The following is a 118,924-nucleotide window of genomic DNA, read 5'->3' on the forward strand; positions in this document are numbered from 1 at the left end:
GTTTTCTGAATGTTGAGCTTTAAGCCAACTTTTTCACTCTCCACTTTCACTTTCATCAAGAGCCTCTTTATTTCTTCTTTGCTTTCTGCCATAAGGGTGGTGTCATCTGCATATCTGAGGTTATTGATATTTCTCCTGGCAATCTTGATTCCAGCTTGTGCTTCATCCAGCCCAGTATTTCTCTAGACAATAATAATTTGGGGGTAGGGAAGACTTAAGGGGTGGCAGGAACCTACAGTGGAAGGGGGACTCTCCTAGACAGACCCCAGTGACCTCATGGCTCTGCTGTCCATGCACTGGTCTCGCAGTCCTGTTCCAAGGAGGTGCCAAGGAAGTTCAAGTTCCTGGGAGGAGATACTCCGAGTGACTTCAAGAACAATGGCCTGGATGTCAGTCTCAGCTTTGCCTCGAACTTGCTGTGTGACCTCAGGAAAATAACTCTCCTTCTCTGAGCTTCAGTTTGGGATTTAGATTTTTATTGAACTTTCTTGTGAACAACAGCCAAGTAGTCTGTGTAATTTGTAATCAGGAATAAAAATCAGCCTCATAAAATTTTCCTTCTAAATAAAGCTGCCAAGGGGGTGCCAGAATTTTCAAAGTCACATCAGATCATGAACTACAGGGCCCTTCTTTTCCTGAGAGCTTAGAAGATAGCATGAGGTTAAACCCCTAGGAGCACTTCCTGATTGTGAGGGTTGTCCTGGACTGGAACATTCTCTTCCTTTCTCAGGGTCAGAGGACATATCGCCTCGCTTCCAAGAACAGGATGGGGATCATGGAGAAGCGATGTTCTCACGAAGAAGACGTCCCAGCCTAGTTAAGAATTAACTGTGTCCTTGAGCCAGCCCCCTCCCATCTACAGCCGACTGTTCCCTCACCTTTCAAACGGGAGGGCGGGGAGGATGGCCTTGATCTCCTCCCGTCCTGGTGAGTTACTCAGGTTTGGTACATTTCCGCTTGGGGCCCCTTAGGACTCTGAGCTCCACTTATCTCTCTTCCACCAAACACAGGAGCCAGATGATGTGAAATCTAGGCCGGGCGGGGGTGGGGGGGCTTGGCTGAGATGACCTTTTGCTCAGGATCCCTTAGGGCCAGGGAAGGGGTCCCAGAGGCCACCTTCAACCTCTGTGACCAGCCGCCGCAGCCAAACCTAAAGCCTTGCTCCATCATCCACCCCTGATAGCTCAGCCAGCTCCAAGCAGAGGGCAGTTCTACCAGATGCCACTGAAGGTGATCTTACTAAAGGCAGGGTGGTCTCTCTCTCTCATCCACTGGGGCCCAAGAGAAGAGACCAGGGCTGGCCCCACTCACTGGGGCAGCTTGGGCCAGCCATCTCCAGCAGAGAGCGCTGATCCTAACTCCAATGCTTCCCTTCGCAGGTCTCAGAGCTCTGCAAACACTTCCTGGACATTCAAAGCCGACTGCTATCCTCCACCTAAGCCACGGCTGGGGCTTCAAGATGTTAGAGACCTAGGGAAGGGACCATCTGACTCAACAACTCTCACCCTTTATACAAATGAGAAAACCTGAAGTCCAAACACGGACAAGGCTTGTCCAAATCACAACCCAAGTAGGCGATACAGGCAGGACCGGATCCCAGCCCCTGACACGCAGGGCGAGTCCTCACCCATCATCAATTCTTACACACGCAGCCTTGCACGGTGGCTCTTGAGCAGGGGGTGGGGCCAGGATGAGACAGACACATACCACTCTGTTTATCCCCTCTCCTTCCTCCCTTAACTCAGTTGCTCTAGCCTCCCAAGGTTAGTAGGTGTTAATCTGGGGGCCTCTGGGTTCTACCTTATCAGGTGTCAGCAACAGAAACATGAGAGCCCAGAGCTTCCTCCTCCTGGTGGCCCTCCTGGGTTTGGGGAGCCAGTTACCTGCTGCCTTGGGCAGGAGGAAGGGAGGTGAGTATGGGTAGGTTCCTCTGCTCCAGGAACAGAGGTGGTTTCTACCTTTAAGGCAAGAATAAGGGTTTGGGGGAAGGCTGGCAATGAAGTGTAAGTGTGTGTGTGTGTGTGTGTGCGCGCGCGCGCGTGCGTGTGCCCACTTCTTAGTACTTTCAGCAGCTTGCCTCTTGTCTGTACATCTTCATGCCTGTCAGCCTGTTTGCGTGTGCAGCTGTAAATGTTTTCTTGCCAGTTTCCCGGTGCTTGCCTGTCTACATGTCTGAGTGTAGGATTGTGTTCACACGCATGCGTCTACCTCTAGTTAAACGTGTAGCTTTGTGCCTGCTTGTCAGTGTGATCTGCGTCTGCCCATGTATTCCTAGGGACGACCGCACACATGTGTGTCTGAGCCTGCATGCGTGTCCGTGTGAGAACACGTGTCTTCCTGTGCCTCCGGGGAGGGTTGGAGTGGACGGTCAGTCCCTGCTCTTTGGTGTCTCCATGGGGGCGTCTGGACCAATGGGTCTGCATGGCAGGGAGATGGTCTTTTCTGTTATCCTCTGTGGAAACGAGGTCTGGACTGGCCCCCTGCCCATCTTGTTTGTGTCCTTCTCCAGGCTTCTCTGTCTCCCAGCCCAATCTGTGAAAGGGACTCTGGAGTTGTGTACAACTCTGGGATCGGGGATCTGTTGGAAGGAAGCTCTACCTACCCTATCTCTCTTCTCCTCCACCTCCTTTAAAAGGCTGAGTCTGACCTGTCAACAGATGGGAGAGGCTAGGGCTGCAGAGATAGCCAGACAGGTGCCTCCCCACCCAGGCGATGCCTCCACTTCCATCCGTTCTGGGCCTGTAACACTCTGACCACACCAGTGTGTGTATATGACTGTGTCTCTGTGTATATGTCTGTGAGTGGGGAGCCTGGATTTGGAGAGGAGTTTAGGGAAGGCAGATGAAAACTTGAGAGTAATACACGGGGCAAAAAACAGGGCCTACAAAGAGAAGCAGCTTGGAGTTGATCAGGACCCGCCAGGTGGAGACAGGGCAGACGAAGAGACCAGAGAGATAGATGGGCTGGGGCCAGGCCAGGCGTGGTCTAGTTGCCCCTGTGGAGATTATGAACTTCGTTTTTTTTTTTTTTTTTCCCTGCCTTATATGTCATCTGAGTCTCAAACCAACCGTGGGAGGATGGAGTCTAGCTTCCCATTTCACAGACAGAAAACTGAGGCTTGGAGTACCAAACAAACTAAAAAACAACAACAACAAAAGCCTTGCCAGCCGTTTACAACAGCATGGATGGACCTTGAGGCCATTATGCTAAGTGAAATAAATCAGAGAAAGATATACTGTATGGTATTATCTGAAAAACAAAAAAATCAAGCTCACAGATACAGAAAACACTTGGTGGTTGTTGCCAAAGGTAGGGTGTAGGGGTGGGAGTGAAATGGGTGAAGGGGGTCAAAATGTACACACTTCCGGATATAAAATAAGTCACAAAGATACAGTGTACAGCATGGTGACTACAGTTAATAATGCTACAATCCACATTTGGATGTAGCTAAAAGAACTGATCTTAAACGTTCTCATCACAAGAAAAACAATTTAACTATGTATGGTGACCGACGTTAATGAGACACTGTGGTGATTGTTTTGCAGGACGTACAAAAATAAATCATCACATTGCACACCTGAAACTAACATAATGTTACATTTCACTTTAGATGTCAATAAAAAATTAAAAAAAAAAAAAAGCAAGTCCATTCCAAAATAAAAAAAAAGTTGCAAACAATGGGCAAAGAAGTATGGAATGGAGAATTTAGATCGCGTGATCCCCAGGACAGCGCTTATACTGAATTCTGAACTGCCTCCAGTAGCAAAATTTGGGAAGTTCTCTTACAGAGAAGTCTGGGGGCTGCCCACCGGATGACGGGCCCTGCCTCCTCTCGGTGCCTGATCAGTGTCTGCATGACGGCCAGTGTCCCTCAGGGATGAAGTGCTGTCGCCAAGGCTGCTTCCTCCAGTGTGTCCGGAAGGTCTCAGGTAAGGGTCCCTCTCCACCTTGCTGATTGCCAGCCAGACCCCAGATTCCAGGGCTGGGGCACAGGCAGGGCTCACCCGGTCCCTGTGTTGCAGTTAAGATGGGCAGATGCCCCGAGGACCGTCTGCGCTGCGTTAGCCCCGTGCAGCACCTGTGCTCCAAGGACTCGGACTGCCAGGGCCGCAAGCGGTGCTGCCTGGGTGCCTGCGGCCGGGACTGCAGAAACCCTGTCTGAGGTAGGGCTGTGTGTGCCTCCGGCAAGCTCCTTCCCTCTCTGAGCCCCAGCCCCAAGAGATTCCTCGAGTTCAACCAGCTGAACAGGAACCTTCCCAGAAGCCTGGGCCTCCTGTGGCCAGCACTGGACAAGTGGATGGGGTGGGAGGGGTCTTCCTAGGATGACAGAGGAACTGGGGGTCCCTGTTCTCTTGCTGAACTCGTATCACCTGGACCACAGCCCTAAACACTCGGAGCTTCAGTTTGCCCTTGTAAAGGAGGGCGGGGGATCCTGCCTTGGTGGCTGGGCTGATCAGGCATCGATGAGGGAATCAGGCCCAGAACCCAGAGCTTTATTATGGAAAGGGGGTTAACCTTTTCCTTCTCTCTCCTCAGGCTAATTCTGGCTTAGGATCCATAACTCTGAACCTCGGGATGGGGTTCTCTGCAGGAAGATATGAAGATGGGTGGGGTCTGGGACACAGCAACCCAGAGAGAAGCCCCTCTGCCAGTGGAAATTCCAACCTTTTAATAAACACTGTTCTAGAAGAATTTTCCAAACATCAATCTGTTCACAATGTTCGCCATACCTGCAAAATAGCATCATAATATTTTGTGTATTGCCTGTACTCCTATTGACCTAATGTTTTTCTTCCAAGGGACTCACTTTTGTATAAAAATAAATTTACTTGAGAAGAAAAACTGGATATCACTACTTTAAATGGGATAAGCAGGGTCACTTGTCACAAACAGAATGTAAGTGTAAAAGCAGATGCAATGAAAGCAATTAAGTTCCATGTAAGTAAATCATGTCTGATTAAATGATATGAAATAATAATATTAGATTCTGGCTAGATACTGCCACCTGCCAGAACTGTGAGCCTGAAGCCTGCTCTCTGTGTCTGTTGTGATAAAGGAAGATTAATGAGGGTCAAAGAGACGTTAAAGACGCAGATCTCTAATCTGCGATATTCTTGCTGGTGTAATCAGAAGGATTAAAAAGAACTTTCTTAATGCAAGAGTCACTGTTGTACAATGTTGCATCCAGACACACCCTACAATCATTTGGGAAATGTTGTCTGAACAGTTGAGATGTCATTATTCATGGGTGGGTCTGACTCTATCATTGGATAATAACTCACTGGCCTCTATTTCTTGTGGGCCTGGTCCATAGTCAGAGCTTAATGAGTGGGGGTGTCAAGGGAATGACAGCCATCCCAAGTGGCACCAGTGGCAAAGAACCCGCCTGCCAATGCAGGAGATGTAAGAGATTAGGGTTCAATCCCTGGGTAGGGAAGATGCGCTGGAGAAGGAAAATGGCAACCCACTCCAGCATTCTTGCCTGGAGAATCCCATGGAGAGGGGAGCCTGGTGGGCTACAATCCATAGGGTAGCAAAGAGTCAGACACTACTGAAGCGACTTAGTGTGCACACATGTACACACACACACACACACACACACAGCCATCCCAAGGGACATTCCTGAGAGGATCCCCAGCAGACAGCAAGCAGGAAAAGGTCCATCCTACAACCACAGGGAAATGAATTCTGCCAACACTCTGTGAGCTAGAAGAGAACCTCAAACCCCAGATGAGAACCATGACCCTGGCTGACACCTTAACTTCAACCTAGTAAGACCCTGGGTAGAGAATCCAGCCATGTCATGCCCAGATTTCTGATCCACAGAAACTATGAGGTGATTAATTTCGTATTTCTTCAAGTTGCTAGGGAGACCAGGTTCAATCCCTGGTTGGGGAACTAGATCCCACATGCCACAGCTAAGAGTTTGCATGAAGTGAAGTGAAGTCGATCAGTTGTGTCTGACTTTTTGCGACCCCGTGGACTGTAGCCTACCAGGCCCCTCCGTCCTTGGGATTTTCCAGGCAAGAGTACTGGAGTGGGTTGCTATTTCCTTCTCCAGGGGATTTTCTCAACCCAGGGATCGAATCTAGGTCTCCTGCACTGCAGGCAGACGCTTTACTGTCTGAGCCACCAGTGAAGCCCTGGTGTTTGCATGCTGCAACTAAAAAATAGAAAAAAAGACCCCACATGTTGCAAGTAGAAGAGCCCACATGTGGGGCATCCCTGGTGGCTCAGATGGTAAAGATTCCACATGCCACAGCTAAGACCTGGTCAGATCAGATCAGATCAGATCAGTCGCTCAGTCGTGTCCGACTCTTTGAGACCCCATGAATCGCAGCACGCCAGGCCTCCCTGTCCATCACCAACTCCCGGAGTTCACCGAGACTCACATCCATCGAGTCGGTGATGCCATCCAGCCATCTCATCCTCTGTCGTCCCCTTCTCCTCCTGCCCCCAATCCCTCCCAGCATCAGAGTCTTTTCCAATGAGTCAACTCTTCGCATGAGGTGGCCAAAGTACTGGAGTTTCAGCTTTAGCATCATTCCTTCCAAAGAAATCCCAGGGCTGATCTCCTTCAGAATGGACTGGTTGGATCTCCTTGCAGTCCAAGGGACTCTCAAGAGTCTTCTCCAACACCACAGTTCAAAAGCATCAATTCTTCAGTGCTCAGCCTTCTTCACAGTCCAACTCTCACATCCATACATGACCACAGGAAAAACCATAGCCTTGACTAGACGAACCTTTGTTGGCAAAGTAATGTCTCTGCTTTTCAATATGCTTCTAGGTTGGTCATAACTTTCCTTCCAAGGAGTAAGCGTCTTTTAATTTCATGGCTGCAGTCACCATCTGCAGTGATTTTGGAGCCCAGAAAAATAAAGTCTGACACTGTTTCCACTGTTTCCCCATCTTTTTGCCATGAAGTGATGGGACCGGATGCCATGATCTTCGTTTTCTGAATGTTGACCTTTAAGCCAACTTTTTCACTCTCCACTTTCACTTTCATCAAGAGGCTTTTGAGTTCCTCTTCACTTTCTGCCATAAGGGTGGTGTCATCTGCATATCTGAGGTTATTGATATTTCTCCCGGCAATCTTGATTCTAGCTTGTGTTTCTTCCAGTCCAGTGTTTCTCATGATGTACTCTGCATATAAGTTAAATAAACAGGATGACAATATACAGCCTTGACATACTCCTTTTCCTATTTGGAACCAGTCTGTTGTTCCATGTCCAGTTCTAACTGTTGCTTCCTGACCTGCATACAGATTTCTCAAGATGCAGATCAGGTGGTCTGGTACTCCCATCTCTTTCAGAATTTTCCACAGTTGTACAGCCAAATAAATAAATACTAAAAACAAACAACCTCCCCCAAAGTAATACCTTGATTTTGAAGACAGCACAAAAGTGAAAATGTAAAATATCTCATTCATACTTTCTTTATTGATTCCATGTTGAAATTACATTAATAATATTGGGGTTAAATAAAATATAGTAGTAAGACTAATTTTACTCATTTCTTTTTACTGTTTTTAAAAGTTGCCTTAAGAAAAATTTAAAGCCTATATGTGGCTCACATTACATCTATCAGACACTGATGGCCTAGAGGACTCAGAAGTCGACCGACCATATGACCTTGAGCAAGTCACCTCACCTCTCAAAGCCTTACATTTCTTATCTGCAAGATTGGAATAATAATAATGGTGCCTATGCCACAAACATTGTGCAGTTTAAGAGATGAGGTCTATAGAATATTGGAACCAAGGTAAGTGCTCAATAAATAAACCATCATTATTAATAACAATATCTGTAAAATAGGAATCCTTTCTTGTATCCAGGTCCTAATCTTGACCAGGCACACAGTAGCTGTTTAATAAAAGCTTGTGGGTCACACACTTTGACAAAGCTCTTTGGCAGGGTTCTGTCTCACCCTTGCCACCTTGAATCAGGAATTCTGTGGGCAGGTAAGGACACTGAATTTCGGGGGCAAAATGATTTGTTCAGGCTTTCCTGTTTCAAGATGTCCCTGCTGAAATATTGGAATATGTGAGTTCCAATCCCAGGTCCATAAGGTCTAGTTAAGTGCCCTGAGCAAGTGACATTTGTGAAACAGGGAACAGAAGACCCTGTCGGCAAGAACTTAGATAACTCACCTGAAGCCCAGCCCCTGGCCCATATTAAGGACTCAACTAAGGAAGCTATTATTACTGTTGTCCTTCTCTACAGGGACCCCCCACGAAATTACCCCTCATTCCCTGGCCCCTGACTTGGTGAGGATGCTGTGGGGGCCCAGTCTCCATACACCCCCTTCTTCTCTCAACCGAGTCAGGAATAGAAACCACCACTTCCGGGCTCCCTCCCCAGGCAGCGGCAGCGATCAATAGACCTCAGCCACCGGGGACGGAGGAAGGTTGGGCAGAGGCGGCAGCGGGGACTCTGGCTGCAGGCTGCAGAGGCACAAAGGGGCCGCGGGGCAGAGAGATCCCGGCCAGACAGCGGCTCTCCAGCCTCTGCGCCTTTGGGAACCACACAGCCAGCAGGCGCCCTGGAGGAGCCCCTACAGGTAAGGGACCTCCCTTGGGGGGCGGGAAGCGACAAGGTTTGGGGAAGGGGCATGGGCTGCAAGAATGGGAAGCCAGGCTGCCCCAGGATTCCCAGTGTCCAGGGCCCCACTATGAGAACCCCCTCAAGGAGTGAGCCGCATGGGACTGGCTGAGCTTTGGGGCTGTCCCATCGGCTCATCTGTACAGCAGGAGTCGAAAACCTCCCAGTCAGGGTTGGTGGAGGGATTAAACTCAGTCAAGAGTATCTAGAGCCCAGAGAAGTGACCAGCACATAGAAGGTGCTCAAAATTAATGTATGGAGAGTCTTGAATCAAAAAGCCTAGTCTCCAGCCTCAACTGTGCCATGGGCTAGCTGGATAATAATTTTGAGCAAATGATTTTGAGCAAATCATTAATCTTTCTTACTGATATTCAGGTTCTTGTCAGAGAAGGTTTGTTAAATTATTCATCCTGTTTCATAGAGCAGGAAGGTGAGTTCTAGAATAAAGGGAAAAGGATTTGCCCACAGTCATGTGCCTAATGCGTGATGGAACTGGATTAGAAACCCCTTCTTTTGACTCCAAGTCCAGTGGAGGCATAGGAGTTGCATCACATGTGTATTCATTGTGCATGTATTATGTGCCAGGAATGGTGCTGCCCATAAACAATTTGCCTCATTTAATCCTCAAAACTTCTCATGAAAAGTAGGATGTTCCCCAGTTTACAGATGAGGAAACCAAAGCTCAGAGAGGGGCATGATTCTGCTCAAGGTCAACAGTTAGTAAATGGCAGATGCAGAATTTGAACCCAAGTCTAATGAAGGAAGTATGATGAATTGACATTTATTGAACATCTGTTGTGTTCCAGGGGCCTCTGCACACATACTCACAATAACTCTTCACCGGAATGTATTATCTCCATTCTGTAGATAAGGGAGCTAAAACCCAGAGCTTGAGGAGACTGGCCAGAGGTCACACAAGTGACAGAGGTAAGGACGAAATCCCCACTTACTTAAACACTAGGCTCAGAGTGAGTGAAAGGTACCCTGCGTGCTTCCTGTCAGGCACTGGGCCAGCGGCTGGATACACACTCAGTCCCCGGTCCACCCTGAGAAGCAGGCATTACTGAACCCACAGCCCAGATGAGATTACTGAGGGTCAGGAGGTAAGTCACTAGCCCTTGAATCCAGCAGAGCTTGGAGACAGTAAGCAGTGGAAGCATCTAACATTTCCTGAGTATCCATAACCCACCTTAATTCTCCAGCCTTCGGGAGCAGGTGCTATTGTCTGCATTGTGAATTGTGCATTGTGCCAGAAATAGAAATCTGGAGAAAAGCATCTTCTTCAAGGCTCCAGCTGCACTGGGGGCTGATAAGCCCAGGTTTGCCTAACTCTGGGAGACAGTAAAACAGGTGAACAACTTACTACACCCCTTCTGGAGCCAGGCCTGCTAAAGACCTTAGGTTATTTACTATTTTTAACCACCCTTGGCGATGGTTGACAGCAGCTCTGAAAGGTGACATGACTTGTTTATGGTCACACAAGAGTGCCAAAATTCTATTTGACTGACTCTTATGGTTGTTGTTTAGTCACTAAGTCGTATCTGACACTTTGCAACCCAATGGACTATAGCCTGCCAGGCTCCCCTGTCCATGGGATTTTCCAAGCAATATACTGGAGTGGGTTGCCATGCCCTCCTCCAGGGCATCTTCCTGACCCAGGAATCAAACCCATGTCTCCTGCACTAGCAGGTGGATTCTTTACTGCTGAGCCACCACGGAAGCCCTCTGACAGACTCCACAGATGTTTTAAAAAGTCTAAGCCAATGACTCACAATTCTGACCGTGCATCAGAATCACCCTCCAAACTTGTTGAAACACACACTGCTGAATCCCCTCCCCCAAGTCTGTGATTCATTAAGTCCCCAGGAGGCTAAGAATATGCAGCATCTTTGACAAATCCCCAGGTGATGGTGATGCTGCTGGTTCAGGGAACGCACCTTAAGAACTTCTGGTCTAAATTGGTTCTCCCAATAACCCTAGAGAGTAAGCATTAACTATCCCACTGTGTAAAAGAGGAAACTGAGGTTCAAAGTACCGGCTTGTCCAAGATCCCGTAGGAAACCTCCAGTATGCGAAAATCCAAGTTTGGGCAAGGAGACATACTGTATGGGCAGCCACCAGGTGCCAGGACATCCTGCCCAATAGTTCTCATCATCCAAGGTACAGTTCAGCGTTTCCTTTATGTAAATGAAGGAGGCGGACTCGGTGATTTGGCCAAAAACCCCCCAGTCGGGGAGTGAGAGATTCAAACCCGAGCCTGAATCTTGAGTCCAGAGGGTACTTGACACTATGCGCCTATGGCATACCAGACGCTTCACATGGAACCTCCAACACGCTTGGCTGGTGGATGGCGCAGGGAGGGAATGTAGACCTGTTTTGGGGGGAAGGGGCTAGGCACTAGGGCTTCCCAGATGGCTCAGATGGTAAAGCGTCTGCCCGCAATGCGGGAGACCTGGGTTCGATCCCTGGGTCGGGAAGATCCCCTGGATAAGGAAATGGCAACCCACTCCAGTACCCTTGCCTGGAAAATCCCATGGACAGAGGAGTCTGGCGGGCTACAGTACATGGGCTCGCAAAGAGTCAGACATGAATGAGCGACCTCACTTTGGGGAAGGAAAGTCCATGGACGCCCCCTTCAGCGTGACCCTCTCTGTCCACAGGCCAGGGCGCCGCAGCCATGGTGAGCGAGTCCCCGGGGCCCGGCGCCAGGGTCCCGTGGAGGCGAAGCGACGAGGCGCTGCGCGTGAACGTGGGTGGCGTGCGGCGGCGGCTGAGCGCGCGCGCCCTGGCACGCTTCCCAGGCACGCGGCTGGGCCGCCTGCAGGCCGCGGCGTCGGAGGAGCAAGCGCGGCGCCTGTGCGACGACTACGACGCGGCGGCGCGCGAGTTCTACTTCGATCGGCACCCGGGCTTCTTCCTGGGCCTGCTGCACTTCTACCGCACAGGCCACCTGCACGTGCTCGACGAGCTGTGCGTCTTCGCCTTCGGCCAGGAGGCCGACTACTGGGGCCTGGGCGAGAGCGCGCTGGCCACGTGCTGCCGCGCGCGCTACCTGGAGCGGCGGGTGACGCGGCCGCGAGCCTGGGACGAGGACAGCGACACGCCGAGCAGCGTGGACCCGTGCCCCGACGAGATCTCCGACGTGCAGCGCGAGCTGGCGCGCTACGGGGCGGCACGCTGCGGCCGCCTGCGCCGCCGCCTCTGGCTCACCATGGAGAACCCGGGCTACTCGCTGCCCAGCAAGCTCTTCAGCTGCGTCTCCATCGGCGTTGTGCTCGCCTCCATCGCTGCCATGTGCATCCACAGCCTGCCCGAGTACCAGGCCCGCGAGGCGGCGGCCGCGGTGGCCGCGGTGGCCGCGGGCCGCAGCCCGGAGGGCGTGCGCGACGATCCGGTGCTGCGGCGCCTCGAGTACTTCTGCATCGCCTGGTTCAGCTTCGAGGTGTCGTCGCGCCTGCTGCTAGCGCCCAGCACGCGCAACTTCTTTTGCCACCCGCTCAACCTCATCGACATAGTGTCCGTGCTGCCCTTTTACCTCACGCTGCTGGCTGGCGCGGCGCTCCGAGACCGGGGCGGAGCGGGTGGTGAGGAGCTGGGTGATCTGGGCAAGGTGGTGCAGGTGTTCCGTCTCATGCGCATTTTCCGCGTGCTCAAGTTGGCGCGCCACTCCACTGGCCTGCGCTCGCTGGGCGCAACGCTCAAGGTAGGGGGTGGGGGTTTCGGGGAGGTGGGTGTAACCGCGGGGCGGGTGAGCAGGGGCCCTTCCAGGTCTGCAGTGTCCAGGCTCAGGATACCGGGTGTGCATTTCAACAGGAGGTCTTTCTGGTATCTATTTCCCAGGGGAGAAGGGGAAAACCGAGGCAGAGCTTAACCAAACCAAACCAAAAACATTCAAAAAAACAAGACAGAGGTTACTTTGGAGCTATCTGTTAAAACATCATTGTTGTGGTTTTCCAGTCTCTAAGTCGTGTCCGACCCTTTGCAAGTCAACCATCATAAAAATACTCAAAGCAGGGTGCTAGCTAGCTTCTCCCGATGAGCCTTTGTGCTGGCATTATCAGAGAACACAGGTATCATAGGTCACCCTGCCTAGGCTAAGTCTAGCAATGGGTCCAGAGCTAACACTTAACTGAATGCTGCCTCTGTGCCAGTTTCATATCCATTCTCGATTTTATCCTCAGGAAGGTGATATTATTTATTCCCTTCCAGTAGATGAAGAAGTTGAGGTCTGAGGGTTGGCTTTTTAAAGCCTGGTTGCAACTTATTGAGCAGCCACCCTGTATCAGGCCCTGGGCTGGGGGTGAATCGCTGCCCTGGCAAGCTTACCCTCAAGGGGGTGAAATTGACCTGTTTGGAGGAGGGAGGAAATGTGAACAGCTTGGATGAAGGTCTGGAGGGGAATAAGGGTGATGCTGGGAGGGGGACCTGGAGGGAAGAACATGCCCACTGAGGAGGTTGGAGAGGTAAGTGGAACAGGGTACTGAAGGGCCTTCAATTTTTTACAAAAATATTTTAATTAATTTGGCTGTGCCAGGTCTTAGTTGTGGCACACCAGAACTCTCAGTTGGGCCATGTGGGATCTAGTTCTCTGACCAGGGGTTGAACCCAGGCCCCCTGCACTGGGAGCATGGAGTCTAAGCCACTGGACCACCTGGGAAGTCCCTGGCCCATAACTTTGGATTTTATCCCATAGGAATAGGGGATCCTGTGAGAGTTTTAAACAGGGCAGGTATTTCTGTGACTGCTTTGCAGATGTGGAAACTGAGGCTCCAAGAGGTGGCAGGACTTGTCAAGTTCCTCAGGGAGTAAGTAGGACAGCCCAGAAAGGAACCCAGCTGGTCCTGACTCTAGCACCTCAGCTCTTTCTCCTGAAGGTCCATGCAACCCTGTTAAGAATCCCTAAAAGATGCTAAAAGGTCCCTTCCATGCATAGCTTAGGAAAACCTTTTGCATGCTTTTATGGCAGGGCAGCTAGGATGCTGAAAGCAAGCAGGGCAGCTGGGCAGAATTCTGGGGCAGATAGAGGGAATTCATTTGCCAGACTTCCTGAACTCAGCATCTCTCGAGCGCCCTAGAACCCTGCCTCCACCCTGCAGGGAGCCAGGGCCTGATGCTGCTGATGTTTTCTACAAGGAAGGAGAAGAGTATTGACCAAAGCCGCAGAGTCTAAGACATGGGTGAAAGACTCCTGATGAGGCCCCTGGCCAGCAGCTGCTTTCTTATTACCAGGAAGTTTGCAAAATCTCTGGCCCTGCCACAGACCTGGAGTTATGGCTCAGCAATAAAGAATCTGCCTGCCAATGCAGATTTGGGTTTGATCCCTGGGTTGGGAAGATCTCCTGAAGAAGGAAATGACAACCCACTTGAGTATTCTTGCCTGGGAAATTCCATGGACAGAGGAGCCTGGCAGGCTACAGTCCACAGGGTTGCAAAAGAGTTAGACACGGCTTGGCAACTAAGCAATAACCCCAGAAATACTGAATTGGTTCCCCCTACCTGATTTCTCTCCACCTTATGGGCTTCTGTGGTGGCTCAGATGGTAAAGAATCCACCTGCAATTCTGGAGACCTGGGTTTGATCCCTGGGTTGGGAAGATCCCCTGGAGAAGGACATGGCAACCCACTCCAGTATTTTTGCCAAGAGAATCCCCATGGACAGAGGAGCCTGGCGGGCTACAGTCCACAGGTCACAAAGAGTCAGACACATCTGAGCAACTAAGCACAACACTGGACATGATTTCTCTCCACCTTATAGTTGGGAGGCCTGGAGAAGGCGATGGCACCCCACTCCAGTACTCTTGCCTGAAAAATCCCATGGACGGAGGAGCCCGGTAGGCTGCAGTCCATGGGGTCGCTCAGAGTCGGACAGGACTGAGCGACTTCACTTTCACTTTTCACCTTCATGCATTGGAGAGGGAAATGGCAACCCACTCCAGTGTTCTTACCTGGAGAGTCCCAGGGACAGGGGAGCCTGGTGTACTGCCATCTATGGGGTTGCACAGAGTCGGACACGACTGAAGCGACTTAGCAGCAGTAGCAGCAGTTCCAGACTAGGGGTTCTCAGCCCTGGCACTGTGGACATTTAGGGCCAGATAATTCCTTGTTGGTGGGGCTGTCCTGTGCGTTGTAGGGTGTTTAGCAGCATCCCTGGCCTCTACCACTGATGCCAGTACTAGATGCTTCTACCTAGATGCCAGTAGCACACCTGCCCCCAAAATGACTCCAGACATTGCTGCATGTCCTGTGGGGGCACAGTCACCCTAGAGAATCCGTGCCTTAGGGCTTGGCCTCGGGGGCAGAACAAATACACATACCCACAGGCAAGTGCATTCAGTAGGTGGTCCAGGGAACCTATGTATACTCTCAGCTTCCTTGAGTGGCAGAAAATATTTTTGTCTTTATCAGAAATAGACCAAAGAATAGACCAAAGGACATGGGCCCACCTCTTTGCATTGTGGAATATAAACTGTGGTTCTCTTGGTTCTGCAACAATGGAAGAAATTATGAGCTTTCCATGACTGGCTGGTGTCACCAGTGGCCCCTGCACTAGAAGAAATAGCCATGGCTTAGCTGGCACTCACTTTGGACAACAGAAATCAGGCCTGTGTTCAATCCCAGGGCGATCTGCTGGCTATTATAGTTGGAAGATCTTAGTGTGCAGCAGGGAACCCTGGGTATTGGCATCAGTTCTGCTTTGCTGGGTGACTTCAGACCTGCCCCTAGGACTCTCTGAGTCTCAGTTTCCACACCTGCCCAACACAAGGTCTGTAAGCCAAGCCATCTCTCACCTGGCTTCCTGTATTCTCTTCCAGCACAGCTACCGTGAGGTGGGCATCTTGCTGTTGTATCTGGCTGTGGGGGTGTCCGTGTTCTCTGGCGTGGCCTACACAGCTGAGAAGGAGGAGGAAGTGGGCTTTGACACCATCCCGGCCTGCTGGTGGTGGGGCACGGTGAGCATGACCACCGTGGGCTATGGGGACGTGGTGCCGGTGACGGTGGCTGGCAAGCTGGCGGCCTCGGGCTGCATCCTGGGGGGCATCCTAGTGGTGGCGCTCCCCATCACCATCATCTTCAACAAGTTCTCCCACTTCTACCGGCGCCAGAAGGCTCTGGAAGCCGCCGTGCGCAACAGCAACCACCGGGAGTTTGAGGACTTGCTGAGCAGCATTGATGGGGTGTCAGAGGCATCTCTGGAGACCTCTCGCGAGACCTCCCAGGAGGGCAGGTCTGAAGACCTAGAGGCCCAGGCCTCCAGTGGGCCTCCAATTTCTCAGGTTTATTAAAACCAGGGCTCCAGGCACCCCCTTCCCACACCCCTGCAGTCAGCTGAAACGGAGCAGATTCCTCCCCTGCTTAACTTCTTCGTGGCATGACCTCTCAGGATCACTCACGCTGGCCTCAGAAATGACACCTGGAGGCTGGGTCCTTTCCTGCAAAGACACAGGGAGGCATAGTGTTATCCTAGACTCTATGAGCCTGTGGAGCAACCCAAAGACCTTTATAAATAAACCTGCAAGCCACCCACAGTACAGGCATGAGCCAAAGAGGAAAGTCAAAAGGATGCTAACAATTCCTGAGCACTTCCTATCTGTTAGCTATGTCCCATTGACCCTATTTTAGAAGATGAGAATTATCCCCATTTCACAGATGAGGAAACTGAGGCTCAGAGAGGCACAATGACTTGCCTAAATATCACACGGCTAGAAGTAGTGGAGCCAAGGTTGGAATCCCAGCTTGTTGATCTGCCGAGGCCAATATTTCTTGCTCTGGTCTTTCCTCTACCCTCACAAAGTTTGCAGGTGGTTTTAGGTGGTTCATGGGCCCCCAGAGTTGGTTCATAGGGTTAGACACTTCTGTTAGAGCTAGGAAAAGGACCAGACAGGGGATTCAGATGTAGAATCCCTGGACCTCATCTGTGGCTCTTTTCCAGGACCTTCCAACAAGAGTTAGCTCTCAAAAATTAGGTCTGGGAGGAAGGACTAGGAGGCTGCCTCCTCAGTGGATGGCTAAGACTTGCTAAGCAATAGTCCTGAGGCTTCCTCCCAGGACTCCTACCTGGCTTAAGATACAGAAAATCTGAAGGGGCCCTGGCCTGAGGCCTGAAGTCTAGATCCAGCTCCACATCACAGCCCATTTACCAGATGGTCACAGTCTGTGCCCCAGAGGGAGATGAAAGCCAAATGGAGCAGGGGTGTCATTTATTTAGAGCCAGCTCAGCTCTGAAGTGTTGATGGCAAGGAGCTGCTGTGCCTGGACATCTGTCTCCTCTTCCCAGATCCCCCTAGACTGACCTTGGCAGTTCCCTTCTTCCCGTGATACAGACTGCCAGCCCTACCTTGGGTCACCAGCCAGGCAATGCTTGAGCCTCCTGTCCCTTTTGGCCAGGTCCAGCTCTCTCATCTTTTCTGGGGCCAGATCTCTTATATTCACCTGCTGAATCCTCTCTCTACTTGCTGAGAAAGTTGGGAGGGAAGGGTTCCCACAGCCCTTTCCACATACCGTGGCTAGGAGTGCCATCACAGGACCATCATGGCTGGACGATGGCTCTGTCTTTCCCCCACACTGAGCTCCAAGATGGAAGACGCTGTCTGATTGAACCCACCTTGGTTTGGAGCAGGTGTTTTGTCCACGTTGAATGGATTGACTGATTTGTACAGTCCACTGGGTGCCAGGCGCTGAGGAGAAAGAGAAATAGAGAGAGACCTTGTCCTCAAGAAAGAAGGCGAAACTGAGATTGAAAAGGAAGTTCTGCCTCCCTCCTCCTTGCTTTTTGAGGATTTAAAAATGATTTCCTTATAGATTCTTTCCTCACTCATTGAACCAATACCTTTCGGAAGGGGCATAAGCTGGGACTACACACGTGGCCTGCAGATGTGTTTTGTTTGGCCGAACAGTATTTTTAGTGTATTTTTAAATTCAGACATCGTTGGGGCAGGCACGTGCTCTCCAGTTCTGCTTCCCATGCACCTCCTCATACACACAGGCACCACTGTATCAGCCCCATCACTTCTCAGATCTACATCACCCACCTGGCTTTTGAATTATATTAACTGCTTACTAGGTTCCAGAGATACAATGGGGAGCAAAATATGTATCCTAACACTCATGAAGCTTATAGACTAATGGAGGAAGTGGATTTTAATCCAATAATCACATAAATATGTAATCATTTTATGAAGTAAAGGGAACTGTAAGCCTGTAAGGGAGCAGGGACCATTAACCAAGAAGGTCAGAGGAGACTTTTCTAAGCAAGTGGTCACCCTATCATAAGGATAAAGACCAAATCAGGCAATGAGGGTACCTGGAAGTGTGTTTCAAGCAGAGGGAACAGCATGTGTGAAGGCCTTGGGTCCCACACAGGGCCTAGTACACAGGTGGCCCCCACAGGTGGATGGATTCTGAGTCTCCAGATTGGAGCAGAGACTGGGGCTAAGCCAATGGGCTGCCTATGAATTCACCACACACACACCAGCCCTCCTACACACTCAAATAATTCCTAGCCCAGCTCTGCCCAGGTCAGGGCACAGAGACTGGAAGGGCTGCATGCGCCACCCTTACGGTCTTGCTGGACATACCAAGGAGCCAGATAACTTCCAGCCTTGAGTCCCTAGAACGGGTCTGAGGAAAGCTCAGGGAAGCATCGTCTGGCCTGCATCCATCATGAGGCTGCATGTGGTCCTGGCAGAAAAGCAACAAATTACTCCCACTCCTGTGTATCAGTGAAAACCATGATGCAAATAAAGAGTCTGGGTCCAGGGACCTGTGTCTGCCTGTGTGAAGCTGGTTGCCTGATGTGCTTTCTGGATGACTAGGGATGGAGGGTGACACGGGGAGTGACTCAGAATCTGCAATCTCTGGTTCTAGTCTTCAATGAGGCACAGATTATAAGCGATGGTGGTGCTAGTGGTAAAGAACCTGCCTGCCAGTGCAGGAGACATAAGAGATGTGGGTTCAATCCCTGGGTCAGGAAGATCCCCCAGAGAAGAGCATGGAAACCCACTCCAGTATTCTTGCCTGGAGAATCCCCATGCACAGAGGAGCCTGGCAGGTCACAGTCCATAGGATTGCAAACAGGACTGAATTGACTTAGCACGTAAGTGATAGGAACAAGAATCCAGCTGATTATTAGCCAAAAAGCGTAATTCATTAGAGTAAATATTTGAAATGATGAACAACAGTTACAATTAGAGTTCTTTGTTTGCAAGCAAGAGAAACTGACTTCCTTAAAATGACCCTTAATTTATTGGAAGGTGTATTAGTTTCTGGTGGCTTCAAATTTCTACAAACTTGAAACAACAGAAATTTATTCTCTCACAGTTCTGGGAGCCAGAAATCCAAAATCAGGGTGTGAGCAGGGTCATATTCCCTCCAGATGCTTGAGGGTGAACCCCTCTCCTGGCCTCTTCTAGCTTGTGGGGGCTGCCAGCACCCCTTGGCTTGAGGCTGCATCACTCCAGTTTCTGCCTCTTTCATCACATTGCCTTCTCCTCTATGTGTCAGACCTCCCCAAAACTCTTGCTCATAAGGAGACTTGTGATGGCATTTAGGGCCCACTAGGATAATCCAAGATAATCTCATCTCAAGATCATTAACTTCATCACATCTGGAAAAAGACCCTTTGTCCAAATGAGGTAACATTTTCAGGTTCCAGAGATTAGGATGTGAGCATATCTCTGGGACTACCATTCAGTCCACAACAGGAAGGTATTGGTCAAGTTCATAGTGGACGTCTGTGGTGGTCCAGTGGTTAAGAATCTGCCTTTCAATGCAGGGGATGCAGGTTTGATCCCTAGTTGAACTAAGATTCCCACATACTTCAGGGCAACCAAGCCCTCTTGCCACAATTACTGAGCCCATGCACTCTTACTGCTCTGAAAGAAGCAGTGTACCTCGATGAAGACTCACACAGCCAAAATCAAATAAAAATTTTAAAAAAGGGTGAAGTTCACCCAATCAAAGGAAAAGCTGGCCAGGCCTCAGGAAATATAGGAATGAGGGGAGCTCTAGGGACCTCAGTGGCAAGACCCATGAACCTTCTGCTGAGGACACTGCCATTCAAATGATCCATGTCCAATCTCCTTCTTTCCCTGTATCCTTCTCCTCACAGTCCCAACCCCAGGAGAGAGGTGGATTTGCTTAGCTTGAGTCATATGCCTCTCCCTTGATGGGAATGGAGGGCAGGGTACCTGGATAAACAGCTACAACAGATCACTTGGGGTGGAAGAAGGGTAGTTACCCAAAGAAAATCCACATGATGTCAGCAAAATAAAGGGGAGGAATGTTAATAGGTGACAATTGCAGGTGTAACGACATTCCAGCCCCTGGCTCCCCACACCATAGGCTCACAGCTTCTTCCCAATTCACACAATTTTATAAACGTTTCTAACATGAGGAAACCATCTTGTATATAATTAAAGTATATTTAATTTAATATATTAAATTATATTAATTTGACTATTAATGTGACTTAATCAATGCAATGGATCTGTTTGATGTGTGGAACAAGGATGATCAGGGAATCAAAGTCTTCCTGCTACAGAGCTGGAGAATTAAGGTGTCCCTGTGAGTTGGAAAACTGTTACCCTTTCCAGCAAAGTGCTTCCTGTGGTTTCTCTTTCTTCAAATAGTGAAACCCTTAGATGTATATTAGCTCCAGGGACTATAATTAGGAGCATGTTTCTAACACAGAAGCTAAGATGGGAATTGCCACTTGATTAATGTCATTTTCTAAGACTCTTCTAATTTTGCACCAAACAGGGGAAAATAATGGTTTTGTTGTTTGTTTTGTTTTAAAATTCTATTTAATTTTATTATCTTATCCTTTAAAAATTTTATGTGGCTATGCTGGGTCTTAGTTGCAGTATGTAGGATCTAGTTCTTTGACCAAGGATCAAACCCAGGCCCCCTGCATTGGGAGCAAGGAATCTTAAACATTGGACCACCAGGGAAGTCCCCTAATGGTGTTTTGATAGGAGTCATCATCCTGCAGGAGTTTTGGTAGAAGCACTTATCTTTCAGCCTCCCTAAAGATGTGGGATCTCTGTTGAGTTCTCTATTTTGAAACAGTTAATTGAATTCTATTGGCCTTTTGTATTATAATGGCCTCCATGGGTCTGGGAGCCAATGTAGGGATCTTTTCCAGCTATCACTCCGAAACTGAAGATACAGGATAGCTTTGGGATCCCACTAGACCTCCAGTGACAGGGACCAAGGTCAAAACATGGTTTTTCACATGATTGGTGGACCTACAGTGGTCCTCTGGGTCCCCCAAAATTGGTAATAGCTCGAAGTCTTCATCCAAAGTTCCCTAAAAGATTTGGGTCTTTCCCTTTCTTCCACACCCAGTTACCCTGGAAAATGGCCATAAGTCTTTCTGCAAGAGAAATGTTCACATTCCACTCATGCCAGAGTCCTTCCTCCAGGTTAGTTGTGTATGCTTCATTCCATCAATAAAAGAACTCAAGCCTGGGTGTTGGCTGACGATCTGTAACTATCACAGTGGCTTAAGTCAGGGCCGCATCCTCAATCTCTTATTACAGATCAGAAAACAAAGACCCAGGAAGGTCCACAGTCATACTTGAGTTTGTTTGTGTGGAGATGAGCTTTTTAGCTCAAATAAGGACCAAGCAGGTTGTTCATGGGCTCTCCTGGTGGCTCAGATGGTAAAGAATCTGCCTGCAATGCAGCAGATCCAGGTTCAATCCCTGGGTTGGGAAGATCCCCTGGAGAAGGGAAATGGCTATCCACTCCATTATTCTTGCCTGGAGAATCTCATGGACAGAAGAGCCTGGTGGGCTACAGTCCATGGGGTCGTAAAAAGTTGGACACGACTGAGTGACTAACACACACACACAAACACACACACACACACACACACACACACACACACACACACACACACTGTGTTCATACTGGAAAGTGGAGGTGGAAGGGAAGCTGGTTGACTCATAAGGTACTTGTTGAGGCTCTCAAGAGTAAAGATCATCCCTGGTGGCTTGGACAGTAAAGCGTCTGTCTACAATGCAGGAGACCTGGTTCGATCCTTGGGTCGAGAAGATCCCCTGGAGAAGGAAATGGCCACCCACTCCAGTACTCTTGCCTAGAAAATCCCATGGACAGAGGAGCCTGGTAGGCTACAGTTGATGGGGTTGCAAAGAGTCAGACACAACTGAGCGACTTCACTTCTTATTGACTAATAATAACCACCCTTCATGTGTCTGGCACACTACAGTTAAAGTGATTTCACATCCTTTATCTCATATACTTCTCACAATAACCCTGCAGGAAAGCAGCAACAGTAATAAAATAGTGTAATCATTATTGGGCAGATTCAGGAAACTAGTCATAGTCAAAAAGTAGTGAATAAAAAAGAGCAGTGAATCAGGGATTCAGACGCGGGCTTCCTAATACTGTAGTGTTCTCACCTGGCATCATACCCCAGTCATCACTTTCTCTGCCAAACTTAACTCCCCAGGATTGCTGAAGGAAGTGACTTTGAAATGTGGGTCCTGTTATGAATTTCTTCTTTCCTCCGGATTCTGGACGCTGCACTTAGGTGCTGGCTGGGATGGTCGTTGATGACTACCAGCCCTCTTATTTCCGGCCAACCAAGTCCTGTGCCTGAGTGTAGAAAGAATTCTCCAGAAAGTTTTAATAAGCTGAGAAGCTAACCTCATATGGGAGGAGCCTTTGAGATGAAAGGGACAGTGTCTTTCAGAATCATGACTGCTAGAAACGAGGAGCAGGACAAGGACAGGTGTTGACTGGTGCTCTTGTTCCAAAGGAGTAGGTTCAGAACCTTCAGGAAATCCATGCATTGAGGAGGGACTGGGCACAGCTTGCTCTTGGAGTCAGATCTGGTTCGGATATTGGCCCTGCCACTTAGCAGTTCCATGACCTTGGATGGGACTTGTCTCCAAGAAGCCCATCTCAGGGTCAACCTCCAACTGGGTTGGTAGCCAAAGCCCAGTTCTTCCTCCCTTCTCGGACTGGTAAAGTTCCTTCAGTTTTAAGGACAGAAACCCAACAAGGTGTCCTAAGTACAGGGGTTCCAGAGGTTCAACTGAGGTCACCAGCTCCTCTCTCCCTGTTCTGCTTTCCTACATTGGCTTGTTCTCAGGTGGGAAGGTATGAAAATTATTTGTATGTGATGGGAGACTATGAGCATTACCATGTGGTTCAGAGGAAAGAATATGGGCTCCGAGGCCAGAGAGCCCTGGGCTTGAATCTCTTCTACTAGGAGCTGTGTGATCTTAGTTGGATTTTTTTTGCCTCTCTGAGCCTGTTCTTCACTTGTCTTGATCTAATAAACTCCTACAAGTCAGAGTATTAATATCAAGTTCAAGTGAGATAATACATGGAAAATGCCTGGTACTGTAACATATTAACCCTCAAAATATACTTAGGAAAGAGAGCTCAGCAATCCCCTTCAGAGCTTGTGTTCTCCTTAGTAAAGCAACTCTGCACAGAGGGCACTAGGAAAGGAAGTAGTTGCATGTCCACAGATCACAAATCAGGCTCATTCTTCTACTTGAGGCTCCAGCTGGGGTCAAGAAACCCAAACAAGAACAGTGGGGTCAAGAAACCCGAATTTGAGTTCAGACTCAATGTGGCCCAATCTGGGGCCTCAGTTATGTCATTCATCAAAGCAGGATGCTGCTGCTGCTGCTAAGTCACTTCAGTCGTGTCCAACTGTGTGTGACCCCATAGATGGCAGCCCACCAGGGCTGAGACAAATGCTGAGGGATAAACAGTAGCTGCCCCGTACACGTGCATGGGGCTGGGTGGTGACCCTCTGGCGGCCTCCGTCTTATCAGGAATAAACACCCAAACCCCACCCCACAGACCACATGGCCCTGCGTGCCCTTGTCTCACCCCTCAGACCTCACTGCCACCTACTCTGTCCTTCGAACACTCTGTTCCAGGAACAGTGACTGTCCTTCTAGCAAGTCAAGCTTTGTTCTTGCCTCAGGGCCTTAGTTCTTGTTGTTCCTTCAGCTTGGACTGGGTATCGTCCATGCCTTCCACCTGGCTGGCTTCTTGTCATTCATTTCAAAAATCATCTTTTCCGGGGCAGGCATAGATCGCTCTGTGTAGAGCTGTATTTCCCCCACCGCCACACACACACTGCTCTCAACCTCATTACTCTGCTTTATCTTTTTTTTCATGATTTTTTTTTTTTTTTTTTTGGGCTGCATCAAGTCTGAGTTGCAGCATGTGGGCTCTTGGTTGAGGTGCACAGGCTTTTCTAACCGAGAAGTTGCTTAGTTGCTCTGAGGCATGTAGGATCTTAGTTCCCCAACTAGGAATCAAACTCATGCCCCCTGCAGTGGAAGCATGGAGTCTTAACCTCTGGATCACCCAGGAAACCCCCTCTTTTTCATTTTGTATTAGTAAGTTCAGGATGCTATTACCTCCTCCAGAAAAGTTTCCTTGGACATCCCAGAAGAACTGATTGTTGCTCCTTCCTCCTGTGTCCGCAGGCTGTGTACTTCCTTCTGCTATAATATTTTCAATGTTGTGTGCTCGTGGGCTGGACTGACTCCCTGAGTGGCCTGCCAGAGCTGTGTCTGGTTCCATCTTTAAACCCCTGACAAATAGCTTAGTACCTGGCACGTAGCAGGTGTTCAACAAAAATTTACTCCCTACGCCACCTGCCTCTCCCCTGGCTTTGGATTCTGGAATAAATACAGCACAGAGTCAATGGTTCAAAATACCATCATCCAGGCTATAGATGGAAGATGTTGTTTTTAAAAAGAGAACAGTCTCTGGTCCAAAGGACAGTTTATTTAAAACAAAGGTGACAAAGTGGAGGAAGGAGGAAGGAGGGAGAACAATTCTAACATAAAAGCACATAGGAAGCATCTCAATTTAAAAAAAAAAAGGGCAATGGAGGAAGCTATGTCTCATACATATACAAACTGCTGACCTCAATTGATTATTTACATCCAAACTTTATAAAATAGCATTTCAAGTCAGCACTTAAGCCAGTGTTATTAGTTTTTGTTACAAAAAGTTAAAGCTACAAACTTCACATTTTTAAGTTGTACGTCTGCAACAGCATTTAAGCTTCTTTTTTTTTCCAAGTTGGTCCGAGTGCAAGCTGGTGGAAGAGATTTTCTCCCTGCCCCCCACCCCCAAACACAAAAAAGTACATCAATTCCAAATACAATGACTATAATCCTGATGAAAACACAGACACAGTGCTTAAGAAAGATGGCAGATAGGATGTGCACTGGGCAGGAACAATTTTCAGGTAAGAAAAAGGAGCTGCAGTCTTTAGAGGCAACATGGTATGCTAGAAACGGCACTGGAAGGAAAGACCTGGATATGAACTCTGGCTCTGCTGTATGCTAGTTACCTGACCTTGAGCAACAGACTTTACCTCTTGGAGCCTCAGTTTCCTTTTCTGTAAAATGAGGACAAAGATACCTGTATCTCAGAGATATTAAGTTTTAGTAGATGTTGGGCTGTTCAGATTATCTCCTTCTCCTTGAGTGAGATTTGGTACTTTGTATCTTTCAAGGAATTTGTCTGTTTTATTTAAGCTGTTCATAAAATTGTTATTAGCCTTTTAATATCTGTAGGGTCTATACTGGTATCACCTCTCTACTTCCTGATACCAGTAAGTGCTATTGAGTTTGAAATGGTATAATAAATTTCTGGCAGCAGGTGCAAAATAAATGTTTCCTGGATCAGAACTTACAGCTTCAAGGAATCAAGGCCATAGTTCTTAAGTTGCTTCAGAGTACTGATTCTGTCTGTCGTCTGTATCTATCTATCCATCACACCAAACATTTATCCACCAGTCCATCTGTCTATCAACTGGTGGCTGGGAGAACAGACAAGGAAAAATAAAAATAGAAATTTGCTGCAAAATTACTGATGAGGAAGCAATAAAGATATTACTGGAGGATCTGAGATTTTTAAAAGACACAGTTAGGTCTGGATCATTGTTAATTAGGGGAGAACAAGTGAGAGGCCCAGAGTCCCGTGGAAGCTGGAGTCACAAATGATGAAGCTCAGGGCTCTACAGGAAGCCAACTGACCTATCGTGAATTTAGTATCCAAGGAGAAAAATGACTAGGATTGACTTCTCTGCCTTCTGGCATAAAAAAACAAACACACCTTGTCAGAAAATCTATCTCATCCAAAATAAATTGACTTCTGGCCAAAGGGCTCTGTCTAGCTCAGCTGGAGAGCAATGCACTTTTTGGACCAGCATGGTGGATGCACACAAGGAGCTGAAACAAAATAAACTTCAGATCAAGACTCATCACCCAGGAATATTTATGGGGAAAAACTGAACCTTCTTTTACTTGGATCTAGCTTAGGAAGGGAGAAAATGGGCATTCCTCTCCTGTCTGGCCAAGTGCAAAATCCTTTAAAAAACAGAGAGAGGGAGGGAGGGAGAGAGAGAGGGAAACTGAGGCAGGACTGTTAATTAGCACAGCAGATGGTATAGGGAAATTCATGCTCCATACTTTGTTTTTTAACTCACTTGACTGTCAGATTTGACTGATTCAGTGGTTTCCCAACCTAAAAATGCCAGCCTGGGTTTTTTAGTCTGTGCAAGAAAAGTGATCACTTCATTTTTAAGAAGGCTTGTTGGATAAACAACAAGGTCTCACTGTATAGCAGAGGGAACTATATTCAATATCCTGCAATAAAATACAATGGGAAAGAGTATGAAAAAGGATGTATAACTGAGTCACTTTACTATACAGCAGAACTAACAAAACACTGTAAATCAACTATATGTGAATAAAATAAAATTTTAAAAAAGACTTGTGGTTTTCCTATTCCCTGTAAATACTGGTCCTACATGGTGATGCTATGAATCCTGATTCTATCACTTACTAGCTGTACCACCTATGGAAAGAACTTTTTTTCTCTCTGAACTTGCTTCATCCTCTATGAAATGGAGATAAAATACTTAATTCACAGAGTTATTGGGGAGGTTGGAGCTGACATAAAGAGCCTACCTACCTAGCTCAGTGCCTGGCATATAGTAAGTGGTCATGATTGCTAGCTGCCATTTATTATTATAGCAGGATCCTCAAATTATCCTCTGTTCTCTGTATCTGCCAAGTAGCTGCATAACTGGCCAAGCCCTGCAGACCAGCAATGGCCTCTTGCCTTTTCAATAACTTGCTGTCATTGCAAAGAACAGAATCTGGCCACAGAAGAGGAACATCCCTGACTCTCCACTGATTACCAGGTTTGGGCAGCAAGAGCAACTATGGAGTCAAATTACAGTATCCTTAGGTGCAACCCAGTCATGGCTCCCCTATCTGAGGGGAAGAGGTTCTAAAAAATAAAAAGGCAGTTGTCTTTCGCAACTGTCTGCTCTTGGCCATGTGACTAAGTGACACGTGGCCTAGAGCCAAAGCTGCAGAGGGATGGCTCAGCGCTGTCGGTTGCAAAACCCTCTGACCTGCTTTAGGCTCTGCGTCTACCTGTGTGATGCTCATGTGCTACCCGGCAGATGCAGTAGAGCTTGTGGGATGGCTGAAACTGAATGATCTTGGCTCCCCGTGGGAATCTCTTCACAGCCAGTCGCCTACTGAAGAGACAAAGCCAGGCAAATTCCCATTAGCAGGGTTCCTTGGAACTTTACCAAAATGGACATGAGCGTCTTCCTTCAGAGAAGGGGCTGCTTGGCCCAGTGAAGCAGGAGTGAGGGGCCCCACCATCCAGTCCCAGTGCTTCCTTTCATTTGCTTTGTGATTTGGGCCATGTCACTTCCCTGCTCTGGGCCGCCATCAGGCCAGGTGATATCTATATGGTCCCTTCCAGCTTTGGCATCCTACACATCTGGGTTGAGTCTCCTGGAGGACAAATCTTAGTCTGATATTCATTTACCCTTTCCAGACCCCAAGCAGTAAAATGAGAAAAGAAAACAGTCACATGTTTGAATGTGGGTCACGAAAGCAACACCCCCTACCCCTGTCTGTAAGGAACATGGAGCAAAATGCCATGGGTGTCCTCTTCACGTGAATGACGAGAACTTGGAAAGCCTTTTCCCCTTTTGCGGACTGAATGCAGCCCCACTTTGCTGGGGGTTCCGAGTAGGCCTGTGCCCTCGCTTGGATCACATCTCCTCTTAAGGCACTAGGCAGTGTCTGTGCTGTGACTCTGGGCAGTTGGGAGAGCGGAGGTGGATGAAGGGTGTTGAAACTGCAAAGGCCAAGCTCGCAAGGAGGGCGCCAGGCTTCTCCTGAGACTCAGAAAGCCAATGCAAATTGTCTTTCCCAGGACATCACTAATAGCTCTGGAAGCCAGGGGTGGCCCGCGTAAGGCTGAAAGCGTGGCGAAGGGACTGACCCCGACCTCATCTGTTCAGCACAGCCCAGCCGGAGGGTGAGGCCGGCTCCAGGGGCTGGAGGGCCCCCACAGCCTCCTGGTGTCCTCTGCCCTCGTGTTCCACAGTACCGTCATCTTACAGAAAAGAGGCAACTGTTTTAAAACTGTACCTGTACAGAGATGCCACCACACCACGTGGGGAATCTAGTTATAATTTATATATATATGTGCATATTTATATATTTTTTAAAAAAAGTCTTCCAGAAAGAACCACTGAAAGCTACTGGGAGAAGAAAAACAAAGAACCACGTGACACCTTCCCAGCTCTCACTCGACGAGGAGTCTCTGGTTCTGGTGTGGGAAAGTCTGAGGTTCAAAGCGCCCACATGAGTCCTGGGAAATGATATATATATACCTGTCCACTTCAAATACACACAGCAGGGCGGCGTGCTGACTGGCTCTGCAGCCCTGGCCGGTGGCGCACTTTCTTGGTTCCTGAGTTCACAGAGGGGGCTCTGGAGAAAGGAGGGAGGCGAGATGGAGGGGCGAGTGAGCCGGAGTTCACTGGCGGCCTGGGGCCGGGCCGCCCTCAGAAGTTCTGCTGCCGCCGCTTCTTGGCCTCAATGGCGTCCAGGATGGGCTGCCGCTTCGACTGGTACTTCTGCCGGATCTCCTCAATCTCCTGCTCCATCATAGGGTCCAGGGCCAGGAGCCTCTTCTGAAGGTCTTCCACCGTCCAACTCTTCAGCTACGAGAGAGGCAGACAGCACCGTCACAACAAGGCCCAGGTCAGTGGCTTCTGGAGACAACCTATCCTAGGAAGAGGTCTTCTTCTTTTTTTTTTTTTTTTTGGGCCGCGCCACTTGGTTTGTGGAATCTTAGTTCCCTGACCAGGGACTGACCAGCACCCTTGGCTTTGAACACTGGAACACCAGGGAAATCCCCCCAGGAAAGGGATCTAAGTGCTAATCTCTTTGATTTACTGTTCCTTGACCAGGAACCTAATGAGTAAGACTTTCACCTCCCCTCTCTTGTAAGTTAATTACACTGGATTCCTGGTTAGGGCACTAATATAACAGTAGCTTGGTATATAATCAGCAGAACGGCTCCCTCCTAGTTCTCATCCTACCCATAAGATGGGTGTGTGCACGGTGGCCATGTCTCCTGGACGCTACACCAGGAGGACAGCTGCTCTCCCCACCGTCCCGCCTCCACAGTGTCTTGGCAATGGCACACTGGTCATTGCTGGCGTTTACTGGGGGCACCACTCTAAGTAAGCACTTTATAGGGATCATCTACTTAAGTGTCTCAGGAATACAGATACAAATCCTGAGTGTGGGTGGGGGGTGGGGGGTAGTTGGAGAAGCCCTGAAACTTCTAAGATGAAGTTTCCATCAGGAAGAGAGAAAAAAAAAAGAGGACCTAATATCTACATTAATAACAATGGTGAACGTTTCCCCCAGTGTTCTCCACGCACCAGACACTGAGTGCTTGATATATATTAATATTATACATCCATTAATTCAATCCTCATGAGAAGTCTGTGATTTCAGTGTATTATTATCCCTACATTACAGATGAACAAGCCAAGGAAGAGGGTGGCTCGATGACCTGCCCGATGTCTCATGGGCAAGAAGTGGCAAAGTCAGGGGACTTTCCTGGTCGTCCAGGGGTTGGGACTTTGCATTCCAAGGTAGTAGGGTATGGGTTCGATCCCTGGTTGGGGGAGCTAGAATCCCACATGTTTCTCATCTGAAAAACCAAAACATAAAAATGGAAGCAATATTATAACAACCTCAATGAAGGCTTAAAAAAAAAAAATGTTCCACATCAAAAAAAATCTTTGGAAAAAAAGAAAAGAAGTGGGAGAGTCAAGATTCAAACCCAGAGTCCCTACTCTTAACCAGCACTGGAAGAAGGCAGATTTGCAGAGCACGGGCTTGAGAACCCACTCAACCTGTGTCGGAAACACGGTTCTGCCTTGTGCAGATGCTGCGGGACTCCAGCCAGTGACCAGGCTCTCTGGGGCTTCCTCACCTGCGGAAGTGGGACCGCAGGGCCGCACCATGTTTACCCCAAGAATTAAATGAGACCGGGGTTGCGGGGTTGCTGGCACAGTGCCCGGAGCCCTGTGTGCTTCAGGATGGCAGTCGTGTGACAACACACGCTCTTGGCCACGGCCGGGCGGCGGGGGGCACCATCTCCCACAGGTGTCTGCAGCTGCTGGGCACGTGCCCTCGTGGCCATGGCCGTCTGTGTGGAGTGTTCACTGCATCCGAGCGAGGCCAGGCCAGGCGCGCAGGGGCGGGAATGAGTGCCAACATTCTCCACAGCAGGTGGTGAGAAATTCTGTGAGCTCACGGCCGGCTGACAGGCGCCGTGTTTCAGGAACTCAAAAGCTTCACTCAAGCATCACAGGAGATTTATAGGCTCATCGGCTGCCCCAGCCCCTTCCTGAGGCCTCAGCAGCGGAGGGGGGTCGAAAGGTAGGTGAAGGAACCTCTTTCTGTCCCCTCTCCCTTTAGAGGGTGGAGTGGGAAGTGCTCCAGTGGGCTCAGCAGAAATGGCTTAATGACCAGTCACCACAGGAATGTCCCTTGGCCCGTTTCAGGGAGGTGGTCTGAGACGTGAGAAAAGCCTCATAGTTCAAGACGAAAGGTTCTTTGTGAGGTGAGAATGGAAAGACTCGAGAGGGTGGGGGAATGCTGGAAAGTCAAGCTGAAAAACTCCATCTTGCTTCCAGCCTGTGTGGCTTTATACCATCTCGGAGGTTGGTATTCTTGGCCCAGAGACACCCCAGAAAGTGATGCTCGCCTAGTCTTCAGCTTTTTTTTGGAGCCCTTCTCCAAAGAGAGGACACCTCAAACCTAAAACTGGATGTTGTTAATAGCTCAGGACAGATCCTAACTCTGCAGTGGCTGTGTCGCCTTGGACAAATAACTCGACCTCTTTGAGCCTCACTTCTCTCCTCTGGAAAACAGACAATACCAGTTCCTCCACCCTTGGGCTGAAATGAGAATTAGATGAGTTCATAATAGGTGTGGCGCTCACAGTGCAGGACTTCATTGTCGCATGTATCTGGTGGATAGTTAGCATGTCACAAATGGTAGCTATCAATGTTATTAATAACTGTGATTGTTGTTGCTGTTAATATTATCATTATTATTAACAATATTATTAGAAAGTCTCTAACTTCCCATCAGGACTTGGTGACTAAACAACAACAAATCTCCTATCAACAAGCTGTTCCTACAATCTCTGACCCAAACCAGAGTCAAACGAGTAAAAATGAAACTATATTACTCTATTTTGCGTTAACAGTGCCTAAGGGCTGGGACTTTCCCACAATGCCTGTTAAAACAAGTCTTTATAGTTTAACAAAAGAGTTTTCATCCATCCATTTATCAAACATTCACTGAATACCTACTATGGGCTAGGCACTGTCCAAGGCACAGAGGATACTTCAGTGAAAAGAAAAACAAAAATTCCCCAAATCGTTGCCCTTATGAAGCACACATTTTAGTGAAGTGAAACAAGTAACATACGGCAAGTACATAGTAAATTAGTAAATGACTCAGATTAGAAGGTGATACAAGAAAGAAAAGAAAAACATACAGTGAAGAAAGGGGAGTTGGGAATTGGGGTGGGAGGCTTACTTCTGGTCCATCCATTTAGATAAAAACTCAGTGGCAGGACTTCCCTGGTGGTCCAGGGCCTAAGACTGAGCTCCCAACACGGGAGGCCCGGATTCGACCCCTGGTCAGGGAACTAGATCCCACATGCTGAAACTAAGATTGAAGATTTCTCATATGGTAACTAAGACCCAGAGCAGCCAAATAAATAAATAAAAACAAACAAGTATTCTTTTAAAAAGAAATGAAAAAGAAAAAAAGAAAGTGATGGAACTGCACTGGCCCGCCAGCTTGTCCTGCCACTTTAGGCAGCCCCTCCTCCCTCTAGGCCTCAGTTTCCCCACTTGTAAGAAAGGGCTGCCTAGATGATCTTAAAGGTCTTTTGAAATTCAGTGTTTCTCAAAGTACAACCCATGGGTCACCTGCATCAGAATCACTTGTTGAAAATACAGACTCCTGCATCCCCAGTCAGAGCTACTTCATCAGGCTCCCTGGGAGGGGAGGGGCAGGGCTTCAGACGCTAAAGATGTTTCTAATAAGCCCTCAAGTGGGATAAGCCCGATCCTACATCTTCCTTCTCGTTTTCCTACCAGCGAAATTCTCACAGTCATTGATGTGTGTCTCTGGTCGAGGCTTCTTCTAAGTTTCCAACGTCTTTGGGGATCTTTTGCCCTTGATTCTAATCTTTGGGCAACAACAAACACCCTGACTTTATCTCAGCCACCTTCAGGTTGCTCTAAGGCCCTTGGAGCTTAAAGTTACACCTGACCTATTAGAACACAGCCAGCCAGTCACACCATCCAGATACGGATTTTTCTGAAAATGAGCTCAAGAGAATGGCTTTATGGCTCCGAGTATAGCATTTCAGCGTTGTGGTCCTTGGTGGCATAAATAAATTTCAAATGGATTTCCTGCAGTAAAAGTTCTGTGGCAGCCAGCATCCTGAGAGAGTAAATGCTCACACTGACCACACAGGCAGCTTGAGGGGTTTTCACTAGCCAAAGGGAGGGTCACCATTTAGCATCTCCTCTCTACCCTGCGGCCCCCACAATTCTACCTTTAGACCAGAATTCTCTGAACTCAACTCACACCCCAATCAGATCCTGCCAGCTATCTCAGCCCCTCAACACATCCAGACCAAAAGTCTTGAGACCCACCCTTCCCTCATCTCCGAACCTCTTCTCCTTCCTCCCCAGTCTTCCCCATCTCAGGAATGGTGCCCCCATCCTCCCAGATGCTCAAAATCATCCCCGATTCTCCCCTTTCTGTCACCACCTCTCTGTGCACACCCAATCCTTTGATCTCTGAAATACTCGTACAACTCAAATCCAACCATTCTTTTCACATCTGCCTTCAACCCTTCATTTCAGGCCACCAACATCTCCTTAGCCGCAAACAATTAAAAATACAGAAATGCACTGCCCTTATGTTGCCTACTGCACTTAGGAAAAAAATCCAACAATTCACCAGGGCCTACAATGGCCCCACACCTCTGGCCCATCGTCCCCTCCAACTTCCTTACCTGCTGCTGCTCCGGACCCTCTAGCTAAGCTTTATTTAACATTGTCAGATATACTTTTCTAGCCTCAAAGGCTATGCAGCTAACGATCCTTCTGCCTGGATGGCTTGTCCCCAGTTCTTCCTTATCCTTTAAGGAAGGATAAGGGGTGAACTCCTTTAAGCTCAGGGGTGAACTCCTCAGAGAACTCGAGCAAGCCTTCTCTGACCATCTCATCCAGAAAGGCTGCTGGAGGAGTGGGTGGGTTTAGGGGGAGAGCAGGGGCTTTGAGTCAGGTGGCCCTGGTTCCACAGGAGCTGTGCCCTTGCGAGCTGGACGGCCCTGGACAAGTCTCTGCTACGTGCCTCACCTGTCTGCTTTTTCAAAGGAGGACAACAGGATTTCCCAAGGGCAGCTGTGAGGCTTAGAGGGGCCGGTCAAGTACAGAACATAGTGTCTGGTGCACACGGAAAGAAAGAGGGCAAGTGGGAGCTGCCACCTTGAATCCTTTTTTTTTTAAAATGGACCAAACAGGTTAGTAAAAGAAATAGTGACTGCTGTTGTAAGAACTGAGCTTGGTGAGCTCAGTGGGGTACAGGACACACACCCCACTCACAGGCGCATCTCCAGTGAACTCGGTGCATGCGTGCGTGCGTGCAAAGTCGCTTCAGCCCTGTTCGACTCTTTGTGACCCTAATGGACTGCAGCCCACTAGGCTCCTCTGTCCAAGGGATTCTCCAGGCAAGAATACTGGAGTGGGTTGCCATGCCCTCCTCCAGGGGATCTTCCTGACCCAGGGATGGAATCCGAGTCTCTTATGTCTCCAGCATTGGCAAACAGGCTCTTTACCACTAGCACCACCTGGGAAGCCCAAACTCTGTGGGAGAAACCCCAAGTCAGATGGACCTGGCTTGTTTCTTCAGGGCCAGAGGACAGCCAAGTCCTCAGCTTCCCAGCACCAGGACGGATCCATGAGGCTGACAGGAAGTGACTTCTTCTCAGACGGCCTTAGCAACTCTGAGATTCTGAATGACAGCGTGTCAACGTCAGTTGCACAAGTGGCCTCAAGAACAACTGAGAAGAACCGGCTGGCGTTTCATCACACGCGACAAGTCACAGAGACTAACAATGACAATGAGCAGAGTCATTGGAATCAGCAGAGTCAGGCTAAACTAAACATATCAGCATGTACAGCACAGTTTCTTCCTGCCTTTGCAATGAGGCCCATAGTGAACACACAACCCAAGGTACAGGGTTTAGACCTATTTCTAAGTCCTCCTCTGTGGCTACTAGAAACTCTTACCTTAGAAATCTATCGTGAGAATGGTGTCACAATACGTCCCTAAAAAGGAAACTCAAGCACATCATCCTTTCAGGACAGGTAAGTCAGGCTGAAGTCCTGGCACAGGTGATGTTTTACTGCGACTATGAAAGAACACACCTTTGGAATTTGCAAGATGACAAGGAAGCTTGACAGAGGCTAACAGTTGGAGGAAGCTATCAGGATGCCACTCCAAAATTTATTTATTTATTGGATTGTGCTGGGTCTTATTTGTGAAACGTGGGTCTTCAATCATTGCGGCATGTGGGATCTAGTTCTCTGGGGATGGAACCCAGGCCTCCTACAGTGGGAGTGCGGAGTCTCAGCCGCTGGACTGCGAGGGAAGTCCCTAGTCCGTATCTTTAACACCCTCCCCTAGACGGTTAGCCAAAGTGCAACAGAGAAAACATAAACATCAGGCAAAAGGCATCGAAGACACTGATTTAGATCCACCAAACATAGGCAGTCTTTCTTGATGTGACCTTGTCTCCATCTAGGGATGGATTCAAGACTGGCGACTGGGTACTTTAGTAAGATAAGATTCTTGGATGATGCAGTCACCTCTCAGCAGGTGAGTGAGATGATAGTGATGCAGAAGAGCAAGGACGCTGACAAGTAAATGACAGCTTGTATGGATTAAGCAAGCACTGGGCCATTCAATTTCAAAAGATCTTGCTCCTTAAACAAGCCTTGTGAGAATTTTAAGTGACTGCCTCTGATTCAAATTACTGTCATGCCAAATCATGCTTCCACCTTATAAAGTCTTCCTCATGCCTCTCCAATAAGGAAGAAAAGTGGCAAAACTGTTAATAGTAAATTATTTCTGCAATCCCATTCTGAGTTTATGATGACTTCGAATCAATACCAGAATTCTAACCAAAGAAGACATGACTGCATGTGTATAAAATATTTACTAAGATGACTGGAATGAAATGCAGACTTTGAGCCTGGGTGAAACAAAGAAATCTGGCTCCACGCAGGGATGGTGATATAATGACAAGAGCTTTGACAGGGGTCAGAAGATTGGCCTCAGATAACCTGCAGATTGCATCCAAAGAGCCTCCCACTCAGAGAGGGCTCAGTATGAAATGTGTGTGTGTGAGTAAAGGATTAATTTGACAAATGGTATAAATAAAAAGTGGGCTTTCCAGGTAGCTCAGCGGTACAGAATCTGCCTGCAATATCCCTGGATCAGGAAGATTCCCCTGGAGAAGGAACTGGCAACCCACTCCAGTATTCTTGCCTGGAGAATTCCATAGACCGAGAAGTCTGGCAGGCTACAGTCCATTGGGTCGCAAAGAGTTGGATATGACTTAGAGACTAAACAATAACAAAATAAAAAGACAATGTTTCTTTAAATAATGGGGTGTTACTATAGTAGACAGTACTTGTATTCTCTCAGTTATTTGTGATTTACTCAAAGTCTTCCTTAAACTTCCATAACAAAATGGAATTTTGAAGTAGTACTTTCACGTGCTTAGAATTTATTCCAACTCTGTTCTGGCATGAACTTTCACAGCTTACTCTGAAAATCACAGTGCACCTGCTTTTTCTTGTTGTTTTGGTTTGGTTCTGTGAGTTTTATAACAGCTGTTGGCCAAAGGTAGTCAGATTTTGACCAAACCCAGATTTTCCCCAGACTTTATAAATGGGGCTTTTCACAGCAAAAACCCAAAAAGAAATTTCATACCCCAAATATAAAAGAATAATGGATCTCAAGATGCACTTCATTGCTAATAGTCAACATTATAACTTTATAAAGGTGCAGTGAGTACCAGCTCTGTGTCAGACACTTGTGCTTGGCTTGGACTGGGCAGGAATGCAGGTGATAGAGGGATATGACCAAGGAAGGGTGTATACAGGACAAAAAGTATATGGCAGGGTCCCTTCACACAAGAAGCAGAAATAAACAAGGTAGATAAGTCACAGAACCAAGCGACAACATGAGGCATTACCGAGCAAGTGCCCAATGGCTGCTAATGAGAGCTGCTCTGAACTGAGTGCTATGTGCTCAGCCCTTTACATGCATCACCTCATGGGAGCCTCAGAAGAGTCCACGGAATAAGTATCCATTTTACAGAGGTGGAAACTGAGACTGAGGGAGATACAGGAATTTCTCCCCTGACCCCAGAACCAATAAATGTAAGGGATCAGGTTAGGATACAAACCCTTGCTTGTCTGAGGGCAAAGCCAAGCCAACTCTGTATCAAGACAACATGTACACCAGTTAAGAGAAGGAAGAATCCCTGTGGTCAATGTCTCTGAGAGAAAGACTTTGTCTTTTTATACATTTATTGTGCACAGAAGGGGCACTAACTGAATTGTAGAACTTTAAAAAATGAAATGCAAATCTTATTTCAAGTCACTATCACACCTGAGGTACAGGGAGCTAATAAAATTAGGTTGAGTAAATGAAGGGATGTGTAAGTTCCTGTATCAGTATCACTAATAGCTACTGAAAATTCCTTTGGGTACCATGGTTTTTCATGCCTCCAGGCTTCTGCAGGACAGAATTCTGTCTTCGGTTTAGGGAATGCCCATTCAACCTTGCAGCCCAGCTCAACCTCCCCACTCGTGTCTCTCTCCAATTCCCTTTTTCTTTTACTAAAGTGGGAGCTGTTTAAGAGTGGGAACTACATCTATTTTCAGAGAGTCAGGACAGCATAAGAGAGTTCTCAGTGAATATTTAATAAAGAAACAGATCCTTCAATCTTGAAGCTTTTTCATGAAAATGATACTGACTTTTTACTGGGTTCCAGCAATTACTAGTAAGACACCAGGCTTCTCAGAAGCTTTGCAAATGTGGAATCAATAAATAAGTTTGAGTATAATGTAAGAGTGTTAAATAAGGTTATGTCACTTACTCCAGACTGATCAATGCAGGCCGAAATCAAAATGAACAGCTCATCCACTCTCATGATTGCAGTAAAGTTACAAGAGAAAATGGACAGAAAAATCCACGCTGGTCTTGACTGCTAATGACTGCTCTTTTAAGAAAAATTCTACTTTCAGAGTATACCGAGACATATACATTACCATATGTAAAAGAGATAACCAATGCGAGTTTGATGCATGATGTAGGGCACCCAAAGCAGATGCTCTGTGACAACCTGGTGGGATAGGGTGGGGAGGGAGGTGGGAGGGGGTCACAGGATAGAGGGGACACATGTACACCCGTGGCCGATTCATACTCATGTATGGCAGAAACCATTACAATATTGTACAGTAATCATCCTCCAATTAAAATAAATAAATAAATTTTATAAAAGAGTGGCTCTAAATTGATTTATAGATTGCACACTGAAGGAAGCCAAACTATAAAAGGAAAACTTTCAGGAAGTTAGCAAACACATAGCCTTCTAGAATAATGAAATGTTATAAAATAATTGTCGATGCCTAAAGGAGGAAGAGTATAGGAGCAGAGCTGAATACGATGCCCCTGACATTTGAAAGCACTAAAGGGAGACATCAACAGTATCATCATTCTTGTGAGGATATTAATCTTTCAGAGGATATGAAGACCTAAAGCACCAACTGCACCAAGCAGCTGCTGTTTTAATGCAGCTGAATAATTCAGGAAGGAAGCAGCTGGTCACACATGAATCCCTATCGGTTGTGCCTTTGGACACTTTTGGGGGCTGGAAATTTCCAAAGTAACAAAAAGTCCAGGCTCTTTTTCTGTCTTATCTTGCCAAATAAAAGAAGCTCAAAGAATCCTAAAGCAAACTCTGAAGACTGAAATATAAATAAATCTCACTTTATTTCATAAAGGTAGTCTTCAAAGGTATCTTCAGAGATAAATAAGACCCAATCTAAATACACTACAATAACAATGTTTACAGAAAACTGGTAAAGAAGGAAAGTAAAAGCTCTCTAAGTAAGCTACTTTGCAGGCCTGAGTTTTTTCAGCATGGGCTTTCTCAAAGTGGGAAAACTTGTAAGTGAACAGCACTCAATTTCTGGAAACCTCCATGAGCCTTACTGCTGGGTGCTCCCCTGTAATGGAGGATCAGAGATTTATAACCCAAATACCCACAAGGAAAGAAAGAAAGTGAAGTCGCTCAGTCGTGTCTGACTATTTGCAACCCCATGGACTGTAGCCTGCCAGGGTCCTCCGGCCATGGAATTTTCCAGGCAAGAGCACTGGAGTAGGTTGCCATTTCCTTCTCTAGGGGATCTTCCCGACCCAGGGATCAAACCCGGGTCTCCCACATTGCACGAAGATGCTTTACCATCTAAGCCACCAGGGAAGCCCACCCACAAGGAAACACTCTCTCAATATCCTTTAATAAAAGGACTCTGCAACTAAAGCAGTTAAGTTCTATCTGAAAGGCATGTCAGCATCTTTCTGCAATGGCCATCAAGTTTTAGGACCTAAATTCCTTGCAAAATTCTTGTCAAAAAGAAAAAAATTAGGTCTAGATAGATAGGGGTGTGTCTGTCTGTGTGTGTGTGTGTGTGTAAAATACTTTTTTATTCTGCCAAACCACAAAACTGCTAAACAGGGATTTTTACCATTTTCTTTTCTTTTTCTGATTTAAGACTTTTTTTTTCAAAGTCATCTTTTTTTAGAAAACTTATATCAGAAAAATAAAAGTATTAATATGTATGTGTCCTAGATGCTTTGAGACAGTTCTTTATTCTTTTCCGCCAACGTTTAATCATTATGGATTCTCAAATGTGATTTAATTCATGCCACAGTAATACTTTTCAAATGTGTATAAATTCAGAAACCAGAAAGCACTCTTTGTAAAGACCATGTGTCCTAGTTTTTTGGTTCAGAAATAGTGATCACCATATTCTTAGCAGTAAGCTCATCCAAGCTCAGAGTTAAAAACCACTTAACTCCTCTGGTGTAAAACTGTTCTTTAAAATTTGTGTCCTAAATATTTTCTATAATGAGCAAGCAGCATAAAGAAAGAAACTATCTCCAACCTGGGATCTGGCATAAAATTTGGAATCATTAATGACAGGGAGCGGGGAGAATGATGCTAATACCATGATGTACATGTTAATATGCTTCCCTCGTGGCTCAGCTGGTAAAGAAACTGTCTGCAATGCAGGAGACCTGGGTACGATCCCTGGGTTGGGAAGATCCCCAGAGACGGGAAAGGCTACCCACTCCAGTATTCTGGCCTGGAGAATTCCATGGACTGTATAGTCCATGGGGTCGCAAAGAGTCAGACACAACTGAGCGACTTTCACTCACTATACAATATACGCTAAATTGGCACGGGAACGTCTATTTCATGATTCAGATGATGTTGATACGTATCTATAAACGGAGTCTTTGTACGTCCTCATTTTCTTAAACTTTTTTCCCCTGGTGAAATATCCGACTGTTAATAGCACAAGTACATGGTTAGTACTGCTTTTGACTTGATAGTATTTCTTTGAAAAAGAACAAGGAGAGTGTATCAGTTACCAATTTACTGCCTCTCAGCTCCGAAAGCACCCTTCTCTGCCGTAAACAAACACTCTTAAAGCGCTTCTCCTTTCAAGCATGTGTGATGTTAAGCTTTCTCAGAAGAGTCTGGAGGGACAGTGCAAGCAGGAGGTGGCTCCCCTGAATGCCAAGCACTGGGGCAGCCGTGTGGACAGGAGGTCAGTTAGTGGAGTGTGGCCCACTCACAGCCCAGGACCTCGTTCCTGCATTACCTTGCATCCTCAGCCTGGCCATAATCTTTTGGCAGTCTTGTCAACGGGGATACCAGCACCTCCACTGGCTCTGAAGGTCTTGTGGTCCCACTGGTACCCAGACCCGGAGTGCACATCCACGGCACTGGCTGCCGCTTGCTTGCTCCTTGCCTGCACTCCGGAGGGCCATCTACGGTTTTCCCAGAGCTCGTGAGCCAGCTTGGGTCTAGCTAAACCAGCAAACTCCTCTGCTATGCCACGGGCCGAACCCTGCCTTCCCTACTGAGGTCTGAACCCCTGGTAGTTTGTCCTTCCTTGACGACACTCCCTCAGCCCTAGTGAACCATAGAGAGTTTTCTCACACCTTGCAGTTCCTCACTTATCATAGGTAGTAACTCTTTGTATTTTTTCTTAATTTTTATTGGAGTATAGTTGATTTATTAATACAGTGCTGTGTTAGTTTCAGGTGTATGGCAAAGTGAATCAGTTATACATATATACATATATATATACATACACACACACACACACACATATATATATATATATACAGCCACTCTTTTTTAGATTCTTTTCCCATATAGGTCGTTACAGCATATTGAGTCGAGCTCCCTATGCTCTACAGTAGGTCCTTACTAGTTATCTATGTGTCAATCCCAGTCTCCCAACTTACCTCTCCCCTCTTGGTCCTCTGGTAACCATAAGTGTGTTTTCTACATCTGTAAGTCTATTTCTGTTTTGTAGATAAGTTCATTTGTACTGTGTTTTAGATGAGTCACTCCTGGTATTAAACCTCCCCTGTTAAACCTACTATGTGGCTCTTGTCTCCTGATGGGACCCAGGCTACTACCGGGAGGAAGGGCGCCACTGACGACAACATGAGCATGTGCCTGCCCACAAACGGAAACATGTCCACAATGCCAAACCCCAAAGAAAAATTTCCATGTGAAAAATGCCCAGACAATTTCAAATCCAGAAGAGCCTAGTATGTTTATTTACAGCCCAAATGTGGAACTAAAATACTCTCACTTGCTCCCACTGAAAACTGTACTAATGATGAACAGAAAAACAATCTGTGGTTTAGCCAGACAACTGAAAGCTACTCAGTGGTCCAAAGGAGTGACTCCAGGTACGTGCAACCACATGGATGAATCGCAAAAAGGAACGCTCAGCCAAAGAACCCAACACAGGAGACTATGCACTGAGTGACTCCATCCAGAGAGCGTCATAGAAAAGATAAAACTATCAGGACAAAAGACAGGGTAGAGGGAAACTCTTGGAGGCGATGGAAATGTTCTGTGTCCTGATTATGGCTGTGTTTACACCACTGTATACAGCTGTCACAACTCTGCAAACTGCACACTAATAAGCCAGTTTTATGGTACAGCCTCCATAAACCTGATCTTATAAAGCAAAAAACTAAATACATATAAAGAATTATGGGGGACTTCCTTGGCAGTCCAGTGGTTAAGACTCTGCATTTCCAATGCAGAGAGCATGGGTTCAATTGCTGGTTGGGGAACTAAGATCTCACATGCTACACAGAGTGGCCAAAAAAAAAAAAAAAACAACTGTGGAAGGTAGTTCATATAATACTTAAAGGGAATTTTATACCTTACGTGGATAGATTACAGAGATGATTTAAAATTATTACATTTAATTATCCAGTTAGAGAATAAAAAGCCCAGGAAAAAAACACAGAAAGTAGATACGGGTAATATAAAATTATGAATTCAAAAGCTAAAGCTCAATGACAAGGATCTCCCAAACCAAAAGCTGATTCTTTCAAATGACTAAAAGAAAAAAAAAAAAAAAAAAAACACACAGAAAACTGCTGACAAGTTTAATCAAGAAAAAAGAGGAAACAAAACTACTGGGAATGAAAAGCAAGCTGGACTACGGATTCTATAAATTTTTAAATCTAAACCTTTATGTCAAAAATTTTTTAAAGTTATACGAAACCAAGATTTCCAGGTGGGGAAAAAAAAGTACCATAGATTTACCTGGAATCAAACCAAAAAGACCATGGACTAAGAAATTTGGACTGCAAGGATACAAGATGAACTGAATTCCAGTTCTCCCAACAAGGCAGATTCCTCCTATGGAAGAAAGGAAATCTCCAGGGGCCAGAATCGTTGTTATATTAATAAAACTAATCCTATCTTCTTATAATACTAACAGTGCAGTTTCTGGTAAATCAAGAAAATATAAAGGACAATAGAATGGAAGGATAAACCAAAGTCCCCACCACCTGACCCGCCCTGGTTGCCTTGGTGAGAGGGTAGGATATAAGGAAACTGGTATATAATGATTATAGCAATAATTACAATTATATAAGCCAGTATTTTTAAAACATTATTCTTAGCTGGTCACTATATCAAGCACTTTTTGTGTATTATCTCATTTGATTGTCACTAAATCTTATAGCTGTGGCTGTTCACCCGATTGTATAGATAATCTGAGGCATGCAGAATGACATATTTTGTCTGAGGTTACAGTCAGCAGGGGACAGAGACCCAGACTGACTGGCTTTCTCCTTCTGTAAAATGGAAAATCCAGATAATCCCAACTAACCTCTTGGAAAGGTTTTGTGAGGAATAACCAAAATAAACATGTGGGTAGAAGTCACCTGAGGACAAATTTTGGCTGAAATCAAAAAACACAGTATCTTCAGGCAGACCTTTTAAAGCAACAGTATGTATATTTCCCCACTATGGAATCCTCTCTTCTCAGAAATGATCAGAGGTGGTAAAGAAGGGACTTCCCTGGTGGTCCAGTGGTTAAGACTCCATGTTCCCAATGCAGGGGGCATGGGTTCAATCACTGGTCAGAGAACCAGTTCCCACATGCGGCAACTAAGACCCAGCACAGCCAAATAAATAAAAGTTAAAAAATCAAGGAAAAGACAACCCACAGAATAGAGAAAAAAAAAATTTTTTTTTAAAAAGCAGGCAAGAAAATGCCAGATGATGTCTCCTGTTGGAGACACAGCAGGACTGGAACACACACCCTTTAAGGTCCCTTTCCATTCTGAAAGCCCAGCACTCTGCTGGCTGACACGGGGCCAGAAGAGCTTATGGAGGGAGACACGGCTTCTAGGAATTCAAGACATAGGCCATCTGTTGCCTGCACAGTCAGTGAAGCCCAGTCGACATGACCTCAAGACAGCCCTTCCTAGAGCCTGACGTTGTCAATACACCGTTCACGGGTCTTAGGATCTGTTTCTGCTCTTCTGTTCTAAGCCATCTATATCTAAATTATTTCTTACTCCTGTTCTCACTGCCACTACCCAAATTCATGGAACCCATGGTCTGGACTCTGCTCCTTGGCTCACCATGTGGCTGAGATAAAAAAAAAAAAAAAACCATCCATGTTGTAATAGCTGAGAATAACTGGCCATGAAGACTGAACTTAAAAGAAAGAAGTGCCAAGCAGACAGGGCTCAGGCCATTTCAGAACCAAAGGCAATGAGACGCAGTGTTAAGCTCACACAGGTTGATACCATTCTTTTTTTCCCCTTAAATTGGAGTATAGTTGCTTTAGAAGGTTGTGTTAGTTTCAGTTTCTTCTATACAGCAAAGCAAATCAGCTACACACACACACACATGTGTACAGCCGCTCAGTCAGTCATGTCCGACTCTGTGCAACCCCATGGAGAGCCCACCAGGTTCCTCTGTCCATGGGATTTTCCAGGCAAGAATACTGGAGTGGGCTGTCATCTACTCCAGGGGCTCTTCCCAACCCAGGGACTGAACCTGCATCTCTTGTATCATATATATATATCTCTCCTCTTTTTTGTATTTCCTTCCCATTTAGGTCATCAAAGAGCACGGAATTCCCTGTGCTACACAGTAGGTTCTCACCAGTTATCTACTTTATACATAGTAGTGTATATATGTCAATCCCAATCTCCCAATTCATCCCACCACCCGCCATCCCCCCACCTCAGGCTGAGAGCATTCTAAGCAACCCTCTGGGGTCACAAGCCACAGCGCTGAAGCCTTGCTCTTGGAGCCATGTCATAACCAAGTTAAAAACCAAGCTTCCCTCAGCTGCATGATTTCCCAGCAGAACAAGGCCGCTGTGACTCAAGACAAAGACGACATTCATCTGCCATGTGGTTTCTCAAAGCATATCTAAACAGCAGGTTGCCCGGGCAATTTTGGATACATATTTCTTTTTCCGACTGCTGTTCTTGGCTGGTTTTCTGACAGTAAAAAGTACAAGATCTCATTATATTCCCGCGTACAAATGAATTCAGCCTTAACATACTTTAAGCCCAGCTTTACAGGAAAAATAAGAAATCTGAAACAAAAATAGTATACCTTGTCAGGAACAATTTAGGACAGTCTTCTCACCAGGAGCTGCTCGGTGTGGTTACCCCAGTAAAGACCATTAACGTGCAACTGGTGTTTATCCTGGCTGGCTGTGCGCACTCACAAGGCACTGCAGGGCAGGAGGCCAGAGCACCAATCACGGCCTCTGCTCACCTTTCCTTCAGCACAGGATTATGGAAAGAAGGCCATCAAAGGGAGGCTAACAAGCACACAAGCATGGAGTTAGTCCAGGACAGAGAGATGGTGGCAAGAGATGGTGCTACAGAGAGAGTAGCATCTGAGGTTTAAAATCCTGACTTCATTCACACACTCCCCAGACAAAACACCACCAACAAAAGCAAACAGGAAGCCTCCATTCCTAAGCCTCTCACTGACAAGAGAGAAAGCCTGGCTTAATAAGTTCGAATGATCTCAAAGCAACCTGTGTGCGTGCGAAGTTGCTTCAGTCTTGTCTCTGTGTGACCTCATGGACTGTACCCCGCCAGGCTCCTCTGTCCATGAGGCATGGGGTTCTCCAGGAGGAATACTGGGGTGGGTAGCCATTCCCTTCTTCAGAGAATCTTCCCGACCCAGGGACTGAACCTGGGTCTCTTATGTCTCCTGCATTGGCAGTTGGGTTCTTTATCGCTAGTGCCACCTGGGAAGCTCCTCAAAGCAACCTAACTTCAACCAAAAAAGCTCCCAATACTGAACATCAAATGAAAGAAGAATGAGGAAGTTAATCAAAATAGCATGTGGGGAAATTCCCTGGCGTTCAGTGGCTAAGACTCCATGCTCCCAATACAGGGGGCCTGGGTTCAAACCCTGGTCAGGGAACTAGATCTCACATGCTGTAACTGAGTGCTCACATTCTGTAACGTAGATCGACAATCCCAGGTGCTACAACTAAGACCCAGCACAGCCAAATAACTAAATAAATATTTTAAAAAATAAATAAAGTACAAGATGTGATGAACTATTATATAATCATCAGAATGATAATTTTATAGATGTTTCTAATAACATGAAAAAATGTCTGACATGTTAAGTGAAAAAAAAAATCAAGATGCCATACTATATACACAAATGATTTCAGCTGTGTACAATATGTAAGTATAAGAAATCGAAAACGAATACATTAAAATGTGAACTGGCATTATTGTTGGGGGTGGTGGAACCGTGGAAGAAATTTTCTTCTCTAAGCTTTTCAACTTCCAAACATTATACAATGGGCATGTATTCTTTTTACACCTTAAAGGCAGGAAAGCAGCACAGCAACATCCAGAAGAGCAAACCAGCACTAAAAAAGAAGACAAGCAACAGCATTTATTAAGGGTTTAGTACAGGCCAGGCAACTGTCCTTAGGGCTTAACATGCATTAGCACATTTGCTTTTACAACAACCCTATGAGATGAGTGTGACTTCTATCCATATCTGATAAGGAAACTGAAGGTTAGCCAGGTGGCATAACAGATGGATAAGACAGGACATGAAGCTGAACGGCATGGCTGGTGCTTTTAACCAAAGACTTAAACTACCTCTCAAACACATCAGCAGAATCTGCCCTTCTGCCTGCAAGCTGGACCTAGAAACAAGCATCGATGATAAAAATCTTCTTGACACTATCATAATGGAGGAGAATGACTACAAGAGAGGAATCTGCCCAAATGCTAAGATACTTGGGTTTGAGTTTTCAAATTGGAACAACTAAAAGCACTTTCTAATTAAAGTTTTAAAGAGAACTGATGTGAAAGAATGAATCATCACTGTAGGTGAAAATATACCAGCACAACAAATTTAACCCACAGCCGAATTCTACTATACAAGAGAAAGCTGGGAATCACTGTCAAAAGAAAGACCTCAGGGAGCTAGTCATCAAACTAATAAATGAATAAGCAAATAAAAGCATTTTAAGTCGGTGCTAGTGGTAGAGACTGGCTAGTTGGCGCTAGTGTTGTGACTGTGTGGATCACAACAAACTGGAAAATTCTTTAAGAGATGGGAATACCAGACCACCTTATCTGCCTCCTGAGAAATCTGAATGCAGGTCAAGAAGCAACAGTTAGAACTGGACATGGAACTACAACTGGTTCCAAATTGGGAAAGGAGTACATCAAGGCTGTACATTGTCACTGTGCTTATTTAACTTAGATGCAGAGTATATCATGAGAAATGCTGGGCTGCATGAAGCACAAGCTGGAATCAAGATTGCTGGGAGAAATATCAATAACCTCAGATATGCAGATGACACCATCCTTCTGGCAGAAAGAGAAGAGGATATGAAGAGCCTCTTGATGAAAGTGAAAGAGGAGAGTGAAAAAGCTGGCTTAAAACTCAACATTCAGAAAACTAAGATCATGGCATCCAGTCCCATCACCTTGTGGCAAATAGATGGGGAAACAATGGAAACAGTGACAGATTTTATTTTCTTGGGCTCCAAAATCACTGCAGATGGTGACTGTGGCCATGAAATTAAAAGATGCTTACTCCTTGGAAGAAAGGCTATGACAAACGTAGACAGCATATTAAAAAGCAGAGACATTACTTTGCTGACAAAGTTCCGTCTAGTCAAAGCTATAGTTTTTCCAGTAGTCATGTATGGATGTGCGAGTTGGACTATAAAGAAAGCTGAGCACCAAAAAATTGATGCTTCTGAACTGTGGTATTGGAGAAGACTCCTGAGAGCCCCTTGCATCACAGGGAGATCCAACCAGTCCATCCTAAAGGAAATCAGTCCTGAATATTCATTGGAAGGACTGCTGTTGAAGCTGAAGCTCCAATACTTTGGCCCCTAATGCAAAGAACTGACTCATTGGAAAAGGCCCTGATGCTGGGAAAGATTGAAGGCAGGAGAAGAAGGGGACGACAGAGGATGAGATGGTTGGATGGCATCACCGACGTGATGGACATGAGATTGAGCAAGCTCCGGGAGTTGGTGATGAACAGGGAGGCCTGTCGTGCTACAGTCCATGAGGCTGCAAAGAGTTCACTGAGAGACTGAACTGATAGTGGTAGAGAACCCACCTGCCAATGCAGGAGACGTAAGAGATGTGGGTTCAAACCCTGGGTCAGGAAGATCCTCTGGAGGAGGGCATGGCAACCCACTCCAGTATTCTTACCTGGAGAATCCCAGGGACAGAGAAGCCTGGAAGGCTACAGTCTGTGGGGTTGCAAAGAGTCGGACACGACTGAAGCAACTTAGCACACTTAAGTTATAATTACTAATATTTGGACAAAGAGGACCTGAATTTGCCCTCCAAATACGAAGTACTCAGCAACAAGGAGCACTGACTCTTAAAGACTAGAGAATAGAAAGAAACTTAGGAGAAAAAGAAAAAAGCATTGTACTTGATGCCAAATTATATAACCTGCAACCAGCCTAAGAGGATCCCGACTCTTTTTTCAGTCCAGCACTGAAGGCCTTTTGGTCAGGAATAATCAATTTTGCTTGGCAAAAAAGGCATCAAGACATAGAAGTGCTTTGGATCAAATTCTGTAGAATCAGCCTCTTTGAGATGCATTAAAGTTAATGCCAAAACCAATATGGTGTTCTGTTCACAGCTCCTTTCTAGAGGCTTTAAAAGCAGAAAAATATTTAAACTCAAAGTCTGAAGTGGAAACTTGCTATCTGTAAAAACGAAGCCACTTTAATAGCTATGAGACACCATTGAGATTTGCTAATTCCAAATTCACCATGTGTAATTAAAATATTGGTTGTCAGGGAAATTGGCTAGCTGTTTAGAAAAATATGAAACTGCATTGCAACCTTAGTCTTCATACCAAGACACATCCTGACAAGATAAATATTGAAAAAGAAAAACATAAACATTCTAACACAAAGTAAGGGTTAATACTTTTATAATGCTGGGATCTGAAAAACTTCTAAACATGGCATTAAATTCCAGAAACCAGAAAGGAAAAGCTGGTAAATGAAAATACATAGAATTAAAATATACCTGAACAGACACCTTAAAGATTTTTTAAATTAGGAAAATATCTTTATTTAAAAATTCATAAGCTCACTTGATATATGAAGAACTCTTTGGAATCAATAGGAAAATACAAACTCCACTGACAACACAAAGTGACAATTCAGACACCAAAACCATAGGGGAATGTGCCCATCTGTATCACAATCTCAAATTTATAAGCTTTGGTGCTCAAGTGTTCTACTTGTAAGAACTACTTCTAAGGACATACATATCGTGCAAAGAGGTTCAGTAAAGCATGCTTAATTTCAAAAAGCTGGAAGCTACCTTGAGGTCCATGATTTAGGGATTACTTAAATCAGAGGTCACAAATGCAGCTGTTTTGAGAAGCCAGCACAGCCAAGGAAAATGACCTCAATGGGCCATTTTTAACACAAGGAAGCAGGAAGTGGTAAGATCCAGGGTGAACTGGAGAGTGCAGACTATTTTCAGTAATCCAAATGGTAAAATCATGTGTTCATGGCCACACTGGCTCTCCCTTCCTCAGTCTCCACGGCCCTCAGGGCTGCATGTGTGATCCACGGCACGTGTGACAGCCTGGTCTCTCTGAGACACACCCAGGAGGATCCCCTGACTGTGAATGCGGGCTGCTCCTCTACCCCATCACGCTGGAGAGGCTACAAAAGAGTTCACTGATGCAACATCACTGGCTCCCAGAAGCGGATAAAACCTTGAAGGTCATAGTCTACACTAGTCTAGTCTGACTAGACTAGTGTAGACTGACCCTAGTCTCCTTAAGGCTGGTCAGTTCCGCCTTGTTGAACAGTCCCAGGTACAGAAGGAAGACAGCGGGAGGGGAAGGCAGGGATAGGGGGAAGGCCAGTAGTCAGGGAATAAGGCTTTCTTGTGGGATTTTCATTTTTCATAAGAACAAAACTGAAACGGGAGGAGAGGTCGTGCAAATGAAAAAAAGGCGAAGTCCTCTGTATCACATACCTTCTACGGACGTGTCCCTAAAACTGCACACACTGATTAAATACCAGGAACTTAGGCACGATTTCTGAAAATTCTCACACAGAGTGCTGAGTTCACAGCACCACTGTTACGTGTTTCTTCGGCAATAAACTTCTGGGCAGCTGTTGTCTTCATTAGCCAAGCTGGCACAGGGAAGGGCTGCCACAGATAATATGACATGATGTGTGGTATTTTTCTCACAAGATCTTAATTCATCCCAGGAACCAGTTTAACTAAATTCATCCCAGAATGGTTGTAGATTATAATTTCAGTCTGGGCAGCATGTCAGACGTAGAAAATGTCCACCTGAATGTGGAATGGAACAATTCTTCCCAGAGAAAATAACTTGCCGCTCAGTCCTGCCCCATCTGGGGTAAGAACCCTTGGGAGAGGATGGCCAATTCCTTGATTTTACTGCATTTTAAATACCACTTCCTACAGTTCAGTTCAGTCGCTCAGTCATGTCCGACTATTTGAGACCCCATGAATAGCAGCACGCCAGGCCTCCCTGTCCATCACCAACTCCCGGAGTTCACTCAAACTCACATCCATCCAGTCGGTGATGCCATCCAGCCATCTCATCCTCTGTCATCCCCTTCTTCTCCCGACCCCAATCCCTCCCAGCATCAGAGTCTTTTCCAATGAGGCAACTCTTCGCATGAGGTGGCCAAAGTACTGGAGTTTCAGCTTTAGCATCATTCCTTCCAAAGAAATCCCAGCGCTCATCTCCTTCAGAATGGACTGCTTGGATCTCCTTGCAGTCCAAGGGACTCTCAAGAGTCTTCTCCAACACCACAGTTCAAAAGCATCAATTCTTCGGTGCTCAGCTTTCTTCACAGTCCAACTCTCGCATCTATACATGACTACTAGAAAAACCATAGCCTTGACTAGATGGACCTCTGTTGGCAAAGTAATGTCTCTGCTTTTGAATATGCTATCTAGGTTGGTCATAACTTTCCTTGATCTGCTAAATTCCCAAAGAGGCACATCAGATGGAGATGAGCGGCTGTCGCACATTAGGGAACGGTGTGGGGAGGATGTGCCTTTAAAAGCCAACAGGAGCGATTCTTGTGGTGACAGAACTGTTCTTTCATCCCCAGTGGATGCTCGTCTCTCGTCTGGATGGATGAATCTAGATATCCTCGTTGTGAAACTGTGCTATGATTTTTCAAGATGTTACCGTTGGGGAAACTGGTAGAGAGAGCAGTGGTCCCCAGCCTTTTTGGCAGCAGGGACTGATTTCGTGGAAGACAAGTTTTTCATGGACCAGGAGGGGTGGGGTATGGTTTTGGGATGATTCAGGCACACTACATTTATTGTGCACTTTATTTCTATTTTTATTATATCAACCCCACCTCAGATTATCAAACATGAGATCTCAGTGGTTGGGGAGTCCTGGTATAGAGGACACAGTATCTCTCTGTATTATTTCACACAACTGTATGTGAATCTACAGTTATCTCAAAATAAAAATCTATATTCCTTTTTAAAAAGGGACATCGAAACCTGAAGGCTACAAAATCCTAGAATAGTCTTTACTATGATTGTGCTAAGTAAAGAGCAAAGGGAAGTGATGGGTGGGTCTGTAAAGTCGATCTGAGTTTGCTCTTCCTCCAGCAGCTGCCCACCTTCTGCTCTGACGTGTGCAATCTGAACTCAGCTACATGGGCCAGGGCACTTGGCAGGTGACAGATTCCAGAAACGGCTCTGGGTCTCTTTATCTCATTCATTCTTTCTCACACTCACTCACACACATACACATTCACATGAGCTATTTTATGTGAACAACCACACCCATCCGGATTAAAACTGTCCTGAAAAAGAACAGCAATGTGAGAACTTTCTAGGTCCTACAGCTTCCAGGCAGGCATAGAAAGGAAGTGATCTCATTAGAGAAGACACACAAGGTCTGTAGGAATTGGTTAAGTTTGATATTCAAACCCCGTGCACAACAAAGTCTCAACAGAATTAAGCTCATTTCAGGTGTTAAGTGGGGCTTCCCTGATAGCTCAGTTGGTAAAGAATCCGCCTGCAATGCAGGAGACCCCAGTTCAATTCCTGGGTCGGGAAGATCCCCTGGAGAAGGGATAGGCTACCTACTCCAGTATTCTTGGGCTTCCCTTGTGGCTCAGCTGGTAAAGAATCTGCCTGCAATGTGGGAGACCTGGGTTCGATCCCTGGGTTGGGATGATCCCCTGGAGAAAAGAAAGGCTACCCACTCCAGTATTCTGGCCTGGAGAATTCCATGGATAGTCCGTGGGGTCGCAAAGAGTTGGACATGACTGAGCGACTTTCACACAGATGTTGAATAAATACTTCAAGGCAAACCCCATTTAACTAGGAGGGAGAAACTGCAGCAGCAAGGCCCTGGACAGAGCTGTGAGGTGAGTTTGGGGCTTGGCTCCTGCCTCTCTTATTTGGGGCAACACACCTCATCGTGGTCTTTAACTCTTTCCCTCTGGTAGTTCATCTCTCCTACCAACATCTTACAAATCAGTATAAAATTTACTAAATGCCTACTATGTGTGAAGCACTCTTTTAAACAGTTTAAAAGCCTTTTCTAATTTAATCTTCCCAATAACCCTGAGGTAAATATGATTAGTGATTCGAGGTTAAGGGACTTGCCCAGAGCTACAGATCTCATCAACAGCAAAGCCAGGATTGAATCCAGGGGTGTCTGGCTCTCGGTCAGTATGTTATCCTGCCTCCTGGTCTCATGTTGGTCTCCCGGGTGTCCAGAGCACCTCCCCGCATTGTAAAAAGACAGGAGGGACAAAAGCCTGACATATACTGAGCATCTTTTATGTGCCTTCCACAGGCTGTCTCTTTCTGGCTCAAATAACCCCTTCGACGGGTATGCGTTATCTCCCTTTTAAAGATTAGCAAACAAAGTCTGAGAGAATTTGAGGGCTCTTGAAGACTTTTTCATCTCACTTTTAAGTAGCAGATGAAGAAAGGAGAGCCCCAGAAAGATTAGGTGGCTTGCTGAAGGACACAAAGCTGGTTCCTGTCACAGCCAAGGTCTGGCTGCCAACCCTCCGCTCTCTTTTGCCGCATCTAACCTCTCACTCTGAAAGGAACCAACATTATTAATAATAGAGCAGGAATGCGAGGCACTTTGCTAGATGCTCTACATGCTCTCTCCAACTCTGAGGGAGGGGTTTCCCAACACCGCTGTTCCAATCAATGCTTTCTACTAACATGGACCACAGAAGGGGACCTTGACTTAAATGTCACACATCAGTTTACAAGGTGGTTAACACAATCCTCTACACACAGACGAATGGATATGACAGGAAGAAAATATGGAAAGACTTGGAAAATTTGTCACAGAAGGCACAAAGGGTCCCAACAATGTAATCAAACAATGCTTTCTGAGCTCCTGTGCGCCCTGACGGTTTGCCAAGGGCTGGGCCCCACCGAGAAAGACAATTCAGCCCCCGAATCAATGAACACTCACCCCCGGCGCATGTGTGATGCTTCTTGCTACAGAAGTGTGTTATTCTGAAAAAAGCAATGGTCTTGAGATCAGAAAATCTAAACTGAGAGCTGAACGTCACCATCTATGAATCAGGGGCCCTGGGCGGCGGGAGGGGGAGGGGGAGGTGGGAGCACGTGAGTGAGAGTGTCTGGGCCTCTCTGTCAACGAAGGCGAAGAGCTGGCATCTTCTGGGCCAAGATGCTGTGAGAGGCGAATGGACCGAGACGCCTGAGGGACCTGACGTGGGATAAACACCCAGTAACTGCTATTACCAGTTCTTCTCAAATTCTACACTCGAAGAGGGCACATGTCCCTGACAGAGAAACTGAAAAGGAGACAAACGGGGAAACGGGGAGGTATGAGTCCGGGGGTGCCAGGCTCAGATGTGCAAGATGAGCATGCCTTACAGACCCACTACCATGCTGCCACGGTGCGCACGGCAAACGACCCTGTCCTGCATATCCCTGAAACCCTGCCACAACGGAAGCTCCTCTGTTAAGTGTTCTTATGAAAAACGCAGAAATTATGTAACAAAGTAAACACAGAAGGTGGGAAGGAAAAGAAGACAAGATGATGAACAGCCAATATGATTACTAGAGTGGGAGGCACAAACTGTTGGGTGTTAAGACAGGCTACTAGGAGGTATTACACAACTTGGGGAATACAGCCAACATTTTCTAATAACTGTAAATGGAGTGGAACCTTTAACAATTGTATTAAAATTTTTTTCATTAATAAAAAGTTAGTAAAAATATTCAGCATCTACCACTAAGGTCAGAAGAGTAAATTTACAGAAAAGCGAACACTGAAGAGATAACAGGGTTATGAGGGAGGAAAAATTTGGGAATAAGTGCTTGAATGAGACGGAAAGGCACCAGAAGGCATATCAACTGTTTGCTGTAGCCATTAAGACGCCTCTACAATTGATACCTTTGTTTTCACAGAGGTTACATTTCGTCAAAACTCAATAACAATGTCTTTTTATAGTCAGCATGACAGTTCCTGAACAATAACACGTTTACTTTAACACTCACAGTTAACAAAGTAAATAATAAAGAACACCATGAGAAGGTAAAGATCACACTGTTCTGACAAGGCGGATTAGTTATGTAAATAAGGAAATGCAAAGCTTGTCAATCTGCAGGCACGCTGAATAAGCATGAAAGAAATTCAAGTCAATAATAAATACTCTTCTAATATTATAAAATTCCCAGTAAGATGTGATAAATCTGAAACCATTCTTCCTGGTCACTAGAAGCCCCATCACGTATTATTTGAAAGAGGATTCTTTCACCTGCTTTGTAAACTTAAGTACATACGTAGTATGTCATTGGGTAAAGAAGCCGCCTGCCAACACAGGAGACGCAGGTTCAGGTCTGGGGTTGGGAAGATCCCCTGGTGGAGAAAATGGCACCCCACTCCAGTATTCTTGCCTGGAAAATTCTAAGGACAAAGGAGCCTGGTGGGTTACAGTCCATGGGGTCACAAAGAGTCAGACATGACTGAGCATGCATGCATGCATGTCACTGGAGCTCACAATTAGCTTCTTTTGTTTTTCCTCTAACAAAATACCCAAGAGTAAACAGAGGCAGGAAGCAACCTGGGAGTTTTGGTTCGAGACTTGATTTTGGCATTAAGTAGGAAAGCTGTCTTTTAGCGTCTGGATTTCAGACATTCAAACTATAAAAGGGATAAAAAAAACTCATCTTGCCCCCTCAGAGGTACCCTGTAAGAATCGCCAAGTTAAAGAGGAAAATATGAATGCACCTTTAACTGTATTAAATGTTGTATTAACAAAAGTGATGATAATATTACCATCATGAGCAATAGATGCATTCCAGAAGTCTGGGCTTAACTGCCCCTTTGGCCTTCTCTCTGGATTATCTGTTCTTATTCAAAGACCTAGTTTTTTTTAACAAAGATAAACAGTAAAATAATAATAATAAAGTAAACACTAACAGTAATATACAATGAACCAAAAGCAAACATAAACAACCTTACAATTCTCTGCTAATAGAATTCGATCACTGTTCTAAAAATAAACGTGATTCAAAAAACCCCAACCGACAGTCATGTGATCCTTCCTCTAACCCTGGAGGAAAAGCAGGACAGGTGGAATTACATTTAATTTTTACAGACTGCAAACCTGAAACACAAGCCTGAAGGAGACAAGTCACCCATCCTGGCTCCCAGCTACAGCCAGGGCCATTCAACCCTCTTCTGACATACTTTGCTATTCATTCTCCTGGTCTAGGGGAGTTACAAGGCACCCCTATTTTCAAGGAAACTCACTTCACATAATGTCCAACTTCCAGGCTGATGAAGTAATAGTATCAGTAATTTGACACAGCTGGCAACCTCTCTGTATCATAAGGAAATCTTCCACCAGGAAGCTGCGCACACAAGCAGAGAGACGGTGACATCTACTGGTGAAAGTGTGCACTGCCGTGGAAGCTGAGTGCTTCAAGATTTGAAAAAGATCTGTAATGTTAATAGGGGTGGGTACAAAGGGGTTAAAGGGGTGGGTACAAAGCAAAAAACATATGGAATAGAGAAGTAGGGGAAAGCCAGCAAGCACTGGGATGTTCTAAAAATGTGACTCATGACCACTTTGGGTAATCACTTTTGGTAAAAATTTTGATTCCTTTCTTTTAGACCAGTTTTAAATCAGTCTCTTTGGGAACAAATTTTCTTTGGGAATGTATCTCTGGTTTAATAATGAAAGTGGAAGTGAAAGTGAATTCGCTCAGTCGTGTCCGACTCTTTGCGACCCCATGGACACCAGGCTCCTCCGTCCATGGGATTTTCTAGGCAAGAGTACTGGATTGGGTTGCCATTTCCTTCTCCTTAATAATGAAAGCCAATGGTAAATCACTGGGGAAAGGTGTTTAGGTCACTGAAATTTACTCCATGGATGATGTTTCAAGAAAGGAGGGGAGAGAGAAGGGAAAGAGAAGGAAGTTAACATTTATGAAATGCCTATCGTGTTGAAGGCACTTTTATATAAGCATTACCCTGCTTAATTCTCACTCCCACATGAAAGTTATCCGATAGGTAACAGTATTGTCTCCGTTTTACAGTGAGGAAACTGAGGCACAAGAGAAGAAACTAGCCCCAAACTACTCAATAAATGGTAAAGTCAGGATTAGAAACCTAAAGGTCTGACTGTATGTTCTAAAAACACCCCAGGCACGCAAACCACCTCAACCAAAATCAACACCTACTACCCATAGGCATAATGTATTTCCTTAGAAACAGACACCATTTCACATTTAAATGCATGTGAAATCTAACACTTTTCCTGTCCAAAAACTTGGATGTCAAGAGCAATCAATAACACACAATGAGTTGTGTCTTTACAATACAATAAATTACCATTGATCAGCCTTCTCCTCACTGAATCATCTTCTCAATGCTGTCAATACTTCCTTACACTGTCAGCTCAAAATCTCAATAACATTAGCATCGAATTCCAATGGTGAGATGAAGACAGGAAAAGACACGCTTTCTACTGAGAATTATTGGTGCTTGGAAAGAACATGTCATCAAAGACAAAAGATGCTCAATTCTGTTGTATTTCGCTTGAGTGATGAAAAAGCACCGGGATTTTTAAGTAAATGTGGTCACATTTGGGGAGGAAAATGATCTAAGTACTACATCTCAGGGAATGAGAAAAGTCCTGCATTATCTTTCTTCTTTCAAAGGCACTAGGCTACAAAAGCAAATACTACTTTCAGAATTGTAACAGAGTGTCTTTGGATGGGGGTGAGAAAATTGGCATAAACCTTTTCCCTGTCTTTCTCAACATTTCATCTCCCAGGAATATAGATTACTGACCTGCTGAGAGTCCATGTGAGAAATAAATGGGAGGGGAAGTGGAGAAGAAAGACTGAAGAAAGGATCTGACAGCTCAAAGGAAGAAGCGTGAAAAAAGATAGGTCTAGGTACACAAGACCACAATTCAATGTCATGGCTGTGGATTCAGCTGGAAAAAAAAAATTACACTTACCACTACTGAAAATGGAAAACTCTACTTTCTAGATTAATAACTAATTCCCATTTTAAAGTATTTGGAAGCTTCTGATTGAGGACAAGTTAATGATACTAAACTTACAGTTGTTTTTCTTTTCTGACTTCAGACTTAGCAACATTAAAGTAACTGACCAAATCTGGCTTCAGGTGTAATAAGATTCAAATTAAAGAAATTTCAGGTTCTGATTACAGCAAGTGGGAATCCCAGACCTCCAGGAATTCCTTCAGTTCTTAATACCAACCTGGCAACATTCTGGAGCATCTAACAATGTTTGCTGGGACACTGATTACCCATGCTCCTGTGACACAGGTGTTACGACTAAATTAGAATTTCATTTGTTTATATCACCAGCCCCAGATTGTAGCAGAGAGATATCACCGAACCAGTCTATTCATTGTTAATAAAAGACAACATAACTACAAAAAAGAAAAAAAAAAAGCTACAGAGATTTAAAGTATGTAACTTGCTTCTCAAAACTGAAAGGCTACAGCTATTAAATACCTTAAAAAACAAAGGTAGCAACTATAAAAAGTTTCAATCTCTGTTTATGAACAGGTTTACGAAGTGATCAACTTGAAAACCACTACGAACAACCTAAACGTCTACCAACAGAGGACTGGCTGGATAAACTATGGTACCTCTTCATGATATAATGCTAAAACATCAGGAAAAACGAAATAAGGACTATCCCTATACACTGCTGTGGAGTGATTCCTAGGACATAGAGTTTAGTGACAACAGAAAGGCAGATGACAGTGTGTATCTTTACCTAAGAATGGGATATCTTATGTGTATCTAGTTAACCAAGAATGGGATATCTTAATGTGTATCTACTTATCTATGAATGGAAGTACAAATGTCCCTGTATTTGTATACCGTTGGCCCTCAGGGGATCACTCATGGTTGGCTGAATCCATGGATGCAGAACTCACAGATATAGAGTGTGGACTAAAGGACGTCGGCATCCTCGGATTTTGCCATCAGCAGCTCGGGACCAATCCCCCACCGATGCTGAGAGATGAGTGTGTGTGTGTGTATGTGTGTGTGTGAGAGAGAGAGATGAGTTTGAGAGAGAGAGTGTGTGTGTGTGTAACTGAAATGAAACAACTGAAAAAGGAGAAAATAAAGTAGAGAGGATAGGGACAGAAGCCAAATCTGAGTAATTCTGTTTTGTAGTTTGTCTTTGGAACCAATTAGTTTGTGTAATTATAAAGTGAAACAATAAAAAACAATCTAAAAACAGACAGCAAATGAGAAAATAGCATGAGATGACTGAGGAAAACTGAACACCGGCAGGGTATTTCATAGCTTTAAAGAATTATTGTTCTTAATTTTTAAACATGTGACGATGGTATTATGGTTATGTTTTTTTTAAAGGGATCTTTTATAGATTCATATGGAAGTATTTAAAAATGAAATACGCCTGGAATTTGCTTCAGAATAACCATGCACTAGGGGTGATGAATAATAGAAGAGGAGGATTAGAGGAAAGAAGAAGAGCCATGAGGTGATGGTTGTTACAGCCGAGTGACAGGAGCTTCATTGGAGCCTGTCTTACCAATGGAGGCAGGAATATTTGAGGATATGCATTTTTAAAACTCATCTTGAAACAAATGGACAATAAATCCAAAGACAGAAAGTTTTAGGAGTGTTTCTTTTATTTCCATAAAATGGCAGATAAAGTTTTAAGTTGTAGATACTTGGGCTCCCAGAAAACATTAAGAAGCATCCTTAGCAGTATTAATTTAAACATGAGTAAATCAAACATTTCTGTCACCATATCAATCATGAATTTAAATTATAAGTAAGACAGCAATAATTCTCACCACTCACCAAATTTCTAATTTCTAAAGCGTACAGCCAAAAGCAAAAAAGTGCCATCCAATAAAAAATGAGTAACTGACTACGTCCTGACAGTTCAGGAAAGCTTAATAAAAGCCCAAAGAAATCTCTACTTAACAATCTGATGTGAAGGCCTGATCCAGGAAAGAATGCTTAAGATAGTCTCATAAAATCAGAGGTTTTTGTCACCCTCCAGGGAAAAAGTCAGGGCTAAAATGTATCCTTCACTACCACAGAAAGCCATCCAAATGGTTTATAACTCTGCACAGAATCCAAACAGTCAATCTCGCTCAGGTTCTGCTGATCAAATTAATTTTGAATTAACAGTCTGGTGGCTTTGTATCCTGCTGGACCCATTATGAGACAACGTCAGAGGGCTGTTAGCTCTTTGTGCTGCGTTGGATTCTATTTTTAATTTCTCTGATACATCAAGGGAAAAAACCTAAGAGGGTGCTAAGTATTTGCAGAAAAACAAAAAGGGGGCACACTGGGCACTAATTTACTGAAGGGCACACCATTGCCCCCCTGCCCCCTTCCTCACACACCCACACCCACGTTCCGAACACCACGACTTCTGACTTATGTCCATTCCACACCCCTTCTGCCTCCACACACACACACACTTCCCTCCCTCTCTGCGTGTCTCAGCCTGCAGGGCCCTCTCCCTCCTCCAGCTGCAGAATTCCTATTCATCTTTCAAAACACACTTCAAATGAGATTTCTTGATGCTGTCCTTGGGGTTCTTTTTCCTGAGGTTCTTGCTCCCTCTTCTGGGCTCCTACAGCATTTTTTTATAAGTACTTTATGAACAGAGTCCCTTGGACTGCAAGGAGATCCAACCAGTCCATCCTAAAGGAAATCAGTCCTGGGTGTTCATTGGAAGGACTGATGTTGAAGTTGAAACTCCAATATTTTGGCCACCTGATGCAAAGAGCTGACTCATTTGAAAAGACCCTGATGTTGGGAAAGACTGAAGGCAGGAGGAGAAGGGGACCACAGAGGATGAGACGGTTGGATGGCATCACCGGCTCAATGGACGTGAGTTTGGATAAACTCCAGGAATTGGTGATGGACAGGGAGGCCTGGTGTGCTGCGGTTCATGGGGTCGCAAAGAGTCAGACACTGAGTGACTGAACTGAACTGAACTATGAACAGAATTTACCAGAAGAGCCTAGAGAGAGGCCAAAACAAGGTTAAGAGGATAGGCTCTGGAGCTGAATCCTTGCTCGGCCACTTACAATCTGTACAACTTTCATCAATGACTTACTCCCTTTAAGCCTCAGTGTTCTCATCCATAAAATGGCAATAATATTGCCTATTACCTGGAATGGTTATGAGAACTGAGCTAATGTTTATAAAGGATCTTAGACCCATGCCTGTCATACAGTAAGTTCTCAAGGAATGTAAGCTATTATTAGCACAAGCTATCGAAATTATTTGATTACCTTTTTATGCTACACTACATGCTTTCTCCTGGAGAAGGAGATGGCAACCCATTCCAGTACTCTTGCCTGGAGAATCCCATGGACGGAGGAGCTTGGTGGGCTAGAGTCCACGGGTCGCAAAGAGTCGGACACAACTGAGCAACTTCACTTTCACTTCACTTTATGTGCTTTCTCAGGGTAATGACTATATTTGTTGAAGTAATTCAATTAATTAATGGCATTAAAGAATTATTACTGTTATTAATTTTTAAGAGTTAAGAGAATCAATTAATTCAGAGACTATCTCTGAGGTTAATTGAAAGTCCGTTCTAACTACAAGCTAGGCGATTGCTACATGTTAGGAATATGAAGATGAGTAAAATTCCCAGCCACCAAGGATCTTACAGGCTTGGCTACTCACACATAAGGACTCAGTGTACACAGACTGAATGAGTATGTGGGGTCCAGTTACTATCAACTCTTTTTTAAAAGAATAAGTCATAAGAAATCTGGAAACACTATTTGAATAAATAGGAAACTTACTCTTAGACCTTATATACCAAGAGCTGATAATCAGCAATCTTTGCAAAGTTACTAAGATTGAAAAGTACCGTGGTTCATCTAGGTCTGCGGAAGCTCCAGATAACTCCATTTAGACTAAAACCAGGAAGACCTCAGTAGAATTTTAAAAAGACATACCTCACTCTGTTTTTTAAATTTAAGCAAGTAATACGTTAATATGGCAATACATTCTCACTGTAGAAACAGTTAAAACTGAAGTTCTCCTCAAATGTAGTGACTCTCACCAAGCAGTTTCATATCCTTTTTTACCTATACAGTTGCATGTGCGCATAACAGAAATATGTAGCACCGTTTGTGGTTTTCAAAAAATTTATGCAAATAATATCACACTGTTTGCATTATTCTGCATTTTATTATTACACACAAAAATTCCTATGTAGACACAGGTGTCTTTCTCAGCTCTGTCCTCTGCAAGGCCTTCTCTTACACTATCTCTTACTGTGCTCCTTTAAAATAATAATAGCCACTATTATCTGAACTGGTAGATTATCTGACTTAATGCCTGTTTCCCTCACCACAGTCAAGTCCAGGAGAGCCTAGGGCTGGTCTGTCTTGTTCACCCCCCTTGGTATTGAGCCTCCTTAGATGAAAATACTACAGTGTGTTTTTGGAAGGTCCATGAGCCAAACTGGGTTTAAGTTGACAGCTTTTTGTGGCTTTTATGATGGCAAATGGAAGGGTTTGAATTCTCATAAAAGCAACATTCATTTCCAAAAATGCATGTGTTTATAGATTATAAAATATAAATTTTAGAGAATATTGCATTTAAAACTACATTTTATTTATACTTTAATCACTATTATGTCTCAAAAATTAAAGGAAATCTTTGTTGTTTTTTCAGCATGGCAAACAAGGCAATTCAATTTTAAAAATGCAACAAGAATTCAGTTGCAGATAAAAATAAGTTTTTTTCTCAGTATCAAATTCTGCCACTTTTGACTGATTAAATTACTTTCCATTTGCCATGTCTGGGCAAAAAAATTCATTTCAAAATAGCAATGGCCTTCACAGGAAGAAAGAGAATATCTTCTTTATAACTAAATACTGCCTGCTGGGAAATCAGAAAAATCTCTGAAAGACCATTAAGGGGAACATGCAGCTTGTCTGACACATACCCCTCTCTCTAAGCTTAGTGAGGTTACTCAGAACGCTTTCTTCACTCAATGGATTGGCTCTTTCTTTGCCAGATGTCATTTAACATTTCCTTTTCTAAAATATTTATTTATTTGGCTGCACCGGGTCTTAGTTGCGACATGTGAACTCTTCATTGCAGCACATGGGATGTAGTTCCCTGACCAGGGATTGAACCCAGATTCCTGCACTGGAAGTACAGAGTCTCAGCCAGTGGACCACTAGGGAAGTCCCTGCCAGATGTCACTTTCACACATACAAATTTCTCTGATTTTAGGTACTGCTTTGGTTCCTCCAGTAAGAGTACAGGAGACTCAAAAGGGGAGTAGCAAGGAAATTTAAAAATCATGCAACATTGTTAAAATATAGATTCATTCTGATTTCTGAATTTTTATAGCACCTAGTAGGAAAGAAGGGCTTCCCTGTGGCTCAGCTGGTAAAGAATCCACATGCAATGAGGGAGACCTGGGTTGGGAAGATCCCCTGGAGAAGGGAAAGGCTACCCACTCCAGTATTCTGGGCTGGAGAACTCCAGAGACTGTATAGTCTGTGGGGTTGCAAAGAGTTGGACACGACTGAGTGACTTTGGGTAGGGAAGAAAGAAGAAATTTATATGAATTTAGCAGGTTAGGATCATGCATAAGGTAGGTTAAAACACAGATTAACGGGTGCTGTCCCCAGAGCCTCTGAGTGTGTCTGGGGTGGGGTCTGAGAAGCTACATTTCCAACAAGTTTCCAGGTGATGCTGATGCTGCTTGTCTGGGAATTGCACTTTGAGAAACACTATTTTAGACTACTGGGCTTCCCTGGTGGCTCAGTTGGTAAAGGATCTGCCTCATGCAGGAGACCTGGGTTTGATCCCTGGGTTGTGAAGATCCCCTGGAGAAGGGAATGGCAACCCATGCCAGTATTCTTGCCTGGAGAATTCCATGGACAGAGGACTATGATTTTAAGTACCTGATTACTTAACTATTATTTTAAGTACTTGATTTGGGATTCAGGCCATACAGCAAGAGTACTGAGGCATTAAGAATAGTTTTCATCTGATCTTTGGAACGTTTTGGTGTAGAAGCTTATGTATGGAAGAAGAAATGGTAGTCACTCAGTTGTGTCTGACTCTGTGTGACCCCATGGACTGTAGCCCGCCAGGCTCCTCTGTCCATGGAATTCTTCAGGCAAGAATACTGGAGTGGGGAGCCATTCCCTTCTCCGGGGAGCTTCCCAACCCAGGGATCGAACCCGAGTCTCCTGCACTGCAGGTGGAGTCTTTACCATCTGGGCCACCAGGGAAGCCCAGCTCAAGTACATACTACCTCAATTTTCCCTCACTGCCTAGTCTGAAATTCTCTTAGAAGGGAATTCTCCTGAAATTTTCAAGGTAACATTAGAATAAAATTTTTTATGTCAGGATGGGGTGACTCAGACACAATGTGGACACATATAAATCCAAATGATTTAAACCAGGAGTCCCCAGATCAGATGGCTTAGATGGCAGACAGGTCAGAAACTTAATACAAGTGAATGAAGTCGATAGTATCTGGAGGAGAACTGGGGTGGTCAGATCTGAAGAGAGCAGCTTCTACTCAGCTCCAGACAACCTATCAATCAAGAATGGATCTTGGCTCTAAAAAAGAACGCATCTGAGTCAGTTCTAATGAGGTGGATGAAACTGGAGCATATCACATAGAGTGAAGTCAGTCAGAAAGAGGAACACCAACATCAAAACCAATTCACCAATACAAACACCAATACACCAATGCATATATATGGAATTTAAAAAGACAGTAATGACAACCCTATATGTAAGACAGCAAAGAGACACAGATGTAAAGAACAGACCTTTGCACTATGTGGGAGAAGGTGAGGATGGGATGGTTTGAGAGAACAGCATTGAAACATGTATATTACCGTCAGTAAAACAGATGACCAGTACAAGTGTGATGCATGAAGCAGGGCACTCAAAGATGGTGCTCTGGGACAACCCAGAGGGATGGGGTGGGAGGGAGGTGGGAGGAGGGTTCAGGATGGGGAACACATATGTACCATGACTGATTCATGTCAATGTATGGCAAAAACCACCACAATATTGTAAACTAATTAGCCTCCAATTAAAATAAATAAATTAATTTTTAAAAAGTGTATCTTGGACTTCCTTGGTGGTCCAGTGGTTAAGAACCCACCTGCCAACACAGGGGATATGGGTTCTATCCTTGGTCCTGGAAGATCCCACATGTCTTGGAGCATGCAGACTCTTCACTGCAGTCCAACTATTGAGCCCACTCTCTAGGGCCCAAAAGCCCTAAAGCCTAAAGCCCGTGCTCCACAACAAAAGAAGCCACCACAATGAGAAGCCCACTCAGCGCAACTGGAGAAAGCCTGCATGCAGCAACAAAGACTCAGTGCAGCCAAAAATGCAAAACAAAACCTTTTTTTAAAAATGTAGGTCTGGGGGTTTTCCTGGTAGCTCAGTGGTAAAGAGTCCCCCTGCAAGTTTAGGAGACATAGGTGCAATCCCTGATCCGGGAAGATCCCACAAGCCTCGAAGCAAATAAGCCCGTGCATCACAACTATTGAGTCTGTGCTCTAGAGCCCGGGAGCCTCGACTACTGAAGTCCAGGTGCCCCAGAGCCCATGCTTGGCAACAAGAGAAGCCACGGCAATGCCTGCGCACCGCAACTAGAGAGTAGCCCCTGCTTGCCACAACTAGAGAAAAGCCTGCACAGCAAGGAAGTCCCAGCACAACCAAAAAATTAATTATAAAAAAATTTTTTTTTAATGTAAGTCTTTTATGGTCAGCTCTTCCAAATTTTCAAAATAAGCTGGAGTTCCAACATTTTATGTAGAAGCTCTCAATTTTCAAACACAGGCAACTAATTTAAAATGTTTAAACACTGCATAGGGCACACAAAAAGGTATGTGAGCTGGATGATGCCAGGTAATAACTTCTGGTAGGTCTCAGAACCTTCCTCCTGCACCAGCCGGGAAGAATACACGTTGGGCAACGTTCTAATCTAGTCACTGTGCTCATAGGCACACTCGCCCCAGTGGTCATCTGCTGCCCCAATAAAAAGCTCTCTTTCTCTAAAGACCTACTAAAGCCCCTGTGCATAAGTAGCTTGCCTGTCCAAATAAATTCTCTGCCAGTGATCTGAGTTTGGGAAAATGATAGCAGAGAGAAATGAGTTCTTCAAACACAGGAACTGCTGATCCCAAATTAATGATTAAAGTGACCAGAATCTCAGGATCACTAACTAGACCTGGGGACTACAGATCTGAGGATTCTCAAGCATCCTATCAAAACAGTGATGTGATTTGGCACCTGGAAATTGTTTCACTCACTGAGAAAATCAGTCCTTTCAAAGATGTCCAAGACAACTACAGAGGCAAGATGGAATCGCAAACCTGATGATTCAAGACTCATGGGTCTACTCTAATTAATGACGGCAGCCTGGAACACTATCTTAAGAAGGATTCTGAAGCTGAATCCTGACACAGTGGAAAACCATGAATGCCAAAGACCTAGAAGAGAGAAGTGGCAGCAGACAGACCTCTTCTGTTTAACAGGTACACTTGTGTTCACCAAAGCTAGCTTTCTTATACTGTACCAATATAGCAACCAATATAATATTTTCAAAACGTAAGTAGGATCAAGTCACATCTTGCCAGTAGCTTTCCATTTTACTCAGAGTAAAAGCTGAAGTTATTATTATTACACAAAAAGCCCTATGTTATTTGACTCATTATACCTGATCTCATTTCCTGCTACAGCATGTCCCCTTGATGCCATTCCAGACGTTACCATTCACTTCACTATTCTGCCAACACACTAAGCAAATCGCTGCCTCGGGACTTTACACTTGCTATTCCAGCCACTTTGGATGGTCACAAAGTTCAGTCTCTTATCTTCTTACCAATGAGACCTTCCTCAACTCGTTATTTAAAACCGCTACATATTCACACACACTCACACACAGCCCCCTGCCCCTGCCTTCCCCCTTCCCTTCCCCACCGATCTCTCTCCTGCTGCACACCTTCTACAGCACTTACCACTATCAGACACACTATTGTACATTCTTATTTTTCTTCTTCTAAAATGAACCTCCATGAGGAATGAGTTTCTGATGGTTCTGTTCACCCCTACACCCTTAGCAAAACACTTAACATACTGGCACATACTGGCACCCAAAGAGCTAATAAATAAATGAATGAAAAAATAGATGATAATAGCAGATGATTAATAAATCAGTGAATAAACAGATGATAAAAAACAAAGGAACCTGGGTCCTAACATGGGTTCAGGGACATTATAATAGGTTAAGTAACTTCAGGTGAGTTATTCTGGTCCTCAGAAGATTGTTATCCTTAGTTGTATAACCTCTGACATTCCTGTTTCCCACTACACTACAAAAGCAGAAACTATGTTATGGAAGAATGACACCATTTCCTCTGGGCCAGTCAGTAAGGCAGGAGAAAGCCAGGACTGGAAAGTCTCCCCAAGTCCAAACAGAATGCCCAAACTAAGCTCTTACAAACAACAACAAAATTATGATAAAACTGACAAATATAAAAACTAAATAATCCTAAAGAGGAAATTCTAGAAAAGGAATGCAGACCCTTTAGCTTATTTTTTTCCACTTTTTTTTTTTTACTGACTCTACTCACTAAATCTCTGCAAACATTAACAAGTGTCTGTGGTTGAGGGAGAATGTTCCACAGCAGAAAAAGGAAAAACACACCCAGTTTTTCATAGGAAACTTTGGAATGATTTAATATTCATCCTCAGACAAAATTCAGAATAATCCTCTCAGAGAGCCTAATATTAGGATAATGGTTAACCAAACAACGAAGACACAATTAAGCAGCACTAATTTCCCTCCAGTCTAATTCTTAAATATAAAATCACAAGCCCAGATAGACTATGAAAGACAGTGCGTCTTCATCGGATGACTGAATGTTTCTTTTACTGTTAACAATTTCAAACTCAACTAAAGGAAAAATGGCAAGTGAGGAAATAATTATTAAAGCTGCTTTGGATGGTCACAAAAAAACGGTGCCACTGATTGGGGGTCCTCGGAATGGCTCAAATGTCAGTCAAAATGTGGTCTCAAGACCCTGGAGGCCCTCGGGACAGGAGCTGCTGCCAGGGGCATTTAGAGGAGGTGTGAGCTGCACAACAAAATGCTCAAGCACTTTGCACTTTGAGAGAAACGACAGAATTGGATGTGTGATGTTTCAAACAGCTTTCCTCAACAGACATGACCATCTGCTTCCAACTCTACTTACGAATTCATAGTCTCCATCCTGGGGAACTTTCCAATCTGAAGAGTTCTGCAATGGGTCAGGGACACTCTTGCCGAAGCTGTTGATCTGATTTTCCTTTTCTTTTTGTTCAAAGTATTCAAGGAACGACGGTCTGGCAGGCTGCATGGTCTCGTCCCTTCCTGAAAACCAAGACAAATACAAGGTGAAATATACTATCTCAGATTTCAGGCAAGTTTAGTAAATGGATCTGTCTCCAGGTGGGCTACTGTTGTGGAATCAGTGGCTTTTTGTTAAATAATCCTTTTAATGTTCTAGTGAAAAGTACAGGAAAATGCACCCAAAAAATTCTCATTCATAATATGTTCCATAGGATTTCAGAGGATTCATGGCCCCCTCTGGGTCCCTTTTTCTAAACGGAAAGACTTGGTGATGCAATGAATCTGAGTCAGCTGCAAGTCATAGTTTTCGGATCCCTGATAGCAAAGAGTTTCTATAACATTTAGACTGAAAAGAGGCGCACAAGCCAAAATATTTATTAATCGTCTACATATATAATATGCTCCATAGGCATTAGAGTCAGGACAGGGGATGACCCCACAGACTGATTGATTTCCCTTGGCAAGCTCATGATCTAATTTGACAAATGAGAAAAACAGGTCTGAAAAAGAAAATCCAAGTATGTCACAATCCGCTCCACGAAATATGTAACTTTTAAAACACTGTTTACAAATGGCTTATGATAAAGTTAAGGAGGAAAAATAAAGATACAATATTATATACATAATATAATCTCAACTTGGTAAAATTATATACATAGGAGAAAAAATATGACTAAAATGTTAACAGGATTTATCTCTGATAGCAGGATTATAGGTGATTTTACTGAATTCTTTTAAATATTTTTTCCTTGATCCAAAGTTTTTTTTAAATTTATTTTTAATTGGAGGATAACTGCTTTACAGTGCTGTGTTGGTTTCTGCCATGTAACAGTGAATCAGACATAGCTGTACATATATCCCTCCCTCCCACGCCCCACCCCATCCCACTCCTCGAGGTCGTCACAGAGCACCGGGTTGAGCTCCCTGTGCCATGCAGCAGCTCCCCGCAGCTCTCTGTTTCACATATGGGATGTATAGGTTTCAGTGCTACTCTCACCCTTGGTCCCACCTTCTCCTCCCCTCCCTGTGTCCACAAATCTGTTATCTACATCTGCATCTCTATCCCTGTGCTGCAAACAGGTTCCTCAGTACCGTTTTTCTAGATTCCACATACATGTGTTAATAAGTGTTAATATTTTTCTCTTTCTGACTTACTTCACTTTGTAAAGAAGATCGTATAGGATATTAAATAGACAGAGTTGACTGTAAAAGTTACACATGCCCAGGAGATGGCAAGATTGGGGAAGACTGGTCGAAGGACTTCGGTTAGCAGTCCCACAGCAGGGCCGCTATAGAGCAGAATCAGTGGTTATGTAATAGCAGTTACCATATGAGAGCAGAATACAGCAGTTACTCTCTAGAACTAGTAACAATTGCAGAAAGAGCAACTTTACCCGAATGACTTAAAAACCTAGTTAGCTGAAGGTACTTATTTCACAGCAATCTAATACTGGGAAGTACAGAAGCTTTTTTTTTTCCCCACTACTTTGCATGTGGATTTATACTGGTTTTCCCCCAGTAACCAGGAAAAAAGACTAGAAGGTTCAGAGCTGTAAGAAGTGAACAGGTAGGGGCCCAGAACATAAAGAACAGCACGTGTTTCTCTCCAAGCACTCTTGTTCCCTGCAGTCTTATTTCCTGACATCTGCTCAGTCCCAGTTTCAAGCCAGCATCCTGACTGCCTCTCAGATGTTTGTCTTACTTACCATCACCATTGCCAAGTTCAACAGCCGTCAATCTCAGATGTGTCCACTTCTAGATGCTGCCAGTAGCTTACTTTACTGTTGCCCCCTCATTTATTAGGGATTAAACACGATTTTTGCTGGGACAGTCAACAATTGTGTTCAATGTCTGTTTTGTCTGTTCTAGGCATGATGTTAAGTGCTTTTTACACTTACTTTTTAAGTTAATTTTTTACACACTTTTAAAGTTAAATTTAAGATATTATTTCATAATATAGTTCTGAAGGAACTGCAACAAAATAAAACTTGTAAAAATGGAGGTGTTTTGGATTTTCCAACAAGTTAGGACATAAAGTCCTTTTGGTCAGTTCTTTCCTATGGAGATCACCAGAGTAGTGTGGCTCAGAGACAACTCTGTAGCAAGTCTACCCATAATCCTACAAATAAAAATGGGTGTTTAGAGGGCCTCCTTGAGCCAAGCAACTCTGACAGTGCTATAGGCGGCTGACACAGGCAGCACAGTGTACTTTTACACAAACTGGAACTCCCTTGGTGGTCCAGTGGTTAAGACTCAGTGCTTCTAATGCAGGGGGCATGGGTTTCTTCTCTGGTCAGGGGAACTAAGATTCTGTAGGTCACACAGTGCAGCAAAAAACAACCAACCAAAAAAAACCACCACCACCACCAACACTGGTTCAGACCAGCTGAAGAGAATAGAATAACCAGAACAAGGCAGAAAGCCTAAATGTCTTTTAAACAATTGGACAGCTGTTTGGGGAAAGACTACATTGTAACCACACCTCCTATCTTCAACCAGGAAAACTCCAAATGAAAAAGAGCTCTAATTATAAAAATGGAAACCATAAGTACTAGGTCGGAGAAGGCAATGGCACCCCACTCCAGTACTCTTGCCTGGAAAATCCCATGGACAGAGGAGCCTGGTGGGCTGCAGTCCACGCAACTGAAGCGACTTAGCAGCAGCAGTAGCAGCATAAGTACTAGAAGAAAACATGTGTAAATGCGATGTATTTAAAACTTCGGAAGCAGAGAGAAGCCCCAACAACAGGGTCTTAGATGAAACCTTCAGAAGTCAGCCCCAGCTGATCACTAAGTTTTTGAGGTGGTTTGTTACACAGCAAAAACTGACTGATTCAGTATCTGAGACCTGTCTCCATCTCTTTCCATCACACCCCCCACACACTGAACTATTCCTACAAGAGGAATTAGACTTCGGGAACTCAGGTTCAAATGCAACTAACATTGACTGAATGCTTTTCTAAGTTTCAGGCCCTTGGCTTGATGCTTCCACAGGATGCTGCCATCCAAGCTTCAGGAACACCACGTAAATAAAGTAGGAGGGAAGATGCCCTTGTCGGCACCTACCAAGTGCTACACGATGTATAGTTTCCTTTTGTCCTCCCATCTTTTGAGAACCTAGGTCGGAAAGCTCCCCTGAAGAAGGAACTGGCAACCCATTCCAGTATTCGTGCCTGGGAAATCCCATGGACAGAAGAGCCTAGCGGGCTACAGTCCATGGGGTCAGAAGAGTTGGACACAACTTAGCAACTAAACCACCACCACCACCACCATCATTTCCACTTTCTAGATGAGAAATTTGCCTAAGGTTATACAAGGATAGGATCTGAACCCTGATCATCAGGCTTCAAGGCTGCCTCTCATATTGCAAAATGCTCTAAAATCAAAATGAAAATTCTTGACATGTCCAAACTGCCATTAGGCTGAGTGTAGAAAGACTGGGGGAATGGAATTTTCCCAGTAACCTTATCTCTGGACTCTTCTTTCAGCACTCCTGAGTGAGACCATCAGGCACGCTGAACAACAGCCTGACGACATTGAAAGGTGTCAGAGAACTGCTCCCCGCTGACTAAAGACGATGCTGTCCCCAGGGCTTCTGCCAGCCGGTGGGCTTTGATTTTCCATGTGAGCCGTGGTATTTTTCTCAGGTGTATCCCAGGAAATGAAGACGTGCCACTGAATGATAATACCAGAAACCTGAAGCCACTGGGAGAATGGACTCAACAGAAAAGTCAAACTTGGAAAACAGCCATGTCTTGCTCTGATTCTTTCATCTGATGCAACGAAAGCCTGAGTTCCTACATTATGACTGGCCTGTTTCTCTTTGTAAGCAGCACCTGGTAAGCTAAACGGACAATCTGTCAAAGTCCACAAAAGGGCAAATTCATAAGCAACTGTGTCTTATATTTAGTTTTCTTTGAAAAATGCTATGTAAAAGCAGAGGACACAACAATCCAAAAATCATCAGCTGATGAAGGAAATAATAAAATGTTACATCTATATATAGATACAGTAGAATATTATTTGGAGATAAAAAATAAAGACACATGTAACAACACAGAGGAACCCTGAAAACAGGATGCTGAATGAAAGGAGCCAGTCACAAAAATCACATTCTATGATTCTATTTATATGAAATGTTCAGAATAAGCAAATTTGTAGAGACAAAAAGTAGATTAGCGGTTGCCTAGGGTTATTGGGGCAGTGAGTATTGATGGATACAGAGTTTCTTTAGAGGGTGATTAAAATGTTCGAAAATTAGATTTTGAACAAAATCAGGTGTATCCATACAAATGGAATGTTATTCAGCTATGAAAAGGAATGAACTATTGATATATGCTACAACATTGACAAACCCTGATAAGTGAAAGAAGCCAGATACAAAGGCTGCATTTTGCATGATTCCATTTATATAACATTTTCAGAATAGGCATATCCTTAAGAGACAGAAAGCAGATCGATGGGTGCCTTGGGATGGGGGAAAAGGGTAACAAGAAGTGACTGCTAACAGGATATTGTTTCGGGGGATAACAAAAATGTATGGAATTCAACAGTGGTTATGACTGCACAACCCTGCTAAAACACTCTTAGAAACCACAGAACTGTAACCTTAAAATGGTGAATTTTATATGTGAATTATATCTCAATTAAAAAATAATAAATTAAAAAAATTAGACCATGGTGAGTCCATAAAAAGTTAGACTCAAAGTGTACAGTTCACTGAACCATATACTTTAAATGAGTGAATTATATATCAATAACTCAATTAAAAGAACAGAAGGACCCCTTTTCTCTATTTACTTATATTTCTGGATTTATATGAACTATAACACAATGCCAAGGCAGTCATAACTGGGAAGAAGCTTGACCAAAGACTGAAGCCCTTCTTTTCCTTTGGAATGACCATCTATTAGACATTAAACTTCATGCCCTTCCATTTAAAATGTTCATTTTTAAGACTGTCACTAAGTAAACTACGATGGTCAATCTACTTTTTCCTTAATTTCTATAGTCACTCTTTTCTACCTGGTTTAAACTACAGAACTGGAAAAAGTCTACATTTTCTTCTCTGTTTCATGGACGAATATTTACAACAAAACAACTCAAGTAATCTCTCAAATGTTTTCTTCTAGCATGAAATAATATACCTTATCATAGGGTTACTTTTTGTTTTTTAATCTAGCTTTCATTATGTGTGTGGTTTTTGGTTTCAAGACTGGGGCACCTAAGTGCTTTACATGTATTAACCCATCTAATGGCACAAGTTATTATCCAAGTTTCTGTATGTGGCCATAAATATTCCTTTGAATGTTCTTTGAAACCACTAAGAATTGCCAGAATGATAAGTTACAAGGTTCCCTGGAGTCCAACCCAAATAACTCTTCTAGGAACCAGTTTTGGTAATTGCCTCTATGTAAACTGAGTTCTGGGCAATGATGCTCTGGTTCTTTAGGTCTAGTATGCTGCTGCTGCTGCTAAGTCACGTCAGTCGTGTCCAACTCTGTGCAACCCCACAGACGGAAGCCCACCAGGCTCCTGTGTCCCTGGGATTCTCCAGGCAAGAACACTGGAGTGGGTTGCCATTTCCTTCTCCAATGCATGAAAGTGAAAAGTGAAAGTGAAGTCGCTCAGTCATGTCTGACTCTTCGCGACCCCATGGACTGCAGCCTACGAGGCTCCTCCGTCCATGGGGTTGTCCAGGCAAGAGTACTGGAGTGGGATGCCATTGCCTTCTCCGTCTAGTATGCTACCATGTATCTATTCAAAGAGATCTAAATCCAGATTTCAAGGTGTTACTGACTAGAGCAATACAGGTGGCATACCTAAAAAGATACAAAAGGGTCATAGATGAGAATGATCCGGTGGTTACTGCAACAATTTCCTAATTGGTCTCATTGTTCCTAGTCTTTTCAAACTCCATATCATCCAACTGAATCTCCTTTTAAAAAAACCTTTTGCTATTTCATGTTTCTGATCAAAATGTCTTTGTACTACCCTATTACCAACAAGATCAAGTTCAAACTCTGGCATTCAAGGTCTTCCAATATCTGGGCAACACCCACCCACTTCAGCCAAACTGAATGTTTAATATATAACATACCCCTCCTTTCTGAGTCTGCACCTGCATGGAATATCATCCTCCCATCTCTCTGTATATCTAAGTTCTCACAAATCCTTTAACACTTTTCTGAATCACTTATCCAGTATTTGGCTTAACATTACTACTTGCCTCTGCAAAGGTCCTCCTTAACAAAGTGATGTCAACAGGAATACCACTTTGAAAAGCACCTAGGGTAAAGCTCCAGATATATAAGGAATTAGAAAGAACGGTAAGAATATAGTAGGCACTCTATACATGTTAGTTAACGATAATGACAAATGTCATCATCCCCTTTCAACCTACAAAGTCCTGGTTGGTAGCAAATGTCTCATTTGGTTTTTTGTACACTACACAGTAAGGGCACATAGTGAATACCTAATAAATAAAATATTATTTGGTCGGGATTAAATATTTCTTTTTAACAAATACTGGTTCCAAGTTGGTATTTTTTAGAGCATAAACACGTAGAGAATCATCTACTTTTTTCTTTGGGACCCATTTAATTTGATCATAATGTATCTCAGTCTTCTTGCCGAACAAGGGTAAGCAGGTCGGCAAGCTTAGAGCACCAGGAAAATATATTCCCCTAACTGATCAAAACTGATTTATTGGCCTCTTAGACATAAGAGCCAAAGTATATCTTTTGGACTTTTCCCTTTGATCTTCATTACGACTACTCTCTTTTGGAAAACAGATTATTCCCCCCATAGCTATTTTTGGCTCTCCTTTTACCAACTTAACTCTAGTGGAGCAGCACCTTATCTTCCCCAAAATATAGGCCTTGAGCCCTTCAGCCACGTCACACTGAGATCCAGTACTTTCATATCCTAATATGTGGTCTGGCATGAGGGGTTTGAACGAATTTTCAGGCACCACGTGTCTGTGCTTTTTGGCTCATCCCACAAGAATCAAGAAGGTTTCCAAAGATAAAAGTGAGCCCGACATCTGGACATAATTAAGAAAAACTGCACAAACAATTAGGATTTAGTCTCTGCTCTGGCAGGATGACCTTGAATTACTTGTGCAAAAATTATTTGTGAGAATAGTCTAAAGAGCAAGATTTTTGCTCTTCTGTTGTGAATCCCACCCTAGAGGGAGCTTTTGATAAATGCTCAGATGAACGTCAGAGATTATCTTTCAGGGATGGAAAAAAAATCAAGTGGGTAATAAATCCCACAGTATTAAGATAACCTTTTGAAACTTCAAAAAGGAAGGCTCACAAGGATCCAAAATCTAGCCTCTAAAATCTACAGTCTTATATTTTGAGGTACTACTTAACAGATTCTCAAAACATCTGTTACCTTGTTGCCAAGGAATTAGAATTAATCTCTCTTTCCCTCCCCCTTCCACATTTTAAAAACATTACTGAAATTGACAACTGACCTTCCTTTAGATCAATCAGCTTCAAGCCAGTGCCACAGACGTGGCGCTTATAAAATACCATTAATACCAAGAGTAAAAACGAAAAGAACATGACTAGCAAGAGAAAAGGAATTACAATGCAGAAAAGTAGCCCTGGGTGAACGAATTTTTCAAGGTCCAACCAAAAAAAACACCATCATACACTAAAAAAAAACCCACTGTCATACACTATCAAATACTATACTGCTGCTGCTGCTGCTAAGTCGCTTCAGTCGTGTCCAACTCTGTGCGACTCCAGAGACGGCAGCCCACCAGGCTTCCCCGTCCCTGGGATTCTCCAGGCAAGAACACTGGAGTGGGTTGCCATTTCCTTCTCCAATGCATGAAAGTGGAAAGTGAAAGGGAAGTCGCTCAGTCGTGTCCGACTCTTAGCGACCCCATGGACTGCAGCCTACCAGGCTCCTCCATCCATGGGATTTTCCAGGCAAGAGTACTGGAGTGGGGTGCCACTGCCTTCTCCCAAATACTATACTACTTACTCTTTTTAAGCTTTTCTAGGCTAAGCATTTTAAATATGTATTTCTTACCATCTCAATCTGACAAAATAGAAGTTTTATGCTCCACTTTTTCAGACTAGGAAACTGAGGCTCCAAAAAGGAAGTAACTTGCCAAAGCTTGATAAAGTTCTCATATGATGCTGTGCATGACAAAGATATATGGACTGTATTTTTGAGAATACAAATATTCTCTGATGATAGTTTTAAACAATCTGAAGGGATCTGAAATCAGACAGTAAGGTCACTGTAGTAAAGAAGCTTTAAAACAAATTCTGTAGTACTTTTCCTATTTACCATCCTTGCAAATATTAAAATCTGAATCAGAGAGAATGAGATAGAGAACACACAAGGGAGGCAATGTTATAGCATCCTCTTCAAAAAATCTGCAGGTGGAAAGAAAACAGGCTGTGAGTCAAGAATTCCATCTTATGTAGCTCTGAAATTAGCATCTGATGGATGGTGTTGAAATAAAATCATTTCAACAAGATCCTGACTTTGGTTTTAACATGAGGAAACTCACAACAATAGGTGCCTTCACGAGACCTAGGACTTTCTGGGAAACTATGAATACATTAAGTTTTTATCACATAATACTATCACAGCAGTTTACCCAAAACATAGTTCTGAGCTGCTCTAAGTTAATAATGCCATGATGCTTTAGAATTCCATTTCGGGACTTCCTGGTGGTCCAATGGTTAAGATTTTGCCTTCCAATGCAGGGCCTCTGGGTTCAATTCCTGGTCAGGGAGCTTAGTAAGGTCTCACCACATGCCTCACAAACAAAAAACCATAATGTAAAACAGAAGCAATAGTGTAACAAATTCAACAAAAACTTTAAAAATGACCCATAGCAAAAATATCTTTAAAAAATAAAATAAAATTCTTTTTCAAAGAGATTAAAGAGCCTCTTAATAAGGGTGAAAGAGGAGAGTGAAAAATCTGGCTTAAACCTCAACATTCAAAAAACTAAGACCATGGCATCCGGTCCCATCACTTCATGGCAAATAGTTGGGGAAAAAGTGGAAACAGTGGCTGACTTTATTTTCTTGTGGTCCAAAATCACTGCAGATGGTGACTGCAGCCATGAAATTAAAAGATGCTTATTCCTTAGAAGAAAAGTTATGTCAAACCTAGACAGCATATTAAAAAGCAGAGATATCACTTTCCCAACAAATGTCCTTATAATCAAAATTATGGTTTTTCCATGTACAGATGTGAGAGTTGGACCATAAAGAAGGCTAAGTGCTGAAGAATTTATGCTTTTGAACTGTGGTGCAAGAGAAGACTCTTGAGAGTCCCTTGGACAGCAAAGAGATCAAACCAGTCAATCCTAAAAGAAATCAACCCTGAATGTTCATTAGACAGACTGATGCTGAAGCTGAAGCACCAATACTTTGGCCACCTGATGAGAAGAGCTGACTCACTGGAAAAGACCCTGATGCTGGGAAAGACTGAGGGCAGGAGGAGAAGGGAGCAACAGAGGATGAGATGGTTGGATGGCATCAGTGACTCAATGGACATGAGTTTGAGCAAACTCCAAGAGATGGTAATGGACAGGGAAGCCTGGTGTGCTGCAGTTCATGGGGTCTCAAAGAGTCAGATACAACTTAGAGACTGAACAACAATAACAACAAGAGATTAGAATGCAATTAGAAATTTAAGTTTCAAATAGAAATCATCCAGTCCCTCCCTTTAGTTCACTGAGTCCAGTTTAAAAGGCTTGCGTCAGTGGAAATAATCTTTTAATTCAGTGGTCCAAGTTCTGCCTAATCAGTGGCCTAATCAGCCCGGAGATAAGGAGAGGAACCGGCCATCATGTATCTCTTGGGAATGCAGTGAGGACAAGAAAACCATTTATCATAGCCAAGGAGTCTTGGAAGGGAGAACCACTGCGTGTTAAATCTTTAACACATGATGTACATATTTTAAGGGGTCATCTTTTTGCCTGTCATTTCCTCATCTGGGACAAAAGCATTAACTGCTAAACTACAAATTTATGCCAATCAGGCTCAAGTTGCTCCAAGATTTTTTTGTTATCTCTGCCTCTGAAAAAAAAATTTTTTGTTATTTTCAAAGATACTTTAAAGTATTATTAAAGTATAATAACCCAGTTTATGTGACAAAATACTTTTAATATGTTTTAAAAGCTTGGATTCTTTCTCTACTTCTTGTATAGAAGTAGAATTCTCATTTGAGCTCCTAATTATAATATCCTATTTGATCATGATGAAGTAAAACAGAAGAAATTCTCTTCCTTTAAGAAAAGATGCTTGCTTGAGGATGAAATGGTGAAGCTGTTTTCCTGCATATTAAGACACATCAAAAAAACCCTCACATATAACAAAATTTCATTATCTTCATAGTACTACTAATGATCTTCAGTGTCCAATATATTACTTTGAATGACATATATTAATAATTAATGTAACTGAATCACTTTGCTCTACTGTATACTTGAAACTAATGTGACACTGTAAAACACCCATACCTCAATTTAAAAAATGGACGCTGTAATTTTTTTCAATAAGAGGACTGCTAATTTTTTTAATTAACATTTTTATAAACCTGTGGGATATGCTTGATTTTCTGAAACACATATTTCTATCAATATTAAAGACAGATGTAATACCTGAATCAGTAGAAACCAACAACCTCTAGATATTATTTTATTAGGAAACTCTTAAGTGAAGCACTTTCAAACTTATATCTCAAATTAAGCCTCCTGAGATTTATTTCTAAAAACTGAAAATCATGAGTTAATAATCATGTAATGTTTTATGCTGATGTACCAGATGTACAAAACCTTCAAGGTTACAAAGACTATTCAGATAATCTTCACTCAGACTCCTCAAATGTTAACATCTCACTACATTTGCGTTACCATCCTTCAATCAACCTAGCTAACTAGCTATAAAATCTTATCACAGTTGTGAGTCTTGATAACCCAAAACATCAACATCACAAAAGTCTTAAGTTTGAAGATCCTAGAATTAGGTGTCAAATGGTAAGAAAGGCAGGCTTTTCACAATTTTTAACAAGATGGCCTATATCACAGAAGCAATGAAGAGAGAAGCCAAAGGCTTGCAATCTAGGGTGACTTTAGACAAGATGCTGAACTTTTAACTTGAACTTCCTCATTTTGTATGGCAGGAAGTTCATAACTGATAAACGTGTATCTCAGGGAAGTTATGAAAGTCAAATATAAAAGGAACAATTCCCAGGAAGAGTTAACAATTCTAAATCTATATGCATCGGACAATGCAACCTCAAAATACAAAAGACCTCTCCCCAAAAATAAAAATCTCAAAATTAACAAAAATAAATAGACAAATTACAACCACAGAGTAACAATTTTAACATATCTCCCTCAGAAACCAAAAGATCAAATATCAAGAATTAGTTGTGAATAGCTATATTTGAAGACAATTAACAAGCTAAATCCACCAGATACATATAGATTCCTACAAGCAATTTGAAAACACACATTCTTTCTAAGGCACGCAAACAACATTTAACAAAAATTACTGACATATTAGGTCAAATGTGTTCATTAGCCATAATTCTCTGAAACTGAAAATTAAAAATAAGTAGTTTAAAAAATTCATAGAATTTGGTTTTTAAAAAGCACTTCTGAATAATTCAAGAGTTAAAAAAGAAATATGTAATAAGCACAAAGCACCACAAACTGGGAAAAAATATTTACAACTTCCCACATATGAAACCTGTGGGATGCAGAGAAAACTGAACTTTGAGAAAAAATTATGTTAGGTGAAAACATTAGTAAGCAAGAAAACTGAATAGCTGTGTTCAACCAAAAAAACTAACAATAAAATTTATTACCAATTTTGATTAAAAAAGAAATCTCTTAAACTAGAAATAGACAAAATCTTCTTTAACTTGATAATATACCAGATATACTACAATGACTTAGTGGAAATAATCAGAAGAAATTTCTTTTAAGATAAGGAATCAGACAAGAATGCCCACTACCACCTCTATTGTTAGAGGTCTTACTAAGACAGAAAATTATATTAAGTATAAAGATCAAAAAGAAAAACTAAGAATGCAATTCACAATTAGATTGTCTTCATTAAAAAAAAACCTATTAGAACAAATAAAATAATCTACAAAAATTAATTTAACAAAAGGATCTAAAATATCTTTATGGATATAATTATAAAGTTATCTAAGAATAGAAGATATAAGCCAAACAGATGAGAAGATAAACTATGTTCACAAACAGGAAGAATTAACATTATAAAGACAGCCATTCTGCCTAATTAATCTGTGTATTCAATGCAATTCAGTCAAAATCCCAGAGGTATTATACAAAATTCCACAGACTGATACTAAAATTTGCATGGACAAATAATATAAATTTCAAGAGTAACCTGTAATTGAAAAGAAAAACAAGTAGGAGGAGAATTTATTTTTCATAGATAGGCAAGGAAGGCCTGAGAAGATAACAGGACCAAAGATCTGAATGGAAGGAAAAGCAAATCTTTCACATGGAAGAAATAAAATTAGATGACTATAGCTCATATTGCAAATTTTTAAAAACATTTGATATATTAAAGTCCTAAATGTGGACAGTAAAACTGTATAACCTTTAGGGAAAAAAAAAAAGCAGGAGACAGTTTTTAAGACATTTGAGTAGCAAAGAATTTCTTTTAGTTGAAATATTGTTGGCACATGACATTATTTTAGTTCCAGATGTATTACACAATGATTTGACATCTGCATACATTATGAACTGATCACCATGCATTGCCTCGTAAACATCTTGATTACCAAGAGTAGAGTGATAAATTAGGAGTCTGGGATTAACATATACACACTACTACATATAAAATAGATAATCAACAAGGACCTACTATATATAGCACAGGGAACCTTACTCAATATTCTGTAGTAACCTACAGGAAAAGAATCTGGAAAAGAATGGAAGTATATATAACTGAATCACTTTGCCACACACCTGAAATGAACACAACATTGTAAATCAACTATACACCAAATAAAATTAAATTTTTTAAAAATACGTTATTAAGAATTTCTTAAAGAAGGCACAAAAAAATGTATGGTATAAGAAAATTCTGACAAATATGACTTCATGAAAACAGAAGTTGCTTTCTAAGAAAAGAGCCTGAAAAATTAAAAGCACAAGTCACTAGCCGGGAAAAAATATTTACAATGCATATAACTGATGAAAAATTAGTATCCAACACACAAAGAACCACTGTAAACTAGTAACGAAAAAAGAAAGGAAAAAAAAAGACAACATCTACTCTCAAAGAAAGTATTAGATTTGTGAAGTCAATATAGAAATAAATTAGAGGAAAACTAAAGTGGCTACACAAGAAAAGCTGTAAACTGTCATTGTTAATGTTTATTATGATACATAAAATAACTTTTCCCAAGTCAGTCTCTGCAGAAGAATTTTAAGTTTTAAAAAATATATATATATTCAGTTACTTTGTTAGGGTCACTTTGGCAGATGATAGTTTCAAAACTATATGCATGGTACCATGCTGCAGAAAGAACACCTCAGTTCTGGTTAAGGTCTACTGAGAAATCTGGGAAGAGAAAGGAAAAGTTTCAACTATTTTGAGATGTTCTGACCGACTTTCCTCTTACTTGAACTTTGCCAAGTATGAGGTATGCAAACGCCTACCTCAGTGAAATAGAGACAGTGCCCTAGTGCTGCTGCAGTTACTTAAAATAGATGTTAAAATAAATAAATCACAGTCTTCATCTAGAATGAAGCCTTCCATAGAAAAGGGATTTGTGGACACAAGTGAGAACACAATTTAAACTCATAACCTATGACAGAGCTCCCTCTACTGGTGCAGAGAAAGTACGAGGAACCTTTCAAGTCATCTCAGGAATGTGAACTTCAAATCATGGGGGCAGAAGTTCTTCTCCAGCCGTTATGCAAAAAAAAAAGACCCCACTGACACAGACACACAGAAGAAGCCTACCCAAATCCCCAAACTGGTATTTTATCCAGACAGGGGTTTTCAAAGTAGTGTGGGCCATGATTTACCTTTGTGGTTGTGAAAGGTTGTTCTTGGGGTCTCTCATAAAGCAATCATATCGCACCCCCCTTCAACCCTCCCTCCAACAGCAATCTGATTCTTTACGGTGGTCAGACATACACAACCAAGACATAAGCCCTCAGATGTTAACAGAATCATCAGAGGCAGGTCCCCTTAGAAAACCTTGTGCTCTCTGCCTCTGGAAATCCTGGGGAAACACGTACAGAGGTGAGTTACTCAAGCTACCAGCATGGATCATGGCAAGCTGAGACCTCCCATCAGGTGCCCTGGTCCTGTCCCTCCACAACTTAATGAAGGGGCTCTGCTGAGGGGCAGGGTCACATAATGGTTAAGAGCACGAGCCTGGAAATCAGACGCATCTGGCCTCAGGTCTTGGCTCTTCTGTTGCTCACTATGTAATCACGAGCAAGTTACTTAATCGCTTTGCAATTCAGTTTCTGCTGCTCTGAAAGGGGTGGAGGTGGCTATGAAAAACCACACAGCATGACTGCAATGATTAAAATATATGAGATGCTTACAAAGGATTAAGCACCACACTTGGCAGATATTAAGTGCCTAGTCATTAATGATTATCATTACCAGTTATAACATCTATCCTCTTGGGTACGATTAATATATATATAAAAGAACTGTTTCTTTAAAAAAAAAAAAAAGTATCTCTGGAATTTCCTCAGAAGCCAACACCAGTCTTTACATGAATTTTGATAGGTTTATATTATGGATCTAATGCACATTATGGTTTCCCTGGTGGCTCAGGGATAAAGAAACTGCCTGTGATTCAGGAGACACGGCAGGAGCCTCGGGTTTGATCCCTGGGTGGGGAAGATTCTCTGGAGAAGGAAATGGCAAACCACTCCAGTATTCTTACCTGGAAAACTCCATGGACAGGGGAACCTGGCGGGCTACAGTCCAGGGGGTCACTAAGAGTAGGACACAACTGAGTGTGTGCGTACGTGCATGTACACATATACACAATACACATTAACACAAGGATTCCAAAACAAACCAAAGTTCAGTAGAATGAAAACAGCATAGACTTTGGGACTAAGATTAAGAACCTTTATAGTTTTAGTCGCTCAGTCGTGCCCAACTCTTTGCGACCCCACGGACTGCAGCCCGCCAGGCTCCTCTATCCATGGGATTCCAGGCAAGAATATTGGAGTGGGTTGCCATTCTCTTATCCAGAGGATCTTCCTGACCCAAGGATTGAATCTGTGTCCCCTGCACTGCAGGCAGATTCTTTGCCATCTGAGCTACAGGGAAGTCCCATAGACTTGGGAGTTCTTCCAATTTCCAACTCCAGTGTTTACTAGTCATATGACTATAAGCAAATATTAGCTACTGAAAAAAACCACAGTGTCTGGGTCAGACAGTTGATTAGACATGATTCAAAAAAGAATTTTAGGATTAGAAGATAAATCCAGGGAAAACACTCAGAAAGTGGCACACAGATTTAAAAGATGGAAACTATAAAAGGGAAATAGCTGGCTGTCCAGGGAAGAAACAAAGGATACTGATAACTGCTATTAATCCCTGTGGAATGTATACTGGTACAAGCCTTCTGGAGGACAATATGGCAAATGTGCACATTATGTCATTTAAATAATTGTTCAAACAAAAATTGTTCCTAGGAAATTTTTCCTAGGGAACATTAAAAGGAAGGCAAAATTTATATGTAGGATGTTTGTTCCCTGCAGAGTTATTTATAATAGTGAAAAACTAGACACAGCCAAAATGCCCAGCAATGGGGAAATGACAAAAAAAAAAAACAAAACAGTTAAATGCGATAAATATAAAAAGGACTATGCAAACAACATGGAAAATGTATAAGCTTTTTCAGCAGAAAATAATCAGAAAGTAGAACATCTAAGCAAATTGTTATATAGGAACTATACAGGCATGTGGTCAAGAACAGGAGTTACCTGCTGCAATGAGAGGACTTAGGAGTGAACCAATTTCTTTTGTGAGAGGGCATTGATACTGTTAGAATACTGCTGACATAAATAATTTTTAATACAGTTAATGAGAATAGAGGCAACTGAAATATCAAAACTTTTCTAAGGTAGGAAGTGAAAGTCTATTTATTATCACAAAATTTAAACTTGCAGAAACTTCAGTTCTGTATTAGTCATGAGTTCCATAATTTTTATAAACATGTGGACAAGTAGAACTATCAGGGACAAGGGAAAAAATAAGATTGATAACTCTGCTTTTATTGATTAGGGGCACTGAGGCCCATACAAGGAAAGAGAATTGTCCAACATAACACAGTATCTGAGTCAGGCTTGGTTGGTCTCCTTTAAGTGTTTAAAAATCAATTCTGAAGAAGCAGTCGAATGTCTGAGATTTGCTTTAAATTAACTCAGTTTGCTATTTTTTGGGGCATAAGGCTGAAAGATGATGGGCAGTGAGTTATTTTTGAAACTGGCTATATGTCCATAGAGGTTATGACATTATTCTCAAAATTAAAATTAAAAATATTTTAATTTTCCATAGTGAAAAGTTTCAACTCCTAAAGTAATGAGTAAAGATCTCAAAATAAGTGGCAAATCTAACTTGTGACTCAAAAATTGAATTATACAACCTGAAACAGATTGTGAACAAAGTTTATTTAATGTCACTTAGCTGTGACTATTGAGGCTTTTAAGTGGGTTTTTCCCTCATAGCTATAATAAAAGATGCATGTTTCTCATTAGACATGATAACACTCTCCAAGTTCAGAAACTGAACACACAACCCACTGAAGTAATGAGCACTTAAAATATGACAATTACATTTGGAACAAAATGAATTCTTTAAATTTAAAAAAGGCAGATTTTCCATAACACGTGCATGCACAACACACATTAATGGGTGAGCCAAGTTATATTACATAGGGATTATAATCATCTTCATAATTAAAGCCCTTAAAACAAGGAGACAATATAGCATTTAGAGTCAATGAAAAGAACCAGGAGTCAGCAGCTCATTACTGCAAAACAAACAAACCTAACAAATTACATAGGCTAGCTATTTAAAAGAGCAAAAGAATACTAAATTTAGTACATAGCATTCACTTGACAATTTATGGAACACCAAATCTTTCATCCAGGGGATGAAATATACCCTAAGAACACTTTTGTAGTAAGAATTGAGACTAGCAGGGAGTGAAAATGTTTTTATAAACTCTTTGTGAAGTTGCTCAGTTGTGTTCGACTCTTTGCAACCCCATGGACTGTAGCCTACCAGGCTCCTCTGTCCATAGAATTTTCCAGGCAAGGATACTGGAGTGGGTTGCCATTTCCTTCTCCAGGGTATCTTCCCGACCTAGGGATCAAACCCGGGTCTTCCACATTGCAGACAGACACTTTACTATCTGACCCACCAGGGAAGCCCATAAACTCTTTGTAAATATCCATTTTCAAGGCCATAAACAACAGTCCAAGGACTAAGAAGGAATAAAAACAAAGATTCTTAAGTCAATGCAGAATTCAAAGTCCTATTAATAATTTACAGGATATACTATGATATCAGCAGCATTTTTGGTGGTATTTTTTTCTTCTGAGAATAACTCTAGAAAATAACTTGGAAAATAAATACAGTTGAAAGTACCTATTTATAACCCCTTTACCTACTTTTAATATTTGGTTGATTTTTCTCTAGCCTTTTGATTGTTTTTTTCCCCCAGTCTTTTTTTTTTCATGCACATATTAACATGTTAATTTATTTTTACTTTTATAAACTGGAATATTAATTTGCCTAGATCTTCAATTATTTTCTTGGGCCAAATTCCTAGAAATGGAATTTACTGAGTCAAAGGTTTGCTCTTTTTAAACTCTTGATACGCACTACATTCCAGAAAAGTCAGAGCAATTTACACATCCATCGGCAGTGTGACTACTCTTTCATCATCTGTATAATTCTGACCCAAAGTCAAACACAGATGATGAGCCTGGGCCCCAAACTAGAAAAAAGAAAACAAGAAAACCTTTTCCCTTCAGAAACAAAGGGCTGATTATAAATACACAGACCTGGAAGGTGAAAATTCCAGGGGGTTGCCTGAGAACCAAAGCCCTGGAACAGTCTGTTCCAGCTGCAATAAACCAGCTGCGGTTCTCCTGAACTCACTGCCTTTTGGACTCTCTGGATCCGGCTTCCTCTGCTGGCATATCTCTACCCACCCTACTCACTGCCAACCTCCCTGCCTTTTCCCTCCAGGAATCTGTCAGTAATCCCCAGCCTAAATTAAATACTCTTCCACTCTGCTTCGCCAACACCCTCAGATTACCTCTGCTTTAAAGCCCATTTTATACGCTGAAGTATAATTAAATGGTCTGTCTCCCAGACTAGACAACAGCTTCTTTCAGGGCACGGACTGTTTCTTCATTCTCTGCTGTATCCTCAGCATCTCGCGAAGCACCTGGGATACAGTAGCAGGCACTGAAGAGAAGTTTACTGAATGAATCAGTCAGTCACAAAGCAGCAGGTCTAAAGCACTGGTCAGAGAACTTTTTCTGTCTGTAAAGGACCAGACAGCAAACATTTCAGGCTTTGGGGGCCACCTGGTCTCATTCACAACTGCTCAGCTCTGTCTCCGTAGTGCAGAAGTGGTCATGGATAATAAGCAAGGGGATGGACATGGTTGTATTCCAAGAAAACTTAACTGCCGAAGCCAGGTGGCAGGCTGGATTTGGCCTGTGGACCATAGTTTGCCAAATAATCCCTGATTTAGAAGTTTAAAACTCAAAAGTTTTAAAAGATGAGGTACAAAAAAAAAAAAAACCAAAAAACAATGATGAAAAGACCATAGATATTTAATGCTTTAAACCCACACAGAGTTTAGGTTACACTGTATGTTTAGAACTCAACTCAATTATTATTATTACCACTTTGTACTCCCAAATTCCTGTCCTCTCTGACCTGGTCTGTGGCAGAGAGATGGGGGAAAAGAAAAGAACTCAAAGGAGAGGGGAGGATGGCCCCCTTCGATGAGAACTGAGCACAGGTGTAAGGCCTCAGTCACAGGCCAAAGAAAAAGGACCAGCAGCATTAGAGACGTGTTTAAACCAGAAGTGACTGAGAGGACTCTTCAATTTGTACACTCCCATCCTTAAGATATTGACTGAGAATTCATAAACCTGATTTAGACACACAGACTAAAGATCATGAAAACAGACTGAAGATAATCCGTATGGTAAATAGCTCAGAGTTTCACTACACTCTGAATTACGCATCAAAACAATGTATACACTACTCTAGAAGTAAAATGTATAACAATATACAAAGGAGAAGGGGGAGAAGCAAAAGAAGAGATACAAAGAACCAAGAACTACACGAAAGTATGCTCCAAAGCATTAGTCAATAGGGAAATGCAAATTAAAACCACTATGAAATACCACAATACACCAGCTAGATGGTCTACATTGACAAAGACCACCCATACCAAGTGCTGGACCAGATGTAGAACCACTGGAACTATTGATTTGGGCCATATGAACAGTCACCTAATCACTTAAATCAACAATGAACACTATAAATTAAAAACAAAATAAACAATCACTTTGGGAGGAAAAAAGAAAAAACAATGTATGTGCTTGCCTCTGCAGATCAAGGAAAAGAAGAAAAAAATATGATGACATTCAACAAGAGAATGACCGTTCAGGTCCGAAAGCCAATCCTCACTGCTGCTGTTTCCCTGCCTCTGACTGCAGAAGCCAGCTTCCTCCCTCCTCGAACCCTCCACTGCTGCTGGAGTGGGTTGGAGCGAGGCCCCAACGCTCTCACTCCTTAGCCTGCAGCCACAGAGTGGCGCCTCAAGACTGAGTCCATGTGGACCTCGAGAATCTGCTTTCTCTGGAATGCACCAGGTCTGCCTGTGCAGTCGGTCTGTTTAATCAGAGCCTTACTTTTCATCGTGCCTTCCTCTTCCTCGTCCTCCGTGTTGATCACCATGGTGCCCAGCTGGGACGGCAACGTGTCATCGTGCTCGATCATCGTATTGGCCCCGTCACTCATGCTGCTGGCTACTCGGACAGTGCCCATCTCATCCCCTGCTGCTCGGACCATCGTGCCAGAATCTAGCTCATCCTCCTCCTGGAAAAGGAGGAAATCTCAAATGAGGGCTAATTTGATTAAAAAGATCGAGTTTTCTGAATTACTCGTATTCATCTTGCTGCAAATATTTCTGGATTTGAGGCTTATTCACAGAACTAAGAACACTCTTTTAATTCAAGTGTAGTTGGTGTACAGTATTAAATATGTCGTTGTTGTTTAGTCACTAAGTTGTGTCTGACTCTTTTGCAATCCCATGGACTGTAGCCCACCAGGCTCCTCTGTCCATGGGATTTTCTGGGCAAGAATACTGGAGTGGGTTGCCTTCTCCAGAGGATCTTCCTGACCATGGGATCAAACCCGCATCTCCTGCATTGGCAGGTGGATTCTTTACCACTGAGTCACCATTATATATGTTACAGGCGTACAGTATATTGATTCACAATTTCCAAAAGCTATACTGCATGAGAACACTCCTAGTCAACCAAAGAAGAGCATACATTTATCCATATGAGAGCCGCATATCTAACCTGCATATTTTTTAACACTGCTCTAAAGAGCTAAGGTACACACCTTTGGAATCTCAGGGTTGTGAGAGAGTCTATCAGTGTAAAGTCTACATAGCTAGTATGGATACTAGATGCCCAAAAGAGCACAGAAAAACCCAGTCTCAGACCTGAATGTTCTCTTTCCTGAATAAAAAGTTAAACTGAAGAAAAGATTTGGAGGTAAAAGAATAAAATGTGGAAGTGTCTCAGGAAGCATTGGGAAAAGAACAAACATCCATCCAGCAAGCCCTGGTCCACGACAGGACACGGTGGGGCAAGGAGCCTCCTCAGCTCCAGGCGGATGCCACAACTCTGACTCGTCTTACCTGGCTGACAATCACAAAATGACAAGCGTTAATGCCCAAGGCCCACCGCAACGCCTGCACTCACAGAGTTCTCTTCCTCATCCTGGTCCACCTCCCGCTGCTGGGCCTCCTGGCGTTTCAGCTTCACGTCCATGGCTTCATTAATCAAGTCCCGCAGTATGGACACTCCTTTGGCACTCTTGACAAACGGGTGCTTCAACGAGAAAGTTGAAGATGGTTTATGTGGCACTGGTGCCAAAATACTAGCCAGCACAGAGGAGGCCCTCCATAGTCTTTGCTGAATCAACCAGTGCGTCTAATCATTCTCTTTACGCTTTGGACAACAGCCAACCCTAACTCACACTCTCACCTGATGCGAAGAACTGACTCGTTTGAAAAGACCCTGATGCTGGGAAAGACTGGAGGCGGGAGGAGAAGGGGACAACAGAGGATGAGATGGTTGGATGGCATCACCAAGTCGATGGACATGAGTTTGAGTAGGCTCTGGGAGTTGGTGATCAACAGGGAAGCCTGGCGTGCTGCAGTCCATGCGGTAGCAGAGTTGGACACAACTGAGCAACTCAACTGAACTCACACTCGCTTTATAACTCTGAGCAGGTACGTTCAGTTTTGCCCATGTGTTTTTTAGCTTGGCTGGAATGTTTCCTCCATTTCTAGCAACTCTAGAGAGTCTCAACAGGCTGGCATTGCCCCCCAAGAGGAAGCTCTGTAAATGTGTAGGGAGCTTACGGCTAAGATGTTTAGAGAACACAAGCTACATGGGACAAAGGATAGGGAGCTGGGACACAAGCAATCTCGATTAAAATGCAGAGGAGTCCCGTACAAAAACAAACCGCACAGATCCCTCACACCTCCCGAACGCCTCAGAGTACAGACACACTTTGATACATGTACACTGACACATTTTTTCAACAGATAAGCATAGTCTGGTTAATTTGGGAGGTGATTTCGGAGAGGGGGGCATAAGTGGGATAAAGACACTGTTTAGAAATCACTGAATAGGTTACTCATCCTGCTTATTCTTTCTATTCAATGTCCTATAGCATTTCCAACTATGTATTTGGGTAAAAAGGATTTGGCAGCTTCCCAAGTGGCTCAGTGGTAAAGAATCTGCCTGCCGGTGCAGAAAATTCAGGAGACTTGGGTTCGATCCCTCGGTTGGGAAGATCCCTTGGAGGAGGAAATGGCATCTCACTCCAGTTTTCTTGCCTGAAAAATCCCATGGACAGAGGAGCCTATCGGACTACAGTCCATGAGGGCGCAAAGAGTTGGACACACCTGAATGACTGAGCTTGCATGCATATGCAAAAAGATTTTAGAGCCAAAAGGTAGTTACTGCAGAAATACTAAAACTGGTCACAAATACGTAACAGACGTAAGCCCGAGTATTATGCACCTGCAAAGGCACTTGAAACACAGGGATATTGCTGACTTTCTTCAATAGAAAAAAAGGACTTAAAACTTTTGGGATTTTTTTTTTCTGTACCATGTGGCTTGTGGGATCTTAGTTCCCCGACCAGGGACTGAACCCAGGCCCTTGGCAGTGAAAGAGCAGAGTCCTAACCACTGAACCACTAGGGAAGTCCTTTTAAAAAAAATTTTTTTTTACTGAAGTATATAGTTAATTTACAATGTTGCACCAATCTCTGATGTACAGCAAAGTGACTAAGTTATACACATACATTCTTTTTTTATATTCTTTTCCATTATGGTTTATCACAGAATACTGAATATAATTCCCCGTGCTATACAGCAGGACCCTGTTGATCACCCATCCTAGGCTTAAAGTTTTTAACATTAATACCATCTTACAATTTTGTTGTTTGCCTGTGTAACACAATAGAAAAATTTATGCTGTGAAAGTTACATAGGAAAATTCCTTTCTGGAAGGGTGGGGGTTGCTGTTGTTTTCCAGACTTGTTCTAGTATTGTCCCCATTGTTTATCTGCAATCCATTCTCTGTTCCCCACCACCCATCAGAAGATATGGGTTCCAGGGCTTTGCAAGAACTCTAGAAGTGGACAGGATGCCTCAATGTGTGGTGGGACTGAAATACGGGAGTTATCTTTTCTATAAAACTGTATCAGTACCTCATCCAGGCAGGAAAAGAATTTGCCACTACTCAGAAAAAGGACCCAGCTCATCTGCAAGAGTAACTATTTCCTTGTTCTCTCCACTGGGCAAGTCCATAAGTTCATTTCCCTCCTCTTATACAAATCAGTCTGCTCTGTTATTACTTAACATTAGATTTCTGTTAGTATCCACCCACTCATTTTCCTGTGTTTCTTGAATGGAACGGTTTCTGTTCTTCTTACTGCTCTTAAATTTAAACTCATTCATGATGTTAGGTACAGGTGTCTGATTACTTCATTACATCTCTAAGTTGAAAAGCTGGAGCATTTCTATATTGACACATATATTACTTAATTATAAATAATTATCCTTATATTTCTCCATCATATCACAGATACTACACTGATTCTTTTTAAATTATGGGCATAAGTAGATTTTAGTATCTATGAGGTTCATTCCAAAAAGATAATAAGTATTAAAAAATTTGTATTGGTAAGGCAGCAATGGATCTGACATGACTGAAAAACATTGGCCTAGCTCAACAATAGATATATGTCAAATTCATAATATATTATCTTTTATATGTGAAAATGTTATTCAAAGTCACACATATTGTATCACTTAATCTTCATAACCAACTTACGGGGCAGGTACTTGATCTCTACTGTATAGCTAAGAAAACTAAACAGAGAGGTTATGTTACTTGCTCAAGGTCACAGAGCTAGCGAACAGGAAGCCAGGGTTCAAACCTGGGCAGTCAGGCTCCAGAATCCAAGCTCCTAAATATTAAGCAAGAAAGTGTGAAAGTGTCAGTCGCTCAGTTGTGTCTGACTTCTTGCGACCCCATGGACCATAGCCCACCAGGCTCCTCTGTCCATAGAATTTTCCAGGCAAGAATAATGGAGTGGGTTGCCATTCCCTTCTTCAGGGGATCTTCTCGACCCAGGAATTAAACCCAGGTCTCCTGCACTGCAGGCAGATTCTTTACTGTCTGAGCCGACTAAGCATACTGCCTGCCAAATTCCACCCATCCTTCAAGGCCCAAGGTCAGAAGTTACCTCCTCCAGGAAAGCAGTCCTGGCATCACCAGTTCAAAATGGTGGACCTACCACTGATCCCAGTTCTTTGCCAGAACTGGGTATGGCTCTCCTGCTTTGAAATCAAAAAGACTTAGCTCCTAAGCCTGGCTTTGCTGCTTACCAACCAAGTGGCTCTAAATGAGCTAACCTCTCCAAATCTCTGTTTTCTCATCTATAAAAGTAAAATAACACTCCTCTCTCAGAGGGTGTATGTGCTGATTAAATGGCACAACATGTAAAGTACCTAGCACACAGCAGGTGCTCAATAAAGGCCAATTCCTGTTCTCTAATCCCAAACAGCCCTGGATTTTCTTGCATGATTGTCCTGTTCAGTGATTTAACATTCTTTTCTGTGACTCTTCCAAGCAGTTACATTCAAACCTCACAGGAGGCAAGGAATATCTTAGAGCTCTTCACCATCTCCACGTGGGTGGGTCAACACCATCTTGGATGGATAACCTGTGAATGAAACAGAGAGGCAGCATCCCAGGGTGAGTCATACCTGGAGGAGTTGAGTGGCTGTGGCTCTCTGCTCGGGGCTCTTGACAAGACACTGCTTCACAAAATCCATGAAGCTATCTGACCACAGTTCCGGCTTTCGGAATGTGGGGGGTGGGTTGGTAGGAATCATGAAGATGGCCTGGTTGGAAAGAAAAAAAAAAAACAATTTGGCAAAATAAAAGTGATATTCCAATAAAAATATGACTAGACATAATTTCGAAGTTTGATAAAATGATTTTCCTCTTCTCCTCTATAAGCCCATCCTAATTGCAACGAAAATCTAAGTATCTCAAAGTAGGAAGTATGACCATTAGAGCAGGAGTTGCCAAGAACCAGGCTGCACAGCAGGAGGTGAGCAGTGGGCAGATGAACGAGGCTTCATCTGAATTTATAGCCGCTCCCCATCACTCATGTTACCGCCTGAGCTCCACATCTTGTCAGAACAGCAGCAACATAATAAAAGTAATGTTCTTGAATCATCCTGAAACCCACACCCACCCCAACCAGAGTGTAGAAAAATCACCTTCCATGAAACAGGTCCCTGGTGCCAAAAACGTTGGGAACTGCTGTGTTAGAGAATTTGATGGAGCTCTCCTGCTCCCTCCGCCTCTCTTCTCCCTCCCCCTCTGGCATATGTATTCTTGTCCCCTAAACAATAAACAGTCCATCCTAAAGGAAATCAGTCCTGAATATTCACTGGAAGGACTGATGCTGAAGCTGAAGCTCCAACACTCTGGCCACCTGATGCGCAGAATTTGACTCACTGGAAAAGATCATGATGCTGGGAAAGATTGAATGTGGGAGGAGAAAGGGACGACAGAGGATGAGATGGTTGGATGGCATCACCGACTCGATGGGACATGAGTTTGAGCAAGCTCCAGGAGTTGGTGAAGGACAGAGAAGGCTGGTATGCTATAGCCCACGGGGTCGCAAAGAGTCGGACAGGGCTGAGTGACCAAATTGAACTGAAACAATATCCAGCGAGCTTTGTTTGTTTTTTGCTGACCATGTTGCCTTTCAAAGTGAAAAGGCAAGCTCTAAGAGCATCGATATCCTGAACATGACCTCGGCTGTCAAATGTCCCTCTTTCCTGAAAGTTATCCTCACCACTGGATGCAAGTGGTAACTGCGAGGAGGTCATAAGACCAGAAGTCCCCCCAAATCACAAGGGATTCACCACCCTCCAAGCCACACCAACTCTACCTACATACTTGAAAATTAAAAACTGGCCCACTACATTACATTGAAATTCTACGATTTCAAAAAAGAAACCTACAGGAGATATTGCAAGTTCCATTCGAGACTGCTGCAGTAAGTGAATATCACAATAAAGCAAGTCACATGAATTATTTTGGTTTCCCAGTGCATATCACAGTTAGACTTACCCTATTCTGTAGTCTATAAGCATGCACTAGTATTATATCTAAAGAAACAATGTATATACCTTAGTTAAAAATTCCTTTATTGCTAAAAAATGCTATCATTCAACTGAGCCTTCAGGGAGTTATTTTGCAATAGTAACATCAAAAATCATTGATCACAGATCACCATCATGAAGAGGCCTAAAATATTGTGAGAATTATCAAAATGTCACACAGAGAGATGAAGCGAGCAAATGCTGTTGGAAAAATAGCACTGACAGACTTTCTTGATGCAGTGTTGCCACAAACCTTCAATTTGTAAAAATCCAATAAGGCAAAGTGCAGTAACATAAGGTACGCTTGTAAAATCAGTTATTGAGTTTCCAATAGAAAAGGTACAGATTTAAAAAAAATAAAACTCTTTGCAATAAGCAGCTTAAATTATGCTATTTGAATCTAAAAATAAAGCCAGTAAATCTTCCCATCCTTCTCCATTTCTGTCCCCCAAAAAAGAGAGGTGCTTACCTTTGGGCATGTGAATAACTTAAAAAAAAAAAAACAACAAAAAAAACTGTTAAGTCTATTAACAGGACTGCTTAATCAGAGAAGAGGAGGAGCTGAGTTGGGTGGTATGGAAAAGACTCTGGAGCCTCTGAGGAAGGCAGGGGTCCAGGTTTTGTAACAGTGCTGTGCTGAGGTGTTCTGGGGGTGGGGAAAGTCAGGAAAACGCTTAATGCAGAAACACTGAAGGAGTGTCAATGGAGACACCTGTGGGCTCTTCACACTCCAGAACTGGATGGAGGTCAGGGAGCACAGAGCCTCTAGAAATTACACATGTAAATCCCTACCCAGGCCAGGCAGGAAGAAGACAACAAATGAATCCGGCTGGGTGTTAGCGGTATGAATCGAAAAGAATACTCTGCTTTCCTCTTAAGGCTAGTATAAGAAAAACAGAGAAAACACGGCAATACATTATGACTGATATGGGTGAACAGGGAACCGTGGAGGGCAGTGCAAAGCCCCTGCCCTGTGTAAAGGAGAGGACTGTTTCGCAGCTCCAGTTAATGTTGTTATGTTAAAACGTGAGCACTTGGGGACTTCCCTGGTGGTCCAGTGATTTAGACTCCGTGCTTTCAGTGCAGGGGATGAGGGTTCAATCCCTGGTTAGGGAACTAATAGCCCACATGCTGTGGAACACGGTCAAAAATTCAAAAATAAATTTAAAACAATTTTTGTAATATGTGAGTGCTTGAATTACTAAAAACATACACTGCACAAGTCAAACCAATCAAGTCCTGCCAGAGGGATATCAATACACAACCTCTAGAATGAACAGGGGTGGATTACATTTGACTTAATTAGTGATTACAACTAGTGGCAGTGTATCATCTGAAGTCTAGATTGACACTTATCAATTATTTACAATTAATTCATTTACTGTTTGGTACCTAACCAAGAAACTCATTTAACTCAGTTTCTCATTATCACCAGTAACTGACCATTCCACTGGTTTTCTGTCCGTTTCCTTACCCTCATTGGATGGATATCAGCATATGGAGGCTTTCCTTCAGCCATTTCTATGGCTGTTATTCCCAATGACCAGATGTCTGCTACACAGTTGTACCCAATTTCCTGGATCACTTCTGGAGCCATCCAAAAAGGTGTTCCTATCACTGTATTTCGCTTGGCCATGGTATCCTGAAACAGAAAGGAGAGAGATCAACATTAACCATTGAAACTGTTGAGAAAGAGTCCCTTCTAACAATAGTAATTGTCATGGGCTTGAAATACATATACAAACCATACTCAAACACAATCAAGTAAGTAAGTCACAAAACAAATTCAAATGACATTGAAACATAAAAGAGTCTCAATCAATTATTAAAACACAAAAGTAACTATCAACCAGTTAATGAAACACCAAAATGAGATTGACAAAAATTAAAAAGATTACTAATAACTCATATGGATAATAGCATAGAAAAAAATCAGGTATCAAAATACAATGATAAAGGAACACAAGTTGGTACAATGTTTTAGTAGGCAATTCAGCAATATTTATTAACTTGAAATGTCCATATCCTTTGACTGAAATCTAGTTCTAGAAATGTATCCTACGCATAAGTATCCCAAGATAGATGCACAAGTATTGTAAAAATAATAATAATAGAAGGGCTGGAAAAGGAGCATCTGTCTATTCATTTGTAAAACTATACACTTGAATTCCTAACTTATACTTTCAGCAAAAGAGGTTAAAATTTTAAACGTAAAGAACAAAATCCAAAAAGCACTCAAGGAAAGTACAGATTAATAATTATATTAGGTTGGAGCAGAAAAGGACTTTTAAAACATGACATCATGAAGATGGGGGTATTTTTCAAGTTGATTTATGATTGAACACAACCTCAACACAATTCAATTCAATCCCAACCAAAATCTAAATGAAGTTCCACTGCTTATTCTTATTTTTATTGCTTGTGAGTTTAGTGTCATATCCAAAAAATCACTGCCAAGACCAAGGTCAAGGAGCTTTCCCCCTATGTTTTCTTCTAGGAGTTTTCGGGTTTCAGACCTTACATTTATTTTAATCCATTTTGAGTTAATTTTTGTAAGTGGTGTAAGAAACAGGTGTAGTTTTACTCTTCTGCATGTGAGTACCAGCTTTTCCCAAGAACATTGATTAGAGACCATCTTTTCCTCGTCGCGCACTCTTAGCTCCCTTGTCAAATGTTAACTGCCTGTATAAGCACGGGTTTATTTCTGGGTTCCTGATTCCAGTCCATTGGTCTATGGGTGTATTTTTATGCCAATACTATACTGTGTTGATCACTTTAGCTTTGTAACATAGTTTGAAATCAAGAAGTACGAAGCCTCTAGCTTTGTTCTTCTTTCTCAGGACTGGTTTGGATATATGTGGCCTTTTCTAGTTCCATATGAATTTCAAGACTGTTATTTTCTATTTCTGTGAAAACCATCAATTACCAAAAACAACTGACACTTTAAATTTGTAATATCTTTTACACAGCACCAGAAGAATTTTTCTTTTCAATTTGGTTTCCTTATTAAGATTGTAATTTAGATAATACTATTTGGTATTGTTTACTTATGTGTTAACAACAAAATCTTTTGAAAGGCCCACAAATCACAATATGGAGTAAGTTCCTGAGGTTGTTGTGTTTGTTTTTTTTTTTTTTTTAAATAACATCAAAGCAATTTTTTAATTGTTTTTAAATTTTTTAAAAATAAAAAATCCACACGATACAGCTCTAAAAAAACTATATACGCATATAGCGTTCTACTACCCAGTTCAGTTCAGTTCAGTCGCTCAGTCGTGTCCGACTCTTTGCGACCCCATGAATCGCAGCACACCAGGCCTTCCTGTCCATCACCAACTCCGGGAGTTCACCCAGACTCACATCCATCGAGTCAGTGATGCCATCCAGCCATTTCATCCTCTGTTGACCCCTTCTCCGCCTGCCCCTACTACCCAAGAAACCTGATATATGACATTGCTGCAAATTTTTGTACAGATCTGTCTAGAACTCTGTTTTCTACACATATTTCACACATCTCATGTAGTTTACAAAATCAGATAATTTTAGACATCCTGTTTTGAAAGCATAGTGTTTTTCATTGCCATGCACTACTGAGGTAGGAGGAAAATCAAGAGCCTGTGTTTTGGAACCAAATGAGGAGAATGCTTTCAGTAAAGCAGATGCCAACTGCTACCTAGAGGCTGAATGAGATAACATTATGTCTTATTCAAGGAAAGCTGATTAGATTTAATTTTTATTCCTTTTGTAAATATGATGATGTAGACCAAAAGAATTTAAACGTCCACTCTATCATTTCTTGCTTTAGCTTTTGTTTTTTTCAAGCTAAACAGAGTTAAACTCTGGTACCTGAGCCCCAGGAAAGGATCTAAAATAATCTACCAGCTCATTTGTAACCTATTGGCACATTCTTTAATTTTTTTAAACACAATTATATCAAATATTACATTTTTAAATAAATAATGAAAAAGAACAGTTCTCAAGAAAGACCTGAAAGTTACCAACACAAGTAACACTTTCACTTACTGTAAGTTGACCTGCTACCCCAAAATCTGCAAGTTTTGCATGACCTTCTGTATTGAGCAAAATATTTCCTGCTTTGATATCTCGGTGTATTTTTCTCATAAAATGAAGATATTCCAGTCCCTTAAGTGTTGACTGTAATATTGTAGCTATTTCATCTTCTGTTAACTGAAAAAATGAGAAATTAAAATTCTATTAGTTTACATCAGCACATATGAAAAAGGAGAAAAATTTTCGATCCAAACTCCTCTCCTAGAATATAAATAAGATCTCATTCAAGGTGTAAAATAGCATTTGACAGCTTATACTACCATTGCGGAGAAGGCAATGGCACCCTACTCCAGCGCTCTTGCCTGGAGAATCCCAGGGACAGGGGAGCCTGGTGGGCTGCCGTCTATGGGGTCACACAGAGTTGGACATGACTGAAGCGACTTAGTAGCAGCAGCAGCAGTACCACTGCTATGCTGACTACTCCCAAAGTTATATTTCCAGGCCAGATCTCTCCCCAAAAATCAGATTTATATATCTTACCACACCAGCTGAATACCTAACAAGCATCATAAGCATAATATGTCAAAATCAAATTCTTTATTTTTACCACCACCCTACCCCTTTCCATGCCACCCACCTACTCTATTCTTCACACATTCTTCTCTCTCTCAGTAAAAGGCAATTTAATTCTTCTAGCTGCTCTGGTCAAAAATCTTGAAGTCATCCTTAACTCTTCTCTATCTTCAAACTATATGCAATTATATCCTCTGGGTTCACCCTGATTCAAACCACCATCATGCCTTGCCTGAATTATTCTAATAATCTCCTAATGGGTCTCGCTGCTTTTGCCCTTAACCTTATAGAATGTATAGTCCACACAGCAGCCATAACTAACCTTTTAAAATATAAGCCAGGGACTTCCCTGGTGTTTCAGTCCATAAGACTCTGCTCTCCCAACACAAGGAGCCTGGGTTCGATCCCTAGTCAGGGAACTAGATCCCACATGTTGCAACCAAGATTCAGTTCAATATCTGCTCAAAATCCCCATGGTTCCTAAGTCACTCAGAATGAGAGCCAGTCCTCACTAAGGCCTCACCTTATCTGGCTCCCAGCTACCTTCATCTTCTACCACTTTCTACCTCTTCATCCTGTTTCAGCCACATAGGCTTCCCTGCTGTTCCTCAAACACTCTAAACACACTCCCACTTTTGGGCCCTTTTATCTGTTCTCTCTGCCTGCAGTGCCCTTCAACCAGATTTCTGGATGAGATGGTTCTTTATGTCACTGTCTCTGCTCAAATGTCACCTCATTAGGAAATCAGAGAGGCCTCTGCTAGCTCCCTCCACTCCTAGATCATTCTCTATCTCCTTATCCTGCTGCTACTGCTGCTAAGTCGCTTCAGTCATGTCCGACTCTGTGCGACCCCAGAGACGGCAGCCCACCAGGCTCCCCCGTCCCTGGGATTCTCCAGGCAAGAACACTGGAGTGGGTTGCCATTTCCTTCTCCAATGCATGAAAGGGAAAAGTGAAAGTGAAGTCGCTCAGTCGTGTCCAACTCTTAGCGACTTCATGGACTGCAGCCCATCAGGCTCCTCCATCCATGGGATTTTCCAGGCAAGAGTGCTGGAGTGGGGTGCCATTGCCTTCTCCGTCCCCTTATCCTACTTATAGCTTAATGCAACACTATCACCATCTCACATACTATACATAATCTGTATACCTATTCATGTGACATCTTCCCTATTACACACGTGAACTCCATTTTAAAATGCCTTTGATTAGGTTACTACTGAATTCCAGCCCCAAGAAAGCCTCCTGGCACATAGCAGGTCCTGAAAAAAATAACTGTTAAATGATGATGAATAAATGTAAGCAAAAATGCAGGAGACTGACACATAATACCTGATCAGTCCAATGCTGACTCTGTGCTGATCCCAGCCCAGTTCTAAACAAACTCAATCAACAGACTCTGAATCAGTACCCCTCATGACAAACAACTCACAATTAGAAGAGACTAGGCAGTGGTGCAAAAAATATGTGATTTGGGTTTAGAAAGATCTAGTCTTTAGCCTTGGCTCTACTTCCTCAATATGACTTAGGCAAGTTATCTAGTAATGTCTCTGAATCTCAGTTTCTCAATCTAGAAACATAGGCAAATCACCTTTTTTCAAGAGTGTCACAAAAATCAAACGATACATTAAGGCATGGAAGAATTCATAGGGTTTAATAACTAGCAAATGCACTTCTACAAGAACAGGGACATTGTTCTACTGACTACTGGATCCCAAAGGCCTAGATCAGTGTTCTAGAAATACTTACTAAATGAATAAACAAAGAGTTTACGCAACTGAACTGCAACTAGAAACCATGACTCCTAGCTTTTCTCCCAGCCATCACAGTAACAGCACACTATCCTTCACAGAGAGGGATCTGGTGAGGAGGACTTAGTGGAAGTTAACCTGTGAACACCTGGGTAGAAGGAGAAAACCCAACCAACTTTAAACACTCAGAACTCATTGCTGGGCTTTCCTGGTGGCTCCGTGGTAGAGAATCTGCCCACCAATGCAGGAGACACAGGATCAATCCCTGATCCAGGAAGATCCCACATGCCACGGGGCAACCAAGCGCATGCACCACAACTACTGAGCCTGTGCTCTAGAGCATGAGAGCCGACAATACTAAAGCCCATGCGCCTTAGAGCCCGTGCTCTGCAACAAGAAAAGCCACCGCAATGAGACGCTTGTGCTCTGCAACTAGGAAGTAGCCCCCACTTGCTGCAACTAGAAAAAAGCCGGCAGAGCCAAAAAATAAAAAAGAACTCATTACCCAGCTAAGATTTGATAGTCATTTTTCCCCCAGTAGGAAACAAATAAAGCACTTCACTGGACTAGGTTGGTTGGTATCGAAACTGCCACATTTAGTAGACCTCAAACAGCAGAGAAGGGAAAGAACCACAGAAAGGGGGAGATGCAACAGCCATCTGTCTAGATACATTAGTAGGAGAGTGTACATGAATACAGGGCAGAGAAAAGAAGACAGTGTGAGAGACCAGCGCAGCTGCACGATTCCAGAAGGTGAACTTACCGTTTTATTTCGTAATCGAATGATATCAGATACAGAACCAGCCCCACAGTACTCCATCACTATCCACAAGTCTGTGTTCTTAAAGTAACTGCCGTAATATTTGACTACATGAGGGCTAGGGAGAGAGACAATACTAATTAGTGGAACAACCTTCAAACATCCCTATGAATTCATGCTGTAAAATACCTGAAAATCCATTTCTCAGCTCAAAAGATCAATTATTCGTGTTTAAGGTTAAAATGGGCACCCTCTTGGTAAGAAATTAAAATAGTATTGATTTCTGGAGGGCAATAAATAACCGCAGTGCAAAAACTGTGTAGGTTCCTTAACCCAGCATTTCTAAGTCTGCAACTCACCCTAAGAAAAGAAGCACAGATTTCAAAAAGAAAGAGTTACCATAGTCACGGAACTGCTTAAAAAAGTGAAAATTTAGATACCATCCAAATGTCTGACATTAGGGAGTTTATTTAAGAAATAATGATATATCCGTATAAAGGAATAACCACGAATCCATGGAAAATGTAATAGAAAAATACTTGATGAGAAGATTCTGCTTACCAAAAAACAAACAAAAAATGCAGGTTACATAACAGACAGCACAGTATAACTCCAAAAAGACATACGGAAGGACATGTATGCCAAGGAGTATTTAACAATGATTATCTCTCCAAAGGGAAATGTGGTTTTCCTTTCTTATTTGCATTTTCCCAAGAAGTCACATATACTTTGTAATAAGGAAAAATAAAACTACACTACAATCTATTGTAAGGAAAAAATATTCAGAATCAGACCTGAAATATAGAATCTTGAAGAAAGATTTCAGGAAAAAGTCAAAACCCCTTTAAAATGAAATAATTAAAAAAAAAAAAAGAAAAAAAGAATGTGTCTTCTGAAGCTACCAGCTCTACCTAGCTAGATCATTATCAGAGCTAAATAATATTGCACAATGTAGTAACGGAAGAGGCTAAAACCAACTCAGCTGATCTAACTCTCAAAATTTCAAATGCCCCTTCGTCCTTGGGAAACATGCCAAAATGACAGGATATCAGGAAAACACACATGCAAAATGAATATTAATGAAGAAATGGATGAATAAATTTCTTAAGATACATATCACCACATCTGTGCTCCCGTCTCTGAATTTCTATAGTATTTCTATAGTACTGTCTCCATAAGGCAATTACTGCCAGGTATTTACTGCTGGAATATATCCTATACAATCATGCATCATCAACTAGATTTTCCCATACATATATAAGCCTGGCCTGTCCAACTAGTCTGCAAACTCCAGGAGGACAAGCGTGCTGCCCTATATTTCTCTGTATTCCTTATGATGTTTAGCACAGAGTAGGCTCTTTGAAATCCCTCATCTTTAGAGACGGGCACACTGTGTTTGAAACACAGGTCTTACACAGCCTATCAAAAGTGGCAAAGTCCAACTTGCCCACTGGAAAGAGCTGCCATCATATATGTTATGCACAAGACAAAAGAAACTGCTACCTTACTCTGGTCCTTCCAAACAAGAAAAAGGAGGGTTTTAGCCAGTTGAGAGTAACCAAAAAAGTATCATGAAAAAAAAAAGGGGGACTTTCTTGGTGGTCCAGTGGTTAAGACTGTTTCTTCCAAAGCAGGGGATGCAGGTTCGATCCCTAGTGGGGGAACTAAGATCCATGGGGAACGTGCCTCATGGCCAAAGCACCTAAACATAAAACAGAAGCAGTATTGTACCAAATTCAATAAAGGTTTTATAAACATGGTCTAGGGCTTCCCTGGTGGCTCAGATGGTAAAGAATCTGGCTGGACTGCGTAAGACCTGGGTTCGATTTCTGGGTCAGGAAGATGCCCTGGAGAAGGAAATGAAAACCCACTTCAGTATCTTGCCTGGAGAATTCCTTGGACAGAGGAGCCTGGCAGGCTACCATCCACAGGGTTGCAAAGAGTCAGACACAACCGAGCAACTAACACTTCAAAAACATAGCTTATATAAAAAATCTTTAACAAATTTATTCCTGAAAAGGAAAAACAGAAAGGTGGGGAGAACAGAAGTGATTGCATTCACAAGTCTACAAGACTTAAGGGCTCCTGGGCAAAATGCCTAGCAGGTAGCCCCATCTATCTTAAGCTTTACCAACAGGAGAGACTGAGTTGATCTGGTGACCCAAAGAGCTTCAGAAGGATGAAGACAGGCTTGGGCTGCAAGACTTTCTCATTTTCAACTCCCAAGACCTACCCCAGCCCCTCAGTTTGTGTTTCTCAATCTGAACTGAGGAAGCCTGCTCCCCTGCAGTGACCCCACCATGTTGTCATGGAAATTCGGGGCAAACCACGTGCATTTCTGCGGTTGCCTGCTGGCCCGACTTCCTGCTTGCAGCATTTGACAAATCTTAGTTCCTCAAAAATAAAACACTTAACTACTCTCAGCTGGAACAGTTTCTTAAACTTGTGAAGGAAGGGACAGAACAGTAATATATAAACAAGTGTTCTCTTTTTATAGGACCATTTGCTGTTCTAAGGTTTCTGGAAGTAAAAGCATTTGAACTATCTCTTCTGAGCTGTCTGTAGAAATGTTTTCTCAGAAGGAAGTAAGAGAGATCATTATCAAAAAAAAAAAAAAAAAAAAAAAAAACGGCTAGCCAGCACCATCTTCTGCCTTTTGCCTCTTCTTCCTAGTTTTGAAATGGGCTAAACTGAAACAAAACAAAACAATGCAGAAATAGAAACTCTGAAGGTTTAGCTGCTGAAACACAAACTTTTTCACCATTTTTTTTCTGAAAAAAAAAAAAGTGTAGTAAGTCCACTAAACTCTCCCTTTTGCAAAATATCTAAGTCGATGCAATTCTAGGAGTCAAACTCTAAATCACGGCAAATTCAAAACTGTTATTATCTCCAGAGCAACACCATAAGCCTTTACCTGTCACATTGCTGCATGATAGAGATTTCTTTGATTATCTCCTGCAGGTCTGATTCCACAGGAACTTGCTTAATAGCAACAATCTGACCGGTCTCTTTATGAATAGCTTTGTACACGCTGCCATAGGACCTGTAATTGGGGGGACAAGGATACTTACAAAGTCAAAACAAGCCAAGAGATTAAAAAGTGCTTAAATACAAACAACTCACCATTCTAATTTACATCCCCAGGTGCCCAAGACGCATGTACTTAGCTACACTTGCAAAACTGAGATAGCTAAAGTATTGATACTTTGGGGGAAAACTGTCCTTAAGAGAACTACCATCTTATAAACTTCCCATTTAAAGTTTACTGAATGTATGAGTATGAAATAACAGTCATAAGGACATTAGCTACCACATCTGCTGTCCGCTGGAAGCAGCATCCTCTGAGGTTCACCTTTACAGAAAAGCCATGAAAGGGTCATTATCTCTATTTTACAGGCAAATGAGAAAAGGTTCAGAGAAGTTACACGACTTGCCCAAGGTTACATTAAGTGATAAATAAGCAGTCAGTCCAGGATATGCATCCAGGGGTGTCAGAACACAAAGCCTATATTCTCTCTACATTTGTATCGGGGCAAAAAACCATGGGAGGGGTCTTCTTTTTCTTGCACTCATTCTGGCATCACAAGGTCTTTTAGTCCTTGCTCCTCTTACTCGCAATAATCTTTAAAATATTAGGAAATTTTTACTCCTCTTTAATTCTTTTTATCTTTCATTTCATCTTCCCTTAAGAGTTTATTGTCAAGATAAATAAAAGGCTGGGTAGCCTTTCAATTTGGGGGCTATAAGAGCAAGACATTTAGAATCTAAAGACCTAGGGCTGGAGTCCTACCACCACTACTTATCCACATTATTACAGTACTACATATCAGACACATTATTAACCTCGTACCTCAATTTTCTCACCTGTAAAATGACAACATTACAAGAGAATTGCAATGGTTAAATGAAATATCATTATCATTATCTTACATAGACTATATTTTCACTTAAATCCTGGATGGCTGTCAGTGAAATAATGAGCAAATTGTCTTTCATAGTTTCCAAACACACCTGTTTCTTCATACTCCCTTGGTGAAAAGAAAGATCAAAATAGCAGTGCACCTAATACATCAAAGTAGCTGAGTGCTCTAGCTAACAAAATGCTACTCAAGGACTGTTTCAATGTGAAAGTCACACAAAAGTTTTTTTTTAATGTCTATGCAAAGCACATAAAAAATTTCCATTCCATCAGACTCTTTCATTGGCAAAACTAATATAATGATATTTAAATGTTGCCTAAAACTTATTTTTTGCAAGGGAAAGACAACCACTGACCATGTGTGGAAGATCCAACCACTGCCTCTTCTTCCTTGGCCATTGGAAAAAGCTGCCATCATGTATCTTATGCACAAGACAAAAGAAACTGCTACCAAAAAAACAAAACAAAAAAACTGCTACCTTACTCTGGTCCCTCCAATCAAGAAAAAGGAGGGTTTTAGCCAGTTCCGAATAACCACAAAAGTATAATGAAAAAAAGAAAGGGGGACTTCCTTGGTGGGCCAGTGGTTATGACTGTGTCTTCCCATGCAGGGGATGCAGGTTCGATCCCTAGTCAGGGAACTAAGATCCACGGGAAACATGCCTTGCCTTATCTTCCTTAATAAGATAACCCCAAGATTTGTGAGCAAATCTTTGTGACCAAATGCTTGGTCCCAGGAGATAACGGCTGGTGGTCCAAGCCAGTCCCAGGATTCTGATCCCTTTCTGCCAGTGACTGAAGTAGCAGTAAGTCTAAGACCTAGTACACAGACCAGTGAAATCTGAGAGGAATTCTCTAGAAGGGTCCCTGGGGAAGACTTTCTTCCCTGATAAAAAAAGAAGCAAACAAGGTGGCCCATTTTCTCCTGCCACTTCCTTTCCTGCTTCTAAAGTGGCCATCTTGAGACTGTGAGACTTACATAAATGCTAAATCATTATCAAACACTTAGCCATTCTGGAATCTTTCACCCCCAGATTTTTTTGCTAGTTATTACTGGTTAGCCACTATTAGTTGGGTAGTCTGTAACTTTCATCCAAATTTATTCTTGATACCGTGGGTCAGGGGTCCCCAACTCCCTGTTAGGAACCAGGTTGCACAGCAGGAGGTGACTGGTAGAGGGCAAGTGAGTGAGTGAAGCTCCATCTGTATTTGCAGCCGCTCCCCACTGCGCGCATGACCACCTGAGCTTTGCTTCCTATCAGATCAGCAGTGGCATTAGATTCTCACGGGAGCACAAATCCTAACCTAAAGTCAAGGCAGAATAGCCTGAGATTGCCACAGATTAGAAGTAAAGTGAATAATAAATTCAATATGCTTGAATCATTCTAAAACCATTCCCCTCACTCCCAGTCCCTGGAAAAACCATCTTATATGAAACTGGTCCTTGGTGCCAAAACTGCTGGGGACCACTGCCCTAGGTTCCATATGTGTAAAAAGGTTCTTTATTTCATCTTCACTTTGGAATGAGTTTTGCTGGATATAGAAATCTTCTTTGACAACAGCTTTCTCTCAGCACTTGTACTGTAGTTTATCAGCTTCTATTGTTGTAGAGAAGTCAATTCTCATCGGGTTATCATTTTTCGTGGGTAATCTTGGGCAATCTCTCCCGTAGTTTTTAAGACTGCCTCTTTATCCTTCACATTCTGTAATTTTACTATAACTAGAAGTCGATTTATTCAGCACTTCATAAACTTCTTCAATCTGAAGGCATATGTCTTTCTTCAAGTCTGGAAATTTCTTAGTAGTATCTCTTTATTTCCTGTCTCTTCCAACTTTCTTCTAGAGTTCCTATTGGACCTAGAGTGGACCTTGTCAATCCATGCTGTCTCCCTAGTTTCCAACACTGCATTTCTGTCCTGCATTTTGTGATCAGTCTCATTTCTAGCTTTCAACTCACAAATTCTCTTTTCAGTTTGTCCAGTTGACAGCTTTTGCAATTTACTGGGCATTAGAACTTCAATTACTGTAGTTTTCATTGTCAGGCCCCTTTAGCTGTTTCTTTTTCATGGGGCTGTTCATGTTAATAATTTTCTGTTTGTCTTTTAAGGATTTTATTCCCTCCTTTTATCTTTTTGAAAATTGTAAACAAACATGAAATTCCATTTCAGATTGCTCCATTAATTCTATTTCCTTGGGTGGGAATTTCCTACTTGTTACGTCTGTTGATTATATAATGGCACTGGATTTCCTCATATGGGTTTCATTTTACTTTGAATGATTCTTTTCTATACAGTGCTCATTGTTCTTGAGCATTTCATGACATCATGATGGTTTCATGATTCCCTTAGCTCAGTTATCGAGGCTGTACAATTTAAACTAGCTCTTGCACTAGGATTTAGGGTTTTCAGCCCTTAAGACACCATACCTGAATACACTACAGGCCCAGTTCCTATGGTCAGAATGCTATGGATGCTATGCTAAGTCGCTTCAGTCGTGTCCGACTCTGTGTGACCCCAAAGACGCAGCCCACCAAGCTCTGCTGTCCCTGGGATTCTCCAGGCAAGAATACTGGAGTGGGTTGCCATTTCCTTCTCCAGTGCGTGAAAGAGAAAAGTGAAAGTGAAGTCGCTCAGGCGTGTCCGACTGTTAGCGACCCCATGGACTGCAGCCTACCAGGCTCCTCTGTCCATGGATTTTCCAGGCAAGAGTACTGGAGTGGGGTGCCATTGCCTTCTCCGACGGTCAGAATAGTCCCTCTTTTTCCCCAGGCCACAGGCAACTGATACAAAAACTTTCTGCAGGAAGCCCAATCTCCCGACAACAACATGGCATGCGTTACCCTCCTATTACTATGACAGCTATCTTTTCTATCCCTGGTCTATAGCTGGCTATGTATCCTTATATTTTAAAAAACTAATTTACATTCATTATTCTTAAATATTTGAAATGGAAAGGAGAGGTTCCTGCATGTACTGAGAAATCTTGACTAGACACCCTCCACACCTCACTATGCTATCTTGACAGCCAAGAAAACTCCAAGAGCTCATATGAACAATTAAGATTCACAATTCCAGACTGCACTTAGAGTACAATTTAGAAGGCTTCAGCAAGAACCCCTTGCTGAAGGTAAGTCCAAGACCTGACTCTCCACACACACAAAAAAAAACACGACAGTGACTCAGTGAATTTTAACTGGCAGAGAACAAAACAAATAATATCACAAAGGAGGTGCTTCACACAAGCTCTGCAAGGCAAGGGTCAATGCAGAGAAAGAGAAATTATACACTATCTGAGGCCAAATTAACCAGGTATCAGTCTTAACCATATCACTCACTAGTTACGAAACTATGCGCAAAATGTTTTTGCTCTTATCCCCTGGTTAAAAACTTAAATGAGTCAATGGGTAAAACTTTAAATACAATAGAAGGAAGAAAGGTGAAAGCTCTAATTCAAAACACTTTCTGAGGGCTGTCCATCCATTCTGGTTTGGAGCTTTGGCCCTGCTCTGCCACAGATCCACAATTTCCTCAAAATACAGAATGGCGGCAGTCTTGGGAATCCGATAGACTCCTTTAGCCAGAGCTCATTACATAAGGCCCAAGTCCATGAGAGTTCACAACCCATTCAGTTTCCAGAACCATGGCATGGTCTTTTGTGTTCAGGAAGGAAGTGCAGTTCAGGTCTTCCTTCAGGATTCTGCTGATTAAATGAAGCTTGCTCAGGCTCATTCAGTCAGGATGACAGAAATCCAAGCACTTGTGGTAACATTTAAAACAACAATATAATGATAACATGCGAAGATCTGAAGCTTTCTTTATTTTCTTTCTGGTGATAGATTTACAGGGAAATTTCCAAGGTCCTTAAAGACATCCACAGATCTAAAATGTAATTTAAAATAATCATAATTAGCTTAGTTTCTCCTTACATTATATTTCTGATCACTCTCTGTCTGTAGTTTTCTTTTGACATTCCTCAAACCCAATTCAGCCAAACAGAGCTCCCTTCAAGACATATAAGTGAAAGTGAATTTGCTCAGTCGTGTCCAACTCTTTGCGACCCCATGGACTGACTGTAGCCTACCAGGCTCCTCCGTCCATGGGATTTTCCAGGCAAGAATACTGGAGTGGGTTGCCATTTCCTTCTCCAAGGGATCCTCCCAACCCAGGGATTGAACCCGGGTCTCCCACATTGTAGGCAGACGCTTTACCGTCTGAGCCATAAGAACATCTAAATATACTTTAACACTTAAGATTTAACGTTAACTGGGCAAGATAAGATCTGAAAAATGCTTCAATTGATATATTTAAAAATAAAATAATAGTTGCCATTTACCGTGCCCTTACTAGGTGACAAGCACTGTACTACGTACTTTAGTCTGATTATCTCATGTAATACTCAGCATAATCCTATGAGGGAGATGGTAATATCCTCACTTCATAGCTGAGGCTTGTGAAGCTTCAAGATGTTCATCAACCTGCAGAGTCTATGTTCTTACCACTGTAACACACTTTGATTAAACATAAAACAAGTCAGTTACACACCTAGTCAATTATGCCTACCACTCTTGATCTTATTTTAAGTATAAGCTGTGAGCATGGTTCGATTAAGGGCCTTGGACTCACTACATGGAGGAAAATAGCGAGGATATCAAGCTAGAGGTGAAAACGGCAGGCAAAAGTCATAGCGGGACTGGATCCTCTGTCGCCGCGCCTTTAAGGATGCCCAGTCACCTCGCAGGTTCAGATGCATCGCGCTCTTGTCTTTTAGTAGCACAGCTGCTGCCATCTTCTACTTCCCTTCTCTGCTCGATTTCTTGCTTGATTCCAAACAATATTTTTCCAACTTACAAAAAGATGACGACTAATGTTTTTCACAAGGAGGTAATCCATGAAATCCTATTCCATGTAATCCAGGATTGGGTTTAGCATTTGTTATCTATATTAGGCATAAATAACACTGACTCCAAAGTAAACTTATGACATGTAAAAGCTGATTGTAAAGAACAAACACTAATTAGACAATAGACATTTTCATAAATTAACATTTCAGCTCTTCTCTTGAACCAGAATTACTTCCAAGAGACTTTACATAATACACAAACACACACCCACACATGTACATGCTTATATATGCATAAACTACCTCTGAAAAATACATAAAAAACTGCTATACTGGCTGCTTCTGGGAGGCTGAGATAGATAAGAGGCAGATTTTTCTCAGGCCATTTTTTATGCCTTTCAAATCTTGAATCATGTGACTTGATTACCTATTCAAAAATGAACAACGAAAACTTAGGAAAGGGTGTCTAATATTTTAATGTCTTGGTCATTACAGAAAAAGAAAGAAATATAAAAATATCAAAAGTATAAAAAATTATGATGTAACCTTTATTGTATCATGAAAGCCAATGACAGTCACTATCTATTATGAAATATCATTCTACTTGTATCCTATAAACTCATTCACAAATCTGTGTTTCAAGAAGTCCTCCAGTTCCCAAACTGGGATCCTAGATCTCTTAGGAAGTTGTAAAGGTAGTGACAGTCCTTGATTTATTTTCTGTATTTCCCAAAATGGCACTAACTAAAATGCTGAATTCCTTTAAAAAAAAAAAAAAAAAATGAAACAAGTTACTGAATATCTCTCAGAGGCTACAAACAGAAAATTAAAGTATGTCTGATTAATAAAATTTCTTGAACAAAGTATAAACTGATTAGTGTTATCTGTTAAATAGATATAATCATGCATACCACAGATTTTATGAGAGAAAACAACAGATGTCCATGGTACTGAAAAGACCAGGAATCACTAACTCTGTCTATCGAAGTGATTAGGAGATGAGAGAAAGGGCATTTCAAGCTGTAAATTTACCTCCCACCCCACCCAGAGCCAGGCTGATATACAATATTTTCCTTTCTTTTCCTTAGCTTTACAAATTATTGCATGAGAAAGGTTCACATCCTGCTGGTGTTGGGGCAGGAAAAAGACTGAGACCTATTAGTCCACCTACATTTTTCTGGGCACTCACCCTTCTCCAAGTTTCTCTAAGACATCAAACACTTCTTCCGGTTGTTTAGTTAAACTATCTTCATCCAACTTTTTCAGCTGCCTGTGAACGAAGAAATGTAAGCATAAAATACATTGTACTTACCAGCAACTTGAGAGAACACAAAACACATTATTTATTTTACAATTAGCATCTGAGGAATTTCTCTGCAAAGTCTACACTGGTAAATGCCAATAAAGGCAAGCTAAGAGGCCTTTAAGGGAAGCTGAAGGGCTGGTCTGTGGAAATGTTACTTGTGTCCCGGGTCACCTCCATGAACAAAATCAGTACTGGAGGGTTAAGAGCTACCATGAGGCTGACTTCAGTTCCACAGGTATACGAATTTTCTAACACTAAAAGCTGCTCTGAAATGGTTTAGACTGCAATTAAGGAGTCCCTAGATTCCCATCACTGGAGCATCTAGACAGAAAATGAGTCCTTGTAAGGCTGAAATGCAGTAGAGTAGATTTAAGTATTAGCTAGAATCCGTTTAAATCTTGAGATTCCATCAACTAAGATGACATAACTCTCTGTTCAGAAAAGATGCTTAATGCAAGCTTAGTAATGAACTGAAACATGGTCTTAGACTGGAGGCCACCGAAGATGGAGAAGAATCTTGCTCTCCATTAGCAAGACTTTGGTACTTATTTTTGTTGAAATACATGGATTCTATAAGGTATCACAGAAACAGAAAGTGGAGAGTATATGCTTAAATGTGATCAAAAGTGAAAATATAACCAGACAGCTGGAAGTTTCAAAGTCTCACCAAGATTCGCCTGGGGTGACTGTGTACCTGCCTATTCCCCAAAATCAAAGATTTTGCACACAACTTCCAGATAATTCAGATTTTTCTATGACAAACCATGATCAATACACGAGGTTATAAATCAAGCATAGGGTGTTTTTTTAACTGAGAACTGTGAAAATTATTCACAGTCTTAGACGAGCCGTCTGCTAAGGAGCACTTGTGTGCGCGCCCGTGTGCGTTCTACACCATGGTTTCCTGAAACTACAAAGGACAACAAAGAAAGGAGAGCTCAGGAAGCGGTGAAATATGGAAGCAGTCCACTGGGAATTTCTTTGTAAAGAAAAACGTTTAAACTAGCTGGACAATACCAGCTTTTACGAGGAAAGATAAACTAAAATACACGCGCACACAAATGTGTACCTTCCTGGAGAAAATGGCAAAACCGTAAGAGAAGCCAAAAAAAACCCCACCCACCTGAACGCATCAAGTGCATCTTCCAGTAAACGCTGATCTCAAGAAGACAATCTTAACAGGATTTCATAAATATCAAAGACTAGAGAAAGGGAGAACTGCTCTAGGTCAATAATTGCCATGACTTGAAAACTAACCAAAGAAACAACCACACTGACCTTTGAAAATCAAAAGGTCCTAAAAATTAAATTCCAATGACATCACAAAAACTCCCAGGTTCAAAACAAAAAGGGTTGAAGTGAAACTTCAATGTCAGAAGTGAAATTTCTATGAACCCAGAAATCAGAATGACCATCTCACAATGGGGGTGGGGGGGGGCGGCGGGAGTGGGTAAAGCATTGATTTATAACTGTATAAACAATGGACAATACCTCTTTTCTCAAGTATAAAGCTTTATAAACAGCTTATGTAAAGGAAGATCAGATGTGTTCCTTTGAAGTGGTGGCTTTGTGGTTTATAAAGAGCAAAACTCACTATTTCAACTATTAGAGACCAGGGCATAACAAAGGAAACGGCCACTGCCATGAGACAGCTGCAGGCCTCTGATAATACTTCGACAGACAAACTTTATAAGAGTGTTCAGATGCTCCTTTAAAACAATCTAGGTGGGGTTTTGTTTGCCTTGGGCTTAAAGGATCTTATCTCTGGTGCCTGAACCTAGAGGTGGTCTATAAGAACATTTGCTAAATGGACTAATGAATGCAATGATGAGAATCATAAACCTTTCTCGGCACTCTTCATGAGGTTTCAAAATTAAGAAGAAGTTCGCCCCGAGAAAGTATTACTGTGCTATCAACAAATGACAATTCTATGGAAAATCTTTTGACAAGGGACTCAATGATGTTTTCTACATGAGTCTTCATGGAAGCATTCTAAGCAAACAGCCCAACTCTGATGATTCAGCCCTTTCGACTGTACTTCCCCAGGTCCTCGGTAGTTTCAGTGCTTGCTCATAACTGAACAGGCCTAGCCAACACAGCCTCCAAGGACCAGACAACAGGGGATGTTCCACTAAGTCAGCTGCGAGGATGGTCAGTATCCCAGAAATGCACTCTACACACTCCACCACACTATTAGTATCTAACGGCAACTCACTTCTTAAAATCATAAACTTCTAAAAACTAAACAGAAAGTGAAAAAACATAAAACTCCTATGCAAACCGTCAACTTCATCGTTATTCTCTTGTTGTTGGTTGTTGTTTAGTTGCTAAGTCGTGTCCAACTCTTTTGAGACCCATGGACTGTAGCCCGCCAGGCTCCTCTGTCCTTGGGATTCTCCAGGCAAGAATACTGGAGTGGGTGGCCATTTCCTTCTCCAGGGGATCTTCCCGACCCAGGGATCAAACCCTCGTCTCCTGCATCGTCATTCTCTTAGTCACACACAAATATCAAACTCAGGAACACAAAGAGCATTTCCTACCTTGGGATTGCTTTCCCTTATTAGAAACACATGCCATCTGAATCTCTGAAAAGACACCAGTACTTTTCCAAACACAAATAAGGGTGTTCATGAAGTCATTACTCACTGGTCTGGCTAGCTCCCAAACCTCTTTCTCCCATCTTATAACTTTTGTAAGGTCCATTTTATTTATATATACCTATACTCTTTCCATGCAGAATTCGTTATGGGTTAGAACAAATATGTAAGATAAATGGATGGAGCTTTTCAATGAAAATAAAATATACGTGCCCACCCCAACCTCCTCAAACTCATGTTAAAGTCTTAATGCTCAAGACCTCAGAATGTGACTGTATTTAGAGATGGGGCCTTTAAAGAGCTAATTAAGGTAAAAATGACATCATATGGGTGGGCCCTCATCCAACATGACTGGTGTCTTCGTAAGAGGAGATGAGGACATAGATATAGAGGGAGGGCCGTGTGAAGACACAGGAAGGGGGCAGCCAACTGCAAGCCAAGGACCGAGGCCTCGAAAGAAACAACCCTGCTGATGCCTAGACCTCAGACTTCTAGCCTCCAGAACTGTGAGAAAATAAATTTCTGTTAACTCATGCCATCTGTGAGATCAACAATGGCAGTCCTAACAAACTAATATCACAGGTAATAAAGTTAACTGGCTGAAAGGCAGTTCACTAGCTATGATGAGCAGGAAAGCACCTGTCATTCAAGGATTCAACCCTGCAGAGGATGGGATGATTTCAGAGAACAGCATCATCGAAACATACATTACCACATGTAAAACAGATAATGGATGAAGCAGGGCACCCAAAGCTGGTGCTCTGTGACAACGTGGCGGGGACAGGGTGGAGAGGGAGATGGGAGAGGGGTTCAGGATGGAGGGGACACATGTACACCTGTGGCAAATTCATACTGATGTATGGCAGAAACCATCACAATATTGTAATTATCCTCCAATTAAAATAAATTCAAATATTAAAAAAGAATTCAACCCTGCAACACTTTTCTCTTGCACATTTAATAAAATTTTTAAAATCCAAAAGGCACAGGAATGAGTGTCAAAAACCAAAACGGTTTACTTTTTTGCCCAAGATTGTACAGCATAAAGTAAAAGCAGAAACAAAACTCAGATTCCTAATCCTCTCTTCAATTAAACCAGCACGTCCAGGAAAGAACGAACATATTTCAGAAGGAAATATAACCAGTGTCCATTTATAGTTGGATCTATGGTGCAACAGCAAATACCTGCTAACATACACAAGGCCCTGTGAAACAAGGGTACTCCCAGAGAGGCATCCGAGTGATACAGCTGAGAGCACGGACTTTGGACTAGACTGCCTGGATTAAAATCCCAGCTCTGTCACTTAGTAACTGTGCAACTTCTGCCCAATCGCTAACCTCTCTGGGCCTCAGTTTCATCACCTGTAAAACAGAGATACAGGTGATAAGATTGTTGTGACGGTCAAACGAGTCAACAGTTAAGCTGAACCATGTGAAACTACTATTTTTATACATCAAAAATGGTCAAATATCAGCAAATTCATATGGTTCAATGACAGACACGGAAAGCACTGAGAATAACATCTGAAGGTGAAGGTGAAGATGAAGTCGCTCAGTCGTGTCCGACTCTTTGCGACCCTGTGGACTGTAGCCTACCAGGCTTCTCCGTCCATGGGATTCTCCAGGCAAGAATACTGGAGTGGGTTACCATTTCCTTCTCCAGGGGATCTTCCCAACCCAGGGATCGAACCCGGGTCTACCTCATTGGAGGCAGACGCTTTAACCTCTGAGCCACCAGGGAAGCCCGAGAATAACGTCTGGCACCCAGTAAGTGCTAGATGGATGCAAAAATCACTGTGTTTCAGATTGGGCGCACTACAGTAGGGTGACTTACAAGTCCATCCCAACCAGCTATTTGCCTTCTGCAGTGTTTGTGCACTTCAAAAAAAGCCAAGGGCACAGGCCCAGCTGTGGAACCCTTTCCTTCACCTCTCCATTGCCCCGCACTCCCACACACTGAACACTTCCTACTTTAGAGCTCATTCTGCTACAGGAAGTCAGAGGGCTCTGTGAAATTGAAGCAAACTTCATGGCACCTCAAGCTGTACTCTCCATTTTTTTCCAGATGTGGCAGTGTGATTGAAAACCCCCGGGGGTCCACAGAGCAAATCACTGATACAACTGCAACCAACTCAGGAGGTCAGACTATCTAGGATCAGCCACTCCCCCTGATCTTGACTTAAAACAATTCCAGGGAGCAGTAGGATTTGGAGCTGATACAAAACAATAGAGACCTGAAAAAAGGGCACAGTCTGGCTGAGTCCAGTGAGCCAGACCTAGAGCAAAAAAAAAGGAAACACACACGACTGTCTCTCAACTCTTCTGGGCCTCAATTTGCCCATCTTGAAAACAGTCTCTTATTTCTCTGTCTACCTCCCAGTGTGGGAGTGAGGAAGATTAGGAAGATCCTGGATATCAGAAAGGAAAGATGCCATCATCTAGAGAGGGGACACTACCAAAAACATCTAAATCGCTGCCCTGCACGAAGCCTCTCTTACTAGACCGTCCACCTTGTACGGCACACCTCCGGCCTCAGGCAGCAAAGCTTCTCCCCTCAACAGACCCTCCCCACTGCACCTCTGGTGGGACTCCCTCCCTTAGAAAAGTCTGCCCAGCTCTCCTCTCGGCTAGTTCCCGACCCACCCCTTAGCCAGACGGCCCTCGTAGGTCCTCATCTGGCTTCAGCATCCTAACTCAGTGAGTCCCTTCTAGGACAGGCTTCACCCAGCGGTCCCCTCCCTCAGCAGGTGCTCTCCTAACTTGTCTCCAGCCCCCCAGCAGCTACCCTCCCCACCTGTCCCCCACCTTCCGCCAGGATGTCCGCCTCGGCAAGCGATCTCTCTAACCAGCCCCACGTTTATCCCCCGTGGCCGGACCCCCCCACCGGCCAGAGGTTCCCCCATTCAGCAGGTGCCCCTTCAGCCGGATCACTTCGCCCCGCAGGTCCGTCCCCTCCAAGGGGGCTCGCACGCCCGGGTCTCCCCTCCGCCAGTCCCCGTCTTTCCCTCCCTCCACCCGCTTCTTAGCCAGCGGCCCCTCACCGGCGCGGCGGGTTCCTAAGCTGCACCGTCTCCATGGCGCTGCCGGCAGCCGCCCAGACCCGTTCACTGCTCCATCCTCCCCCGGGACCTCCTCGATCCCGCCCAGCAGACCCTCCCACACTTCCGCTTTCCGCCCCTACCGGAAGCCGCGTGCTGCGCGGGAGCGGGGCGGGGCCGCGAGGGCTAGCCCCGGGTCACGTGGTGCTGACACCAGTCACGTGGTGCGCTAGGGCGCGGACCCGGTACCGCGGAAGCGTGGAGGCTCCTCCCGGGAGGAAGTTTTAGACAGGTCTCGAGCTTTGGTGTCCTTGTCTCTCTGCGACACTTCGCCCAAGAAACTCGGTCTGAGACCCGAGAACTCATCTCTGCCTCGGGCCTTGCCCACCTCGTTTCTCAGACACAAATACTGAGACTTCCTGCGAAGAACCGGCTTAATAAAAAACTGTCAATTCTTAACCAGCCAAGTTTACACTGTTGCTGGGAAGCGCTGCTGCAGGTATCCCTGGAGCTATTTGTGGTTTTCTGCCGTTCTTCGGTGGTTGAATTCTTGTTCCAGGTGGACGGTAGAACGTACATAACGTCTCCTTGGATGTCAGGGAGCATCAGCCTGCAAACTGCCCCACTCGCGTAAGAGCCTTACCTTTGAGCCAGCTTGCGGACATAAAAATAGCCAAGGTTTATTAAGCTTTTGGGGCTTCCCAGGTGGCGCTAGTGGTAAAGAACCTCGCCTGCCAGGAAACATGAGAGCCTCGGGTTACATCTCTGGGTGGAGAAGATCCTCTCAAGGAGCGAATGGCAACCCACTCCAGTAGTCCTGCCTGGAGACTCCCATGACCAGGGGGAGCCCGGCAAGCTACAATCCATAGGGTCACAAAGAGCTGGACACGACTGAAGCGATTTAGCACACATTAAGCTCTTACCATGTATTTGCCATTTTATATTATCTTATTTAATCCTTATATCAAGCCTGTAACTATCTCAGTCTTATCTATTATTTTCCACTGCTTATCATGTTCTCGATACTCTACTACTAACTCGAAATGGCAACCCACTCCAGTATTCTTACCTGGAGAATCCCAGGGACAGAGGAGCCTGGCAGGCTACTGTCTATGGGGTCGCAAGAGTCGGACACAACTTAGCGACTTAACTACTACTACTACCACTAACTCACTTAGTAGTTTTAAAACTTTATGGTAGGTAATATTACTCTCATAAGGCCGGAGAGATGAGCTCACATAGCTAAAAGTATAGGTTTGGGGATTTAAATCCAGATGGATAGTCCACCACGCTCCTCTGTCCATGGGATTTTCCAGGTCTTAAAGAGTACTGGAGTGGGTTGCCATTTCCTTCTCCAGGATAGAATTCCAAAGCCTGCACTACCAAACTGGACAACCACTTGGACCCTCTCCTTGGGCATGAGAGCCAAAGCTTCGGCTCCACTCACAACTCCTATGGAAACTCATAAACAGGTATGGAAATTCATAAATCCTCAGTTGCTACCACCATCAGTGAGTATTAAGAAAATGGAAAAATCCCAGTTTGCTTGTAGAAAGTTACTCAAAGCAGCCTCTGGTATGTCATCTACAAAACCCCATGTGCAGTGCATGGCAGGCAGGACACAGTGGCAGTCTTTGCTCCCCAGCTGGGAAATGGGGAATTATCAGTTATAGAGGAATTGATCTCAGGTGGGCTCATTAGTTACCAAGGAAACCAGTAAAGGGGCTAGCCACTCACCACCCCTTTGGTAAGCTGTCATTAGCTGGGGCTTGGGACAGGTACATAGGAAGGTCAGTCATGTAAGTAGGGTGTAGCTGAAGCAGGCTCTGTTTGGGAAGGGGATGTACAGAGAACAAGAGAACAGCCATTTGAGTGGCCCAACCGTATCACATTTCTTGTTTATTTCTAAGAAGTCCAGGAGTCAGTTGTAGGGTTGATTGACACAACAAGGTCGATTTCATCATTCCCCCTGGCCCAATTCAGCATGTTGGCTTTTCGTACTTGTGCTTATTGATTCAGATGCAAAATGGCTGCCACAACTCCAGGTGTCATATCCTTAACCCAACAGAAAAACAGCAAAAAAGGCTATTTGAAGTCCTGTATCTCTTACCTGGGAAGGAAACCTTTCCCATAAGCACCCAGCATACATCCTTCTATCTCATTGGCTAGATCAGGGTCACATGCTCACTCCTTGCCCAATCATTAGTAAAAGAATGAGATTATTGTGATTGCTTTAGAGAAATCTTGATTCATTTTCTAGGCCCAGAGAATCTCAGGCAAAATTATGAAAGTAAAAATGGAGGTTGTTGAGTAGATATCATTTGTGTGTGTATGTGTATGAGTGATCTGGATTCCCTGCCACACTAAGTGTTCCTTCTTTTCTTTTGTATTGGGCCTATCTATGCTGGACTGAGGGGATTCAGATGAAAGAGCTACCCAAGCCCTCAGAAAGTTTAAGGTCTGGTTAGGTTTTGAATTTACACAAATAATTACAGTTGACCCTTAAAGAGCATGGGTTTTAGCTGCATGGGTCCATGTGGATTTTTAAAAATAAATGTGTGCTACAGTCTTACGGGGAAGGCAATGGCAGCCCACTCCAGTACTCTTGCCTGGAAAATCCCATGGATGGAGGAGCCTGGTAGGCTGCAGTCCATGGGGTTGCTAAGAGTTGGACACGACTGAGCGACTTCACTTTCACGTTTCACTTTCATGCATCGGAGAAGGAAATGGCAACTCACTCCAGTGTTCTTGCCTGCAGAATCCCAGGGACGGGGGAGCCTGGTGGGCTGCCGTCTATGGGGTTGCAGAGTCGAACACGACTGAAGTGACTTAGCAACACAGTGTTACACAATTTGAGGTTGTTTAGATCCCAGGATGCATAACCTCAGAAAAAGACGGGCAACTAAAGGTACACACGG

The 118,924-nt window shown here is 43.2% G+C and overlaps 3 protein-coding genes and 1 long non-coding RNA gene across 7 annotated transcripts; 2 read left to right on the plus strand and 2 right to left on the minus strand.

The window, feature by feature from the left end:
• Positions 1-1,162: 1,162 nt before the first annotated feature.
• On the plus strand, positions 1,163-4,801 carry LOC102394255 (WAP four-disulfide core domain protein 5). The gene is made up of 4 exons (XM_006059247.3): positions 1,163-1,910; positions 3,789-3,929; positions 4,023-4,163; positions 4,537-4,801. The coding sequence occupies exons 1-3, from the start codon at positions 1,826-1,828 to the stop codon at positions 4,160-4,162; spliced, it is 366 nt and encodes a 121-aa protein (XP_006059309.1). The 5' UTR covers positions 1,163-1,825; the 3' UTR covers position 4,163; positions 4,537-4,801.
• Positions 4,802-10,507: 5,706 nt separating this feature from the next.
• Positions 10,508-15,882, plus strand: KCNS1 (potassium voltage-gated channel modifier subfamily S member 1). The gene is made up of 3 exons (XM_006059248.4): positions 10,508-10,583; positions 11,261-12,303; positions 15,412-15,882. The coding sequence occupies exons 1-3, from the start codon at positions 10,508-10,510 to the stop codon at positions 15,880-15,882; spliced, it is 1,590 nt and encodes a 529-aa protein (XP_006059310.2).
• Positions 12,187-21,335, minus strand: LOC123329153. Its single transcript, XR_006544351.2, has 4 exons — positions 18,175-21,335; positions 17,099-17,274; positions 15,388-16,075; positions 12,187-12,429 (listed from the first exon to the last, which is right to left on the minus strand). It is a non-coding gene; the product is annotated as an uncharacterized LOC123329153 (long non-coding RNA).
• A 3,030-nt stretch (positions 21,336-24,365) lies between these two features.
• STK4 (serine/threonine kinase 4) lies at positions 24,366-116,323 on the minus strand. Of its 4 annotated transcripts, none has more exons than XM_045162602.1 (11): positions 116,150-116,323; positions 110,255-110,335; positions 103,222-103,350; positions 100,311-100,425; positions 97,239-97,403; positions 94,690-94,857; positions 91,800-91,937; positions 88,210-88,338; positions 87,127-87,313; positions 67,028-67,185; positions 24,366-28,652 (listed from the first exon to the last, which is right to left on the minus strand). In XM_045162602.1, the coding sequence occupies exons 3-11, from the start codon at positions 103,236-103,238 to the stop codon at positions 28,494-28,496; spliced, it is 1,236 nt and encodes a 411-aa protein (XP_045018537.1). In that variant the 5' UTR covers positions 103,239-103,350; positions 110,255-110,335; positions 116,150-116,323; the 3' UTR covers positions 24,366-28,493. The 4 variants fall into 4 exon arrangements, with proteins under 4 accessions (XP_045018537.1, XP_006059311.1, XP_025119194.2 ...); XM_006059249.4 differs by lacking the exon at positions 116,150-116,323 and adding an exon at positions 116,010-116,143; XM_025263410.3 differs by lacking the exons at positions 24,366-28,652; positions 116,150-116,323 and adding exons at positions 55,051-55,125; positions 116,010-116,143.
• Positions 116,324-118,924: the final 2,601 nt, after the last annotated feature.

This window comes from Bubalus bubalis, chromosome 14 (genome assembly GCF_019923935.1).
Source record: "Bubalus bubalis isolate 160015118507 breed Murrah chromosome 14, NDDB_SH_1, whole genome shotgun sequence".
NCBI classification, from domain to species: domain Eukaryota; kingdom Metazoa; phylum Chordata; class Mammalia; order Artiodactyla; family Bovidae; genus Bubalus; species Bubalus bubalis.

Coding starts and splice junctions, on each gene's coding strand:
- LOC102394255 (XM_006059247.3), top strand. CDS start 1,826: ATGAGAGCCCAGAGCTTCCTCCTCCTGGTGGCCCTCCTGGGTTTGGGG. Junction 1,911..3,788: donor CTTGGGCAGGAGGAAGGGAG/GTGAGTATGGGT, acceptor GTTCTCTTACAG/AGAAGTCTGGGGGCTGCCCA. Junction 3,930..4,022: donor GTGTGTCCGGAAGGTCTCAG/GTAAGGGTCCCT, acceptor CCTGTGTTGCAG/TTAAGATGGGCAGATGCCCC.
- KCNS1 (XM_006059248.4), top strand. CDS start 10,508: ATGGTGATGCTGCTGGTTCAGGGAACGCACCTTAAGAACTTCTGGTCT. Junction 10,584..11,260: donor TCTCCCAATAACCCTAGAGA/GTAAGCATTAAC, acceptor CTCTGTCCACAG/GCCAGGGCGCCGCAGCCATG. Junction 12,304..15,411: donor CGCTGGGCGCAACGCTCAAG/GTAGGGGGTGGG, acceptor ATTCTCTTCCAG/CACAGCTACCGTGAGGTGGG.
- STK4 (XM_006059249.4), bottom strand. CDS start 116,044: ATGGAGACGGTGCAGCTTAGGAACCCGCCGCGCCG. Junction 88,339..91,799: donor CAGCCACTCAACTCCTCCAG/GTATGACTCACC, acceptor TTCTCGTTGAAG/CACCCGTTTGTCAAGAGTGC. Junction 67,186..87,126: donor AGAGGAAGGCACGATGAAAA/GTAAGGCTCTGA, acceptor CTTGGTTTTCAG/GAAGGGACGAGACCATGCAG.